This window comes from Schistocerca cancellata, chromosome 9 (assembly GCF_023864275.1).
Source record: "Schistocerca cancellata isolate TAMUIC-IGC-003103 chromosome 9, iqSchCanc2.1, whole genome shotgun sequence".
Classification (NCBI taxonomy): Eukaryota; Metazoa; Arthropoda; class Insecta; order Orthoptera; family Acrididae; genus Schistocerca; species Schistocerca cancellata.
The window spans coordinates 779,393-901,288 of NC_064634.1; the positions used below are offsets into that span (position 1 = coordinate 779,393).

A 121,896-nucleotide genomic window follows, 5' to 3' on the forward strand; every position below is an offset into this window, starting at 1 on the left:
TCGAATCCTGCCACGGGCATGGATGTGTGTGATGTCCTTAGGTTAGTTATGTTTGAGTAGTTCTAAGTTCTAGGGGACTGATCACCTCAGATGTTGAGTCCCATAGTGCTCAGAGCCATTTGAACCAATTATGCAAAAATACGAAGGTTGGAATTTTAATAGTGCGAACTATTTATTTACAGCTCGTACAAAATAGATACTGACCTTCAAAGTAGTCACCAGCATTGTGTATAACCCCTCGCCAACGCTGTGGAAGTCGTAGGATACTCTTAGCAGTGCCAGTTGTGTTGACAGTTCGACCAGCGCAATCTATTGCCCGACGAATTTGTAGCGGTTCTGAAGCGAATGCCGTGAAGTTTTTTCTGCTGTTCATTTTTGGAACACAACCTACGACCAGCTTACAGACAGAAGTGATGACAATTTCTGCAGAACTTGACCATCATTTTGCAGGACAAAGCTCAAGCACGTACATCGCAACCTGTTACTGATTTCCAGAATGGGATTTTCACCCTGCAGCGGAGTGTGCGCTGATATGAAACCTCCTGGCAGATTAAAACTGTGTGCCGGACCGAGACTCGAACTCGGGACCTTTGCCTTTCGCAGGCAAGTGCTCTACCATCTGAGCTACCCAAGCACGACTCACGCCCCGTCCCTACAGCTTTACTTCCGCCAGTACCTCGCCTCTTACCTTCCAAACTTTACAGAAGCTCTCCTGCGAACCTTGCAGGACTAGCACTCCTGAAGGTAGGAGACGAGGCACTGGAGGAAGTAAATCTGTGAGGACGGGGCGTGAATCGTGCTTGGGTAGCTCAGATGGTAGTTCGGCGCTAGCGGCCGTGCGAAGCGGAGGCCCGATACTTCCGCCTGTGCGGCGTGTGCGAGTGTTTGACGTAGTCTGTGCGCGGGCTAGTAACAACGATCATGGCGAACAAGTACAGGAAAACTACATTACGATTCAATTTCTGCAAAGACTACGAACGACCAAAGGCTTTAGCAGTGGAACGATTCATTCGAGAGGACGTCAAGATACCGCCAAACGATATTGTCGGAATTCACCCGTCCATCGTTAGTCCCACGGTGTATGTTAAGATGGTAAATGACGCGGCGTGTGAGAGAATTCGACGGGCGACAAAAGCAGGTCTGCGATTTTGCCATAGTGACGGGAATGTCGGCACTGTAACTGTAGAACATGCTGGTCTGGGTGTACGGACAATACGTGTTTTTGAGCTGCCATTTGAGCTCCCGGCTGACGAAGTTATCGAGGCTTTTAAGCCATACGGCACGGTACATGGTCACACAGCAGAACGCTGGACACAATTCGCCACGTACCCAGTTCTGAACGGAGTGCGACAGATCATTATTGATCTTCAGAAGCATGTACCGTCCTATCTGACAATTGGTGGTTGTCGGGCGGTGGTGATTTACAATGGTCAACCACCTACGTGTTCTGGCTGTGGCCGTGAGGGACACCTCAGGCCGAACTGTATGCAACGGCGGATTACGCAACTGCCTTCAGATGTGCGGGAGCCGTCGCCGGCGATGACAGTACTACCGATCACCTATGCCAAAGCCCTCACTGCGTCCGCTGATGACCGAAAGGACACAGCCCCGGTGGAAGATCAAGATGGCACTCTCCGAAACCTCGTAGCAGACGTCGGGATGACAGAAGGTGCTGCTCCATCGAGCATACAATCTACCGAACTCCCACCAAGCACACCGATAGTACACGAAGCAGCTCCAGCCACTACGGATGCTGTTCCGTCTGGAACGCACTCTGTGACGACAACATCAGCGTCGACCGAACTCCCGCCAAGTACAACGATGGGACTCGAAACACTCCCAGTTCCTACGGATGCTTTTCCGTCGGGCAGCCGTGATTCCCTACAATCTGAGGACACGGAAGGAAGATCACGCAAACAACGCTCCCCGAAAAGGAGGAAACGGCGTCGTCGCACGACATCTCCTAGGGATGACTCCCCTTGCCCCGACGACGATGTGCCTGTGGACCAAGACGACGCAACAGCCTCTACGAAACAGGATGAGGCAATGGAAACTGTTCGATCAGACCCGCAGCGGTCTGTCACATTGACGGTACCGGGACGTGGTGATGAAGAGGAATCACAACCAGTTGGTTCTCCAGACGCCGATGCTGTGGCTATGGACACGAATATATCACTGATTGCAAAGATGTGGTATGAGGATATTGAGGAGGCGCCGGACGTCATACAGAGGCAGCTGGCACTCACGAAGACGGCCTAATAATTGCTGAAGGTGAAGGGAGAGGGGCGAGAGAACGTCTTCTAACTCAGCCCCCAGCGCCGATGCAGGGAGATGATGTTGCGCCTCGACAGAGTGGGATTCAACGCCATGCGAACCGTATTGCGACATTAAATATAAATGACGTGCGTTCACCGGCCAAAATACACCTACTGAAGGAAACGATTTGGACATCTGATGTGGATATTGCTTCGCTGCAGGGAGTCCACATAGCTGCACTCCCATACATCGCAGGCTACCAATCCTATTCGTCACTTGGAGATCACAATGGGGGTGGGGTGGCAGTTTGCGTGCGAGATGGCTTCCCAGTGGAAATCGTGTGTTACCTTTCGTCGGTCAGGGGAATGACTTTCACGACCTTTGGGATTTTTTTTATTTTTATTATTAATGGACTTGTAGTCCGGGGTGATAGGTTACAATACAGCATCACCGGTCTATTGCGGTCTAACTGTGTTGGTGAGCCAGTAAATTTCCACTGTGCAGTGACTGCGTCACTGCAATTCACTTTGGGACACGCATCATCAATCTTTATGCACCGTCGGGAAACAATCGGCTGCGGGAAAGGGCGCGATTTTATGCAGAAGACATTGCCCCACTTTTCCATGGACGTTGTGAATGTGTAATAATTGGTGGAGATTTCAACTGTGTTCTCAGCCAGAAAGACCAATGTCCGCAAGCAAACATCAGCCAAGAGTTGCGAATCGTTGTCAACGACCTTGTACTTAGTGACACGTGGGAATTACGACATGGAGATGCACCGGGATACACCTATGTGACAAATCATTCGGCGAGCAGGTTAGATCGCATTTATATCTCACGGGCTCATGCAAATGATGTCCAGAACGCGGAACGCTGGCCATTGGCATTTTCAGATCACAGCGCTTACATCTGTACGGTTCTTCTTCCCCGTGGAGAGGTGTGGAACAGTAAGGCCCCGTGAAAATTAAACATTCAACATCTACCTGATCCTGAATGCCGTCAACGGATCCTTGAGACATGGACGATGTGCGAGCGAAGGTTGGAAGGTATGCGACGAAGCTTGATTGGTGGCTGACTTGTGCTAAACCGGCGCTTCGCCGTACATTGATCCCATATAGCAGGGAGATGGCAGAATGGCGCCGCCGTACGACCGACTTTTATTTTGCAGCGCTGCGCGACCTGGACGATGGTCCGCCGGGACAGGACGTCTGGATCGAACGCAAAAGGATAAAAGCTAAACTAGTGGCGTTAGCTCGGAAACATCTTCAGGGAACCATGGTGCGCGCCAGATGTCACGATACGATAATGCACGAGATTCCTTCCATCCACCACGTCGTGAATGAACGTAAGCACCGACGACGCGTTTTGGTACGGGAATTAACTACCCGCGAAGCGGACATTGTCTCTGCATTCGTCGACCATTACCAACACATCTATCGGGAAGAAGCAGCTCCTGTCGATGACCTCGAACGTATAGCCACGCACGTCTTCCGTACACTGACGGTGGAAGCCGCGGGAACCTTACTGGAAGCCATTAGCTGTGAGGACGTACATGATGTGATCGCAAAGGGTGCGTTGAATCGGTCCCCAGGCATTGATGGACTTCCTGCTGAATTTTATCGAGAATTTCGCAACGAAATGGCGCCGCGATGGACGGAAATGTACAACGAGATGTTAAATTCCGATGCGCCTATTCCACCGGCTTTTATGGAAGGCCTCTTGGTGCCAGTACATAAACCGAAGCCAGGAATTACGGTCACACATTATCGCCCCATCACCCTGTTTAATGCCGACTATAAGATCTTTGCACGGTTGCTAGCGTCCCGATGTCGTATGTTAATTCGTAGCGTTCTCTCTCCAGAACAGACGACACCGGGTGGATCGGTGAATGTGCAAACAGCTACTGGCGAATGCCGTGATGTGATAGCGCTGGCGGAGGAGTGCCGGCTTGAAGCGGCGATGGTGGCGGTTGATTTTGACAGTGCTTTTGATAAGGTGCGCCACAACTATCTGTACGCCGTACTGGAACAAATGGGATTTCCAGACCGTTTTACTGGTCTCATTAGAAGGATTTATGTGGGGGCACAATCCTTGGTACAGGTTAATGGGCGTATAGCAGGGCCCATTCAAATTCGACGATCCATTCGCCAGGGCTGCCCTCTTTCGATGCTGCTGTTCGCCATAGCGTTGGAACCATTGATTGGGAGGCTAACAAACTCTCTTTCTCGGATGGAACTGCGGGGCTACACCTTCAAATGTCGTGCCTATGCGGACGACCTCCTGCTGCCCGTTCGTTCTGAGGAAGAGGTGAAGACGGTCCTTGAACTGTTGTTGGACCACAGTGTGACGGCGGGTAGTGCAGTGAACATGAACAAATCGGCAGCAATGCCGGTTGGAAGGGGCCTTACGCTGGAAGAAATCAGTCCGTTTCCTTATGTGCAACGATTCTGCTATCTCGGCATAGACTTTACCTCATCTGTAAAACATACTGCGGCAGTTAACTACCGACGTATTTTACAGACAACACGTACCATGGTCCGACAACATCTCCTACTGGGTCCTGATCCTTTGCAGCGAGTCGAATATCTGAACACTTATGTGGTTTCTCGAATGGTGCATATTTCGCAGACCCTGCCCCTACCACTCACACTCGGACGTCGACTTCAATCAGCAGTAGGCTATTTTGTGATGACTGGATCGCCCCTCAAGGTGTGATACGCAAAGCTCACGCTGCCTACGGACAAGGGGGGACTCGGACTTACGAATGTTCACTGCCGAGCGGCGGCGCTCCTTCTAGCCACGATGTACACTCCTGGAAATGGAAAAAAGAACACATTGACACCGGTGTGTCAGACCCACCATACTTGCTCCGGACACTGCGAGAGGGCTGTACAAGCAATGATCACACGCACGGCACAGCGGACACACCAGGAACCGCGGTGTTGGCCGTCGAATGGCGCTAGCTGCGCAGCATTTGTGCACCGCCGCCGTCAGTGTCAGCCAGTTTGCCGTGGCATACGGAACTCCATCGCAGTCTTTAACACTGGTAGCATGCCGCGACAGCGTGGACGTGAACTGTATGTGCAGTTGACGGACTTTGAGCGAGGGCGTATAGTGGGCATGCGGGAGGCCGGGTGGACGTACCGCCGAATTGCTCAACACGTGGGGCGTGAGGTCTCCACAGTACATCGATGTTGTCGCCAGTGGTCGGCGGAAGGTGCACGTGCCCGTCGACCTGGGACCGGACCGCAGCGACGCACGGATGCACGCCAAGACCGTAGGATCCTACACAGTGCCGTAGGGGACCGCACCGCCACTTCCCAGCAAATTAGGGACACTGTTGCTCCTGGGGTATCGGCGAGGACCATTCGCAACCGTCTCCATGAAGCTGGGCTACGGTCCCGCACACCGTTAGGCCGTCTTCCGCTCACGCCCCAACATCGTGCAGCCCGCCTCCAGTGGTGTCGCGACAGGCGTGAATGGAGGGACGAATGGAGACGTGTCGCCTTCAGCGATGAGAGTCGCTTCTGCCTTGGTGTCAATGATGGTCGTATGCGTGTTTGGCGCCGTGCAGGTGAGCGCCACAATCAGGACTGCATACGACCGAGGCACACAGGGCCAACACCCGGCATCATGGTGTGGGGAGCGATCTCCTACACTGGCCGTACACCACTGGTGATCGTCGAGGGGACACTGAATAGTGCACGGTACATCCAAACCGTCATCGAACCCATCGTTCTACCATTCCTAGACCGGCAAGGGAACTTGCTGTTCCAACAGGACAATGCACGTCCGCATGTATCCCGTGCCACCCAACGTGCTCTAGAAGGTGTAAGTCAACTACCCTGGCCAGCAAGATCTCCGGGTCTGTCCCCCATTGAGCACGTTTGGGACTGGATGAAGCGTCGTCTCACGCGGTCTGCACGTCCAGCACGAACGCTGGTCCAACTGAGGCGCCAGGTGGAAATGGCATGGCAAGCCATTCCACAGGACTACATCCAGCATCTCTACGATCGTCTCCATGGGAGAATAGCAGCCTGCATTGCTGCGAAAGGTGGATGTACACAGTACTAGTGCCGACATTGTGCATGCTCTGTTGCCTGTGTCTATGTGCCTGTGGTTCTGTCAGTGTGATCATGTGATGTATCTGACCCCAGGAATGTGTCAATAAAGTTTCCCCTTCCTGGGACAATGAATTCACGGTGTTCTTATTTCAATTTCCAGGAGTGTACAAGCAATGGCATAGCGGGCGTGATTCCCATACATCCCGCCTACTGGATCTCCTGGTTCCAGCGTCCCTCACACCTCCGGTGGCGGTGGGCAACATTACGCCACATTTTGCGCATGTATCAACATTTATCGTGGAACTTAGTTATATCAGAGACGAGCTTCCGCGCACGAGACCGCCATGCGCGAAGGATTTTTATGTTTGGCTGCTACGGCGGATTGAACTCAAACACCCCAAGTTGCATTGGCCGAAGATTTTGAGACATGTGCACCAAAAATTCCTTCCTACCTTCGTTTGGGCACTGTGGTTCTCTGTCACGTGTGGCAAGTTCAACACCAACCAACGACTCCATGCAATTGGACTAGTAGACACTCCACTATGCCCGAAATGTCGCCGAGTGGATGACGACCATCACCACTTAACTTGTATCGCGGTGGAGGACGTCTGGCTCCTAGGAAGACAGATGGTGGCTTGCTACCTCCGTGTGACCCCGCAACATATTACACCTGCTTCCTTCTTACATCCGGAGAGTGAATACTTTCCGACGACTAAATCACAGTCGATCATCTGGGTCAAAGGTTGGACGATCGCGTACCACTATGGGGATGCTGCCAAGTCGCGACTCGACCTTTGGTATTTCTTGCAGCAAGCCCACAATGAGGTTCATAGATGGACACACTATCGGAAAACAGCCGGCCGGAGTGGCCAAGCGGTTCTAGGCGCTACAGTCTGGAACTGCGCGACCGCTACGGTCGCAGGTTCGAATCCTGCCTCGGGCATGGATGTGTGTGATGTCCTTAGGTTAGTTAGGTTTAAGTAGTTCTAAGTTCTAGGGGACTGATGACCTCAGCAGTTAAGTTCCTTAGTGCTCAGAGCCATTTGAACTATCGGAAAACCTTTGCCAACTATCTTCAGGCAGTCTTCCTCGACCCCCCACGCAGTTGGGATGTGCCGGGTGCAGTCGGTGTGCACATTTGACAGCTGATAATGAACCTCACACTTCTCTCACCGCTCCATATGTAATGCACATACTATACCATCAAATGATCTACACGTTCCTTTTAACAGAGTGATCTTTATTGAAAATAAATAAACAAATAAATATATAAAAACAACATCCCTGTTCCTTTCGGTCCGGCACACAGTTTTAATCTGCCAGGAAATTTCATATCAGCGCACACTCCGCTGCAGAGTGAAAATCTCATTCTGAAAACCTCCCCCAGGCCGTGGCTAAGCCATGTCTTCGCAATATCCTTTCTTTCAGGAGAGCTAGTTCTGCAAGGTTCGCAGGAGAGCTTCTGTGAAGTTTGGAAGGTAAGAGGCGAGATACTGGCGGAAGTAAAGCTGTGACGACGGGGCGTGAGTCGTGCTTGGGTATCTCAGATGTTAGAGCACTTGTCCGCGAAAGGCAAAGGTCCCGAGTTCGAATCTTGGTCCCGCATACAGTTTTGATCTTGTTACTGATTTGTTTGACTAATGGGACTGCAAAGTGCTATACGACCTACTGCCTTCCTCTGACTTAAGCCCTCGTGAGTTCGATTTCTAAACTGAAGGAAACAATTCATGGCACTCGCTCCAGAACTGCTACAAATTCGTCGGGCAATAGACCGCGCCGCTCGAACTGTGAACACAACTGGCACTGCTAAGAGTATCCTACGACTTCCACTTTGCTGGCAACGTGTTATACACAATGCTGGTGACTACTTTGAAGGTCAGTATCTATTTTGTACGAGCTGTAAATAAATAGTTCGCACTATTGAAGTTCGAACCCTCGTATGTTCCCGTTTTGAAAACGTAATTTGCACACTTTGCTTCATCGTATGGACTAAAATACCTAATTACGAAATATTCTGTATTCTAATAAATAGTAGAATTGTCGTTCAGTAATTACCATGCAAAATAACAGTAACAATATTCAGTTATACAGGCTAATATCTCGAACCAACCACATCCGTGTATTCTGATGGTCACGGGCTACATTGACTTGCTGATATATTCACAGTGATGCCCAATAGTTGGTAGCACTTGCGCCTGATGAGAAGGTTGAACATTGACAATTGTTTACCTCAGGTTTCCAAAAAGAAAAAATACTTCCGTTGCAGCTGACACACAGTAAAAGTTAATTTATTTTTATTTTTTATTTCATTAACAGTGCAGGGTAACCCAATGCCTTGAAATGTAAGGTGGGTCAGATGCTTCTGAATCTAACAGCAAAGACTTCTCATTGTTACAGTCTTATTGGTATACAGTTGATAATGCTTTTTTAAATAATATAAAGAACATAATATATTAGCAAATATGTTACTAAAAATTAATGTACACGATTGTATCCATAGGGTCTGAAACGGCCAATTAAAACGTAATTAACGACAGGACACTAAATATGTCCGATCGTTCGTGGCCGAACAATACGGCACCATCCCCACCTACGTTAAGCTGTAACGTGTGGAAATTACAACATAAGTGATTAAGACACGTGGTAGTGGCTTGAATCAGTGACGGAGGCGACACAACAGAGATATTTAAATAACCTATATCGGTCACATATATTGACGATTACGAAACTTACATCTCTTCAGCTTGTGCTCCAATCGATAAAAGGCGATAACACAGGAGGAAGATAAAAGACCAGCGGTCCTTCATTTATTCTTAGTAGCTTTGCATTCACCACTTTTACAACTTCTGGAAGTTCTGCTATATTAAATCGAGTTTTTGAACATACAACGAATACGTTTTTCATAATCATGTTTGTCTCGTATCAAATGACATATGGTATTGCTATTACACATCACTACATTTCCAGTTATGATAATGAAAATTATGGCGCAAAAAATTAATGTTAATATGAAACGATTTAGGCTGGCACTGTTTGAGGGAACTCTGACTCACAATGGTACGTCATGGACATGCCGCGTCCTCATGTGTCCTCATCTCACGCGAGAGTTTTCTACAGGAGAATACCAGTACACTCATGACATTTCTCCATATGAACTGTGAGCATATATATTATGTACTCGCGCGGCCGACAAGATGCCCAGATCTTCCCTCAGTAGAACGTGTGTGGGAGGCAACAGCTGAGGCGTGAACGCCGTCCAAGTGGCAACATCCAGGATACCGAGGACAAGTTGCGACAGTTGTGGGCCAGTTGTCTCGCCATAGGATAAACCGGCTTCATGACATCCTTCCCAATCCCATCAGAGCATCATCTCAAAATGGCTCTGAGCACTATGGGACTTAACTTCTGTGGTCATCAGTCCCCTAGAACTTAGAACTACTTAAACCTAACTAACCTAAGGACATCACACACATCCGTACCCGAGGCAGGATTCGAACCTGCGACCGTAGTAATCGCGCGGTTCCGGACTGAGCGCCTAGAACCGCTAGACCACCGCGGCCGGCAGTAACTTAGAAATCTCCCAACAATGCTCTAGGAGAATTTCAGATAGCCCACGTAGAAATAACTATGAAAAACGCTAGAGAAATAATGAACATAAGAAAGAGGAAAGGAGTTTTTGAGTCTGATAATTGTCTTCTCCAAATCAAAGAAAAATTTGTACCCAACAGACAAATCAAAAGAACCAGCAGACCTTTCAGAACAGATCCAGAGTACCTGCAACTAAACAAAAAAGAAATAATAGAAGAAATTACGAAGATCAACAGCAATGACAGGACAGAACTGTCGGAAAAAATGAGAGAACTGGTAAAACTGGGGCAAACACCGAGAAAAAGGAAATATCGATTGTGGAACATGACGTGCGACAGAGCCACAGAAGATAAAAGCCTGGAAAAAATGTAACAGCCATAGAACACAAGAAAAAAGGGAAGAATTCAACAGAATACAGAAAACATAATCATCAGGGAAAAAAAGAGGTTACGAGAACAGCCGGCTGACGGAGATAGGAGAGGACTTCACTGGAAACAATATACGAAATTTTTACAGAATATTCCGAGAAAATATGACAGGATATCAACCTTCAAGCTTATGCTTCAAAAGACAAGATGGAACTCTGGAGGCAAATCAAAAGAAAAACTATGAAATATTAGCTCGATACTTTGACATATTACTCAACTGCGCTGAACCAAAACAGAGATTACAGTTTACAAACCCAGAACCTAACAAGGACTCAGAACCCCCAACACACGAAGAAATAATGAAAATAATAAAATCATTGAATAATAACAGAGCACCAGAAGATGGACTGATTGCAGAAATTGAACCATGAGAACATTACACCAAAAATATACAGAATAATCAGAAACATCTGGGAATCAGAAAAGGTGTCAGGAGAATGGAAGTCAGCCCTAATACACTCCCTCCACAAGAAAGGAGACAAAACAGACCCTAATAACTATAGAGGAATTTCGTCACTGTCTGTAACACACAAAATTCTATCCAGGGCTCTGTTAAATCGCCTGGAACCTCAAACAGATCCACATATGGGAGAGTACCTAGCAGGGTTCAGGAAGGGAAGATCGTGCAGTGAACAGATCTGGCGCCTGAGAACAGTATTAACAACGAGAAAGTCCAGGAAGACCAAAATAACATTTGTTGATTTTAAAAAGGCCTACGATTCCATATACAGAGAAACACTCTTCAGTACAGTGTAAGAAATGAAGGTCGACAACAAGACCAGAAAACTAATCCAGGAAACATTAACAAATACAAAATCCAAAGTGAAGTTCATGGGAGAGATCTCAGAACCGTTCGAAATCAAGACAGGAGTGTGAGATGGCCTGTCACCCATTTTATTTAACAAAATTTTGAGAGAAAGAAATCAGGACATGGGACAAAGGAGTCAATGGGGTAAATATGGGGAGACACAAAAATAGAACCATATACATAAAATGTCTGGCCTTTGCTGATGATATAGACATCATAACAAAAAACAGAAAACAAGCCAAATAAGCCCTAGAGAGGCTACATGAAATCGCAGCCAGAACAGGATTACAAATTTCGTATGGAAAAACCCAGTACAGGGACACAAAATCCACAGACAGAAACCCATTGATAACAAAGTATGGAAAGATGCCACAAGTGGAAGGTTTCAAATACCTGGGAGAGATTGTACAGAAAACAGGACTTTATTCGACAGACAGTGAAGAAAGAGTTGCAAAGCTACAAAACCATTACAACAAAAGACGTATTTCCTTTAATGCCAAATTAAGACATTACAAAATAGTAATCTTACCCAAAGCCTTGTATGTCTCAGAAATGACAGTAATCAGGCGAAGAGCGAAAGTCAAGGAAATGGAAAAGCAAGAGAGGAAAATTCTGAGAAAGATCTATGGGCCAGTTCAGAGACAGGGAATCTGCATAAAAAGGCCGACAAAAGAACTGTACAAACAGACAGAGACAATTACAAACAACGTCATAAAAAGAAGGGCTAAATTCTATGGGCACATTTATAGGATGAACTAAAATAGGCTGATCAATAAGATTTTTAACATATTGATGAGTAATATGATGAAAACTAACTGGGCAAAGGAAACCATGGAAGACCTCAAGAAACTAAAAATCCCCACAGAAGAAATAATGAACAGAGAAAAAATCAGGAAATAGAAATTGGAATAAACACCAAAAGAGAAGAAACCAGCAAAGAAGTGGACAGAACAGAGGAAGAAGAAACACAGTGAATATATGAGAGGTTTTTGGGAAGAGAAAAGAAAGAGACAAAAAAGTGAAAATTGTGTTTTAATGCTCTCCTAAATGGGGAATAAACGATAATAACAATAATAATAAAACATTATCAAGCATTATCAACAAGATAAAGCATATTGAAAAGCCCAGACACGTCTGTGTGGCAACCACCGGTACTCTGGCCAGCGTCTGTTCACCATGTGAGGTGCGGCTGAACACCAAGCTCCAGGAACTAACAATCCCTGGTTCTAACTACCCAGCATTAGCTGGAACTTAATTACAAGCAGTATGATTCGTACAAGTAAAATTAATATTACCCCAGGTGGCCAATCCACTCGCCCTGTGGCGACAACCAAGCTATCGGATTCTGGGGAGCTTGGGCTCGTACGACAGAGAAAGTCGGAGTTCTCTAGTAAACGTCCACGAAAGTCCCATACATTTATTGGCACTTTTAACATTCAGACACTAATTCAGACAGGCAAACTTCATAATCTTACAACAGAACTCAACAAACAGAAAATTCAAATCCTTGCTCTCCAAGAGACCAGATTCACTGATTCAGAAACAATAGACTACAACAATTACCGTATCTTTAAAAGTAAAACAGACAAGAAAATTGGCAAAGGAGCTGCAATATTTGGCATGGCTTTTATTGTAAATAAGGACACCCTTGACTCTGTTATAGACATAAATCAAATCAGTAACAGACTAATGACCATGCGAATCAAGCACACCAACAAAATATATACATTTATTAATGTTCATGCACCTACCAACATTGCCAACAAAAAAGAACCGGAGAAGACAGAAAAATTTTGGGAAAAACTCGAAACTGAAATGTCCAAAATTCCAGAGGAGGATGTAAAAATTCTTCTAGGGGATTTCAACGCTCAAATTGGCAAAGAGAGGAAATATAAAAAAAACAGTCGGTAATTACCCTGCGCACAAATTCACAAACAAGAACGGCATGAGACTCATCGAGTTATGTCAGCAAAACAACCTAAAAATCGTGACAACATCACTTCGAAAAGACCCCAATAAACAAAAAACATGGAGATCACCAAACCTTCAGCTTGGTGAATTTCAAATAGACCATGTTGCGATCTCCTATGACTTCCAGAAAGAAATACACGACGTTCAAGTCCGCAGAGGGGCAAATATAGATTCTGACCACTACCTTACCAGAGTTAAAATTAAATTCACTCCAAAAAGGAAACGCCAAAGGAAATCACCACTAATTCCCAAATTTGACTTGAAAAATATCAAGGAATCAGAAATTACAGAAGCATGGGATAAACAACCAACAAACAACTGGAAAGATTTCCGAACGAAAATTATACAGAAAGCAAGAGATTTGATTCCGTTAAAGAAAATATCCAAGCATCCATGGTGGAATTCGAATTGTGATAACGCATTAGAAGAGCGACAACAAGCCTTTTTAAATTACAATTGTGACAAATCAGAAACCACACAACAAACATTTTTCAAAGTGAGAAAACAAACAGCTAAAATACTTAGACAAACTAAAAGAAAATACCTTAATGAACAACTAAACACAATTGAAGAAAACTTTAAGAACCACAACACTCAAGATTTTTATAAAATATTCGCAAATCAAATCAAAGGATACACTCCACAAAATCTCTGCTTCCGGAAACAGAATGGAAAATTGGCACTAACTAACAAAGAAAATTGCCAAGAACTAGCTAAATATTTCTCACAACTCCTAAATTGCCCACAACCAAGTACAAGATTCCCCAGATTACAACCAGAACACACGAATGAGACTTCACCACCACCATCTCAAGAAGAAATTTATAGTCACATTAGAAAACTCAAAAACAATAAATCATCGGGAGAAGATGGAATTGTAGCTGAACTACTGAAAAACCTTGGTCCAAATTCGTTAAAAGAGATCACTAGCATCATCCAAGAAATTTGGCAGACAGAAAATATCCCAGAGGAGTGGAAGTGTGCACTAATTCATCCATTGCACAAAAAGGGAGAGAGATCAGACGTAAACAACTACAGAGGCATTTCACTTTTACCAGTTACCTACAAAATTCTATCTGCATGTCTCCTAAAGAGGGCACAAGAACAACTAGAACATACAATTTCAGACTACCAAGCAGGCTTTCGTCCTAATAGATCATGCCCGGAACAGATATTCAACCTTAAAACTATTTTAAAGATTAAAGCAATCAGGTCAAAACCAATAATCTGCACATTCGTTGATTTCAAAAAGGCATACGATTCCATAGACAGACAGTCTCTATGTCACATTCTCGAAGAACGAGGCCTAGACACTAAAACCCGAAAACTAATTGAACAAACACTAACAGAAACCAAATCAAAAATTAAATTCAGAGGGGAAATTTCGGAACCATTCTCAATTAAAACAGGAGTAAGACAAGGAGATGGGATCTCACCACTATTATTCAATATAGTTTTGGACAAAGTTATGAAAGAGTGGGAAGTAACACTAAGGAAACAAAGCTTGTGGAAGCCAATTGAACTAGGAAGAGGTAAAGGAAAATTGAACATCCCTTATTTAGCGTTTGCAGATGACTTGGCAATTATAACTGACAGTGAAGAAACAGCAGTAAAACAAATTGAGACACTTAAAGAATGTGCTGAGAAGGTTGGCCTGCAAATCTCCTTTGAGAAGACAGAATTCATCTGCTCAAAATTAGATATTTCGAAACTAAAAACAAAGTATGGTGAAATAACTAGAGTCAAGCACTTTAAGTATCTCGGTGAAGTTATTGAACCAACAGGACTTGAGAAAATAGCACAAAAAAACCGATTACAGAAAATCAAGAAAGCATTCGGACTTATTCAAAATATATATAACAAGAAATGTCTATCAAAAGGCACTAAAATCAGACACTACAACACAGTCATCAAACCAACAGTCACATATGCAAGTGAAACACTCTCCCTGAATAGAAAATTAGATTTACACGAAATTAAGAAAGTAGAGAGAAAAATTATTAGAAAAATCCTAGGACCACGATACACACAAGATGGATACAGGCTGCAGACTACCGAGACAACCGAAAAAATATCAAACATCGAGGCAGATATCAGGAAGAGGCGGATGAAGTTTTATGGACATATAGACAGATTACCTGGAAACAGGTTAACTAAACGTCTATTGGACTATATGACATCACTTAAGGCAACAATACCCTGGGTAACTGAAGTTAAGAAGGATTTGAAAAAGGCAAAAATTGACATAACAAACACATCAGACCGGGATACATTCAGAAGAAAAATCGACAAGTGGAAGTTTACTCCAGAGACGGAATCTAAACCTTTCCGACCAAAGTGGACCGAAGAAAGGAAGAAGGCCTTTGGGGAGGCAATGAAGAAATACTGGGAAAATAAGAAGAACATTAAGAAATGTTAATCACCTGCTTATCGTTCTCCCATGGGGACATTCGCTAATAATAATAATAATAATAATAAAACATCAACCAGTCACTTTTTAAATAGTTATTTATTATTCCATGAGCCAGTTTTCGAATCTTTCCAGGTTCATCTTCAGATGGTTTTCCAGAAGTTACATATCTATTTCTAGCATAATGCTGGGTGCTGGCTCTGTGACAAGAAGATGGAACACACTTTAATCACAATGACTATTATTTATCTGTCGATATAGATGCAAAATTTAGTTTTTTACTTACTGTGACAGTATGGGCGGCTTGTTTCTGTTAGTGTCCATCTGTCTGCTTCCATTTTGATGGCCAGTTGGCACAGTACTTCACACACTTTACACTATCTGTATGCATTTACGCTGTGACAGCGAAACTTTGCCAGTATTGTTTCAAAGATCTTGACACGAAGGTATGACGTAGGTCTACTCTACTCAGAGATGTTATTTGTTTTTGTTTGCATGTATTAAAGTCGATATATGGGCAAATACTTTAATCAGACTGGCGTTAACATGAGAGCTCAAAATAAAATAAATAAATGAGTTACTACAAGTGATCTGTCTTACTTCTATTCGTATATTAACGTATAACACAGTAAATTTATGAGCAAATACTTTAATCAAGACTGGCATTGACATGAATGCCCAGGAATAAAATAATTCATAGTTATAGCATTTGCAATGAGATACAGCTGTCTGTATTTGCCCATATATCAACTGTAACACATGCAAACAAAAACAAATAACATCTCTGAGCAGAGTAGGCCTATGTCATATCTTTGTGTCAAGATCTTTGTAACAAGCAACAGTTGTACAGCACATGCTGGATGCTGGTAAAGTTTCGCTATCACTGTTTAAATGCGTACAAATTGTGTATAAGTGTGTGAAGTGATGTGCTAAGTGGCCATCAAACTGGAAGCAGACAGATGGACACTAACAGAAAAAGCTGCCCATACTGTCACAGTAAGTAAAAAACTAAATTTTGCATCTACACTCCTGGAAATGGAAAAAAGAACACATTGACACCGGTGTGTCAGACCCACCATACTTGCTCCGGACACTGTGAGAGGGCTGTACAAGCAATGATCACACGCACGGCACAGCGGACACACCAGGAACCGCGGTGTTGGCCGTCGAATGGCGCTAGCTGCGCAGCATTTGTGCACCGCCGCCGTCAGTGTCAGCCAGTTTGCCGTGGCATACGGAGCTCCATCGCAGTCTTTAACACTGGTAGCATGCCGCGACAGCGTGGACGTGAACTGTATGTGCAGTTGACGGACTTTGAGCGAGGGCGTATAGTGGGCATGTGGGAGGCCGGGTGGACGTACCGCCGAATTGCTCAACACGTGGGGCGTGAGGTCTCCACAGTACATCGATGTTATCGCCAGTGGTCGGCGGAAGGTGCACGTGCCCGTCGACCTGGGACCGGACCGCAGCGACGCACGGATGCACGCCAAGACCGTAGGATCCTACGCAGTGCCGTAGGGGACCGCACCACCACTTCCCAGCAAATTAGGGACACTGTTGCTCCTGGGGTATCGGCGAGGACCATTCGCAACCGTCTCCATGAAGCTGGGCTACGGTCCCGCACACCGTTAGGCCGTCTTCCGCTCACGCCCCAACATCGTGCAGCCCGCCTCCAGTGGTGTCGCGACAGGCGTGAATGGAGGGACGAATGGAGACGTGTCGCCTTCAGCGATGAGAGTCGCTTTTGCCTTGGTGCCAATGATGGTCGTATGCGTGTTTGGCGCCGTGCAGGTGAGCGCCACAATCAGGACTGCATACGACCGAGGCACACAGGGCCAACACCCGGCATCATGGTGTGGGGAGCGATCTCCTACACTGGCCGTACACCACTGGTGATCGTCGAGGGGACACTGAATAGTGCACGGTACATCCAAACCGTCATCGAACCCATCGTTCTACCATTCCTAGACCGGCAAGGGAACTTGCTGTTCCAACAGGACAATGCACGTCCGCATGTATCCCGTGCCACCCAATGTGCTCTAGAAGGTCTAAGTCAACTACCCTGGCCAGCAAGATCTCCGGATTTGTCCCCCATTGAGCATGTTTGGGACTGGATGAAGCGTCGTCTCACGCGGTCTGCACGTCCAGCACGAACGCTGGTCCAACTGAGGCGCCAGGTGGAAATGGCATGGCAAGCCGTTCCACAGGACTACATCCAGCATCTCTACGATCGTCTCCATGGGAGAATAGCAGCCTGCATTGCTGCGAAAGGTGGATGTACACTGTACTAGTGCCGACATTGTGCATGCTCTGTTGCCTGTGTCTATGTGCCTGTGGTTCTGTCAGTGTGATCATGTGATGTATCTGACCCCAGGAATGTGTCAATAAAGTTTCCCCTTCCTGGGACAATGAATTCACGGTGTTCTTATTTCAATTTCCAGGAGTGTATATCGATAGATAAATAATAGTCATTGTGATAGATTACAGTGTGTTCCATCTTCTTGTCACAGAGCCAGCACCGAGCATTATACTGAAGATGAACCTGAAAAGGTTCGACAACTGGTCCATGGAATAATGAATAACTATTCAAAAAATGTGTCTGGTTGCAGTTCTGTGTTTTTACATTCAATTAAGTCACAGGTTCTAAAATATCCATAATGCATAAGCTTAATTTAATGACATGTCATCTTTTTCTCGGCGTATAGTAGGCTTCAGTTGATGAAAATGGATAGCGTTTGGACAACGGGACGATCTTTTCACCGAGTGAGGAACCACTGCTCCCTCGAAAGCAGTGCAGGTTTGTGACAAAGAGTCTGCCAATGGCCGGTCTTATGTGGGTCTCCCATAACAGCCCCACTTACAGAGAACAGCGTTGAAGAAACCTGGCACTCCTGTTACATGGTATTTCGACACAGGGTGTTTCAAAAAGGCCATTACAACTTAAAAAATTCACATAAATTTATTGAAAGAAGATATAGAGCTGTATTTTAAGCTATTTAGTAGGGAAACTCATCAAGTTTTTTCACCTTAAACTAAAGATGTATGTGGCTTCCGTTGGTTATTCTGCACGCATCCCATTGGAAGTCAATTTCTTCCCAAACTCACTGCAGCATTGAAGGTGTAAGTTGCTCAGTGGCGACATAAATTCTTGCTCTAAGATCAGGTAGAGAGGAGGTACAAACATATCATTGATGAATCCCCATAAAAAAAAATCTAGTGGTGTCGGGTCTTGGGAATGGGGGTCATGCAATTGGCTCATCATGGCCAATCCATTGACTTGGAAAGCGGGCACTGAGAAAATCCCAGATATTAGCCAGGTAGTGGGGTGATGCACCGTCTTGCATGCAGTAAAAATTTCAGTTTTAGTCATTGTCATCGATCTGTGGTATCAAAACTTATTATAACATAAGGTATGCTGATGCTGACTGAGAAGCCAACACCAGTACCCAGCTGCAGCCGCCAGGTAGCACCACTCCACAGCGTCACTACTGTTCTTTCAAACTGACCCAACTATCGCAGAGGCCTTTTTTGCCTTGGCACCTTTCTTCCTCTGCCCTTCAAACTGCTACTCTTCGTTCAACTTTCGACCCCATCTACCTCCAGTTGAGCATGTATTAATGGTTACCCATAACCAAACATCGCATCCTGCTTCGTGGAAACTAACCAATATGAAGAGATGGCAGTAGACTTCTGCATTGGCCATCATGCCGGTATGGGAGGGGCTCCACCCTGTATAAAAAAATGCTTGCCCTTTTGTCGTGTGCTAATGGTGAACAACAGTGAAAGTGTCGCCGGTGTGTGCTGTGTGTCTTGTCTGCAAACAATCTTGTGCCATTCACTAATGGTACTTGCTTTTGTTAACAGTAAAGCATATTTTACTGCTGGTCCTCGAGCTTGCATTCAGTACTGCTTGGTCCAGTTTCCCGGGTTGCTTTTTCCGGCATTCTCAGTTTTACGTTAAGACTGATGCACAACTGTACAGATAGGTTTCCTGATGAAGAATTGGCCGATATGCATCTCGTCTATGGGTTCACCAAATACGGCTCTGCAGTCGGCAACACCTATGTAAGATAAAAGGCGTCTGGCACAGTTGTTAGACCGGTTACTGCTGCTACAGTGGCAAGTTATCAAGATTTAAGTGCGTTTGAACGTGGTGTCATATTCGCGTACCCTTCATGACTACACGACACAAAGCTTTACGCCTCGCCTGGACTCGTCAACACTGATGTTGGACTGTTGATTACTGGAAACATGTAGCCTCGTCGGGCGAGTCTTATTTCAAAATATATCGAGCGGATGGACATGTATTCATATGGAGACAACCTCATGAATCCATGGACTCTACATGTCAGCAGGAGACTGTTCAAACTGGTTAACGCTCTGTAATGGTGTGGGGCGTGTGTAGGTGGAGTGATATGGGACCCCTGATACGTCTAGATACGTCTCTGACAGGTGACATGTACGTAAGCACCCTGTCTGATCACTGCATCCATTCCTGTGCATTGTGCATTTCGACGGACTTACGCAATTCCAGCAGGACAATGCAACACCCCACACGTCCAGAATTGCTACAGGGTAGATGTAGGAACACTCTTCTGAGTTTAAACATTACCGCTGGCCACCAGACTCCCCAGATATGAAAATTATTCAGCATATCTGGGATGTTTTTGCAACGTGCTGTTCAGAAGAGACCTCCACTCCATTGCACTCTTACTGATTTATGGACAGCTCTGCAGGATTCACGGTGTCAGTTTCCTCCGGCACTACTTCAGACATTACTGGAGTCCATACCACATTTTCTTTGGCTCTTCAGTGTATTTCTTATTTTGGATAGAAGAGGACACCTTTCGATATATTTTAGAAAAATAAAGAACCAAATGGTTGTAGAGATTAGAGAGGGGAATGCACATAGCATGAAATAGGATGCTAGTAGATGCTGTTAACACACACTTTATTATCGACGATGGACGTTCAACAGAAACGCATGCACACAGTGCGGTTGATCACAGCGATCTGAGCAGGTTAGGACATCAAAGATACCCCCCCCCCCAGTAGTACTAAACTCACATTACCACCAAAGAACGCCATCTATGTAATAATCTATGTTGTAGTCGGTGAGATCCCCTCGGGGCACAGAGTCCCCTGCTCCTACCCGCTTCAGTATGGAGCAGTGGAGGAAGGATGTCTTCGATGATGATCACAGCTGCTGACGCGTTCTTGTACAGTTGTGCATGACCAACCATTTCGTAGTGGGTGCAAGGAACGACACGAGTGGACAGTATCTCAGTGAGGAAGCACATTAGCCGCAGCGAAGGTGCCCCCCCCCCTCCCCCTCCACCCTCCATCCCCCGTTTTCGTTCTACAGGTGACAATGGCTAACGTATGCGGGAGGTCGTCAGGGACTGCCATAGTGCTGTTGCTGGTCGGCTAGAAGATTTCGGGCTGTCGTGGCGGGACGATCGGTTGTGGCTCTGACAAAAGAGGTGGTGCTTCGCTTCATGTGCGTTTACAGGAGACAACTATTCCCTAGCAGCTGTGACAGTTAGGAAACAATCGGCTGATAGGTGTGATTTGGATCTGCGCCATTGGGTAGCTTGGAGCAGCGAGTGACATGTTTGGAAATAAAATTGTTCTCAACCTGCCCTTCAACAACGACAAAATCGTCCATTGGTTTTACACCTATTTCATTTGGCTGGAATTGTTGCACATCAAGGCTCACCTAGAAATCGTTATTAATTTTCTGACTGTCTTTTCCATTGTGACCCGTGGCAAAGTGAGTGTTGTCGTCTGCTCGAGCAGCTCGTTGTGTTGTCTCTGCTGGGTGTATTTCATGGAATCCAGGCGTGTTTGAAGCAGCAACGTAGCTGGTGACCATCTTCCTACGTAATGGTATCTTGAACATGTTGTCTTCACGTTTCGGTACCCAATGTAGTCCAGAATAGGGTGGCTTCAGTGCCGGTCTGATTGTATCATTCCATAACATCATATACTTGCATTCTGCTGGAGCCTTAAAAGCACAAAATGATTTGGGGAGCTGTTGGACTGGGACAGTGGTATTCTTATTCACATACTGTGTTGTTTCACTTTCCAGACTTGAGCTGGTAGCACTGTAGTTGCTGGTGGTTGTACTCGGGAGATGAAATCTGCTGGTGGGTTGGTCCACCATATAAAATCTCTGCCAAAGAGACCCAGAGATCTTCTTTGAATGTGGAACGAGCACCCTATATGACCCGACATAAAGACTCTGTCCACTGGCCCCTGTAACACGTAATTTTTGCCTCGAGTGTTTGATTTTTTTTTTCAACCAGTCCTTTTGTCTGTGAATGGTAGGCTGTGGTGTCGTTTTCAATCCCACAAACATTACACAGCTCATAGAACAGGACAGACTCAAAGTGGCGGTTTTAACAGACCTCTTCCTATGATTTCCACAGTCTATAAGTAGTCCTACTCCTTCGACCACATGGTGACTTCAGGCACTACAGGAGATTCAAATTTTGTAGTCCGAGGTCGTTAACAAGTACGAACAGTTTGGTACTTAACTCATATCGATGGCTGCGTTGTTGTCTTCGTGAAGTCTAGAGGTGATTCCACTGCGATGTTCCCGCTGTTTTCTTTGTGTTTGGATGAGACTAACTGGTTTGTAGGGCGATGTGGTATTTTGATTTTTAGAGAGCAAATGTTACATTAGTTTTGAACATCACTATTTAATTCATTTATTCACATTTAACACTTCTATAATAATATGAAATAAGACATTGTTTTACACCACATCTGTATTACCACCTCCTCCAACCCACGCTCCCGATCCAAAGACCCTCAACCACCTTCCCGCATGACCAAAGATAACCGTCTCTTAGTTGTTAAACTCACAGTCAAAGACTATATTTACATAAACCATTACACGTAAAGAAATTATTGACATACATGATTTTACGTTCTGTTATAATACCCCCCCCCCCCCCCCCACACACACACACACAAGTCCATTGTGTGTCACTATGGAATAAAATATATCTAATACACACATCATAATAAAATTTCCAGTTCCAAAAGTTAGTAATAAAATTGGTTTCCCCAGTGATCTTAGTTATATATATATACTTTCCATGATATACAATTTGAAGGTTACATTGGCTGTATTGAGTAATAAGTGTAATGAGCTTATAACTAACAATAAAATATGGCACCTTATATTTAATTGATCATGGTAACTGCAGAGCCGTGTTAAGATGGGTACATAATTATATAGTATATGTATAAACTCAAGTTTACTTCAATACTGACTTAATGCATCTTAGTTAAACTCACTCTTCTGATAGCAGGAAAAATTGTCATTGGTTTCTTTAGAATATATTAAGTGAATTGTGGAACGCAGGCATCCCTCACAATCCTTTAATATAAGTGCTTCAATAAAATACCTTATGGCATGTCATGTGCCCAAAACAACCATTAAATCTAAAGAAATCATTATTCTAAAATAAACAGGTTCTTTTAATCACATACATAAAATAGACATAGTTCAAAATATTGTAATACTTATATACAATGTTAAATGGTTGTCTCTTAGGGAAAATTCATGTATACATGATGAATGTAATCACATGGTGAATCCAGTGCAAATTCAATTATGTGTGATCAGCACTGTATTTTCAGAGTCAGATTGGTTTACATATTTATGATTGAATGTTTCCTTTATAATGAGGTAGCTGAGATGCTCCATATACGATTGTGACTATCATTGCAGCATCCTCACATTGTACATCTGTGTCAGCTTTATAGGTCAAATTATGACAAACTCTACACTTAAATTGTGTAAGATTGTTAGTATTTATACCTTAACTTCTACAACATTATTAAGCAGTGTTTCACTTTTGTTTACTCTCCTGTGCTCAAATAGCATATTACCATGAATAGAAATTATTCCAAATTGTGTAACAGGGTATGGGATGAAAACCTACCAGCTCTTCATTCACTTTAACATTAAATTATCTAAACTATTACAAAATATTCTCCCACAACATAAACTTCAAAATTAGTATCACATAACTTTCGATTCATCACAAGGGTTTCAAAAGTAACACACCAACATCTGTTTCCATAATGCTCTAAACCTCAATACATTCTTAATTTGCATAATTAAATTTCATGACTACTCACTATATTTTTAACACACTATAACATACCTGGTCTTTCAAAGCACACTCTCGTAATCTGACAAGAACCTCCAGTTTGCTTTATCCATTAAATAATGTTCCATCTGACATAGCTTACAAATGACAAGGTCTTGTCTTCTTACACACAATCACTATTCATATCTTATTACTTTAAAAGTGCCTACATCATTAACTTTGGTTTCTGTTAAGAGACATTACTATGACACTGCAGAATGGTTTGTAGTCCGACACACTGATCTCATACCAAATTTAAAGGATGGGTATATTAGAGAACAAAGAGAAATTAGTACAGACATAATTCACATTAACACAAAATCTACTTCATACTTTTAGCTGACATAGTCCCACACTTTGACATGAAGTTTTCCTTGAATGATAAAACAATAAAGTGGTATAGTTGGGCCAGTCAACTAGTTCTTTCCGAGCAGCATTTTACTTATTAATGACTATTTTATGGGTCATGTTTGTAGAGTTTTAACTCTGTAACATTGCGCAGTCCAAATAACTTCTTGGATTTTGGGTAGATTAGCCTATAGGCATTAGGGTGAGGGTTTTCCTTGATTTCAAAGGGGCCTATATAGATGTCAAAAAATTTCTTTATTTCAGAACTCATCAATTTAGATTTTTTCTGTGTTTTTACTAAAACCAGATCTCCTGTCCTGAACTGTACTCCTTTACTTCTTGCATCATGTCTCTGTTTCCTTACCTCTCCTTGTCTTTTCATAGTGTTCCTAACAGCTGTCTCTCTTTCCTGGGGTGTCATAGTTTGACAAGGTGGGAAATCAACATTCTCAGAAATCAAATTTGCAGGTCGTCTATTAAACATTACTTCATAAGGTGAAAAACCAGTGGATGAATGCTGTAGGCTGTTCATTATATCCTCGAAGTCAGTAACATCTTCAATCCAATTAACATGATTTTTACTACAGTATGTTCTGCAGAGCCTTCCAATTTCCCTCATGTACCTTTCTGCTGGGTTACTTGATGGGTGACAAACCGAAATCAAAATATGTTTTATTCCTGTATCGTCAATAAAATTTTTCCATAATTTAGATGTAAACTGTGAACCATTATCAGACATGATGGCCTGGGGTATACCAACATTTGTGAAATAATGCTTCGTCAGCTTGATGATAATTTGTTTACTGGTTACTCTCTTTAATGTATACAATTTTATAAATTTAGAGAAAATGTCAACTATAATGAAGATGTAACTATACCCTCCCCTTGATCTTGGTAGTGGTCCATATAGATCAATAGCTGTCAATTCAAGGTTTTTATTTGGTAAAATGTTTTGCATCAATCCTTTAGAAGTCTGGTTACTTACTTTTACCCTCTGACAACGATCACAGGTTCCAAGTTTTTTCTTCACTCTCCTGCTGATATTATAGAAGTATGCATTTTCCTGTATCTTCTGTATACATTTTGTTGCTCCGCAGTGTCCAAAGCTTTCATGTATGTAACTGATTAACGTGTCAATACATTGCTCAGGCCAGCATAGTTTCCAATTATCTAAGTCAGGTCTAGGTCTCCTAAACAAAATCCCTTTTTGTACTTTATGATACTGATCTACCTTTTCTCCTCCCTTTTTCCCTATATAACTTTTAACCAACTTCCAATTTTCATCATGATTTTGGTTTCTACGAATATCATTACAGATTTTCAGTATTTCAGCTTCATCTTTTACACCCTTTAAGTACATAAGTTTGAACTTTTTCTCCTCTTTTCCATAAGTATTTTCAACATCTCCACCTACTGGTGGTCTGGAAAGGGCATCTGCAATGACATTATGTTTACCCTGAATAAATTTGATCTCATAGTCAAACTGTTGAAGGAATAAAACCCACCTTGTTATACGGTCATGATAGAGTCTGCACTCCTGAATGTACGATGGAGCTTTATGGTCAGAGAAAACAATTACCTTGTGCCCTAACAGATAACTTTTAAACTTATTAAATGCCCAGTGGATGGCAAGTAGTTCCTTCTCTGTGACTGTATGTGATTTTTCATACTTTTGTAAAACCCGGCTAGCAAATGCAATAGAATGGTGTTCTGATTTTCCTTCTACTTCTATGTTTTGAAACAAGTGTGCCCCTAAACCTGTCTCACTACTATCTGTCATTATACAGAATGGTAACGACATAACAGGTCTATACAACATCTGACTTTGGGACAGTTGTTGTTTTATTTCCACGAATGCATCCTGACGTTCTTGTGTCCAATCCCAAACAGTATTCTTTTTTAGTAAGTAACATAAGCAGTTTGCATTTAAAGCTTGGGTACTAAGAAATTTTCTATAGAATCTAGTGAGACCAAAAAAGGACTTGAGTTGTTTTTTGTTCTTGGGAGTAGAGAAGTTTACAATGGCCTCAAGTTTATCCTTATCAGGTAAGATTCCCTTTTCTGAAATATTATGCTCCAAAAATTTCAGTTCATTAACTCCAAAACAAAATTTTTCCAATTTTACAGTCATTCCCCCTTCCCTCAATTTTGAACAGACTTGTCTCAGAAGGTTTAGATGATATTCCCAGGTTTTTCCAGTTACAAGAATGTCATCTACATATACTATTAATTTTGAAGACAATTCATCACCTAATACAAAATCCAGTGCTCTGATAAATTCAGCCACAGATACATTCAATCCAAAAGGGACAACACAATATTGGTAACTTTTGCCATCATACAAAAAGGCAGTATACTTCCTAGAATCAAGTTCAAGTGGTATTTGATGAAAACCAGATGTCAAATCTAGGCTACTCATATATTTTACATTATCAAATTTGTGCAGGAGTTCATCCATATTGTCAGGATGGTCATTTTCTCTAATCAAAAACTTATTAAGGTGCCTAGAGTCAAGTACAAGTCTAACCCCACCATTTCTCTTAGACACAACTACTTCTTTCTATAATCCCCCAAGTTTCCATTTTTTGGATTTCCCTTTCTACATCTTTTTTCCTGGAGAATGGAATGCCATATGGTTTTAGGAAGAAAGGATGATGATCTCCGAGTTGAAGTATGCACTGATAGTCTTTTACCTTCCCTGGTCTCTCACTGAATGTATCCTGATATTCCCATAACACTTCTCTTAACTGATTTTTCTGACTTTCACTTAGAGTTACAGCTTCCTTCAATTTGACTTCGACTACTTCTTCGAAATTTTGTTCATTTATAAGGTCAAAGGATGTGTTATCACTTATGGCTTGATTATCTACCTTGCTTACAACAGCTTTGATACGGTTGCAAGAATTACTACAGTTAAGGATGAACATTTCTGTTTTCAGAATACTATTTTTCTCAGGTTCAGTAATCATAACACACTTATCTTCCCAAGAGAAGCTTACACCCACTTTAAGACCCAATTCATGTCAAAAATGATATTTTCTTCTAACCTTGGGACCACAAGGCAACCCTGTTCAAATTCCACATTTTCAATTTCAAACGTTAACAATACTTGACTCTTAACTACCTTACTTTGCCTACCAGTGGCACCTCTGATTTTTACCCCTACAACCGGCATTTCTACAAAGTTCTTACCATCTCTAATTTTATCTCTAAATTTTTCTGATATTGCACATATGGGGCTTCCTGTATCAATAAGACAGTGCCCTTCCCACTGATTTACTCTCATTTTAATGTATGGACAGCCTAATTCCTTTTCATCTGCCTTCCCCTCGGGGACTTCATATAATAAATCTTTTTCAATTTCTTTATAATTCCATCTACTTCCTCCCTTTCAGTCTTCATCAGGTTTACCTGATTTTCAGATTCTAAGTTACTAGTGTCAAGTTTACACTTTGGCTGAACACAAAATATCTCCCTCCTGTTTATGTACCTTTCACTCAGACTCTTTCTTTTACTCTCCCACCAGCGTGGGCATAAAACTCGACTAATTATACTTAGAGGATACCAAAACACTTTGCTACTACCACTCTCATTATACTGGTTCCACAGGATTTCTAAAAATGGGCTTCCTTTACTTTCAATAATATCACGCAAATCTAATTCTTTCACAATATTTTCACTTTCATTATCACTACTTTGATTAACCATGAAATCATCAGGGCAGACATGTAGCAATTGATTTTCAGCTGTCACTTCATTATTCTTATCATATTCCTTTGCTTCGTCACCACAACTATCATCAAGTTCCAACACTTCATTATTTATTTCAATTAAAACATTGTACTCACTTTCTGGTTTGCTTACCATACTTTCCACATCAAAAATACTAACATCATCATTACTATGGTATACTTTACTGCCAGTTTCATCTATTTCTCTCTGTTTCTCACTTTCTATGGTTGATTATTTTTCCTGTTGCTTAGGTTTATCATCAGCTGATTCACTATTACCTTCTTGTGTGAACAACCCCCCCAATTCTGAACTAAAATATTTATTACTCTCTTCATTATTAGCTTGCTCTCCCCTTTCTGCCCAGCTGTAAAAATCATTTAACATCTCCTCATCCAGAATTGAGTCAAAACTTTGATCTCTCCCATGTTCATTTTGTGGAGGTCTACTGTGCCACATAGCATCCCAAAATTTTTTATCAAAATTTATATAATTCACTTGGTATTCCTGGTTTTTAACCTGTTTGTTAATGGTACAGTTATTTACACTATTGGGTGTTGTGTGAAAGTTAGTGGTCCTATTATGTATAAATCTGTTCGCCCCAAAGCTGTGGACCCTCATTGAGGCGGTCCGGAGTTTTCCGAATGTCTACCTCTATTGTCACTCCTCCAATTTGTATTCATTCTGTTGTTACCTTCCCATCTGTTGTTCCTAGTTACACCATTGTTTTCCCAGTTACTCCCTCTCCCATTAGCATTGTACTCTCTTGTTCTATCATATTGGTGTTCATTACGAAAATCTCTATCGTCCCTTCTAGGGTTCTCCCCACAGTAATCAGAATTCCACCTCCCACTGTAATGGTTTCAGTTACTAAACTGTTGCACATTTCTCTCCATTGCCCTGTCTAATTTGTCTATATATTTTAGAAACTGGTCTAAACAGTCGTCAGGTCCATGCACTAATTCCCACTGTATTCTTTCAGGTAACCTTCTTTTAAGGGCATCAATTTGCGTCATTTCGTCGAAGGGTTTATCTAGATGCACCAATTTCCTAAGCTGATCCCTGCAAAAGTCTTTCATTGAGTGGTTTCTGCCCCTGAAACTAGGCCCATTTAAAAGTTCACTTTTTATTCTACCCTGTTCAGTCTCAGACCAAAACTTATTTAAGAAACTCTTCTTAAAATCATCAAACGTTTTCCACTCATCAAAATGTTGGTTCACCCAAGACAAAGCTTCTCCCTCAAGAAACTTTTTGACAAATTTAATCTTTAGATTATCAGACATGCCAGGAACAAGGTTGTCAGAGCAGTGTTGTAAAAAGTCTACAGGGTGTAAATTATCACAAGGAAAACTTTTTACAGGTGAATTACTCCACACACTTCCACCATTCATACATAAATTCCTAGACACAAAATTATCTTGCATTTCAGTGAATCTCTTGTCTATTACACTTAAATTACACGTTACAGACTCTTGTATCTTATTTAATTCAGCATCTAAGGAGTTAATTTTTGATTCTGTATCTAGACTTAATTTGTCTACCCTCTCCTCCACAGTTCTTTGAGCTGCAGTTAACCTTTCAATCTCGTTCCCTTGACTTGAGGTAATTGTGGCCAACTTATTTTCTAAGGTCACAAACTTATTTTCTATAGCTTCAATTTTGGAGTTCACACCCTTCAAACTTTCTCCTAATTGAAGTTTTAAATTTGAGATCTCTTCTTTCAGTACATCACCGTTGCTTTTCATTTTTGCTTCCAGCGATTCACTAGTTAAGTTTAATTTCACTTCTAGCGACTCACTGGATGCATTTATTTTTGATTCTAGGAATTCACTATTTGAATTCATTGCCATTGTTAATTCGGACTGCATTTGTCCCATTCTGGCAAAGAGTAAACTTACCCAGTCCTGTTGATCCGGTTTTCTTTCGGTTTGTGAGTCATCTGGCTCGTCACTTACACCACACACGTTCGAGTCTAACATTTCTCCCGCTTCCTTTTTAATTTCTTCTGATAGCGTCATGATGACACCACGTGTTTGGACACAGTTGTGACGAAAAGTTTAAAACAAAGCAGAATTGTATTTATATTTTCACTCTACAATGTCGATCACAGGTCCACCTCTCCGATAACCCAGCACTTTGTTGGTTCTCACACTACTTTTTCTGGTCCAGGAAACTTGTACAATGTTATTCATGTTTTATGAATTATAAAGTTTGTAATGTTCTGCAAACAAAGCACAATTAGTCTCATCGCATTTTACTGTAATATCCCAGACGAGCCCCCAAGTTTAACAGACCTCTTCCTATGATTTCCACAGTCTATAAGTAGTCCTACTCCTTCGACCACATGGTGACTTCAGGCACTACAGGAGATTCAAATTTATAGTCCGAGGTCGTTAACAAGTACGAACAGTTTGGTACTTAACTCATATCGATGGCTGCGTTGTTGTCCTCGTGAAGTCTAGAGGTGATTCCACTGCGATGTTCCCGCGGTTTTCTTTGTGTTTGGATGAGACTAACTGGTTTGTAGGGCGATGTGGTATTTTGATTTTTAGAGAACAAATGTTACATTAGTTTTGAACATCACTATTTAATTCATTTATTCACATTTAACACTTCTACAATAATATGAAATAAGACATTGTTTTACACCACATCTGTGTCACCACCTCCTCCAACCCATGCTCCCGATCCAAAGACCCTCAACCACCTTCCCGCATGACCAAAGATAACCGTCTCTTAGTTGTTAAACTCACAGTCAAAGGCTATATTTATATAAAACATTACACGTAAAGGAATTACTGACATACATGATTTTACGTCCTGTTATACGGTCCTGGTAGATAGTGATGGATGCTGGGCATCAGAAGTGTGGTATCCACACTTATTCACCGTCATTTCCAGTGCCACATCTGATAAAAGTGTCACATTGACACCACAAGTGACACCATCAATTGCAAGTGGAGTGCCACTCTAGTTTTGTAGTATCTTGTACAATACTTTGGTTCCCGTTGTTGAGCTTTGGCGAGATCAACATAGTTGATATCAACTGACAGTGCATTTAGTCGAGACAGGTAATCTGCCACCACATTGCCTGCACTCTTGAAGTGCTCAACATCACTGGTAAACTGTGTGACATAATTGAGGAGGCAGAAATGATGTGGAGAACAGTCTTTTTCTGGATTACATGTAGAATCCGCTAGTGGCCACTAGTCCGTGTAAATTGTGACTGGTCTACTCTCGATGTTGTCCTTGAAGTGTTGCACTGCCTCGTTGACAGCTAGCTATTCCCGCCCACAAGTCAACCACTTATGCTGAGATTCAGTTAACTTCTGTGAGAAAACACATCATGGTTGTTGCTTGCCCACAATTTTTTGCAGAAGAACTGCACCAATTGCAGTTTCACTCATGTCAGGGGTAATTGACAAGGCAGCTGCAGTGATGAGTTGGGCTAACGTTGTAGCATGTAACAAGCTGAGCTAAATTTAGTTGAAGGCCTGTCGAATTTAGGGAGTCTAAGTGAGAGCCTGTTCACTGTTTGTGTTTTTCCAGCCCACACATCAATCAACAGTGCCCGTATGGCAGCCACTTGTGGCGTTCTGTAGAAATTAACCGTGCCAACAAAATCTCCACACTCCTAACAGTTCTTGGGCTGTGCGAGTTGACAGATAAGCTGTGTCTGTTGAACTCCAGATTGACTCATGGAGTGCCCTGAAAGAGCAAAGCTGCCTTAACAGTACTCAATTTGCCTGCAGCCAGAGGTGCCTGTTTGACATAGGTGTGAACCCCTATCTCACTCAGTAGGAACACAGACTTCAAAGTATCTTTGAGATTCCATAATCGTGATGATAATGAACGATGTTGCCAAGTGTTCCAGGTGGAAGGAGGGTACTCTAGGGTGGAAATTCAGACACATGTGTGCTCTCCAGAAGTTCTCTTATTGATGTGCTGGAATGTGTAGTCTGGGGGTTATGGCAGACGAGACCCCTTGGACTAAACATAGCAAGTCTTCTTGTGTTGCCCAGCTGGCTGGACGCTGCATGGAGTTACAAACAGATTCAGCTGCATCATTCCCAATGGACTCATAAAGTCACTCGTTGTTGTTTGTTGTGGTCTTCAGTCCAGAAAATTGGTTTGATGCAGCTCTCCATGCTACTGTATCCTGTGCAAGCTGCTTCATCTCCCAGTACCTACTGCAACCTACATCCTTCTGAATCTGCTTGGTGTATTCATCTCTTGGTCTCCCTCTACGATTTTTACCCTCCACACTGCCCTCCAATACTAAACTGGTGATCCCTTGATACCTCAGAACATGTCCTACCAACCGATCCCTTCTTCTAGTCAAGCTGAGATAAAAATTTCTCTTCTCCCCAATTCTGTTCAGTACCTCCTCATTAGTTATGTGATCTACCCATCTAATCTTCAGCATTCTTCCATAGCACCACAATTCAAAAGCTTCTATTCTCTTCTTGTCTAAACTCTTTATCACCCATGTTTCACTTCCATACATGGCTACACTCCATACACATACTTTCAGAAACGACTTCCTGGCACTTAAATCTATACTCAATGTTAACAAATTTCTCTTCTTCCAAAGTGTTTTCCTTGCCATTTCCAGTCTACATTTTATATCCTCTCTACTTTGACCATCATCAGTTATTTTGTGCACCAAATAGCAAAACTCATCCACTGCTTCAAGTGTCTCATTTCCTAATCTAATTCCCTCAGCATCACCCAATTCAATTTGACTACATTCCATTCTCCTCGTTTTTCTTTTGTTCATGTTCATCTGTCTATGACAGAATTACATTGTCATCAGTAAACCTCAGAGTTTACATTTCTTCTCCATGGACTTTAATTCCCACTCCAAATTTTTCTTTTGTATCCTTAACTGCTTGCTCAATATACAGACTGAATAACATTTGGAATAGGCTACAACCCTGTCTCACTCCATTCCCAAACACTGCTTCCCTTTCATACCCCTTGACTCTTATAACTGCAATTTGGTTTCTGTACAAATTGTAACTAGCCTTTCATTCACTGTATTTGAAAGATAGTATTCCAGTCAACATTTTCAAATGCTTTCTCCAAGTCTACAAATGCTAGAAACGTAGGTTTGCCTTTCCATAATCTATCTTCTAAGATAAGTCGTAGGGTCAGTATTGCCTCACGTGTTCCAGCATTTCGAAGGAATCCAAACTGATCTTCCACGAAGTCTGATTCTACCAATTTTTCCATTTGTCTTTAAAGAATTTGTGTTATTATTTTGCAGCCATGACTAATTATACTGATAGTTCGGTAATTTTCACATCTATCAACGCCTGCTTTCCTTGGGATTGGAACTGTTATATTTTTCTTGAAGTCTGAGGGTATTTCGCCTGTCTCATACATCTTGCTCACCAGATGGTAGAGTTTTGTCAGGGCTGGCTCTCCCAAGGCTATCAGTAGTTCTAATGGAATGTTGTCTACTCCCGGGGCCTTGTTTTGACTTAAGTCTTTCAGTGCTCTGTCAGACTCTTCACACAGTATCGTATCTCCCATTTCATCTTCCTCTCCATCCTCTTCCATTTCCATAATATTACCCTTACATACATCTCCCTTCCACCTTTTTGCTTTCCCTTCTTTGCTTTGTTCAGTCTGAGCTGTTGATATTCATACAAGTGGTCCTCTTTTCTCCAAAGGTCTCTTTAATTTTCCTGTAGTCAGTATCTATCTTACCCCTAGTGATATATGCCTCTACATCCTTACATTTGTCGACTATCCATTCATGCTTAGCCATTTTGCAGTTCCTGTCAATCTCATTTTTGAGGCATTTGTATTCCTTTTTGCCTTCTCCATTAACTACATTTTTATATTTTCTCCTTTCATCAATTAAATTCAATATTTCCTCTGTTACCCAAGGACTTCTATTAGCCCTCATCTTTTTATCTACTTGATCCTTTGCTGCCTTCACTATTTCATTGCTCAAAGCTACGCATTCTTCTTCTGCTGTATTTCTTTCCCCCTTTCTTGTCAATCATTCCCTAATGCTCTCTCTGAAACGCTCTACAATCTCTGGTTCTTTCAGTTTATCCAGGTCCCATCTCCTTAAATTCCCACCTTTTTGCAGTTTCTTCAGTTTTAATCTACAGTTCACAACCAATACATTGTGGTCATAGTCCTCATCTGCCCCTGGAAATGTCTTACAATTTAAAACCTGGTTTCTAAATCTCTGTCTTACCATTATATAATCTATCTGAAACCTTCCAGTGTCTCCAGGCCTCTTCCATCTATACAACCTTCTTTCATGATTCTTGAACCAAGTGTTAGGTATGATTAAGTTATGCTCTGTGCAAAATTCTACCAGGCGGCTTCCTCTTTCATTCCTTACCCCCATTCCATATTCACCTACTACTTTTCCTTCTCTTCCTTTTTGTACTATCGAATTCGAGTCACCCATGACTTAAATTATCATCTCCCTTCACTATCTGAATAATTTGTTTTATCTCATCATACATTTCATTAATATCTTCATCATCTGTGGAGATAGTTGGCATATAAAATTGTACTACTGTAGTAGGCATGGGCTTCATTTCTATCTAGGCTACAATAATGTGTTCACTATGCTGTTTGTAGTAGCTTGCCCCCACTCCTATTTTTTATTCATTACTAAACCTGTAACACCACAGCTCTTATGCTGTATGGATTTATTTTGTTTTTTTGCTTTATTTAATGTTACATTGTTGATCATCTGTAAATGTGTTTTAATCAATAACATAAAATTGTGTACTCTTTTTCTTTGTCAAACCTTTGATGTCGTGATTTGATTCTATGGAAAGTAGTGTATCTGTAGTTTAAAATTCTTTGTCCCATTTGGAGGGAACAAAACTTACTGTATATAATTGTAATTTTGTGTGAATAATTTTTTGTATTAGTGTCAATATGTAAAAATGTTCTGTTTTATTTAATGCATTTGTTTGCTGTTATGTAAACTGCTGACCTTCACTTAGGGTTCTTAGTTAATTTGTATGTAAAAGGTGTAGTGGTTCCCCTCGGGAACGGAACTGTGTAGCGCGCGCAAATTGTGGTTGGCCTAGGTAGAAAAGGTGGAACTGATAGTCAGTCGGGGACGAGCCACCAGTCGGAGACGAGCTACGAGTCGGGGACAAGCCACCAGTCGGGGACGAGCTACGAGTCCGTGCACTGCCATGTAAAAGATGCATATTGTGTTCATTCCGAGAGAGGCTTTTCCTGCTTCTTTCCAAGGCCTCGGATGGATGGATAAATAGCTGGAACTATTCTGGAGTTTGTATCTATCATCGCCACCAAGGAATGACAGAGTCCAGCAATTCTGCCTACAATTCCACCTACCAACATGCAGTTGCCACTACATTGTGCAATCATTGCAACGTAATACTATAAATATGTGCAGTGAAGGATCAGCTTAATGGACGTGCTAATGTGCTGAAATATAAGGTAATTTGTATATGAATTTATGTACCTACCTTGATTTTTCTCCTCATCATAACACCTCTCAGGTTCCTCTCCGTTTGAGCTTAAGTGATATCCGAGTGTCCTTACTAAAAGAAATTAAAGCCTAGAGTTTTGCTAATTAATGCCTCTTGAACTTAGTAAAAAGAAAGTTAAAGTTAATGTGGCAATAGAGTGAGTCAAAGTAAATGTTGTTTGCTGAAAATAGTCCTATTAAAACTGCTTATTAAAGTGCTGTTGCCAACTTCAATATTAAAAGTTCTTAAGACTGAGGCTTATAAGGCAAATGATCACATTATTGTCTGTAGTAAATTCTAAAAGGTGAGTCAGTTTCTTGCAATTTGGTCAGTATTGTGTTTCGCTGTAGTAAAAGTGAGAAAGCTGCAGTTGTGAAGCAATAGATATTTATGTTTGCTAAGTGTTTGTGTATCTTGTGTATTAGAAGTGCATGTTAATAGTAATGTTATAAAGACCATTCACTTTAAGTAAGCCTGAAAGTAATAGGGTGTTTCGGTATCTCTTATAATTTAGCAAATAGTTTGTGCTGCTCCAGTTGTTAGCTTCAATCTTAAAACATATGTGTGTCAGAGTTCATTGCACTCTCGCGTGTGGCTAAGTCTAGGTTGTGTTTGTCCACTATAGTTACTCATACCTACTTTAACAAACGAGAACGTTAATCTTTCTCTTGCCTAATTAGGCTGGCGACCGTTTCCCTTATTTTATAAACAGTATAGCTAGGCAAAATTTTGTTTGTTACTATTCAAATATTTACGTAATTCTGACTTTCATTTCCGATAAGCCACCTCCGTTAGGAACAACACGGTCAACTTAACAAAATTCCTCTCAGAGGGTAACACTGTTCTGTTGCTTTATACCATTATTAATCCAATAAAATAATTCTGTTTTACAAATTGCCTTCAGTTTTGTGGTTATGGTATAACAGTAGCAGAAAGGAAGAGTTATAAACCTACTCCTGCATTACCCCTATTTGATTTTGTATTTATAGCCCTATAATCACCTGACCAGAAGTGTTGTTCCTCCTGCCACCGAACTTCACTAATTCCCACTACATCTAACTTTAACCTATCCATTTCTCTTTTTAAATTTTCTAACCTACCTGCCCGATTAAGGGATCTGACATTCCACACTCCGATACATAGAACGCCAGTTTTCTTTCTCCTGATAACGATGTCCTCCTGTGTAGTCCCTGCCCGGAGATCTGAATGGGGGACTATTTTACCTCCAGAAGATTTTACCCAAGAAGATGCCATCATCATTAAACCATACAGTATGGCTGCATGCCCTCAGGAAAAATTACAGCTGTAGCTTCCCCTTGCTTTCAGCTGTATGCAGTCCCAGAACAGCAAGGCCGTTTTGGTTAATGTTACAAGGCCAGAACAGTCAATCATCCAGCCCGTTGCCCCTGCAACTACTGAAAAGGCTGCTGCCCCTCTTCAGGAACCACACGTTTGTGTGGCCTCTCAACAGATACCCCTTCATGTGGTTGCATCTACCGTACGGCTATCTGTATTGCTGAGGCATCCAAGCCTCCACACCAACAGCTAGGTCCGTGGTTCATTTAGTTTATGGAAAATCATTTTGCTGGCATGAGGGAAGACTGTGCCTCATCACAAAAACTGCCAAGGAGGTTGTGAGGAATAACACATTATTTGTGCACTTGTCCACCATTGTTGTTGTTGATGGTGAGACACACCAGAATGTCGCTTTGTGTTTCACACAAATTTTAGACTGATTTGGGTAGAAGGAAACATTATGTGAGCCACTTTAAAAGTCATCTTTATATCCAAATTGTTCAAAAAGACAGCAATAATGGAACAGCTCCATGTCAACGCTATCACAATCTGAAAAAAATAAACCTGTTACATTGAAACAGATCCTACTGTTCATTGCAGAGTCACCACTGTAGAAATTTGAGTGGGGAATGCTTGCAGAACGAAGCAGAAGCTAGTAAATACACTTAACGCACACTTTGGGAAAACGTTATATTAGAAAAACTGGCTTGTAACTAAGATCCAGGGAATTCATCTGCATGACACAAGAAGAAAACAGGATATTCATATCCTATACTCAAATACAACACTGAAGTGAAATTGACCTCATCAAGCAGGAAACAAGCTGTACTTAACTACCTTGTGACACCAAAATGATCAAATATATTTTACATTTAAAACAGCTTTTCAGGCCTACTTACTCCTGAAGTGTTATTATGGTATAGCTGAATATCTAGCAGGTTAAGTCCTAAAAGAGCGTGTTATTATTGTATTAATATAATGTTAGTAGAAAATTTGTTTAGATTTTGTTAAGTCTGAAATAGTGTAATGTATTGCAAGTTGTGTAAATAGAGCTGAGTGATTAGCTGTATGACTACTGTTGTCCACTACGATGAAACTAAAACTAGTTGTTCAAACTAATACAAGAGGTAGAGAACATCAAACCAAATATATTCAGTTACGGTACATATAGTTCCTGATGGCAGCTTCTGATGGTTGATACGATTTACAAAGGATGTAGTTTAGCGAGCTGATTATGGCAGTGGCATTCACGGAACTACTGTAATGTGCGACCACTGGCCTATATGCATGCAGTACATTGTCAGACTGTTAGAGTGTAATGTCCATTAGAAGATTCCTGGCATGTCCACAATGGTACCAGCAGGAGACAGAAATCCAGACATGTGAGGTCAGGCAACCTGGGTGGTCAGGCCACGGGGCCACCTTGGACGATCCACTGATTCCCGAAGATGGCTTTCAGATGATTCCTCACAGCCATGCTGAAATGGGATGGCGCCCCATTGTGCTGGAAGTATGTCCTTTGTCTAACATTCAGAGGTACATCCACCCAACCATCCACACACAGAGCAGCTTTGAATGCGTTCCCAGTCAGCAACATCAACACAACAGCTTATGTTAGCAGTACTCACAAAATGTATGTTAACATTACAAGTTGACTTTGCTATAAAAATGATTAAAAAGGACTAATAAAGAATACAGTCCAGTAAAGTACATAACATGAAGAACACAAAAGCCAAAAACACGTGCATGACACTGTTGAAAAAACTTACAAATTAAGACCTCCATGCATACAAAACAAGAAACAAAGGACCTGTATGCTGACTATGCAAGCACGACATGTAATGTAGGAATGTGGGATAGCTGCATTTGCAGCAATTCTACTCAATAGATAATTGCTTTTTTTCCCTCTCCATTATCCTTTTGATAACTATGGCACATTAATTTAAAATATTAAAATTCTTCTCTACGCTACATTTCATTAAAATTAATTTTTTACTACCTTATTTGAGATATACTGGTTCCAATGGTACACTTGGTTCTTCATAAACCTTTTTCTTTTAAGAAAAATCTATAATTTACAATGTTCAGAAAAAGTGTGCTTGAAAAAATTTAATTTCTAGAAGGACATAGATCGTTTCAAACACCTAATTTCCTCCTTCTCAGTAAATATTTTATTTTTTTCTGGAAAGTCATACACTAAAAACTTATTTGTAATTTAAGTTTCCGGTCTCCAGAAAACACTTTTATTATTCGGCCTACGGGAAATGGGAATATGGATAACTGTATATGCAACAAACTGTCAACTAGGAAAACAATTCGTGACAAAATGTCGGTCACGTGTAAATGACCGCTCGGCCGAGAGGATGAGTGGGCGAAGTGCAATGTTTGAGGTTGGCTCAAATGGCTCTGAGCACTATGGGACTAAACATCTGTGGTCATCAGTCCCCTAGAACTTAGAACTACTTAAACCTAACTAACCTAAGGACATCACACACATCCATGCCCGAGGCAGGATTCAAACCTGCGACCGTAGCAGTCGCGTGGTTCCCAACTGAGCACCTAGAACCGCTAGACCACCACGGCCGGCAATGTTTGAGGACGCCTGTGAAGTTCCCCGCAGGACTCAGCATCTTTTACATCCTGCGGTTGGCGTTTGGGTGTTGGCAAGGTAATCTGCACTTCTTGCCCTCACCCCAAAAATCTTGTGGTACCAACAGTATGGATGAGCCTGATGTGGCGGTGGCGGTGATTGTGACAGTGGAGGAGGTTTGTGCTCATTGATCTGCTCCGAAATGTAAACCGGGACGTACGGTGTGTGTGCGATTCTTGAGTGCTCGGAAAGAGGAGAGCCTGAACAAGTACTGCCTGGTGGTATAGATGGCATGGAGGTGGAATGAGCCCTGCCTCTGTCTCGCGGATGGCCAGTAAACTGGCGGCATAGTGCCAACCAGCAGTGAGAGGTGTGCTGGTTGTTTTTGTCACAATAGTGCATACAGCTGATCTGCGATGTGAAGGCGAGAGCCGATAGACTCGGAGTGCAGTAGCAGGTGTATCTGCAGGTCGGTGGGTAACTTGGCTGACTATACCACCCACAGGGTAATGTCCAGCATCGTGTGTTCACTCACAAGTAACCCAAGGTGGTGCCAGAGTTGTGGCGGAGTGCAGTCCCCCAGGTGTTCCTCGTACGGGATCTTGATTATTAATTCCTGTGGCGAGCAGGCGAGTTGGTCCAATATTGTCTTCTTGGCAAACTTGTATTTTGGTGGTGGTGGTGGCAAAAGGAGGAGGTCACAAATTAAATCTGTGTGGTCATGGAGGTGTCGTCAGTCACCTGATGTAACTTGAAAAGGTGATCCACAAGCACGAACCATGAAACGGGGTTGACCTCGTATATAGGAGGTAGCTTAGGCATGGCCAGGGTGGGGGGGGGGGGGGGGGTCAGTAGGATAGGCTGTCCTGTAGCCCAGCACTACTGGCGTGGGCGTGTTTCTAGTAAACACGTCCTGAACAATGGCCGGTTGCAATGTTCCTGATGAGTCATGGAAGCACGATGTGGCAGGCATGGTCGGTACCGTGGGAACAAATGGGTGAGCAGCGCATGAGGTAGGCCTGTAAACTGGACCGGAGGTTAAAGGCACAGTACTTAAATTGTCCATCTCGGCAATGACGCGGAAGGCTGGCGCGGCAGGCGAAGAGAGTACTGTGGAAGGAACAAGCGGCTGTATGGTCGGAATCAGGACCCCCTGTGAGTGAGGGGTGGGCTGGAGGGGGAGGGGTGTGTGTGGCACTTTGTGTGGCAACAGTGAGAGTTTTCTGTGCACATTAGAGATGCACCCTGTGTGGTGGTGGTGGTGGTGGTAGTTAGTGTTTAACGTCCTGTCGACAACGAGGTCATTAGAGACGGAGCGCAAGCTCGGGTTAGGGAAGGATTGGGTAGTAAATCGGCCGTGCCCTTTCAAAGGAAACATCCCGGCATCTGCCTGAAACGATTTAGGGAAATCACGGAAAACCTAAATCAGGATGGCTGGAGACGGGATTGAACCGTCGTCCTCCCGAATGCGAGTCCAGTGTGCTAACCACTGCGCCACCTCGCTCGGTTGCCCCCCCCCCCCCCCCCATGTGGTAGAACCATAAATCACTGGTGAAACCTGCTGGTGGTCACATTGTCGTGGTACAAAGTTCCTGGATGGCGAAGCACCATCGGGTATGCTCGAAACACGTGGTCAAGAAACTGGGCAACAGATCTGGTGGTTCAGCCTGGCGAACCTGAAGTATAAAAATGTCCGTTATTAAATTGTGAGGAAGGCAAAACTGGCATAGCTTGGTAGCAGTTGACTGCGTGTGCATTTTGCACAAATGGCGGCATTGCACACAGCACTACTGTAACCAACGTTGCGGCTCGTAGAGCATCAAAGCACGTTTGTGAATTTGGGTCCCTTTGAACACTATATGAGCGATCAATCGTTACACAATTCTGGAAATTGTCCACTTCACCTTTCACATGTTGGCGTGCACAGTCCGGCGACACAAAACCTGAGTCCATTGTTTGAGGTAACGACGTAACACTCGGCCATTGTAGAGCTACAAAGGTTGAGGTTAACTTCATTAGCGGTGAAATAACCATTGGAAGGGGATTGGAGTGGCCTGGTAGTAGTAGCTGAGCCTCCAAATCCTCTTATAAAATGAGGGGTGAGGCAGCCATGGCGCCAAATGTAAAACCTGTTGATTTCACACAGCTGGTGCGGATATTGCAGAAGACAGAAGACGTAGAAACTTCGGGGTCACCAGTATGGGAAACGGGAATACGGATAACTCTATATGCAACAAACTGTTACCATAAATGTCTATACATACACATATTTCAGCACAAAGAAATATACACGTGTACACTGCACAAGGTACTGGAACATAAACATGGCGGCTCGTCAGAGGAGTTAGAGTTCAAAGATCAAGCTTTACATGGACGATGTGACCTATCAATGCCACAGGCCCTTAAGCACATCTAATTGCAAGAATTAATAATATAATTTTTTTACCCTAATTCTTCTGACCTAGTAAATACACTTGGTTGTCAGAATAATGTGTTACTTGGGAAATTAAGCAAATTAAGAAAAAAAAACTAAGTAACGAGACATTTACAAGAAAAATCCCCACAGAGGTCTACATAGTATGAACAAATAACACATCTCACTTTGTTAATTTCGTAGTTCCCTAAGATATAGTTGAACCAAATTACTACTTGATTTTCTATGGTTCTATTGCCACCAATTTGGACCTTTATCGCATTGTAAAGCCATATGTACTTACAGATTTCACTAATTATTCACACACATATGTATAAAAACACTGGACAGTAGTTCTAGCAGACTGTGACTAGTAATCAGTCCAGTCGTTTCTCTCTGTCAGTCTGCGTTCACTCACCAACATATAAAATTTTGAGTGTTAAAATATGTGCCTAGTCACCAACCAGTTAACATCAAACAGTTACTATGTGTCAAAGTGTACAATTAATCTGCATTATAACCAGTTCTTTTACCCATTTTCATGACTTTACATACACACATGAACTGTGTCAACCAGTACATGTTGTTGTTGTGGTCTTCAGTCCTGAGACTGGTTTGATGCAGCTCTCCATGCTATAGCCTCTTCATCTCCCAGTACCTACTGCAGCCTACATCCTTCTGAATCTGCTTAGTGTATTCATGTCTTGGTCTCCCTCTACGATTTTTACCCTCCACGCTGCCCTCCAGTACCAAATTGATGATCCCTTGATGCCTCAGAACATGTCCTACCAACCGATCCCTTCTTCTAGTCAAGTTGTGCCACAAACTCCACTTCTTCCCAATTCTGTTCAATACCTCCTCCTTAGTTATGTGATCTACCCATCTAATCTTCAGCATTCTTCTGTAGCACCACATTTTGAAAGCTTCTATTCTCTTCTTGTCTAAACTATTTATCGTCCATGTTTCATTTCCATACATGGCTGCACTCCATACAAATACTTTCAGAAACGACTTCCTGACACTTAACAAATTTCACTTCTTCAAAAACTCTTTCCTTGCCATTGCCAGTCTACATATTATATCCTCTCTACATCGACCATCATCAGTTAATTTCCTCCCCAAATAGATAACTACTTTACTACTTTAAATGTCTCATTTCCTAATCGAAAAATTCGCTCAGCATCACCTGACTTAATTCGACACCATTCCATTATCTTCGTTTTGCTTTTGTTGATGTTCATCTTATACCCTCCTTTCAAGACACTGTCCATTCCATTCAACTGCTCTTCCAAGTGCTTTGCTGTCTCTGATAGAATTACAATGTCATCAGCAAACCTCAAAGTTTTTATTTCTTCTCCATGGATTTTAATACCTACTCCGAACATTTCTTTCGTTTCCTTTACTGCTTGCTCAATATACAGATTGAATAGCAACGGGGAGAGACTACAACCCTGTCTCACTCCCTTCCCAACCACTGCTTCCCTTTCATGTCCCTCGACTCTTACAACTGCCATCTGCTTTCTGTACAAATTGTAAATAGCCTTTCGCTCTCTGTATTTTACCCCTGCCACCTTTAGAATTTTAAAGAGAGTATTCCAGTCAACATTGTCAAAAGCTTTCTCTAAGTCTACAAATGCTAGAAACGTAGGTTTGCCTTTCCTTAATCTTTCTTCTAAGATAAGTCGTAGGGTCAGTATCGCCTCCCATGTACCAACATTTCTACGGAATCCAAACTGATCTTCCCCGAGGTCGGCTTCTACCAGTTTTTCCATTCGTCTGTAAAGAATTTGTGTTAGTATTTTGCAGCTGTGACTTATTAAACTGATAGTTTGGTAATTTTCACATCTGTCAACACATGCTTTCTTTGAAATTGGAATTATTATATTCTTCTTGACATCTGAGGGAATTTCGCCTGTTCCATACATCTTGCTCACCAGATGGTAGAGTTTTGTCAGGACTGGCTCTCCCAAGGCTGTCAGTAGTTCTAATGGAATGTTGTCTACTCCCGGGGCCTTGTTTCGACTTAGGTCTTTCAGTGCTCTGTCAAACTCTTCACACAGTATCATATCTCCCATTTCATCTTCATCTACCTCCTCTTCCATTTTCATAATATTGTCTTCAAGAACATAGCCCCTGTATAGACCCTCTATATACTCCTTCCAACTTTCTGCTTTCCCTTCTTTGCGTAGAACTGGGTTTCCATCTGAGCTCTTGATATTCATGCAAGTGGTTCTCTTTTCTCCAAGAGTCTCTTTAATTTTCCTGTAGGCAGTATCTATCTTACCCCTCATGAGATAAGCCTCTACATCCTTACATTTGTCCTCAAGCCATCCCTGCTTAGCCATTATGCACTTCCTGTCGATCTCATTTTTGAGACATTTGTATTCCTTTTTGCCTGCTTCACCTGCTGTATTTTTGTATTTTCTCCTTTCGTCAATTAAATTCAGTATCTCTTCTGTTACCCAAGGATTTCTACTAGCCCTTGTCTTTTTACCTAATTGATCCTCTGCTGCCTTCACTATTTCATTCCTCAAAGCTACCCATTCTTCTTCTACTGTATTTCTTTCCCCCAGTCCTGTCAATTGTTCCCTTATGCTCTCCCTGAAACTCTGTACAACCTCTGGTTTTTTCAGTTTATCCAGGCGCCATCTCCTTAAATTCCCACCTTTTTGCAGTTTCTTCAGTTTCAATCTACAGTTAATAACCATTAGATTGTTGTCTGAGTCCACATTTGCCGTTGGAATTGTCTTACAATTTAAAATCTGGATCCTAAATCTCTGTCTTACCATTGTATAATCTATCTGAAACCTTTTAGTATCTCCAGGGTTCTTCTATGTATACAACCTTCTTTTATGATTCTTTAACCAAGTGTTAGCTATGATTAAGTTATGCTCTGTGCAAAATTCTAGCAGGCAGCTTCCTCTTTCATTTCTTAGCCCCAATCCATATTCACCTACTACGTTTCCTTCTCTTCCTTTTCCTACTGTTGAATTCCAGTCACCCATTACTATTCAATTTTCATCTCCCTTGACTATCAGAATAATTTCTTTTATCTCATCATCATTTCATCAATTTCTTCATCATCTGCAGAGCTAGTTGGCATATAAACTTGTACTACTGTAGTAGGAGTGGGCTTCATGTCTATCTTGGCCACAATAATGCGTTCACTATGCTGTTTGTAGTAGGTTACCTGCACTCCTATTTTTTATTCATTATTAAACCTACTCCTGCATTACACCGATTTGATTTTGTATTTATAACCCTGTATTCACCTGACCAGAAGTGTTGTTCCTCCTGCCACCAAACTTCACTAATTCCCACTATATCTACGTTTAACCTATCCATTTCCCTTTTTAAATTTTCTAACCTACTTGCTCGATTAAGGGATCTGACATTCCACACTCCAATCTGTAGAACGCCAGTTTTCTTTCTCCTGATAACGATGTCCTGTTGAGTATTCCCCGCCCGGAGATCCAAATGGGGGACTATTTTACATCCAGAATATTGTACCCAAGAGGATGCCATCATCATTTAATCATACAGTAAAGCTGCATGCCCTCAGGAAAAATTACGGCTGTAGTTTCCCCTTGCTTTCAGCCGTTCGCAGTACCAAAACAGCAAGGCCATTTTGGGTAGTGTTACAGGGCCAGATCAGTCAATCATCCAGACTGTTGCCCTTGCAACTACTGAAAAGTCTGATGCCCCTCTTCAGGAACCACACGTTTGTGTGGCCTCTCAACAGATACCCCTCCGTTGTGGTTGCACCTACGGTACGGCTATGTGTATCATTGAGGCATGCAAGCCTCCCCACCAACGGCAAGGTCCATGGTTCATAGGGGGGAATCAGTACATAGGGGTTGGACAAAAATATGGAAACACAAAGAGATTTGCATTTTCGAACATAAACACAGATGCTAGTCAAGCTCACAGGTTGCAGTATTGTGTTTGACAATGAACGGCACCAGTGCAAGTGTCAGTCACAGTCAGAAAAGTGTTTTAGTCATGGTCACAACAGTGTTTTGTGTAGCTTTGAGTGCATTATGTCAGAGCTAAGTGAATTCAAATGCGAACAAATTCTTGGCATTTGGGCGGTGGGTGCTTCTGTAAGCAATGTAGACACAGTGTTTGGTCCACCAGTGGACATCAAAATGGCTGCTGAGATGCTGGCATGGTTATTGCAGCAGATTAATACACAACACTTCCCGAGAGAGCACATGTGAAGAATGTCAAGACAGGGATGAACAGAGCAGCTGTCTGAGATGTTTTCCTGCAGCTGGCAATGTGCCTGGCCTGGCAGCTCTAATGCTGATTCATCTCTCACTCTCTCACATCTACATCCATACTCCGCAAGCCACCTGACGGTGTGTGGCGGAGGGTACCTTCAGTACCACTATCGGTTCTCCCTTCTATTCCAGTCTCGTATTGTTCGTGGAAAGAAGGATTGTCGGTATGCCTCTGTGTGGGCTCTAATCTCTCTGATTTTATCCTCATGGTCTCTTCGCGAGATATACGTAGGAGGGAGCAATATACTGCTTGACTCTTCGGTGAAGGTATGTTCTCGAAACTTTGACAAAAGCCCGTACCGAGCTACTGAGCGTCTCTCCTGCAGAGTCTTCCACTGGAGTTTATCTATCATCTCCGTAACGCTTTTGCGATTACTAAATGATCAGTTCCCACAGATCAAGTCTTCATATCGCACAGTGCTCTGTTTACATGTTCTAACTTGTCAGTGGTTCACACTGATTGGATGTTGTTTTCCCAATGCTCAATGTCTACGTGGTGTTCAGACACTCTACTCTCCTGTAGATTGGCTTGCCTGTCGTGTTTCATTTCCTCTTCTGGAGTTCAGCTCCAGGCTTGTTGTTGAGTGACCATCAGCTCATGTAATTTACATTCGGTTTGACAGTGGTGGTTTGCATCATTGTCGTGCCATGTAAGGACACTAAAGTGGTGACATCAGACATTCTTATGTATGTGATTCTCTACTTTTTTTTCATACTGTTACATTGTGGGCATCATGGCGTTTTTGCACTTCTGGAGGAAATGCTAAAACAGAATGTGGAATTTCTCCATACTGACATCACACTGACAATGGACCAGAGCCCTGCCAAGAAGTTTTGTGGTGATTTTAAACAAATGGTCAATGCATAATGTGTTGTGGGTTGGTATCCTATTCCAGGGCCAGAGGAGTTGTTGGTGACATTGTCAGGGAGCCAGTATTTTCTTACATCCATGCACATCGTTGAGTGATGCACACCTGCAGTTGCCACTGGATGCCATTTCTTGGAGGACCTTACTGCTCAACACCCCTTTGGGGTTTATTTATTTAATCGCTTACCTGTTGGATTTTCATCAACAATATTTGGAGTAGTTAATTCAGGACATTCCTTTCGACATCCTTGATGCAATCTGGGCCACAGGTTCCAAGTGAGAGGATAATTTATGGAATTGAAGGTGGTTTTCATTGACTTCTGAAGAACGGTCTTCATTGCAAATTGGAAAACTGTGGTTTCTTTCCCCAAAGGTGCATTTTTTTAGGTCATGTGCTTTGCAGGGATGACCTTGTCCCTGTGGAAAAGTTCATTAAATCCATTGTCAACTTGCCAGTGCCCAAAATCCTGAAAGAACTGCAGTCCTTCTTGGGCAAGATTTCATTCGGTCTCCAGCCCTACACATCTGTTATCCTCTTAACTGGCTTTGACTAAAGGATGTCAAATTTTCTTTGTCTGTGGATTGTCAATGAGCTTTTCAGTGTTTGTGCTTCTCCCTGTTAGGTTTACTTTAGGTAAACCTTCAACCCTGACCTGTGATGAGTCCCAGTATGGTACTGGCATGGTTCTGTTGCATCAGGATCTGGATGGCACTGAACAGCTCGTAGTTTACTCATCAAAGACTTTTATGCTGTGCAACATAATTACTCAAAAGTGGAAAAGTAGGCATCAGCTATGATTTTTGGGATTAAATAGTTACATGTTTTCTTTATGGGGCAAATCCTACTAATTACGAACCACAAGTCACTGGTTACCTTATTCGTCCCTTGTTCCAAGCTGCTGTATAGGACTGTCCACCAATTGCAGAGATGAGTGATCTTCCTCAGTAATTGTTGTTATGACAGTCAATACTGGTCACCAAACAGCATGCAAATGCGGATGCTCTATTGCGATTGCTAGTGGTAGTAGATGTCGACTTCATCCAACAACCTGCTCTTGTTTCTACCGTGCTTGCTACAGTAGAGCAAAGCTGTTGAGTGGTCATCCTTCCAGCATTATGTTCTCACATACTCCAGTTGCTGCATGCATCACACTGTGGTATGACTTGTATAAAGGCTTTGGAATGTTGTCGTGTCTGCTGGCTAGCAACCCACTGTGGTACTGAACTTCTGGTAAGGGCTTGCACGGCCTGTGCACAATACCAGGGTGCACTAACACATCATGTTCCCCTTGGCCAATTCAGAGCAACCTTGGAACAGAGTGCACTTTGGCTTTGTGGACCCCTCTTCGTGGATGTCGGTGATCAGTGTGTTGTCAGATCTCCCATACGTTGCCAAGCTGTCCTCCATGACATCAATGGCAAATGTTTGTGCACTATCTGTCATTTCGTTGTTGGGGGCACCCCCCCCCCCCTCTGCCCTCTTATCTGATAATGATCAGCAACGCAATGGTGTCCAGTAACTGACTACTTCCCCATTTCACTCAGAATCAAATTGGAAGGATGGAATGCTTTGTGCATATGTACAAGGCCCAGATGTAAAAGTCTGTGTCTGCCTCATTCTGAGAAGATGCACTGACCAACTTTCTTGGATGCACAGTGGGAAATGCTTGTTAGTGGGTGTAGTCCTTCAGAATGTTTGCATTGGGCACCATCTACAGGATCTTTGGGATTTATTTCACCTCGAGTTCCATGCCCTGGACTGTCCTGACCTGTCATATTTCCCTCATGGGATTGATGTTTGTGCCCAGTCATTCAGCTGGTAGCAGGGGTAGCTGCCAGGTACACTGACAGTGGTGGGCCAAAAAGGTCGGCAGTTGCTTGTGGTGGATCTCAGTCAGCAGCTTCGGATCAGTCATTCCAGTCACTTATGGCCACGACCTCTCAGACCTCCAATGCTGCTGACTCCGAGCCTGATGGGTGAAAGAGTCAGTCGAGGCATTGTTCTGGTTGGGGCTCCCAATTGCAGCAGTGTGCTCGTGCACTGCTATTCCCACCGCCCCCTCTGCTATCTTGCCTTCAGCCACAAAAATGGGTGACAGTGGACCTGGCCCCTGTGTTTGCTGCTGTGGAGCCCAGGGAATTTGAACCAGTGCACTCTTACCGCTGCTCACCAGTGGCAGAGTCTTCCCATGCTCCCCATCCCCAACTGTGCTGATGGCCCAACTGTTACCCCAGCCTCCGGCCTCTGAAATCTTCTGGTCCTCCAGCAGAGCAAGTGGCACAAGCATTGTCTCCTTCGGTGGTTGACCAGCTTTTAGGGAATATCACATCCTTTCCTGTTTTGTGACGCAGGTCGAGGCACAACCCAGGTTATTTTCAGCCCTACGTGGCCTTTCCAGTGGGGAGGGATTTAATATCCCTGCCAGCAGAATTCAGATGGATTCAGAGGAGCTGGCACACTTATAGCAGTGGAATAGTACAGGACGCTGACACAGAGGGTGGCGGGGGCAGAGCCCTGGCCCGAGTGTTTACCTGCCAGCAGCCACAGTGGCAGCTCTAATGCTGATTTCAACGCCCGCAGACTGAGCCTTTGCCTCACACAATGCTTTGTTTTTATGTGCTTCGTTGTCAGTCGTTTGCACTGGTTGTGTAGGGTTTTCTGCCATGCTCAATCTCTATGTGGTGTTTGGATTCTCTGCTGCCCCTTAGATTGATTCACACATCAGGTTTCCTTCCCTCTTCAGGGGTTTAGTTCTCAGATTGTTGCCAAACTGCCATTGACTCATACAGTTTATATTTGTGCTGACAGTGGAGGTTCACAGTGTTGTTGTGCCTTGTATGCATACAGGGAAAATGAAAAAACATCATATGTTAAGTCACAATGTGGACAAAAGTGTGTTGAGTGATCATCAGAGACAGTCATGGAAGAAGATTGTGATGAAAACTAAGAGCACGGCAGCTGCAAAAGTTGCTGCAGAATTAAATATTGAACTTGAGAACCCTGTCAACACAAAAATAATATGAAAGCAGCTCCATAAACAGGGAATTCCTTGGGTCCCACTATTACCCTTGAAGGCCGCATTACTGCCAAGGATTATGCGATCATTCTTGTCAGTCAGGCGCATCTCGTGGTGCAATATTTGTTTCCCAATGGTGTTGCTGTGTTCCAAGAAGACAGCGCTCCTGTTCACACAGTTTGCAAAACCCAGAATTGGTTTGGTGTGCATGAGGATGAAAGATTAAACAGACTGCAAAATTCAAAGTATCTGTGCATACATACCTCCTCCGTAATTGTGTCTTATAATATAAATGAAAATTTGTAAGCATATAGAAGTAGATTATCATAAACATATTCCCATCATGATGTCATAAAAATTCTAAATACCTTTTAATTTTCAAATTTGTGTTTTTTATGAAAAAGCTGAAGTTGTAACTATGGTTATGAAAATGCTGTAAAAACTGTAAACATCATTTCACTTTTTTTAACTAGTTCTACAAATCCGTACATCAAATCAGTAATATGATGAAGCAGGAACTTCACTTGAAAGTTATTTTATTTCATATTTTACAGTTTCCACATAGCATAATATGTGCTCTTCACTAAATATCACCATAAACAAGAACTGCTAACTTCCAACTGTTACATCTCCCAACAGGAAATGGTTCTACAACTACATCACAACTGCCTCCTGCCAAAATATATCAAACACTGCATTTGTTCAAGGACGGAGATCTATCCATTACATCGTCAATAGAATTGATATTCTTGACCAAAGAATTAGGATTTGGTTTATATTCTATTAAAACAAAAAGAAGTACAGTCTTCTATTTATTACAGAAAACAATAAGTATGATCATAATACTAAATCTAAATATTATGGACTTCACAAATGAACAACACTGCAAAGTACGTTGGAAATAACAAAAATAATTATGATTCTCATAAAATAATAAATTTTATGTCACCATTATGCCTCTCCAATGAACATTTATATAAAAATTATAGAAACTATACAATATGCAGTTTCAATCTCTTTGGATCATGTTGTGGATTATTATGTGTCGGGTTCTTCAACAGTGGAGAAAAAAAGAGGTATACTGAACAGTTCCATTACACTGTTCTCCACCTGCTTCCTTCCCTGCTCCTGCTCCAGCCCTACACACACTATCATAGCGCTTTAACCTTCTATACTTCTCTCCTCCCCCACCCCCCTCCCCCATCACCGTTGCTCACCCTCTGGAACCCAGTATAGACTTCTGATGCTGCATCCAGCAGTCCACTACCTTGTGCCTACCACATTCCAGCACATTCTCAGAGGCAGCACTACAGCATCTTCCCCCACCCCAACCCTGCTATCCTCCCCCTTCACATCCCACACCTCTTCTGTAAACCCCCTCCCCCTCTCCCCTCAGCACAGACCGCTGCTGATCATAGACACATTGACTGTCGGGCCTTAGTGCCTGGAGATGACTGCAGCCATGCATGTGTGTTATGGGTGTGTGAATGTATGCATGTTTTGTTTGGTCTACATCTCAATCTAATAGTTAATAACATCCAGCAGTCTTTCTTTCTTTGGCAGCTGTCAACACCTCCTCAGTGTCATAAGCTAAAATCTATTCTTCTCATATTGCTGTTAATTATGTATGCATACCTTACATGTGGGCAATCAGTGTGGCATGACTGGACATATAGTAAATAAGATACACAGGAAAGTGTAATAAATGTATTAAAGCCTTTGTAAATAATCAGACAATCATAACTAGGTAATTACATATGCCTTCTGCAGTTCATGTTATGAAATTCAAAATTTTATACCAAGTGATAGAATGCTATCATAGTAATATGTAAAGCACAATGTTCAGTAGTTAGCACATGTGTACACATTTTTCATTCAAATAATCACAGCTTTGTAAAATTTGTTAGATATGTGATCTTGTTGATCATTGAAAATGCCAGTCAAACATAAATTATTTTATATTTACTGTCTTACTGCCAAAAAATCATCAATATTTTTCTTTAAATGTCAAAAACCTAGTCATTTTTTTCACTTTTCTTCTTCTCAGAAGCTGAATGTTTGGTACCAAAGATGTACTTAACAACATATTTTATTGTTATTGTCATTACCAGTAATGCACTTAAAATGCAAACCAGTAGGAAGAAGATGACATCTAGTAGGAAGTATTGGTACCAGGTCAGATCCAGTGCCCCAGACCTCATGTGGTAGGCTCCCTTGTGACGTAAAACATATTCTGTCCAGTAGACAGCTGTATCCAGGGGTTTTTGTGGACGGTCATGAAACAGTTTGGAATACTTTCTCGCATTCTCTACATATCTGAAACAATTGAAACACACCACACTTACATTATGACATACACTATGGAGGTGAACAATATCAGACATATTGAAATTAAGTTTGTCTACTGTTATGAAAATGAGTTTCAAGTCAGTTGTATTGCAAAGTTAAAATTAAAATTAATATTAGTTTATGTTGTTCCAGTGTAAGTCAAGTGCCGGCACGATGGTCGAGAACGTTAAAAGTGGAGAGGGCTGTGAAGAAGACGTCAGACAATAGTACACTGACCGACCCCTCTCTAGGATGACACCGACACAGCAGTGGCCTCTAGGCAAAGAGAACATTGCCTGGCTGTGACCCAGTTGAAGATCATTGTAAATCCACAAAGTTAAGTATCGTCATTTATCTTACTGTAATAAAAATTAATTAATGCAATTTGCCTCAATTGTTGTCTAGCGATCCGAGATAGCAGGTTTCCTAGGCACCCCATATTTGCCGAGTGGGCAGGACACTAAATAAGTATAGTAAAATACTGCAGAAGCATGATTTATCATTGTTGAAGCAATGGTAAATTGATGTAGACTATGACACAATGCTGGCCAATGGCCTTGCTGCAGTGGTAACATCAGTTCCTGTCAAATCACCAAAGTCAAGCACTCTCGGGCTTGACTAACACTTTGATGGGTCACTGTCTGGGTCTGCCAAGTGCTGTTGGCAAGTGGGGTGCAGTCAGCCCTTGTGAGACCAGTTGAGGAGGTAATTGACTGAGAAGTAGCGGCAGCCGTCACGAAAACTGATAACGGCCGGGAGAGCGGTGTGCTGACCACACACCGCTCTGTACCTGGATCCAGTGATGCCTAACAACCGAGGATGACATGGCATCTGGTCAGTACCATTTGGCCTTCAAGACCTGTTCAGACGATGCAAGGAAAAGAAAATAATAATCACAATAATAATAAAATAATGTTTTAACTAGGTGTTACGAATTGTGCTCTTAAGTAGTAGAGTCTTCTCTTTCTGGTAGTAAAAAACTCCATGCTAGCCATAATTTAGTCCTGATTCTATGCAGTTGTAGTCCATTTTGTTTAGTGAAAATCAGGACTTTTAACTCTTTTACTACCAGAAAGAGAAGACTCTACTACTTAAGGGCTAAAGAAATATGTTTGAAAAATAGTAAAATTTTTCATAAAAGCTATCTACTTTGCAAAAGATTTCCCAGCAGTCTTCCTGGAAGTTTTTCTCTTAACACTATAACTCAGTCATCGTTTATTAGGTGTCAGAGACAGCAGTTGTTCAAAAAAAAAGTTCTAAATGAACTTTTATTAATTTCCAGCCATTTCCACATAGCATAATATGTGCTCTTCACTAAATATCACCATAAAATCAAATCCTAGTTAGCGAATGTCCTCTTTTACACCATACATACAGCAAGCAATCTGTCTGAACTATAGGATAGTGTAAACTTTGCGCATGACAGTAAAAATAAAACACAAATGAAAAGAGACACTTGAAGCAACTGTACTTCCTCGTCTCTTGGTAGTGATAGTGCAGTCAATTTTAGTGAACGAAAAATCTTGAGAATCAATGTTTTGCAATAAGGGAAGTCCAATTCTTTCAGAGTTAAAAATAAACAAACCAATAATGTAAAATGGTTAGATATATAATAGAGGTTTCTTGGGTGCTGGTATGTTTCTAACAACTCTAGAGTGTCACATTGGAATAAAAAATGACCCTGGAGTCCTAAGTGGCTCGTGTCTTCCCTTGTTACATCTGCACATTTTGTATCAAATAAAGCTTTTGGACCATAAGGCTGTTGAATCTTGCAATCCCACTGGATGTGTATATGTATCAGGTGATACAATTGTGCATATCTCCAGCAAGGTCACTAGGTGTGGTGAAGGGCAATACATATGCTGGCACCAGGTCATGACGCTAAACATTGGTGACAAATTTAAGGACAGCCACAGATGTCTGATCTGACACACTGTCCACTTTCTGCTGTCTGGCAGGATTATTTATGACCACTCTGCAATACTTGGCTATTTCTAGACATTAATTTGGACTCCATTACTTCCTGCCACCAATGTTTGGCTTGCACAGATGCATGTCTATTTTAATAATGTGGGCAGTCTCAATTTGACTACATGTTGTGAATAACATGACTGCACTAATGGTGTGTGCTAGTGCTTAGAAAATGTTTCACATCAGGCAGCTTCCCAGCCCAATGAAGTGACAATGGTCTCCAGCACTAATGTTTGAGTTATTTAGTAAATCTACAGGGTACTTTAAATGGCGAGAGAAATGGTCCACACGCAAATCACTTAACTGCCTGCATTCCTGTGTCACAAGATCGAAGACCAACCTGCAAGGAGGGGCTTCCAGATGGACTCTCTCGAGGGTGACTGTGGAGCTGCCGTGCAGACACCATCACACCTGCTGCAATGCACATTACCTCCAACTGTGTGCGCTGTGGGAGATCTTGTAAATGCTACACAAAGTGTACTGGGCATTGCTAATTTTTGGGCATCCATTGTATAGTTAAATTAATCAATGTTTCTTAATATAATCGATGTGTATAAATATCTACAGTATTTCATTATTTGACGGGCTTAATTTATAAACCATAATGTATGTAGTAAAGTAATGCAGAAATGTATGCAATAATGTTTTAGTTTGCTTCTGACACAAAATAAATAAAAACCCTTAAAAGTCTTTGTTTGGTTGAAGAGAATCAGGATTTATTTATTTTCTGTGATTTAGTTTTACTTAACTGGTGTTAATTAACACTCATGTTGTTGAAAAAGCAGGCTTATAAAATTACCTTCCTCATTTTCTCCCTGAAAATTACAATATTTCCTCAAGGGCATAAATTTCTCTCAGCGGAATAATCCTCACCCAAGTTTTAGTGCTTTACCTTATAGAAATTTTAATTATGTTGCATTTTGTACTGCTTTGCAATTCACATGTGGTTCTTACCTTGGATTCAGAAGTAGCTCATTTACTGCCCATTGAAATGATTTTTCAGTAATGTTATTAAGCAGAAGCATAATTCCATATCCAAGACTTTGCACTTTCAACAAATTTGGTTCTTGATCACCATAAATAGGAACTCCAAGAAGTGGGACAGCAAAGTGAAGGGCTTCTTGAATACTCATCATTCCTCCATGAGTGATAAAGAACTTCAGATTTTTGTGAGCTACAAGGGAAAAAAATGATTATTGCAACCTGGAAAGGCATGTATCCATATGAAGCCAGTGATTCCACAAATACAGCTTTAAGTTTATGCCTGCTCATCATTCCACCATCCTATTCTCTGTCTCTGTCTGTCTCTCTCTCTTTCTCTCTCTCTCTCTCTCTCTCTGACAGTACAATATATAAAGAGCAACTAGAAATGACATGCGTAAATGGATATCAGTTGCAGGGAAATAAAGTATTACACTAATGATATGACAGATTCACTGCTAGGCAGAACAATTTCATGATTGCAAATGAAAAGCATAAAACTGTAACTGCTCCATAGTATTAATTTAATTAGATAACTTATTTATTGCTTACATGGCCTTGCAACCCAAAAACAGGTTAACTAAATAATTAATACTATAGAATACCCACAATTTTGAGCTGTTCATTAATAATTTACATCTCTTACATCCATATTCTGCAAATCACTGTGAAGTGAATGGCTGAGGGTAATAATCTGTTTCTTATCAAAATACACCAAGCAAATGATTATCTAAGAAATACATTCAGGATCTTCAAAACTAATTGTAAACAGCTGAAAAATAAAGTTATAAAAAAGAAAATTAAAGTTTTGTTGAACATTACATTGGTTCACCAGACACATTACAAATTGGTTTTAAGGCCTGCTCACCAAACATTAGGACCATACACTGAGGTGACAAAAGTCATTTGATAGAGAGATGGAGATATACAGATGATGGTAGTCACATACACAAGGTATAAAAGGACAATTCATTGGGAGAGGTGTCATTTGCACTCAGCCGATTCTTGTGAAAAGGTTTTCAGTGTGATTATGGGTTCACAATGTGAATTAATGGACTTTGAATGCAGAATGGTAGTTAGAGCTAGACACATGGGATATTCCATTTTGGTAATTATTAGGGACTTGAGATATCCATGGTGTCAAGTATGAGACAGGAATACCACATTTCAGGCACTGCCTCTCACCACGGACAATGCAGCAGCAGATAGTCTTCATTTAACGACTGAGAGCAGCAGCACTTGCATAGGGTTGTCAGTGCTAAGAGACAAGCAACACTGTGTGAAATAACTGCACGAATCGACGTGGGCCATACGACGAATGTATTCATTAGGACAGTGCAGTGAAATTTGGCATTAATGGGCTACGCCAGTCGATGACTGACACGAGTGCCTCTGCTAACAGCACGACATTGCCTGCAGCGCCCCTCCTGATCGTACCAGTTGGACCGTAGACTACTGGAAAACTGTGGCCTGGCAGGGTCTGGCTGTGGTGCAGACCCCACGAAGCCACGGTCCCAAGTTGTTAACAAGGCACTGTGCAAGCTGGTGGTGACTCCGTAATGTTACGGGCTGTGTTTACTTGGAATGGACTGGATCCTATGGTCCAAATGAACCGGCCATTGACTGAAAATGATTATATTTGACTACTTGTAGACAATTTGCAGTCACTGATGGACTTAATGTTCCCAAACATGTCACCAGGCCACAAATGTTCACAAATGGTTTGAAGAACATTCTGGATAATTCAAGCGAATGATTTGGCCATTCAGATCGCCTGGCACGAATACCGTCAAACATTTATGGAACTAATCAAGAGATCAGTTCATGCACATAATCCTCTGCTGACAACACTTTTGCAATCGTGAATGGTTATAGAGGCAGCATGGCTCGATATTTCTGCAGGGGACTTCCGACAACTTTTTGAGTGAGTGCCATGTCGAGCTGCTGCACTCTGGTGAGGAAAAGGAGGTCTGACACGATATTAGGAGGTGTCCCCTTATTTTTGTCACCTCAGTATACTTCATGTGACTACGTCTTAAGAACAAGGCAGTTTAAAATATGTTTTAAGGCTCAGAGTAAATAACATTTTCTTTCACCTTTTACTTCAAATATTATCTCACTTCTACAAACACAAGAGAATCACATATTCTAGAATTTGGATATCATACTTTGTATGTTTTGACAGTTATTTCAATGGGCTGCAAAACAATCAGTTTTAAATATGTACTTTTGTGTAGGGGAAGGTGTTGTATCTTGGTAACTTTTCAAACTTCATTTCTAGCCAGCTCTTTAATGGAAGTTTAATATATTCCCTTGCTCCACTTTTCAATGATGCCATTCACTTTTTATGTGGTATATTCTTTTCCTGAACTTACAACAGTTACTTCAGAAAATTGTGTTATTTTTTTAAAAGCAAAAACATGTTCCAAAATGCAACATGATCATGTGCCTACAAACAAACATTAACTTGAAATTTGAAAGCTCTGCAAAAAAAAAAATCTTGTCGATACTGTGTTTAACAGTCTATCTGTTATGTTATTACTCTACTACACACCAACAGTCACTAAGTGAAATCAAATTAAGCAGAAGTATTATAAAAAATTAATTACATGTTATACACAATTTCAAATAGAAGATATTGCAAATTAACACAAATTTCCATATTCAAGACAAGTAAAATTGTTAAGAGAGTAAAGAAACTCAGATCATTTGTCAGTAACACATATTCCACTGTAAAAGATTTTCTTCTGCTTCAAAGTACAAGATGATTCATGACCAAAGTACAGCTTAACTTTCCACATGTTACATAAATAGTTTTAAAAATATATAACATTTTACTCACCATGAAATTCTACACCTGAAGAAATTAGCAATATATTTCAAACAGTTTTAGTTCATTGTACAGCACTTAAATGCCTAGAATGCAAAATATTTACAAATGCTGTGCAAAACATAACCTCATACCTAACAACAACAAAAACTGTAGAAAATGACTGAAACTGCTTAGGGTAGTCTCCAGTGTGCATTCCTTCTGATTCTAAAACCAGTCACTAGAATGAAGTACTGACAAAAAACATTGTTTGTTCCTAGGTGCAAATTTCTCCCCTGCTCTCAATTAATGTCATATGTTGTACATTAACCAGACAATATTTCTGCAATTATCTTTGATCTATGAAAACAGAAATGTGTAAATCACAGTGGCAAATAGCATCTTATGTATGAATGTTTCTCTTGTTCTTCTTATTTCTTTTATTAAGCAAATATTTCCATGTAGCTCCAAAGTACAAACTCTTACTATCAGTCTTTCAGTTTGGTAGGAGGGAGAAATGTGTAGAAATGAAATTGTGAAAACTGAGGAAATGAAAATGATAATAATAATGATAAAAAAAAGAATTGACATGTTCCACATCCACAAGGAACTTGGCAGCACGGATCTATGGAATGAAAAGCTAATCTAATCCAATCTAATCTAAAGAATGAGTGTCATATCCATGGAATCTAAAAAGCTGAGTAATTAGTGATATATGTGTCTGCAACAACAAAACAAAATTTTTTGAGAACTGTTGTATTCTAATGAGAGAAAATTCACTTAGTCTTCTTAATGTCATGCATCAAAGAAAATTAAATGCAGAATATTTTTTGAACACAGTAGTTTCTAAATCAAAGCTTTATTTATGCACAATGAGTTCTTAAAACAAGTTTTTGAAAAGTACCAGTGCAATCAAGAAAATATTAAGCTACCACTAGTGGATAAACAGCATTGATAGTTAGAGACTAGAGTGTACACACAGTATAGTAATAGGCTTTTGGTACTACTTTAGTACATTATGGCATTGGACTAGAATTTCTGCATGAGGTTCATATCCCAGAGCTGAATATGACACCCTGTCACCTTCTCAGCATGCCCAAATTCACAGACGTCTTGTAATTCATCCATTGCATTTTTATTGCCAATTATTTATTGAATTCTGCTGTCATACCTTGCACCATTCTTTACCAAAAGGTAGTGAGCTACTGTGGCCTTGCTTAAAGTGCTTGGTAGTATTTTATATAATTTTAATTTGAAACTAAGTCTTCCTCGACTCAGTCCCATAAGTTTGAGGTCTATATTAAGACTCCAAACTTGGAGACCAATATCACATTTCTTACAGCCCAGAAACAATATAATATTGGCAAGCAGGTAAAATATGTGTCATGCATGATGCTTCTGAATTATGGAGCTAATTACGCTGAAAATAATTTCATTTTATGGCTTCTTTGCCATATCCTAATTTTATTCCCATTATCCACTATTACAAATTGTAGGAAGTGCCAGTCTGCTGCTTGGTGTGGAAAGCACCAAATAATTTAAATTACATCCATTGTGCTAAAATATTTTGTCTGAGTTATGTAAAAGACACATTTGGACACTGATCACTGATGTTCTTTTATACAGCAAGAAACCCAAAAGCTTAGTTTAGTAAAGAAGGATAATAAGCAAAGGTGAAAATGTTATGTCAGAAGAGTTGCTTCTATGCAGTAGAAGAATTTATGAATGCCAATCTAAAGTGGCCAAGTTAAATATTTTCTTCTGTACCAATAGTTTACAGCTGATTAACTCACTGTACATATGTTACTGTTACTTTGCTTATTGTCAGCATAAAATAACCAAGTCAAATGTTTTCTTCAATACCACAAGCTTTTAGCCGATTTATTTCATTCTACAGAATATTAATTATAATATATAGGCTACACAAAACCTAACTGTGACTTTTACTATATCTGTGTGTAAAAATGCACAACAGGATTTTCGGAATCAGTAAAAATCAAATTTCATTTGGAAACATTTACTACAGAAAGGTCTGAATGTAAAAAATAGATATCACTTGGAGTGGACAGAGTGCCCTATTCACAACGAATCCCTCAGAAAACTGGGCATGTAATTAGCCTTGTAGTTGACTCATTGAAGGACATGCAAAAAATGTAAGCCAACTGAAGGGCAACATACTGATCACATAAATGTGTGAAGTACCAGAAGCATCCCACATTTACTTACCATCCTTAAATGGATAACTGAAGTTGCAGACTGAATTACTTATAGTATCAAAAGAGTCATAACGTGATATTTTTTGTGCTCTCATGAGGAATACCAGCATATGATATAAAGTTCTAGGGCAGTTTTTCTGACACTGATGCATAGGACAGACATACTTTTTTATACAGCTTTTGTAAAGTTTTAAAGACATGATGTGTTCTAGTCGTTTCATTCATGAAGTATATTGATTAAATATATTTTTTAAATTATTCTATCAGAACCCTCCTATGTACTGATATGCAAGATATGAGTGGTGGATTTAAGTCAGTTAAATGCTACATTTTAACCACATATATGTATAGATGGAAAAGCAAATTGCATCAAAAGGAAAATTCACTCGAGAAAACTAAAAAATTGACAGACATGATTGCTGAGTGGTACTTATGCTCAGGAGGTGAAATGCAGTACCTGACAAAAAAATTCAGCAATCAGGAGACACAGTCAGGTGTCAAAGTAATTTTGTACGCGTACTCACCATTGGTGAGCACGTAAATGATTAATAGTTGCTTACCTGGCTTGTATGGGGCAGGAGCAGTATGAGATGTTGAGTGATCACTGTGGAGGACAGGGAGTATAATATCCCTTGGCCCATACTAGCTGCCGGAAGAGAGTGATTGGTTCAACGACCTTTCTATTGTTATTGGTTTAAAGTGAAGATATATCACAAGGTAGCGCGTTTCACCTGCATGAACGAAATGTTTATTCCTTGACTCTATGTTGCTCCATACCGAGCGAGGTGGCGCAGTGGTTAGCACACTGGACTCGCATTCGGGAGGACGACGGTTCAATCCCGTCTCCTGCCATCCTGATTTAGGTTTTCCGTGATTTCCCTAAATCGCTTCAGGCAAATTCCGGGATGGTTCCTTTGAAAGGGCACGGCCGATTTCCTTCCCCATCCTTCCCTCACCCGAGCTTGCGCTCCATCTCTAATGACCTCATTGTCGACGTGACGTTAAACACTAATCTCCCCCTCCTCCTCCTCTATGTTGCTCCATGGCGAGCGAAGAAAAGTAAGAAAATCGGAATGTGACTGGACTTATTTATGAGACAGGATAATGAGAGGACATGCAGAGAGTGTGGGCAATGAAACACAATGAAACAGTCATTGTTAGCCGCCATATTGTTTTTCTTTTTCTTTTTCTTTTTTTTTTTTTTGCTCACAAGTGATATGTGATGTTAATGTGGAGTTTAGTAACATTCCTAATACAGTTTGTATAATTTCCAAGGTAAATGCGGGTATTTAGTTTTGATCAAATGATTCTGTGATGAACTATTATGTACTACAAGCCTGTATAGGACTTCGAACATTTGGTGGTTGATGTTTGCTGTAGAATCTGCTTCAATAACACGGTAAAAAGAATAGAGAAAATTTTCTCTGCTAAAAAGAACTTATTTCACTCACAGACAATCATCGAATGACTAAATGTGAATGGCAGTGTTGGAGTTCGAGAAGATCCTATAGAAGTTTTCTTTCTATTACATTTCAAGAATTCTACAGGCAACCGTCAGAGTCGGCAGCTGCTTCTCCACCACGAGATTAACTTGTATACGTGTACGAAATTATGTATGCTGTGGGAGTAGTCGACGCCGATCGAGACAGTTCTCTTCACAGACATACAGAGTGAGAGACTACACAAACTAGTTCAGTAACAATGAGTTTAATATTACCAGCAGCTTAAAAGATTAATTTCTTCTTTTGAGCAGTAAAAATATAGTAAAGGAGGTGCCACAGTCTTGCATGAGGCAGTGTCCTGAGCATGTGACCGAGCTTGAAAGTGGCTTCATTGTGAGTCTCCATTTGGCCGGCTGGTTGGATCGTGTAGTATCCAGATTTGTGGGGCATTCAGATGTGACAGTGCCCCAATGTTCAGCTGCACGGGAATGTGAGGGCAGGCATTCTCACTGTCAAGGTTCCAGTTCACCACCCCTGATCATCACAAGTGGCGATCAGCATATTGTACACTGAGCACATTGTAACCCCTTCACAACTGTGTATGCCACCTGAGAACAAGTAATAAACTCTCTGTAACATTCTGTGTCATCACGCACCTTGATCAGAGACTAGCAGAGCCGGACTAGGGAATTATCATTCCACGCATACAGTGCTGTTAAAAGCACAAAACAAATGGGTGCATTTGGAGTGGTGCCATGACTGGGAAGCACGGACAGCTGATGAATGAAGTCACAATGCGTTCAGTGACGAATGGCAGTTCTGCACAATCCCAGATGACCTTTGTTGGAGAATATGATGGTGACCTGGTGAGAAGCCTCATTTAAGAATTTTTAACATGTTGCAACCTTGTCAGCAAGTGTGATAAATTAATATGTCAATAATCTGCCTCAGTTGCTAAATGTTACTGGTCTTTACCCAGGTTTCTGCTAGAGCAACTTACAATGTAGCGTCTGTGGCTAACTGACCGCTTTCCACGAAGTGGGGCCGGGGCTGTTCCCCAGTTAAGTAACACAGCTTGACACGGTACTTTAGCTTTTTATGTTTGACCGTGCCTTATTCTGGCATGTATTAGTTTATTTAAGATGGCGGCTAGTGACAAGAGTAAATCGTGTCTTAAGTGCAATAAATTAATAAAAACCACAGAAATATTTGTGATTTGTGGATTATGGTTAGAAAACAGTCTCACAGTGATTGTGCTGGTCTAAGCAACAATGAAATACGTCTCGTGAGAAATTCGAAAGAGCGAATTAAGTTTTGTTGTGAAGCATGCAAGTATGCCTTACATGTTCAGCTGTCGAAAGAGGTAGCAACTACAACAGATTGGGAAGCTGTACAATATTTAAGGGAAAGTGCGTCAAGTGCAGAAGTGAGTAATATTAACGAGACAAAAAGCTACAGCCACGTTGTAAAAAATAGTGTTTGTAATAATGGTAAAGGCGAAATCAAAAAGTTAAATGAACGATTAAAAAGTCTTCAGCTAGTTGCTGATATACTGAGATGAGATATCACTAAACTTGAGAACGAAAACCATGAGTTAAAAACACTGGTTGCGAGCAGTAAATGCCAAAAGAGCATACACAACTTAAACATGCATTCCTGTGAATGTAATGTTCAAAATTGCGCAAATAGGCCAAACTCAAATGCCAGTGAAAGTAACGGTCAAAACTGCGTAAATAGGCCTAACTCAAATGCCCTTCAGAGTGAAAACAGTGGCGTAAAGTGTGTAAACAATTCAAAAACTATTTCTCATGTAATGCCAAACAAAGTGACTAAAAAGTGCCTTGCTCACAATGAAATACATGGAATAAACCTAATCTAGTGTGCACAAATAAGTTCAGTGTGTTATCAGAAAGCAGCAGCAACCCCATAAACATTGAAAGTGAACAAGCCACCCAACGCGAAGATAACAACATTGTAAGAAGCTGCAAAAACATTGCCAACAGCCATAAACAGTGAACAAAGAAACATAATATGCTTTTTCTAGCAGACAGCCATGGAAGAAAGCTAGCAAATATTCTACAGGATGTGAATACGGATCTTCGTGCAACTGGCATCGTAAAACCTGGTGCGAGGACAGAAAATATTGTTGAAGACATCTCAGAACACAAGAATACAAGGGACAGTGACTTTGTTGTTTGTGTGACTGGTGCAAATGATGCAGCACATAATGAAGCCAAAACATGTATAACACGTTTGAAATTTTTTTTACATGTAAGAAAGATGGAAAACACTATTGTTGTGACGATACCTCATAGACATGACTTGATCTATAATTTATTTGTTAACAAAGAGATTCGCTAAACAAATATTAAAATCAAATAACCATGTTCAATTTATGCTAAATGCAATGTAGTGGATATTAGCAGACTTGAAAGAAATTTGCACACTGAACATGGTGAGCATCTAAATTACCATGGGAAAACGTTTTTGTGTCAGGAGATAAACAATGTTCTAAATGAAATACGAGCACACAGCAGCCTTGTCTCGAAAGACAGTCCCACAGAGCATGACTGTACACCTCCTCTTTTAGAGAAAATGACATTACAGACAAAGGAAAGTTATAAACCACATTAAGTGGAAACTGCAGGAGTCTAATTCATTTAGATAACTGTGCAACCATAGATCATGTAGTGAAAATAAATGAACACAGAAGATTCTGTGAAAGTAGAATACCATTATGTAGCAGTGACAGTTTCCTCCTCCTCCATATAAATGTACAATCTCTTAGGTGTAAAATCAATGAATTACAACACTGGCTCGATAAAATCAATTGCAGTGTACTATGCATCAATGAACACTGGATGAAAGACACTGAAATAGACTTGTGTGTTCCTCTTGGATATTCGTTAGTTACAAGCTACTGCAGAAAAAGTATTACACATGGTGGGGTCTCAATATATGTCAAAAGTAACCTTGAATTGCATTACTCAGTTATAGACCTTAGTAGAATATGCCTTGAAGCTACAATAGAAGTAGCTGGTGTGGTAATGCACGAACAGAAAACTGTAATTGTCTCAATCTATCGAATCCCAGGCTCTGATGAGATTGTATTTATAGAAAAAATTAATACTTTAATATTGCTGTTGTCAAAATATAAACAGCATAGAATTGTAATTGCAGGTGATATTAACATAGATATAAGGGCAAAGAGAAAAAATGTAATTCATATGATTAACACTCTGAAGTCATTAAACTATTACTGTCTCAATGAAAAACCCACTAGACTGAACACATGGCTTGATAACATAATTAGCAATGTACAAAGAGACTCCATACAATGTGATGTAATAGAATTAGGAATATCAGATCATGCAGGGCTATGGCTTCAAATAGAAAAGTCAGCCTTTAGTTCAACAGAGAGAGAGAAGTGACATATAGAATTCTAGGCGAATACAATGTAAACAAATTTATAAACCACTTAAAAGAAATGGATTGGACTCATGTAATGGATAACAAGAAAATGATTAATAAATGTTTTTCCATTTTCCTGACAGAGATCAAGCATATAGTAGAAATGACATGCCCTTGGTAACCAAAAGGTACAAGAGTAATATTACTCATAAGCAACAAAATACTAACAAGCGGTACACCCCACAACTTAACAAACTCAGAATACTACTGACGGTTATGAAAGATAAATCTCATAACAGTGATAGGGACAAGGAAAACTACACTAAGATGAGAAACCTTTACAGATTAGAAATAAAAAATGCTAAGTGCTGTGCAAATGATGAATATATTTTAAATTCTAAAAATAAATGTAAAGCTGCCTGGACTGTCATTAAAAGGGAAATTAATAATACCAATAAAGAAAGGACTATCCCTATTGACTGCAATATACTCAATGAATATTTTGTAAATAGCATCACCACCCCACCCATCAATTCTGCCTCTGATGCAGAAGCATTGCTCACTTGTGCAAAACAGACAAGAAGTGAGAAGTTCACTTGGACCTGAACCACATTAAATGATATTCATAAGTCAATAAACAAATTAAGTAATTCCAAAACAGAAGATTATTATGGACTCAGTAATCTCATCATTAAATGTATAGCAAAAGAAATTGAAATACCACTTCTCTCACTATCAAACAGAGTACTTGATGAAGGAATATTCCTCGACTGTCTTAAGCTCACAGTTACATTGCCTGTGTATAAAAAAGGTGAAAGAAACCTCTCAAATAACTACAGACCCATTTCAATAGTACCAATCATATCCAAGTTAGTAGAAAATTGTGTGCATAAGCAGATATACAGGTATTTTGAAACCAACAAAATTTTAAATGAACAAGTTTGGCTTCAGGTCACACCTATCAACTGTAAAAGGAGTAGAAGCTTTGGTGAGCAATGTTTATGAAGGGTATGAAAAAAGGGTATCAATGTTTGGAACACTTATTGACCTAAGTAAAGCATTTGACTCGGTGTCACATGACATACTCATCAAAAAGTTAAAATACTATGGCATTGAAGATGACACACTCTGTCTACTCAAATCTTATCCAAGAAATAGGTTACAACTTGTATATGCAAATAAGCAGAGGTCAGAAATACTCCCTATAGAAGGAGGAATACCCCAAGGCTCTGTTCTTGGACCTTTTTTGTTCATTGTCTATGTTAATGACTTCTCGAATTACATAACGTGTAAGAACATACTATATGCTGACGATATGACATTAATAAGTACAGGAGAGGACTTACAGAGTGTACTGGACAAAAATAGAGAAATGATGCAAATGGCTAATTACTGGTGTCAGGTTAACTAGCTGTGCATAAATCAAACAAAAACAGAAGAAATAATATTTAATCTCAAAGTAACTAAAAATGAAAACAAAACAGTGAAATTACTTGGAATAATCATAGACAAAAAGCTCTCATGGGAAGGACACACCAATTATCTATGTAGTAAGCTAGCACGAGTACTTTTCTTATTGTATAAATTAAGAATCAGTGTGAGCAAGCAATTGCTACTCCACTCATACTATGCTTTTTTTCATTCCCAACTACAATATGGAATATTGCTTTGGGGTAACTCCCCATGGGCTGAATGTATTTTCAGATGGCAGAAGAAAGCAATCAAGTGCATGGAAGGGTTAGCACCCAGAGAGTCCTGCAGAAATTATTTTAAATCTCTTGGCGTAATGACAGTGCCAAGCATGTACATATATAACTGTTTAATATATGCCACAGAAAATCTGAAAAAATTGAACATGAGATGTGATGTGCATGCAGACTGTACAAGAAACAGTCACCTGCTGGACTTGTCTTCCACAAGACTTTCTGTAGTCCATAATAACTATAAGTACTTAAGCATAATATTTTTCAATAAGTTACCATGCTCAGCTCGTACAGTACCACTAAATAAAAATAAGAATACATTGCAAACCTGGCTAAAAAACAACGAATTCTATACGACTGAAGAATTCTTAGAAACTAATAATCAAAGTATATGTTTTACCTAAGTTATGAAAAAAATGTTTTGATATTATATAAGCTAGTTATTTACTGTGATTCTTTTCTTATTTGTGTATGTAATTACTGTATAAAACATTGTTTTAGATAAAGCTGAAGAGAAGGTCTTTAGTTCCTTTTCTCCCCTTTCTGTAACTATTTGAATATCGTACTGAAACTAAAACCCTCTGTAAACTTTGACGAAGCCGATTGTATGAAAAATACTGAAAGGCTAATAAAAATATTCTATTCTATTCTATGCTTTTGAAGAAGGCTAGATTACTGTAGTTGAAACCTGGGTAAAAATCAGTAGCTGAGGTGGATTTGAAGCCTCATTTTTCGAATATTTTTGAGAGGCATGGCAGAGTTAAGTCTGGTATCTCGGTTGGAGGGACCATATGGTATGATTAAGATCATGGCTGGTAGTGACTGAGGGAACTCTGGCAGCACAGTGGTATGTCACGGATATCTTATGTCCTCGTGTTTTAGGCTACCTTTCATGTGACATGTCTCTGTGAACTGTTTGTGTGACATTGAGTTACTTCTGTGACCAGCAGGATTCCCAGGCCTATCCCTAGCTGAACATGTGTGGTGCCGGCTTGGATGTAAACTCTGTCCCAGTATCAGCATCCAGGGTATCATGGGCTTAGTTACAACGGTTGTTGGCCAGCTTCCATCAGGATAGGATACAGTGTCCTTATGACACCGTCCCCAATCAAATAAGAGCATGCATCCAGGCAACATCATACTGATAAGTGAGCTCATACTGCAACTTTCTCTGTCAATTTGACTCTTATATTGTAAACACTGAAAAAGCATCACACCCTCCCAGCCTACCCCTTCTGGGTGATCCACTTTTCTTTGTCAGGCTGCTTCTTTAGTATTGTGACACACACACACACACACACACACACACACACACACACACACACACACACACACACATACAAACACACACACACAGACATGTTGGTAACAGGCGGGTCCCTGTTATCCTGCTGTATAAGTATCCAGCTCTTCCTTCTGCATCCCCTAACTGACCCTCCTCTCTCATGGAGGAAGGAACTAATAGTTCTGAAAGGTAGGATAGTGTCATCACTTTAACTTGGCAGCACTAAATATTTCACCTCTTGATGTTAAGTACTGGCTAGCAGACCTCTCTCATAATTTTATAAACAAAAATTTAACCCTTCTATTTTTATGTCTATAAATTTATTAAAAGCCACACAAAATAAATCAGTGAAAAAGTTTCCTTTAAGTAATTGTAACCAAGACCAGTTAATGATTGTATGCAATGGGAATGAATCTCACACTCTGCAGTGGAGTAGCTACTGTTATGAATTGTGTGATGGACTAAAACTGAGCTTCAGACCAGGACTCTAATTTAAAGCCCCACAATTTACAGGCATTCCTCACCAGCCATGTCACAGCTTCATCCTCTCTGTGCCACTTCCCTACTTTCCATATGCTACATAAGGTCTCCTAAATGTCTTGCAGGATTAGAATTCTTGGATGAAAGGTTATGGCAGAGGAATTGCTTAGTCACCATCTATGTGTGGTCACTGCATCACTTTCTGTGGAAGGCAAGGGCCTCGATTTGAGTCCCCGCGTGGCACACGATCTCTGCCCACCAGCACGCTACTGGCAGGGCACACTTTGTAGCGGGCTGGAAGATTCACACTGGAAACAATCCACAGGCAGTCACTTTTATGCCAAAACATTTCTATTAAGGATGCTACTGCAGCAAAGTTTGCACAGGACCTTATGTGGGATTCCCAAAGTTGGAGGGGGGCTTCTTACAGACTGAACCTGTGTCAGATGGGTCAGGAGGCATGTCTGAGTAGCTGAGCAGGTATGAGTGTCATCTGCAGGAGGCAGAGGACTGGGTGCCTGGTACCCAGTTCTAACATATCAAGAAGCCTTTAAAGGAACCAGGCAGCAAAAACCAGTCAAAATAATGAACTGTTTTTTATTGTGTTACATTACACTACTTCTTCATGAACCAGAATATGAGTATGGTTTTTGTATGTTTGGTGCATAGTAATAAGAAAGAAAGAGCATTTTCTAAGCAGTGACATCTCCCCTTCTGTCTGCTCGAGCTGCATTTATTCTGGCTGCAGCAGACTCCCTTTCTCTTTACTCTAAAATTCTTTGACCAGTGCTTCACTTGTTGGTCAACCTCATGCTAGGACAGTGTAACAGCTGAACATCAAGAAACACGCTGTTTTTGTTTTACTCATCATAGTGATTTCAAGTAGTACTCGATTTTAGGAACTAATCATGTAATATTTATAGTTACATTTTATCTGTGCAGATCATGAATATGGACAGAATAAGGAAATTTAACAGTAGGAATAAGTTTGAAGGTAAGAGAGGACCCCTATCATTCTCTCTGTCCAGTGAGCCCTGAGTCTGGTGTAAGTGTCAGACAGCAAGTGTAACTGGTGATGAATATAGACATAACCAATCCCTACCAGTGTCAATAGCAGATGTTGTAAGACCTATCTATAGAGACTTAACTAGCAAAAACTTGCTTGCTAAATGCATTCATGGGAAAACTCAAAATCCTAAAGAAAGTTTCAATAACTGTGTGTGTGGGAATGATTGCCTAAAAGAGTATTTGTGGTCCTCAAACCTTCTAAAAACTGGTGTCTGGATGCAGTGTCCTGTTCAATGATGGATCACCCAGCAGGCTGAAACTTTTCATAGATATGGCCACAGAAGCTGAGGTGCACATGAAGAAAGCCCTATTGTCCAGTTGACATGCTGAGAATGTGTGAGGCTATGAAAAGTGCCCTACAAATAATGAAAGAGACCAGAATTCAAAAGAGGACTTCCAAACATAATCTGGAGGATATAGAAACCTACAGCAATGACATCTACAGACCCTGTGATATTTAACGTTGAATATAGTTTGAAAAGAGTGTATCAAAAATTTGAAATGGCTTTTCCCAAAAGTATGACCTTTTTAGCTTTAGAGATAATTTTCTCTGAAACTAATACAGGTATGTCAATGAAACTTGGTACAGAAATTAATTACATCACTTTCATTTAAATGTACAAGAATTATGGCAATCAAATAAAATGTTTGACAAATATTTAGATGTTATTTTTTAAATGCCAATTTTTTAGGTCACTGCCTTTAGTAGCATTTGCACTCTGATAACAAAACTATTGTCATATAAGTTATACACTTCAAAGAAAATATGACAATTTACGAATGTAACAAATTTGGTTTGATTAGAACCAATAATTTTTCAGGGAAGTGTACCAACATTAGCATGGTCAACCATAGGATATTTGCTCACAACTGGATCCTCTTAAATGCAAAAGAATTAAAACTGATAAGCATGAAAAAACACCCAACATTGGTGTAATATTCTATGATATTTATTTTTCCCCAAACCAGTTCTCAGCTGTTACACTATTGCCATGAACAAAGACAAATGTATCTGGCTGAGAACTCTTTGTACCTCACAATGATGCAACAGCTGAAAACCAGTTTGTAAAATGATAAATACTGAAGAATATCACCCCAGTGCTGCACATCTTTTCATCCCTAATGTATAAAATATTCTACATAGAACCAATGGGACAGTCAGTTAATGCAATTAAAACTGAGTTTGTGAGCAGGTATTAAACCTACATATCAGTCATTTGTGGGCCATGCACTACCAGTGCTATTACTAGAGTACATGCCATGGACCAACTCGAACTCTAAATGGTTTGCAGGCCTCACACCATTTCATACAAACATATAACCAAAGGGGAATAAAATCCACCAGAGAACATAAGAATTCATTGTCAGTAGCTGAAGACTTTGGGTCAGTGAATTAATGCAGGCAGGCAGGAAGCCAGACAAAAGTGAATAGGCTTTGTTTGCGGGCTACTTACCGAGAATGTCACTCTGTGGCAACCACTTGCTAATCTTCACATTAGCGGGTTGATTTGGCAGAGATTCTGTCTCAAGTTTCCACAGAACTTTTTGTTTCAACTTGGAGAATACCTTGAGGAACATATTCCTCATGTCTTCCGGGAAGTCTGTGCTTTTGATATTGCTCCCCATGCTGAAGTATATGACACCATCTGTCGCAGTGTCCATAAATATTTGTAGATCCTAAAATACAACACTTACTGTAAAAAATAGGTTTGCAGATATTGGTAATGAAAGAATTAATTACTTGCTATTGGGTGAACAAAATAAAGTTGCAGGAAGACTAATTATCTCTTCCAGCTCAATTATCAAGCAGCCAAAGTAATTGTGAAAAATTACTGTGTGAGGGGAAAAGATGTGACAAACTCGTTTCAGTAAAAGTAACATCTATTTATTTATTTAGTCTTTGCCTGTGGTCTCAAGAAGATGATTTTCAGCTGGGAGTAACGGGTGTGTTTCACAATTTTTCTATGCAGACAGAGTAAGAGACATGTAAAATCTGTCTTCTGGCTGCAGTTACCATGTTTGTTACACTACATTACAGCATATACGGTGTGTTTAACAATCCATGTTACATACTTCTAGAGGCTGTAGAGAGGACTTGGTAGACCAAGTTTTACTTAGGAACCCTTGTCAGGTAACATCATTCAACAAGCGTCGGTGCCTGTCAATGCATTTATATATACAGTGTGTCCCTTGTTGATGGTACAAACTTTCAAGGATGATGGAGATGGATAAACATATCAATTTGAGGTAAGGGTCCCTGTACCAGTAACAACTAAGTTGAAAATTATAAATGAAAACCGATCTGATACCTCTGACAGTGGAATTCATGTGCTAGCACTGTTGTTGCTAGGACTGTGTGGTAGGCAACTTTTAGAGGTGGAAGTATGGATCAAAACAAGGCAAAATGTCCTGTAAATATGGGCTCTAAAATGCATATCTGAGGAGCTATGAGCACTTGTTCAATACAGAAGACATGTTTCAAAGCAGTGAAGATGAACAACCATTCATAGCTCCTATGGCATGCACTTTAGAGCCCAAGTTTACCGCATATTTTTGCCTTGTTTTGTTCCATACTATCTCTTTGAATGTTACCTATCCTTCAAATCTTAGCAACAACAGTACCAGTACATGTACATATTTCACTGTCACAGGTATCACAATGGTTTTCTCTTATAACTTTGTGGCTGGTCCCGGCGGAGGTTCGAGTCCTCCCTCGGGCATGGGTGTGTGTTTGTCCTTAGGATAATTTAGGTTAAGTAGTGTGTAAGCTTAGGGACTGATGACCTTAGCAGTTAAGTCCTATAAGATTTCACACACATTTGAACATTTCTTATAATTTCTGACATGTTTGTTTCCAGCATAATGAACCTTATCCTTCTCCATCATGTTAGAACATTTGTAACATCATCTCAGAATCACCCTGCATTTACATGTACAATTATAGGCACTGGCACCTATAACTCTGATACTTGTTGTTGGGTGATGTTTCTGGACATGGGTTCCTATGTAAAACTGGATCTACTGAGTTCCCTCTGCAACCACTAGGAAGTGCATTGTGAAGCACTCTGTATACAATAAAAGTAAGCAAAATTACACTTTACAGGCACATAAAATCTTATTATATATTTCCTGTTGCAATGTAACACCTAAAATGTAGTTTCATTTTAAGTACTCGTATGTAAATACATTTCTTTATGAGATGCGCGTTTAAACAATTTTTAAAAATTTGATTTTGTTAATTGACAATATTATGAGAAGGAAAGTTGCTTCTCACCATATAGCAGAGATGTTGAGTCACAGATAGGCACAACAAAAAGATTTTCACACTTATAGCTTTCGGCCAATGGCAGGCAGGGGTGAGGTGGGGAGGGGGGACTGGAGTAGTAGGGGAGGGGGAAAAAAAGAAAGACTGGGTGTGGTGTTGAAATGACGGCTGTGTAGTGCTGGAATGGGAGCAGGGAAGGGGCTGGATGGGTGAGGAAAGCAACTGACAAAGGAAGAAGCCAGGAGGGTTACAGAATGTAGAATGTATTGCAGCGATAGTTCCCACTTGCACAATTCAGAAATGCTGGTGTTGGGGGGAAGGATTCATATCGCACAGGCTGTGAATCAGTCATTGAAATGATGGATATCATGTTTGGCAGCGTGTTAAGCAACAAGGTGGTCCACTTGTTTCTTGGCCACAGTTTGTTGGTGGCCATTCATGTGGACAGACAGTTTGTTAGTTGTCATGCCTACATAGAATGCAGCACAGTGGTTGCAGCTTAGCTTGTAGACCACATGATATATATATATATATATAAACAAAGATGATGAGACTTACCAAACAAAACGATAGACACACAAACAAACACAAACATACACACAAAACTCGAGCTTTCGCCACCCCTGGTTGCTTCGTCAGGAAAGAGGGAAGGAGAGGGAAAGATGAAAGGAGGGAAAGATGAAAGGATGTGGGTTTTAAGGGAGAGGGTAAGGAGTCACTCCAATCCCAGGAGCGGAAAGACTTACCTTAGGGGGAAAAAAGGACAGGTATACTATCGCGCGCACACACACACACACACACACACACACACACACACACACAGACACAAGCAGACATATACAGAGACAAAGAGTTTGGGCAGAGATGTCAGTCGAGGCGGAAGTGCAGAGGCAAAGATGTTGTTGAAAGACAGGTGAGGTATGAGCGGCGGCAAATTGAAATTAGAAATTAGCAGAGATTGAGGCCTGGCAGATAGCAAGAAGAGAGGAAATGCGGAAGGGCAAGTTCCCATCTCCGGAGTTCTGACAGGTTGGTGTTAGTGGGAAGTATCCAGATAACCCGGACGGTGTAACACTGGTAATCCCATTCCTGATGTCCAGGCGGAGCTTCAAGGAATCCTCAGAACCTTAGGCCCCCTACAAAACCTTTCACCTGACTCCATCAACCTCCTGACCCCACCAACACCCCGCACCCGTACCTTCTACCTTCTTCCTAAAATTCACAAACCCAATCATCCCGGCCGTCCCATTGTAGCTGGTTACCAAGCCCCCACAGAACGCATCTCTGCCTACGTAGATCAACACCTTCAACCCATTATGTGCAGTCTCCCATCCTTCATCAAAGACACCAACCACTTTCTCGAACGCCTGGAATCCCTACCCAGTCTGTTACCCCCGGAAACCATCCTTGTAACCATTGATGCCACTTCCCTATACACAAATATTCCGCATGTCCAGGGCCTCGCTGTGATGGAGCACTTCCTTTCATGCCGATCACCTGCCACCCTACCTAAAACCTCTTTCCTCATTACCTTAGCCAGCTTCATCCTGACCCAAAACTTCTTCACTTTCGAAGGCCAGACATACCAACAATTAAAGGGAACAGCCATGGGTACGAGGATGGCCCCCTCGTACACCAACCTATTCATGGGTCGCTTAGAGGAAGCCTTCTTGGTTACCCAGGCCCGCCAACCCAAAGTTTGGTACAGATTTATTGATGACATTTTCATGATCTGGACTCACAATGAAGAAGAACTCCAGAATTTCCTCTCCAACCTCAACTCCTTTGGTTCCATCAGATTCACCTGGTCCTACTCTAAATCCCATGCCACTTTCCTTGACGTTGACCTCCACCTGTCCAATGGCCAGCTTCACACGTCCGTCCACATCAAACCCACCAACAAGCAACAGTACCTCCATTATGACAGCTGCCACCCATTCCACATCAAACGGTCCCTTCCCTACAGCCTAGGTCTTCGTGGCAAACGAATCTGCTCCAGTCCGGAATCCTTGCACCATTACACCAACAACCTGAAAACAGCTTTTGCATCCCGTAACTACCTTCCCGACCTGGTACAGAAGCAAATAACCAGAGCCACTTCCTCATCTCCTCAAACCCGGAACCTTCCACAGAAGAACCCCAAAAGTGCCCCACTTGTGACAGGATACTTTCCAGGACTGGATCAGATTCTGAATGTGGCTCTCCAGCAGGGATACGACTTCCTCAAATCCTGCCCTGAAATGAGGAGTAGACAAGAGGAGAAATTGTTTAATACAGGCACTTAAACAATACAAAATGTGCTTGTACCAAAAAGAAAAATGATAAGAAAATCTCAAATAGAACAAGGCCACAATTAAAATTAAGGATGGAGTTTCAAGAAAATCATATTAGAAACATGGCAGAGTATTATGCTAAATTAAACTGAAATATTCATCATAAATCTTGTGGCAGCTGTTGGCTCAGCATGCATCAACCACCACCTCTGTGAGAAAAAACTTCTTTGACTTGTTCATCCTTGCGTGCTTTTTGTAGTTATATTTTGTACGCCAATGTTATTATTTGCCACAAGATTTCTGTGAAGACACTGTTAATAAAGTGTATATTATTGAAAAATGTGTCTCTAGTCCTTTCTACTACAATGTAGTACTGGAATACCCAGTGATGACTCCATTATTGTGCATTTTTATGTTGCGTTGACTTCCCTCAGTGATTATTGCTGTTTGTTGTCAACAATGTTTTCCATGATCAGGGTGTCATCACCATATTTCACATTGGGTGCTGTGTGCCAACCCTTTTGATCGAGTGCTGTACAGAATGTCATCTCAAGTATGTCGAATGTTGCTTTCCATGCTGCCTTCACATCTACACATCTACTGATTTGGTTTCCCTAACCCCCACCCACTGACAGCAGCCATCTTTGGCATTTCAAGTTATAGCACAATGAATGCCCAGCTTGAATAAATGATGATCGAACAGGACCCGGGACCCACATCAGACTGTGCGACAGGTGAGTATCAACCCTTCCAAATTATGTCTCTTTTTCAGCCTTTGGGCACTGCTGCCCTGTCCACTGAGATGAAGCATTCTGGACTCTTGCACAATACAATGGCCATAGCTGTTCATATCACAATGGTCACGCTGTCCGTGTCACCAGTATTTGTGCCAGTGTCATCCACGCCTACCACATCTGCCACGATATGTGACACTGTAAATTGCTCCCCCCACTATGACTGTTACGTTGAGTACCATCCCACTGCCGCCTTCCGCCATTGCTGTGATGAGAGTACTGCCCTCGTCTGGCACCAGGTTTTGTGCTGCTCAGGCCACCCTTCCCTCCTGGCCACCTCTCTAAGCTGCCTCCCCTCGACAGGGACCGCCCTCTCACATTGTTCATCCTGGTGGACTCAGTGCGTTAGCAGCACCACCTCTGACGATGCTTGCTTTGTGTGTCTCATCAGACATTTACATGCTGACTTGGAACTCATCTGTTATATCATCCTGACCCTGCCTCCTCCCCCCAGATACCTCAACACAAGACAGATCATTGTCGAGCATTTTTTTCGGTCACCGATAGATGCTTCGTCACGTAATTCATGTGCAGCAAACTGGTGACAAGATGCCCTCACACCTTGGGGGTCACCTGCATGCCATGTTGGTCCTAACATCTTGCCAGAGAGTGCCTTGTGGGCCATTTGTACTGCCAAGCTTCCTGTGAGGCTACAGTTACAGCTACAGCTCTTATGTTTGTCTACAGAACAACTGGAACACAGACTCTGACATGCAGATCATGTGTTTCAAGTCATGTGACACCATGAGCTTGTCACTTCTACGAAAACTGATTCTGCTTCCTGCATTGGCAGTCCTGATACAGATAGGGCTATCCCTCCTCCTCGCCCACCCAGAGTAAGTTATGCAAGATCTTACACATCAAGCAATGAAGCAGTGCAGCCACTTAGCGGCAGACCCGCCACACTACCTGCACTCCCTCCCCTACCCCCCCTCCCCACTCCTCACCTTCTACACTTGACAGTTCCCTGTGCAGCACAAAGAGAGGTGTTCATGTCCTACTACCCATCCTGCCTACTTGCTACACTATGTGGTCAAAAGTATCTGGACAGCCCCAAAAAAATACGATTTTCATATTAGGTGCACTGTGCTGCCACCTACTGCCAAGTACTCCATATCAGCGACCTCAGTAGTCATTAAAAATCGTGAGAGAGCAGAATGCGGCACTCTGCAGAACTCACAGACTTCGAACATGGTCAGGTGATTGGGTGTCATTCGTGTCATACGTCTGTACATGAGATTTCCACACTCCTAAACATCCCTAGGTCCACTTCTTCTGATGCAATAGTGAAGTGGAAGCATGAAGGGACATGTACAGCACAAAAGCGTGCAGGTTGACCTCATCTGTTGACTGACAGAGACTGCCGAAATTTGAAGAGGTTTGTAATGTGTAATAGGCAGACATCTATCCAGACCATCACACAGGAATTCCAAACTGCATCAGGATCCACTGCAAGTACTATGATAGTTAGGTGGAAGGTGAGAAAACTTGGATTTCATGGTCTAGCTGCTGCTCATAAGCCACACATCGCGCTGATAAATGCCAAATGACACCTCGCTTGGTGAAAGGAGCATAAACATTGGACAATTGAACCGTGGAAAAACGTTGTGTGGAGTGACAAATCACGGTACATAATGTGGCGATCCGATGGCAGGCTGTGGCTATGGCAAATGCCCAGTGAATGTCATCTGCCAGCGTGTGTAGTGCCAAGAGTAAAATTTGGAGGTGGTGGTATTATGGTGTGGTGGTGTTTTTCATGGAGGGGGCTTGCACTCCTTGTTGTTTTGCTGTGTCGCTATCACAGCACAGGCCTACATTGATGTTTTAAGCACCTTCTTGCTTCCCACTGTTGAAGAGCAATTCAGGGATGATGGTTGAATCTTTCAACACAATCGAGCACCTGTCCATAATACACGGCCTGTGGCAGAGTGGTTACATGCCAATAACATCCTTGTAATGGATTGGCCTGCACCGAGTCCTGATCTGCATCATATAGAACACCTTTGGGATGTTTTGGAACGCTGACTTCATGCCAGCCTGACTGACCAACATCAATACCACTCCTCAGTGCAGCCCTCTGTGAATAATAGCATACCTCGTGATGACTGGGTGTTGTGTGCTGTCCTTAGGTTAGTTAGGTTTAAGTAGTTCTAAGTTCTAGGGGACTGATGACCATAGATGTTAAGTCCCATAGTGCTCAGAGCCATTTGAACCAATCTAAAAGCTAGCTGCACTGGCACCTGAGTAAATGTATGCCTGTGAGAGTGGAAGCTGTCATCAAGGCTAAGGGTGGGCCAACATCATATTGAATTTGAGCATTACCGATGGAGGGTGCTATAAACCTGTAAGTCATTTTCAGCCAGGTGTCCAGATACTTTTGAGCTCGTGGTGTATGTTGGTTCGACACAAACTCTGGGGATGCTGCTTGTAACAGCCACCATCTGTGTGTGATGGAAAACTCACCACATGGGCTGCAGTAGGCTCCACATCCTGCCCTTCTTCCCCAGAGTGCCACCCTTCAAAGTCAGTAACCATCCAACAATCACCTCATGTCTAGACGCTTCTATTTGCTTAACACTTCAACCAACACAGGCTTCCTGATTGACACCGGTGTGGAAGCAAGTGTTATTTAGCATGCTCTCACTCCATCAAGCATCCTGCCATCACCTAGTACAGTCCGTGAGGCCAATAATTCAGACAAGGCCCATGGCGCAGCCATGCTAAAGCTGCAGCTCACTCCAAATCTGCAGTTCCCATGGGCCATCCACATGGCAGATGTCGAGAGTCCTGTCCTCGGAATTGACTTCCTTAAGCACTTTGGCCTCTCGCTGGACAACCAGTCCTTTGTGCTATTGCATCACACTTCTGGCACACTTATACTGAGTTCCCTCACTCTGCTGGCTACAACCCTATGTCTCACTGTGATACACTTGTCCATCCATCATCTGAGTGTATACTTCTGACAGCTCAACTTGCCAACTCCCTCGTTCGAGCTCTTACTCCAATGTTGTGACATAGATGCCCTTCATGGCAGCAACAACATGCTCCATCAGGTAGTTGCGGACGCTTCCAACAACCTGACACATGCAAGTCACATGGTCAATGCTCTTCCTGTCATGATACCACTTGCTACACATCCAACCAACAACACACACACACACTGCAATACTGCAATTCGGCAGACTTGATAGGTTTGTGACTCTTCTTGTATCAATGTTGTGTGTGATGTTCAGCACTCCCCCCCCCCCCCCCCCCCCCCCACTTTCACACCTCATGGCTATTTCACACAGCACCTGTCATAGGTTAATGACCAATGAAGTCCCTCCCATTCATTACAAGACAAGGCACCTGATGGATAACAAACTGCACCACTCAAGCCACTGTGCAGGAACTGTTAGACACAGGTATAGCCCACCCCTCGTCTAGTACCTGGCCTTCACCTATCCACCTGGTCCCTAAAACAGGCAGTACCTACAGGTTATGTGGAGACTACCGCAAACTGATCACGCACACAACTGACAATTGTCCTATTTCACACATCCAAGACTTTGCACAACAGCCACATGGCATGCATGTGTTTGGGATCACAGACTGTCGCAAGGCTCAGCATCAAATACCAATGCATGCTGATGATGTCCCCTAAGCAGTCATCATTACACCAATTGGTCTACTGGAACATGGTTTCATGCCTTAAGGACTGAAAAATGCCACCCACACCCGATAGTGCTTTATTGATTCTCTACTTTTACTGCTGTCATTCTGCTATGGATATGTAGATGACATCTGTTGTGGACTGACAAGACAGCCAGTCCACAGTGGCGGGTAACCGAAAGGCACGCGTTTACACACGCCGGCTGGCGTTAGGTCTGAAACAGGATACGTAATGAATGCTATAAAGAAAAGTACGTAGATGCTGGAATACTTAACTTTAATCCATCATTTGTATACAGCATTCTTGATGATACAAGTGAGACTCTCTCTAGAAATGGTTAATGACGCCTTGCTAGGTCGTAGCCATGGACTTAGCTGAAGGCTATTCTAACTGTCTCTCGGCAAATGAGAGAAAGGCTTCGTCTGTGTAGCCGCTAGCAAAGTCGTCCGTACTACTGGGGCGAGTGCTAGTACGTCTCTCTAGACCTGCCATGTGGTGGCGCTCGGTCTGCTATCACTGACAGTGGCGACACGCGGGTCCGACATGTGCTAATGGACCGCGGCCAATTTAAAACTACCACCTAGCAAGTGTGGTGTCTGGCGGTGACACCACAACATCCTTATCTTTTCCTCTTCCAGTGATGAACATGGGTTACAAGTCCTTGCAGACAATGGTGTCAGAATTAACAATAATAAAACTCACTACACTAGCATCACCTTCCTCGGTCATGAAGTTACCACTGAGGTCATTCGCCCAACTTCTGACCATGTCACTTCATCTACCTGACCAACTGCTACCTGAAACCTACTGTGATCTTTGCAGGTTTCTAGGTATGATAAACTTTTTCAAGTGCCATATATCTGATGCTGCCTCACTTTAAGGCCCTTTCATCAATGCTTTAGCAGGCTAGAACACTTCCAGATTACATAGAATGAACTGATTGGGTGCTATGTTACAAGCTTTTAAAAATCTCAATGCTGTGCTCTCCATTGTTGTCATACTTGCACACCCTGTAACCAATGCATACATCTCTTTTAACACAGATGCTACTGACTACTCTGTGTTCAACATATGGACCTCATTTCTCAGTAGACTATGAATGTCCGTTACATCAAACGTGCTGACAATATAATCACAGACTAAATGTTGAGAATTAACACCATTACTTTACAACTTGACCTGGACAAAATGGCTCACATGCAGCAGCAAAATCCCAAAGTACAGAACTTGTTACAAGACTCATATATGTCCTCTATAGTGGAATCCTGACAGCTACGTGCATCAGATACTCCAGTATTGTGTGACGCATCTGCCAGGACAGTGCATCCCATAGTTCTTTCCACACTGCGACTCACAGTTTTCAAAGGCATTCATGACCTGGCTGACCCATATATCAAAGCCACTATGCGTCTACTTACTGAGCATTTTATTTTTCTCAACATCAAAAGTGACTGCCACACCTGTGTCTGCATGTGACTTCCCTGAAAATGTAGCAATGTCAGTCAACATGTGCTACCTCCTCTTGGTGGGTGGGTGCTGTCCCTCTCACCAACATATCAGCCAGCTCAGTAGCCTGTGGTTTCATTCACACCTGGGTGGCCCACTTCGGCTGCCCACTATCTATCACAACAGATCAGGGTCGGCAATTCAGATCACTCACGTGCACTCAGCTCTGTAATCTATGTTGTGCTGCCAAGTTCAGTGCCACTGCCTACCATTCACAAAGTAACAGACTTGTGGAATTCTAGCAACATTCTGAAAGTGGTGCTCGTGTGTCACGGCAGGGGCTGGGTGGAAGTATTATCGTGGGTCCTCTCGGGCATATGCACCGCCTTCAAAGAGGATCTTCAATCATCTTTAGTCAAGGTACTGTACAGTGACTCGTTGGTCATTTCCACAGAGTATGTTGAGGACTCTCATCCTCTTGCCTCCTCCACCCTATGCACAATAGATGATTGTGTTTACCCACACATCTCAAACATTCATGTGCCCTCTCCCCATCTGCATTTCATTCACAGTGGCCTCCCCACCTGCAACCGTATTATGCTCTGTGGCAACTCAATTTGCATGGCTTTGCAGCTCCTTTATTTGGTCTCTCATAAGGTAGTATCATGCTCTAATAACAGCTTCATTATTCTCCTCAACGGTAAGCCATGAACTGTATCCCTGCGCAGGATAAAATCAGCCTGGAATATTGAAGCAACACGGTGCACGATCCACCACCCTGTGAACCATCTCAAGATAAGTATGGCGACTCATTGTTCAATCAATGCACACCGATTCTCGCTTCCCCTTCCAACCCCCTCCCTCCCAGTGCTATGATGATTCCCCTAGTGTTGTGCTTGGAACAGATGATTCTCCTGTGTTCATTCTGATGACCCATCTCTCACCAGCACCACTGAGTGTCCCAAAAATCTCTGTCAATGTCTCGTTGTTCACCTCCGAAGATCTTTCGACCCAGATCTGTGATGATACTGTCTTCCTTCTCCGTACCCCTCCCCACTCCTTCATTGACCCCAACACTCCCCACATTAACCGTATGAAACGTTACATAACCCTTTACCTCCTTTTTAAATGAGGCCAACATTACTGCCTCCATTGTTTCCGCAGGCCGGCATACTATTACGATCCTTCTGTGCGTATCCTCAACGTACTCCCCCTCTCCCGCCCCTCACATTACCTTAACCTATGCATGTTGTCCCCTCCACTCCCCTTTTTGGCACCAAGATTACATGCTTTCCTCATCTCCTCCTCTTGTGTAGAGCAACTCCAGCTTCGCCTTACCTTCGTGACAACTACAACGTGGCTGGTTACACTATCTCTCAGCACATCAGGCGCTCCTTTGTCCAATGACCTCCTCTGTGCTCTGCACTATGGGGGCAGGGGGCTCTGTAGTGGCAGTCAACTCAGCACAAGTTGACCTCCACCTCTGTGAGGATGAACTTTTTTAACTTATTGTTGCTTGTGATTATTTTAACCACGTTTTGTATGTCGTTATTATTTGCACGAGCTTTGTGTAAAGATGCTTTTAATAAAGTGTATATAATTGAAAAGTGTGTCTGTAGTATGTTCTACCATGATGTGCAGGAGTACCCATAGGCAAAAGCAGAAATTGTTTAATGCAGATACTTTTGTCAGACAGTACAAAATGTGCTTGTATGAAAAAGAAAAATGAGAAGTAAATCTCAAATAGAACAAGGCATCCATTAAAATTAAGGTTAGAGTTTCAAGTAAATTATATTAGAAATATAGCAGAAAATTATGCTGAATTAAACTGAAGCATTCATCATAAATATTAGTGAACTGATGTGCGTTGGCATGATGAAAATTTTGAGAGAAACAAATGAATATATAAGAGGACGAAGAGGAAGTAGAGCTCTTCATAAAAATAAGATTTCCTTGCTGACAAGAAATGCTAATGACAGCCAATTGTTTTAGCTATCAAGTTACAAGAGGAAAAAGTAGTACTCATTTGATTATCTAATAGAAATACGAATACTTCTTTAAAGCACATTTTGGGAAGGTGTTAATAACTTGCTAATGTGTCTTTCCATCTCTTTGGTATACATTAAATTTCTAGTTCAAAATTTGTATATACATGCTTGTTGGCAGATCCCAAATTTGGTGTTCTTACTATTGTCGTCTTCCCAATTATATTTTGCTGATAAGTTATGTGCTATATTTGTAAATGCTTGATAGTGGACTAATGCCAAAACTGCAATAGCAGAATAAACATTTGTACTGCCATAAGCAGATAATGATGTGCCTTACATATACTGGCTGTTTAATTTTTTTCTTGTGGTTCTCTTAAGTCATTCCCATTTACTGTCACATAATGAATCTTATTTTTCCATATACAGGATTCAATGATAAACCTAAATTTTAAATGTTTGAATCTTGCATAATGTGTATCAATCTAAAATTCTTTGCATTTTTTGCAATTTCTGGAAACTACACTCTAAGGAAAAAGAAGGTACCAGTACATAGCTTCTTTAAGCAATAAACTAAGTACAGTAATAGGAGCTAGATGTATCTTGTCTTTAAAATTTTTATACTAATGATGTATAGAAAATATAACTTACCTCTGGAAGTTTTTTTGGTGTCTTAATGTGCATGCCTGCTATTTCTATAATATTTGGTACTAAAGGCCTGGAGTAGTCAAAGCTGAAATGAGTGTTAAGTAGCATGAGAGAAGTATTGCTCTCCAGTTTTGCCAAAGGAGGTATATTGGGATCCTTGAAGTACTTCTGGACCATTTGGTCCAGAGCTGGAAGGTAAAAGTAATGGCGATAAGCATTGAAAGTGAGAGCAGAAAAAATGTTATATGTCCGCTGGAACAGGTTCATATTGGTCGTGTAGGCAACCCCTATCTCAGGGAGGTAGGACAGAGGGTAGGGGTTCCCCACCATGGCATGTGTCCATGTAGCACCGGCTCCAGTAGCACATGCCCCAACGATGGGAGTTTTGAACTTGTGTGCAAAAGCAAGTAGGCAGTCATGGAAAAAAGCTTCAATTATCAGGAGCTCAAACTTCTCATCTTGTGTATTAATAAGGCTTTGCACACCCTCATCTTCCATTAACTCTTGACAAAATTGCTCTCCTATCTTGAACATGAGAAGGAACTGTTGTTGGTGTGAGAGCTTGCCAAAATCCAAGAAATTTACTCCTGTAACAGAAAGAATCAAAATTCCATCTTTGATAATTATAGTCCTGTATATGACATACATTGCATTTAGATGAACATATGTGTAAAATAAACCAAAAATTAAACAACACTGCCCATACTACCCACATAGATGTTCATCCAGGTTATTCCTGGTTAATATAGTAAGTGGCGTGGGTCTTCAGTTTGGCAAACAACATTGAAGTATTTATGTATTCCAGATTTTAACATCTGCCTACTTTAAAATACATGTTTGTGTAACTGGTGCAGATAATGTAGCACATAATGAAGCCAAAAAGTGTATAACAGGTTTTAAATTTTTTAAAGATGTAAGTAAGGTGGAAAACACTATTGTTGTGACAATACCTCATAGACATGACTTGATCTATAATTCAGGTGTTAACAAAGAGATTCACAAAACAAATATTAAAATCAAACAACTATGTTCCATTTATGCTAAATGCATATTAGCAGACTTGAAAGAAATTTGCACACTGAACATGGTGAGCATCTAAATTACCATGGGAAAACATTTTTGTGTCAGGAGATAAACAAAGTTGTAAATGAAATATGAGCAAGCAGCAGCCTTGTCTTAAAAGACAGTCCCACAGAGCATGACTGTACACCTCCTTTTTTAGAGAAAACGACATTGCAGATGAAGGAAAGTTCAAAACCACGTTAAGTGGAAACTGCAGCAGTCTAATTCATTCAGATAATTGTGCAACCCTAGATCATGTAGCGAGAATTAATGAATACAGAAAGTTCTGTGAAAGTAGAATACCATTATGTAGCAGTGACAGTTTCCTCCTCCTGCATATAAATGTACAATCTCTTAGGTGTAAAATCAATGAATTACAACACTGACTCGATAAAATCAACTGCAGTGTTCTATGCATCAATGAACACTGGATGAAAGACACTGAATGGACTTGTGTGTTCCTCTTGGCTATTCGTTAGTTACAAGCTACTGCAGAAAAAGTATTACACATGGTGGGGTCTCAATATATGTCAAAAGTAACCTTGAATTGCATTACTCAGTTATAGACCTTAGTAGAATATGCCTTGAAGCTACAATAGAAGTAGCCGTTGTGGTAATGCATGAACAGAAAACTGTAATTGTCTCAATCTATCGAATCCCAGGCTCTGATGAGATTGTATTTATAGAAAAAATTAATACTTTAATATTGTTGTTGTCAAAATATAAACAGCATAGAATTGTAATTGCAGGTGATATTAACATAGATATAAGGGCAAAGAGAAAAAAATGTAATTCATATGATTACCACTCTGAAGTCATTAACTATTACTGTCTCAATGAAAAACCCACTAGACTGAACGCATGTCTTGATAACATAATCAGCAATGTACAAAGAGACTCCATACAATGTGATGTAATAGAATTAGGTATATGAGATCATGCAGCACTATGGCTTCAAATAGAAAAATCAGCCTTCAGTTCTACAGAGAGAGAAGTGACATACAGAATTCTAGGTGAATCCAATGTAAACAAAATGATAAACCAGTTAAAAGAAATGGATTGGACTCATGTAATGGATAACAAGAAAATGATTAATAAATGTTTTTCCATTTTCCTGACAGAGATCAAGCATATAGTAGAAATGACATGCCCCTTGGTAACCAAAAGGTACCAGAGTAATATTACTCATAAGCAACAAAATACTAACAAATGGTACACCCCACAACTTACCAAACTCAGCATACTACTGATATGAAAGACAAATGTCATAACAGTGATAGGGACAAGGAAAATTACACTAAAATGAGAAACCTTTACAGATTAGAAATAAAAAATGCTAAGTGCTGTGCAAATGATGAATATATTTTAAATTCTAAAAATAAATGTAAAGCTGCCTGGACTGTCATTAAAAGGGAAATTAATAATATCAATAAAGAAAGGACTATCCCTATTGACAGCAATATTCTCAATGAATATTTTGTAAATAGCGTCACGACCACACCCATCAATTCTGCCTCTGATGCAGAAGCATTGCTCACTTGTGCAAAACAGACAAGAAGTGAGAAGTTCACTTGGACCCGAACCACATTAAATGATATTCATAATTCAATAAACAAATTAAGTAAATCCAAAACAGAAGATTATTATGGACTCAGAAATCTCATCATTAAATGTATAGCAAAAGAAATTGAAATACCACTTCTCTCACTATCAAACAGAGTACTTGATGAAGGAATATTCCCCGACTGTCTTAAGCTCACAGTTACATTGTCAGTGTATCAAAAAGGTGAAAGAAACCTCACAAATAACTACAGAACCATTTAAATAGTACCAATCATATCCAAGTTAGTAGAAAATTGTGTGCATAAGCAGATATACAAGTATTTTGAAACCAACAAAATTTTAAATGAACAACAGTTTGGCTTCAGGTCACACCTGTCAACTGTAAAAGCAGTAGAAGCTTTGGTGAGCAATGTTTATGAAGAGTATGAAAAAAGGGTATCAATGTCTGGAACACTTATTGACCTAAGTAAAGCTTTTGACTCGATGTCACATGACATACTCATCAAAAAGTTAAAATACTATGGCATTGAAGATGACACACACTGACTATTCAGATCTTATCTAAGAAATAGGTTAAAACTTGCATATGCAAATAAGCAGAGGTCAGAAATACTCCCTATAGAAAGAGGAATACCCCAAGGCTCTGTTCTTGGACCTTTTCTGTTCATTGTCTATGTTAATGACTTCTCGAATTACATACCATGTAAGAACATACTATATGCTGACGATATGACATTAATAATTACAAGAGAGAACTTACATAGTGTACTGGACAAAAATAGAGAAATGATGCAAATGGCTAATTACTGGTGTCAGGCTAACCAACTGTGCATAAATCAAACAAAAACAGAAGAAATAATATTCAATCTCAAAGTAACTAAAAATGAAAACAAACCAGTGAAATTACTTGGACTAATCATAGACCAAAAGCTCTCATGGGAAGGACACACCAATTATCTATGTAGTAAACTAGCACGAGTACTTTTCTTATTGTATAAATTAAGAAACAGTGTGAGCAAGCAATTGCTACTCCACTCATACTATGCTTTTTTTCATTCCCAACTACAATATGGAATATTGCTTTGGGGTAACTCCCCAGGGGCTGACTGTATTTTCAGATGGCAGAAGAAAGCAATCAAGTGCATGGAAGGGTTAGCACCCAGAGAGTCCTGCAGAAATTATTTTAAATCTCTTGGCACAATGACAGTGCCAAGCATGTACATATATAACTGTCTAATATATGCCACAGAAAATCTGAAAAAATTGAACATGAGATGTGATGTGCATGCAGACAGTACAAGAAACAGTCACTTGCTGGACTTGCCTTCTACAAGACTTGCTGTAGTCCATAATAACTATAAGTACTTAAGCATAAAATTTTTCAATAAGTTATGCTCAGCTTGTACAGTACCACTAAATAAATATAAGACTACATTGCAAACCTGGCTAAAAAATAACAAATTGTATACAACTGAAGAATTCTTAGAAACTCATCATCAAAATATATGTTTTACCTAAGTTATGAAGAAAATGTTTTGATATTATATAAGCTAGTTATATACTGTGATTCATTTCTTATGTGTGTATTTAGTTACTGTTTAAAACATTGTTTTACATAATGCTGAAGAAAAGGTCTTTAGTTCCTTTTCTCCCCTTTATGTAACTATTTGAATATCATACTGAAACTAAAACCCTCTGTAAACTTTGACGAAGCCAATTGTATGAAAAATACTGAAAGGCTAATAAAAATATTCTATTCTATTCATTTATACTTAATCAGAATGGTGGACTCACCATATTGTGTGTGAACAGGGCAAGAATATGTTAACCACATTTCGAGTTACTGAAACATTCAACATGCTGTACGCCCTACAGTTCATCAGTTCCTGAATGCAAGATCCTTTAAAATCTTTCTTTCACTCACTGAAAGCATAAGTAGGTATTGTACTGAAGTGTGCTGACTGTGTAATAGAGTAAGCTGGAACTCTTCCACCTGTTATTATTGCCCTCCTATTAGTAATTAACTTTTTTCATCATTTTTTATTTGAAACTAGTTATCTGTATTGTTTGTTTGCAGTGTATCCCCAGATCTATCAAAATGTCATTACAACTACATTTCATGTAAACTTCTGATTCAGAGGATGATTTTCAAGATTGTGAGTACAGTAAAGTGTTTAGTTTTTTCTGGAACCCATTTTAATTAGAAGTAACAAATAATTATAATGATATATTTTGACTGATCCAATCAGTAGTTTCAGAAATACTCACACATACCATCAGAAAGCTATGACTCCAGACTTGACTGCAACGTGTTTTAATTTTTTGGAGCCTGATTAACTTAACAGACAATGCTGAAATATGGACAGCTGTTTAGACTTTTGTGCCACTATACCTGCTTAATTCCCAAGTCACACACTAAACTTCTCTTGCCCCAAATTTTCTGGACCAAATAATAATGTTCATTGGTCAGTTAAGATGCTACTTAAGATTTTGCATATTTCATCATAATTTCAAGTGTGACAACTGTAGTCATAAATATGTAATTCCCAGCACAGCCACACAAAGTAGTTCTCAAGCCTTTTGTAATTTACTAAGTAACTAGTTATTAAGCAAACCAAATTGTTGCCTGAATATACAGCTCACCTACTCTGGTAAACCTCAACTGTAAAGTTTAATAAACTGTTATGTATCTTGAGGCATCGCATGTTCTGGCAGATAACAGCACCATTCTTGAATGATGCTTCAACAATGTGACTGATTATCTTGTTCAGGTGCTGCCTGAGACTGCTTGTTGATTGGAACATGTCCTGTACTTATACCTAAGCTCTTACCCCTCCATGGTAGGTTCCAGGTGTTCTGTCTGCAGTTTGCTCCTGCTAACAGCACCCTTAGGTGTTCCTTCTTTGATCCAGTGCACCAGGCTGAGCACTGGTGTTTTGTCTTCAATCCCACACACCCATCTGCACTCTGGTGTTATGTTTTCAGTCTGGTGCTGTACTAAGTGACCACTAGAAGCTCCCTGCAATGTCCTGCCTTCAGTCTGGTACACCTGGTGCTCTGTCTAGGATTTGTTCTCCTTATGCACATTCTCAGTTCTTGTATATGTGGAGTTCTGCTGTTGCCCCAATTGCGTTTTCAGCAACTCCAGTGCAGGATCACAGGCTCTACTGTGTTGGTACCCAGTGTCATGGTTCACAAGGTTTTCTGATACCTTTCTCTCTCTAGTCTCCCTTATAAAATGGTCCCAGTATCTGGGCTTTTGTACAAGACCCTTGTTTCACCATAGTTCATGGAATTATTGAGTTCCACACAGTGCTCTGCAACGGCTGATTTAGTTCCCTGTTCTAGTCAGGTGTGCCTATGATGTTCTTGGCATCTGATGTCCACTTCCCTAGTTGTTTGGCCAATGTATGAAATGCAACAGTCGCAAAGAACATTATAAATTCATAGTTTTCATAGTCCTTGGTCATCTTTCACGTTTCCCTTTAGCCTTCTTATTTTGGTAAGTGGACAGAACAGTCATTTGATATTGTTCTTATTCAGAATCCTGCTGATTTTGGCTGAAACAGATACCACACAGGGCACGTATGCCACAGCCTTTGCCTTATCTTGCTCTCCTTCTACATCATGTGGCAGAGTGGCTTGCTGAAGGGCCGTCTCAGTCTGTTTGACTGTGTATCCATTCTTGCAAAACACTGATTGTAGATGCTGTATTTCTATTGCTAAGCTATCTGGTTCTGGTAAGGAATGTGCTTAGACTGATTTCCTCAAGTGAATGGGACGTATCCTTAGTGTCTGTAAAGAAGCCATCCGATGATTTTCAGCTCTGTGGCGAGTTCAAGGTCACAATTAATGCACAGGCAGTCACAGATGCTTACCCCCTGCCTCACCCTATGGAACTACCCACAAAGTTGGCTGGGAGACAATTCTTTTTGAAAATCAACTTGGCCAAAGCCTGCCTTAAGATTCTCTCAGATGAGACATCAAAACAGTTGCTTATGGTTAATATGCCTTTTGGCCTCTATCAGCATCAATGGCTAATGACTGGGGTCACTAGTACACTTGCCATCTTTCAATGTTTCTTAGGCCAGGTTACAATTTTTGTCCATCTTCGCAGCTATCTTGAGGATATCATCGTGGCAAGTGCCACCACGGAGGATCACCTATGAAACCTCCATTCTTTGTTCTACAGACCACATGCCTCAAATTTAATCTTGCTAACTTCCAGCCTTCCATTGTTTATTTGTATCACGAAATTTCCTAGAAGGGCACGCACCCAACGGAACGACATGTCATCGCCATTACAGCTTTGCCGCATCCATCTACTCTGTGAGAGCATCAGGAATTCCTCAGGAAGGTGGCGTACTATCGCAAGTTTATACCCACAGTGGCCACTATTGCTCGCACCTTGCATCTGTTGCTTCACAAAAGTGCTCCTTTTGGTTGACCTGCAGCCTGTCAGTGTGCTCTTGTGCAGCTTGAGGACAGTCTCGGCTCTGCACTGTGTCTTGCAGCACTTCGACCGGGCAAGCATTTGGTCCTGGCTACATATGTGTCCCTGGACGGGGTGGTTGCAATTGTGGCTCATAACCATTCAGTTGGTTCCAAACAGCCTTATTGCCTTTGCATCAAAAAATTGTTTACTCAGTTCAGCAACATTATTTTCAGGAGGAAAAAGAAGCTTTTGCTATTGTATATGCCTTAAAAACTCAATTTGTTCTTGTATGGAGCAAAATTTCTTTTCATTACTGACCATAATCTCTTGGTTTCCCTTTCTTAGCCAGTCAGTGGCCTTATCAGACAAACCTGTTCATAATAATCGGCTCTTTTTCTTGTCCTGTACAATTGTGAGATCCATTTTCATTCCACCTCACAATATCCCGGCTTCCCACAGATACTGACCCTCATTCAACCAGGAGGAGTTGCTTTGTTTTCAGATGATTACAGAGACGAGGCATATAGTGGATGGCTTCCCCATCAAAAGTTCATGTAAAACTTCTGCTGTTTCAGCAGGTCCTGTGCTCTGACAGGTCATACACGTGGTGCTACAAGGGTGGCCTGACCGTCTGTCAGCCTGGGCATCAAACCCGATTCAGAATTTTTCTTGCTTTGCACCACTGCCTCTCCCTCATCGATGGCACTATTCTCCTATCAAAGGAAGGGCTTCCTCTCCACGTCACGGTTCCAGCAGAATTGCAGTGGGAAGTCATTTGCTTATTACATCAGGGTCACTGGGGGATCTCTCACTTAAAACTATTGGCACACCACCAACATGTCATGGCCTGCCACAAGTGTTCAGGTCAGGACAGCTCCTTGTATTGTATTTTTGCCATGGCTGGCCCCTAAATGATTCTGGGAAAGAGCCCACATTGATTTTGCTGGTTTCTGGTTACTGACAGTTTACGGTTTTTGTCGTTTTCTTCATGCCATTTGTCGTCCATTCTACGACAGCAGTAATGGCGGTCAGTGCCGTATTGAAGATATTCTCCGTAGCACACTTGCCTTGCACCCTGCTTTCAGACAATGTTCTTCAGTTTGCAGCACAACCTTTTAATGACATTTTACACACAATGGCATTCACCACATCACGCCACCTCCCTTCCATCCGCAGTCAAATGATGAGCCAGAACACCTTGCTGAATGTTTGTGATGTAGATGCACAAGTCTGTAGAAGACTTCCCAACTGTGAAGACTTCCATATTCTTTGAAGATCTTACTGAACATTGCCAATGGGGGCCAAGAGGCCCACCGAGCTCCTGCAAGGCCACGAACAGTGTAGGCAGCCTGACCTCTTGCCACCAGGCAGGTGCCTACTAGAAGCACCAATTCTGTCAATGTTGACATCTGCCACACCAGTCTGGGTCACATTCGGACAGTGACCCCACCGTATTCCGACCGCTAACACGAGTTGACGGTTTGCACTGAAGATCGACTTGTGGCATACCACCAGAACCAGTTGCATCCCAGAGTGGACACAGGGCCCTCCTCGCGCCACAGACAGGAGTCCTAATTCTTTACAGGCCCCAGTTGCTGCGGGGTCGAGCAGGCCAGGTCTTGCCCGCATACCCTGGTGGTCGGGGCTTCGTCAGCACCGACGGTGGGCTCGCTTCCTGTGGCCTCTTCCAGCACGTCCCACTGCACTGAGTAGGCACCACTGTCAGTGGGGACAGAAGCTCGGTCTCCATCTCCGGAGCCTTTCCTCTCCAGTCTGCCGTCGTCACTGCCCGTGTCGGTGACCCTCGTCGTGGACTCTGCCCCTGCCGCCAGTCCTGTGCACCAGTTGCCTCACAGTCTGCAGAAGATGCCACAGACATCTCTTCAGTCACAGCATTTTGGATGGCAAAGCCTGCTCCTTCCCCCTGCGAGGAGGAGGAGTTCGGTAACCTACTGTTTACTACACCCACTGCTCACAGCGGACACAACTCGGGCCACTACTGAAAGCGTAATGCTCACCAACATTCAGATGGTGTACCCAGAGTGAGCAGAGGTGGCTGCCAGTAGTAGCCTCATCAACGGCCACAATCAGCAGGTCCGCCACGTGTGCTTAGCACTACATCAGTGACACCTGACGTGGAGCGTGTCTTTATAAGAACGTGCACAGGCCGCCGGTCCCTTAGTGTCAAATGTGTTTGAGCCTTGTAAACTACTTTCATTGTGGACCTGTGGACTATTCCATCAACAACAATCACATTATTGTCACAGTATTTTTGTTGATGTTACTCTGTGACCCAATAAACTGTAACTTCTTTATAGCAGTGTGTTACTGTGTGTTCCTAGTTAGAACAATCTGTGTGAACTTTGTTTTGGTTGTTACTAATATAAACTGCGTTTATCGATCCGCAGTTAGTGGATGTGTTTTGAGAAAGAGGGCACACAAAATGCTTATGTTGACTTTAATAAATAACTGTGTTCATGTGTCTGCTTCTATAAACTGTGATTTATGAGATGTAGAGATTCGTGACAAGTGTTGCCACTGAAACTGTCACTGACTGGATGGCCTGGCCTTGTTACCCTAATGTATGAACAGAAGTGTTAGTACACTCCTCATCATCCAGCAGATGACCAGCTGAAACTAAAACACAGTGGTGTTGCACCCTTTACTGTGTAACACAGATCAATATCCAAAAAGAGTTCAATTTTGAGACAATGAACTCATGCGCTGAGAGTCAAACCGAGTTAGTACCTTTCCAGTTTGAATGTAACACGTCATTAATTATGTACCCTTTCTAAGAAAGTATTTGGTTTGTCTGACTGTTATCGTTGATGCTGTCTTCAGTCTGAAGACTGGTTCGATGCAGCTCTCCGTGCTAGTTTATGCTGAGCAGACCTCTCCATCTCTGTATAACTTCTGTAACCTATGTCTATTTGAATCTGCTCATTGTGTTGAATTCATCTCTTGGTGTCCCATTACAACTTTTACCCTCCCCCCCCCCCACCTCATCCCACTGTCAAAATGATGATTGCTTGATGACACAGGATGTGTTCTGTCAACCAATCCCTTATTTCAGTCAGGCTGCCCTACGAATTTTTTCCTCAATTTGATTCAAATACCTCCTCATTTGTTAATAGAGCTACTTATATAACCTTCAGTGTTGTTCTATAAAGAAGCTTGGATAAATACCTTCAGAAAAGACTTCCTAACACTTAAATTACATGGTAACAAATTCCTCTTTTCCAGCAATGTTTATCTCGCTCTAGCCACTCTGTATTTTATATAGTCCCTACTTTGTCCGTCATATGTAAGCAAAAGTCACCTACTACTTTTAGTCACTTATTTCCTAATTTAATTCCCTCAACATTGCCTGGTTTACACTGAGGTAATAAAAGTCATTGGACACCTCTTAATATCGTGTCAGACCTCCTTTTGCCCAATGTACTGCAGCAGCTGCACGTGGCATGAACTCCACAAGTCGCCGGATGTCCTCTGCGGAAATACTGAGCCGTACTGCCTCTACAGCTATCCACAGTTGCAGAAGTGTTACTGGGACAGGATTTTGTGCACTAACTGACCAGTCAATTACGTACCATAAATGTTCGATGGGATTCGTGGCGAGCGACCTGGGTGGCCAAATCATTCGCTCGAACTACCCAGAATGTTCTTCAGACCAATCATGAATAATTGAGGCCCAGTGACAGGTTGCACTGTCATCCATAAAATTTCCATTTAGTTTGGGAATGTGAAGTCCATGAATGCCTGCAAATGGTCTCCTAGTAGCTGAACATAACCATTTTGGTCAATTGTTAGTTTAGAGGGCCAAGTCCATTCCATATAAACAAAACCCACACCATTATGGAACCGCCACCAGTGTCTTTTTGACAACTGGGATCTGTGACTTTGTGGGGTCTGCACCACACTCAAACCTTACCATCAGCCCTTACCAACTGAAATCGGGACTCATCTTAGCAGGCCACAGTTTTCCAATCATTTAGGGTCAAAATGATATGGTCACGAACCCAGGAGAGATGCTGCTGGCGATATGATACGGTTTGCTAGGGCACTCGTGTCAGTTATCTGCTACCATAGCCCATTAATGCCAAATTTCACCACACTGCCCAGGAAACGCCTCAAATCTAGAAGACCAGCACATGAAATGGGAGTCCAAATGCTATCCACAGGATTCGACCAGGATGCAGAGTGGAATCATGAGTGGCAAGCTACAACAACCCGAAACCATGAACTTGAAGACAATCCAACAGTCCCAGTTCCAGTCTTCCACCAACCAACGGAGGTGTGGGCGCAGTTAAACAGATATCGGGCTGAAGAGGGTAGGTGGAAATACAACGTGCACAAGTGGGGCTTTTCAAGTGACAGTGTGTTACTGTGGTGACACCCAAACAATGAGCCACACTGTGGATGAATGTCCAATCAGATGCTTCCCTGGTGGCACTGAGAAGCTCCATCAAGCATCCCACGAGGCACTCCGCTAAATCGAGTCCATCAACATCCGAGTATAGCCTGAGCCGTTTCAAAACTTGTGTACTGTATATAATTTCACACGTTCATTTTTACATATATATTTCTTTGTTTTGCTAAATGTGTATTACTGTAATTGATGCATATGATAATAATAATAAACCACACTGTCCTAACGGATACAATATTTGTACTTTCCACATTGATTTCTGCAGTTATTTCATGCGGTGTTGCTTGTCTGTTAGCACTGACAACTCTGTGCAAATCCGCTGCTTTTGGTCGCTAAGTGAAGGCTGTTGTCCATGGTGAGAGATAATGCCTGAAGTATGGTGTACTTGGCAGACTCTTAACGCTTTGGGTTGTGGAATACTGAATTCCATAACAATTTCTAAAATCGAATACCCTATGTGCCTAGTTCCTACTACCATTCTGCATTCAAAGTCTGTGATTCCCATCTTGCAGCCATAACCACGTTGGAAATCTTTCCACATGAATCACCTGAGCACAAATGACTGCATGACCGTTTTGTAGCTTGTGTACACGACACTGTCACCCTCTGCACATGTGCATGTCACTACCCCATGACTTTTGTCACCTCATTGTGCTCTGACTGCATTCCATTACCCTTCTTATAGTCTCTTTCGAGACACTATAAATTCTGTTCAACTGCTTTTTCCAGATCGTAACTGTCTCTGACAGAATTACAAAAGCCATCAGCAAACAGCAAAGTTTTTATTTCATCTTCCTGAACTTTAATCTATTTCCAGAGTTCTCCTTCATCACTTGCTGAGTGTACATTGAATAAATTCAGTAATACACAACAACCCTGTCTCACTCTCTTCTCTGGTTCCTTTTCACGTCCTCTTACCCTTACAACTGCAGCCTGGTTTCTGTGTAAGTTTCAAAATTTCAAAGAGTGTAGTCCAGTCCACATTGTCAAAAGCTTCCTCTAAATCCATAAATGCTATAAATATGGATTTGGTGTATGCCATGAAGGTGATCACAGAAATCCTTATAGGGTTTCTTCGCCATGCAGACGCATACAGTCCCTAGAGAGGCCGGAGGAAAAAAAAAGACATGAAACCTCCATTAGGAGATTATCTTGCACGTTTTGTTTTCTGCATTTGGAGGGAAACAACACTGCAACATTTCAGGCTGAGATGCTCGAAGTGTGCGCCAACATTCACCATCATATGACACAGTGGTCAGCTGGTACTGATGCTTCCAGTGTGGTCAAACAAACCTGATTGATGAAGAATGAAGTGGCACACAATCCATCTGCGAGTAACTGAGAATCACGGGCTGTGATCCTCGAAGACTGCTTGGTCATAATCTAGGCGACTGTGGAAAACGTGAAAATCAGCCACGAGTCAGCTTTCATGTTGCGCGACCTCTGAAGATGACATAGATCACTGTCCACTGAGTTCTGCGAATTCTCACACCCATTTAAAAAGCCCACTGAATTGCGGCAGCAGTGGAAATGATTTCTTTAGCTGCCTAATCACAATTGATGAGTGTCGATTGTATCAATATAACCTCAAGGCAAAGGGGCAAAGCAAGCAGCGGAAACGTGTGGGTGCGCCACCACCTGATAAGGTTAAGACCCAGCCATCATTGGGAAGGGTGTCACTGGATGTCTTTTGGGACTGGCGTGGTGCGTTGTTGACAGATTACTCTGATACAGGGCACACGGTCACAAGAGCATACTATTCAAATCTCCTGATGAGGTTACAAGAGACTTTCAAGGCAAGGCGTTGTGTAAAAATGTCCAAGAGGCGCATTTTTCCTCCACAATAAAGCCCCAGGACAGAGCCACACGTGCTGTTTCTTTGGGCTGTCAAGTTTCATTTCACACCTGTATTCTCCTGTCATGACATCTAATGACCTACTCCTCTTCCCTCAGATGTAGAAACCATTGCAAGGCAGCCGTTTCCAGAATGATGGAGAGGTGAGTTTCGAGCTGGAGCGTTTCGTGAACAACCAAAATGCAGACTCTTACAACACACATCTATGTCAAGTCATCCATCGCTGGGAAACATCACATTGAGAAGTGAATGTGTAGGGCAGCACCTCACGGTGTCAGCGTCACAGATTTTTTTTTTTTTTTTTTTTTTTTGGTGCTGGTTATGACCTTAAGAAAATATCGTTCGTGTGAAAAGCAATTAGCTCTTTATTCTCACGAAGTAATGCGTGCTATCGCCAGCTGACGTCAAATTTAGTCCACATTTTTAGATTTCCAGATAGCTTTTGACACCATACCTCACAAACACCTTCTAATCCAATGGTCTATCGTCTCAGTTGCGTGACTGGATTCTTGATTTCTTGTCAAAAGGGTCACAGATCATAGTAACTGATGGAAAGTCATCGAGTAAAATGGAAGTAATACCTGACATTCCCAAAGAAAGAGTTAGGAGCCCTCTGTTGTTCCTGATCTACATAATCCATTTACGAGACAGTCTGAGTAGCCCTCTTAGACTGTTTGCAGATGACGCTGTCATCATCAGTCATGTAAATTCATTAGGTGATCAAAACGTACAGTAAAATGAATTATATAAGATATCTGCATAGTGCAAAAAGTGGCAACTGACTCTAAATCATGAAAAGTGTGGAGTCATCCACAGAGCACTAAAAAGGATCAGCTAAACTTCGGTTACATGATATATCACACACATCTAAAGGCTGTAAACTCAACTAAACACTTGGGGATTACGAATAACTTAAATTAGAAGGATCACATAGATAATACTGTGGGGAATGCGAACCAAAGACGATTTATGGCAGAAGACCGAGACTGCTTATACTACGCTTGTCCACCCTCTTCTGCAGTATTGCTGTGCAGTGTGGGATCTGCATCAGATATAAATGGCGATGGACATCAAAAAGAAGGACAGCTCGTTTTTTATTATTGTGAAATAGGGGAGAGAGTGCCACCGATGTAGTTTTTGTGGTCTCCGGTCCAGAGACTGTTTTGATTCAGCTCTCCATGCTACTCTATCCCGTGCAAGCTTCTTCATCTCCAAGTAACTACTGCAACCTAACTCCTTCTGCATCTGCTTAATGTATTCATCTCTTGACCTCCCTCTACGATTTCTACCCTACACGCTCCCCTTCAATACTAAATTGGTGATCCCTTGATGCGTCAGAACATGTCCTACAAACCGATCCCTTCTTCTAGCCAAGCTGTGCCACAAATTCCTCTGCTCCCCAGTTGTATTCAGTACCTCCTCATCAGTTACATGATCTACGCCATCTAATCTTCAGCATTCTTCTCCAGCACCACGATTCAAAAGCTTCCATTCTCTTCTTGTCTATCGTCCAAGTTTCACCTCAAAAATGGCTACGCTACATACAAATACTTTTAGAAAAGATTTTCTGACACATACTCGATGTTAACAAATTTCTCTTCTTCAGAAACGCTTTCTCTGCTATTGTCAGTCTACATTTTATATCCTCTCTACTTCGACCATCATCAGTTATTTTGCTCCCCAAATAGCAAAGCTAATCTACTACTTTAAGTGTCTCATTTCCTAGTCTAATTCCCTCAGCATCACCTGATTTAATTCAATTACATTCCGTTATTCTCGTTTTTCTTTTGTTGATATTCATCTTATATCTTCCTTTCAAGACACTGTCCATTCCGTTCAACTGCTCTTCTAAGTCCTTTGCTGCCTCTGACAGAATTAAAATGTCATCGACAAACCTCAAACTTTTTATTTCTTCTCCATGGATTTTAATTCCTATTCAAAATTTTTCTTGTGTTTCCCTTACTGCTTGCTCATTGTAATGGTTCTTTATTTACGCGACCATTACGGCACTCCAACCCCAGTTCTCGATACCAATAATATCGTTCTACTTTTCTGCGAAGTAACAGACATATTTTTGTGACAATATTCACATTTGGTTTTATTAATGTATAGGTACTCCGATGTATCGATATATTACAGTGATATGGTTCTTGTGTGTATTCATTTCTGTGAAACTGTCATAATCTTTGATTTACTTGTAACCGTTTTGGCACGAATGCGCACAGAGCAGTCTTTGTTTCACTTTGCAGAAGTTAAGCTGTTTTTTCGCTTTGTAAAAGAACAGTCAAGTCTTGTGTTTGGTTAAAGTGGAAATTAAATACACTCCTGGAAATTGAAATAAGAACACCGTGAATTCATTGTCCCAGGAAGGGGAAACTTTATTGACACATTCCTGGGGTCAGATACATCACATGATCACACTGACAGAACCACAGGCACATAGACACAGGCAACAGAGCATGCACAATGTCGGCACTAGTACAGTGTATATCCACCTTTCGCAGCAATGCAGGCTGCTATTTTCCCATGGAGACGATCGTAGAGATGCTGGATGTAGTCCTGTGGAACGGCTTGCCATGCCATTTCCACCTGGCGCCTCAGTTGGACCAGCGTTCGTGCTGGACGTGCAGACCGCGTGAGACGACGCTTCATCCAGTCCCAAACATGCTCAATGGGGGACAGATCCGGAGATCTTGCTGGCCAGGGTAGTTGACTTACACCTTCTAGAGCACGTTGGGTGGCACGGGATACATGCGGACGTGCATTGTCCTGTTGGAACAGCAAGTTCCCTTGCCGGTCTAGGAATGGTAGAACGATGGGTTCGATGACGGTTTGGATGTACCGTGCACTATTCAGTGTCCCCTCGACGATCACCAGTGGTGTACGGCCAGTGTAGGAGATCGCTCCCCACACCATGATGCCGGGTGTTGGCCCAGTGTGCCTCGGTCGTATGCAGTCCTGATTGTGGCGCTCACCTGCACGGCGCCAAACACGCATACGACCATCATTGGCACCAAGGCAGAAGCGACTCTCATCGCTGAAGACGACACGTCTCCATTCGTCCCTCCATTCACGCCTGTCGCGACACCACTGGAGGCGGGCTGCACGATGTTGGGGCGTGAGCGGAAGACGGCCTAACGGTGTGCGGGACCGTAGCCCAGCTTCATGGAGACGGTTGCGAATGGTCCTCGCCGATACCCCAGGAGCAACAGTGTCCTTAATTTGCTGGGAAGTGGTGGTGCGGTCCCCTACGGCACTGCGTAGGATCCTACGGTCTTGGCGTGCATCCGTGCGTCGCTGCGGTCCGGTCCCAGGTCGACGGGCACGTGCATCTTCCGCCGACCACTGGCGACAACATCGATGTACTGTGGAGACCTCACGCCCCACGTGTTGAGCAATTCGGCGGTACGTCCACCCGGCCTCCCGCATGCCCACTATACGCCCTCGCTCAAAGTCCGTCAACTGCACGTACGGTTCACGTCCACGCTGTCGCGGCATGCTACCAGTGTTAAAGACTGCGATGGAGCTCCGTATGCCACGGCAAACTGGCTGACACTGACGGCGGCGGTGCACAAATGCTGCGCAGCTAGCGCCATTCGACGGCCAACACCGCGGTTCCTGGTGTGTCCGCTGTGCCGTGCGTGTGATCATTGCTTGTACAGCCCTCTCGCAGTGTCCGGAGCAAGTATGGTGGGTCTGACACACCGGTGTCAATGTGTTCTTTTTTCCATTTCCAGGAGTGTATATGAAGATTGATGCAAAACTGTTTTCTTGTGATGTGACAATTAAGAAGAAGTAAATGTGAATTTACAAGAAGTTTAATAAAAATGTGGATCGTGAACACCAAGTCAAAAATTATTTCTACCATACCATTGTTCTGATCTGGGATTGTTTGATCATTAAGAATTTCCTGAAAAACGCATTTGTTAAGTTTTCAGATATTGCTAAAATACAGATCTGGACCTTCTAGCAGTGAAAGTGGAATCACCGTAGAATCAACAAGATGAGCCATAACAACTTCGACGAAATTTATGTGGGAATCCATTCAAGATAAGTCCAAAATTAATGACTTTTTTACAGTGACTTCATTATTTCTATTCTGACGATACCATCCACAGTCAATAACTTTGTTGTTGCCCGATAAAGCGAGCATATGCTGCGTGAGCAACATTATTAATCTGATTTCTAACCTAGTTTGCAAGTGGTGGTATTGTTAGATGATATAGAGATTGAGTAACATCAGGGATAGGCTACAACACTATGTCACTCTCTTCCCGTCATTACTTCCCTTTCATGTCCCTCGACTCTTATAACTGCCATTTGGTTTATGTACAAATTGTAAATAGGCTTTCGCTCCCTATATTCGACCCCACCGTTTTTCAGAATTTGAGAGAGTATTCCAGTCAATATTGTCAAAACCCTTCACTGAGTCTACAAATGCTATAAACGTATGTTTGCCTTTCCTTAGTCTATTTTCTAAGATAAGTTGTACGGTCAGTCGTGCATCATGTGTTCCAACATTTCTACAGAATCCAAACTGATCTTCCCCGAGGTCAGCTTCTACCAGTTTTTCCATTCGTCTGTGCTACCGATATGATACACGAATTGGGATGGCAACCATTAAAACAAAGTCGTTTTTCGCTGCGACAGGACCTTTTCATGAAATTTCCCTCACGAACTTTCTCCTCCGACTGTGAAAATATTCTGCTGGCGCCCACTTTCGTAGGGAGAGATGATCGTCATAATGAAATAAGAGAAATCGGAGCTCCTACGGGAAGACTTAAATGTTCTTTTTTCCTGTGCGCTGTTCGAGAGTGGAACGGTGGAGAAGTAGCTTAAAGGTGGTTCGATAAACGCTCTGTTATGCGCTCGATTGCGAATTGTAGAGTAAACACGTGGACGCAGATGTAAGACCGCCCCCCGCAGTTTGCGCAGGTGGCCGCCACTACATTACCTCCACCGTCGCCGCCTCCTCCTAGGTTGGGCTTGGTCTGGACGTGGTTCCAGGGGTCGCCCTCCTGCTGGAAGGGCGTCACCACAGTGAGCCGGTGCCCCCTCCTGGAGAGCTCCACCAGCAGTCCGCGGAACACCTGCCAGTGGCTCATGCCGCCCAGCGGGAAGATGGCCAGGATGCTGGCGCAGCCGGAGGGCTGCACCCGCAGGCACAGCACAGCCGCCAGCATCACCAACGCCGTCTGCAGGGGGACGGGGTAAATTATTCACTAGCTGCTACTCGTACCCACGTGCATCGTCAACATACAGCCTGAAATCTTTATGTAAGAGTCACACAGGAAGAAGATTTGACACCTGCTGATTCCCTAGACCGCAGGTAATTGGTCAAAGTTGGGTCAAAATAATGATAAATTAAGCGAGAGGCTCAGTTCACCAAGCTTTGGTCTTAGAGGTATCATTAGTCAAGGATGTTCGCTTATTTAGCGTATCTACACTTCCCGCTGTCTCACTGAATTTCCTTCTGGACCAGCACAGCTAAACTAAATAATTACCCAGCAAATTTTTAATTCGTGTTAGAAGATTCAGTACAAAGCAACAAAAAGAACATAGAATACATGAAACAAGTATCTTGTTACACACATGTCTGGGTATAATGCACGGAGGATTACACGATTAGGAATATAAAGAATGAGTGCATAGTTCACCCACTCGTTCCCTGGGCAACAATACCAGTTACGGACACATCCTTTCACTCCAGCGGCAGCATCGCCACTAAAAAGTACTTATAGCTACCGTCCCCAGTGCCAAACCTCACTGTAACATCTGTAACACGGAGGGATAGCCTGCAAATAACGAACAGCTACTAAGTGAGATGTACTATATACATATAACACAAAAAGTTTGCATCATCTCGATTCCCAGAGCTCCTGAAGATAGACATTGACTATGAATATCCTGAACTCCTGAAAATAGACGATGACTGTGGATATTGTATCACACACACAGTCCCTTTGACTGTTGAGAGTTGTCACTAAACCCGTCCAAAGATGTAAACAACCATGGATGAGCAGCGCCTATTAGACGCAGGGGGTCCGACAGCCGATCAGTTCCAGTCATTCCACCAGGAAGGAGGTACACGGTTCGTCTTGTCTGTAGGTCAACCATGCCTACACGGTCAATACTGTGGTTCGATCGCGTCCGCATTCTTACTTTGTGCCAGGAAGGGCTCTCAACAAGCAAAGTCTCCAGGCGCCTCGGAGTGAACCAAAGCGATGTTGTTCGGACACAGAGGAGAGAGAGAGAGACAGGAACTGTCCATGACATGCATCGCTCAGGCCGCTCAAGGGCTACTGCTGCAGTGGATGACCGCTACCTACGGATTACGGCTCGGAGGAACCCTCACAGCAACGCACCATGTTCAATAATGTTTTTCGTGCCGCCACGGGATGTCGTGTTACGACTCAAACTGTGCGCAATAGGCTGTATGATGCGTAACTTCACTCCCGACGTCCATGGCGAGGTTCATCTTACGCAACCACGACACCATGCAGCTCGGTACAGATGGGCCCAACAACATACCGAGTGGACCGCTCAGGATAGGAATCACATTCTCTTCACCGATGAGTGTCGCATATGCCTTCAACCAGACAATCGTTGGAGACGTGTTTGGAGGCAAGGCTGAACGCCTTAGACACACTGTCCAACGAGTACAGAAATGTGGAGGTTCCCTGCTGTTTTGGTGTGGCATTAAGTGCGGCTGGTGGTCATGGAATGCGCCGTAACGGCTGTACGATACATGAATGCCATCCTTCGACCGCTAGTGCAACCATATCGGCGTCATAATGGCGAGGCATTCCTCTTCATGGACGACAATTCTCGCCCCCATCGTGCACATGTTGTGAATGACTTCCCTCAGGATAACGACATCGCTCGACTAGAACTGCCAGCACGTAACATGCCTGGGATAAATTGAAATTGATGAACTTGTGGATAGTATGCCACGACGTATACAGGCATACATCAATGCAGGAGGACGTGCTACTGGGTATTAGAGGTACTGGCGTATAGCAATCTGGACCACCACCTCTGAATGTCTCGTTGTGTGGTGGTACAACATGCAATGTGTGGTTTTCTTGAGCAGTAAAAAGGGTAGAAATGATGTTCATGTTGATCTCTATTCCAATTTCCTGTACAGGCTCTGGAACTCTGAGAACCGAGGTGATGCAAAACTATTTTGATGTGTGTATAACTATATACAACTATATATATTAATGATCTTGCAGACAATATTCACAGTAAGATCAGGCTTCTTGCAGATGATGCAGTTGTCCACACTGAAAAGCCTGCGGGCGCCCCGAAGTGCCGCAACACGATGTGGCACGGACTCATCTAATGTCTGAAGTAATGCTGGAGGGAACTGACGCCATGGAACCTGTGGGGCTGTCCATAAATCCGAAGGAGTACGAGGGGCTGGAGATCTCTTCTGAACAGCACGTTGCACGGCAACCCAGATATACTCAATAATGTTCATGTATGGGGAGATTCGTGGCCAGCGGAAGTGTTTAAATCCAGAACAGTGTTCCTGGACCCGCTCTGTAGCAATTCTGGACGTGTGGGGTGTCGCATTGTCCTGGTGGAATTGCCCAAGTTCGTCGGAATGCACAATGGACGCAAATGGATGCATGTCACCAGACAGGATGCTTACGTAAGTGTCATCTGTCAGTGTTGTATCTAGACTTATCAGGCATCCCATATCACTCTAACTGCACACGCCTTTCACCATTATAAAGCCTCCACCAGCTCGAACAGTCCACTGCTAATATGCAAGGTCCATGGATTCCGGAGGCTCTCTCCATACTTGTACACGTCCATCCGCTCAATATAACTTCAAAAGAGACTCATCCGACCAGGCAACAGTCGCCAACACTCCAATCTCTGATTTGGTGGGCCCACGCGAGGCGTAAAGCTTTGTGTCGTGCACTCGTCAAGGGTTGACGAGTGGGCTTTCGGCTCCAGAAGCCCATATCAGTGATGTTTCGTTGGATGGTTCCCCCACTGACAGTTGCTGATTGGCCCAGCAATTTGCGGAAGGGTTACACTTCTGTCACGTTGAACAGTTCTGTTAAGTCGTCGTTGGTCCCCTTCTTGCAGGATCTTTTTCCGGCCGCACCGATGTCGTAGATTTGATGTTTTACCGGATTCCTGACATTCACGGTGTACTTCATCCTACCTCGTATATGCTGTGTCCCATCGCTCGTGCGCTGGCTATAGCACCACGTTCAAACTCACTTAAATCTTGATAACCTGCCACTGTAGCAGCAGTAACCGACCCAACGACTGCGCCACACACTTTTCTCAGCCTATATAGGTGTTGCCGACTGCAGCGCCGTATTCTGCCTGTTTGCATATTTCTGAATTTTAATTACACATTCCTATACTAGGCTCTCTAACCTGTACCAGTTTCTTTGGCACATCAGTCTATATACATATATATACGTAATACATAAAGGGAAAGCGTAGTTACCACAGTTCTTGAAAACTTGTTGAACGATTTACCTTCAATTTTTACATGATACTCTAATGAACAGTGAAACGGACATAGCCTATATATTTTTGTAATATATGTAATATACTGTATAAATGGGAACTGTCGAACGGGCATTGGCTATATATTTTTGTAATATACTACATATAAAAATGTATATGTAATATACAAATGGGAACCGATTTATTTATTTTTACTCGATGCTCTACGGAACATTCAGACGGAAACGGGCGTAGAGAGGTGGGTGGAGGAAATGGACAGAGAGAAGGAGGAGAACGTTATGTGCAGAGAAATGGGGGGAAGAGGGGATGTACAGAGAGAGGGGGGGATGCGAAGATGGTCAGAGAAAGGGGGGAGGGAGGAATTTGGGATGTACGTTCAATTCCTATTTGGAAAACGCGAAGGATTGTCAGGTTCGCTAGTTGGCAATAAATTACACTCTATAACCCAAACTGACTATAGCGTGCTTCACATAAGACGGCGCTTCAGCGCATAGAGGCGTTGCGATACGAAGGCGTGGAGGGGATGAGGTTTGCGTTTGCGTGGCGGCAGAGTGCGGCCAAACGAAGTCCGTGTTGCCGAACTGTGTTGCTGCGGACAACAACGATGTTCATTTGCCTTCGGAGTACCGTATTACATGTTCAAATCTAAGAGGGAATAATACTTTTTAAAACCGATTTCGATCATTCGTCTACATGAGTTTTGAGGTTGTGTCCACTTCTCCACAGCAATTGTCTGTGTGATATCGGAAGGCGATAACAACTGATAGAACTTTGTGAAGACTTCAAGAGCAATCTTTCTCAAAACGACGATTGTCTAACGACATGATCATCGAAGATAGTTGCAATAATTGCCATTTATTGCGATTTGGACTGTCCTACAAGTAAAAATGTAATGCGTAACAAAATAAACTTCAAACTCAAACCGAAATTATTATATTCGTTTGACAACTGCTTCTACTCTGCATAAATTTTTAAAAGTGTATAATGCGCCTATGTGGGTGTGAGTCACTGCTGTTCAGTGTAAACCACTAGCTAACGCTAGCGCAAAAACTATCGGCAAAATTGGTTGTATGTTATCATATTTTACGGTGTCAACAGGCATTATGGGTAACTCGTTCCACATTACAGTGGGAGAGTTATGAATTTTCCACATTACAGTGGGAGAGTTATGAATTTTCCAATTCGTGCCATGAAAATGACAGGGGTTTACGAATTTATCCAGCCGCATTCTCGCAAGTAATACAACAGGCTGGAAAAGCTTAACTTCACCTTGGGCAACGTGTTGAACATTAAAGTCTGAATACTTCACAGGCTACATATTGCTAACCAATGAGAACTAGGAAGTTCTCATGTACAGAGTATGATTCAAATGGCTCTGAGCGCTATGGGACTTAACATCTGAGATGATCAGTCCCCCAGGACTTAGAACTACTTAAACCTAACTAACCTAAGGACATCACACACATCCATGCCCGAGGCAGGATTCGAACCTGCGATAGTAGCGGTCGCGCGGTTCCGGACTGAAGCGCCTAGAACCGCTCGGCCACTCCGGCCGGCACATTTCAAGTTATTCGTAATTGTAATCCGTAAGTGTTTAGTTGAATTTACAGCCTTTAGAATCGTGTGTTTTATCCTGTAAACCGAATTTAGCGGACTCCTTTTAGTAATCATGCAGATGACTTCAGACTTTTCGTTATTTAGAGTCAATTGTCACTTTTCTCACCATACAAATATCTTGTCTAAGTCGTTTTCTAATTTGTTTTAATCTCTGACGACTTTATAAGACGGTAAATCACACCATCATCATCTGCATACAGTCTAAGAGGGCTGTTCAGATTGTCTCCTAAATCGTTTGTTAGACAAGGAACAGAGGAGCGCATATAACACTTCCTTGCAAACGCGAGATATCACTTCTGCTTCAGTCGATGATTTTCCATCCATTACTACATACAGTGATCTTTCTGACAGGAAATCATGAAACCTGTCGCACGACTAAGACGATACTCCATAGGCACGCAATTTACACTACTGGCCATTAAAATTGCTACACCACGAAGATGACGTGCTACAGACGCGAAATTTAACCAACAGGAAGAAGATGCTGTGATATGCGAATAATTAGCTTTTCAGAGCATTCACACAAGGTTGGCGCCGGTGGCGACACCTACGACGTGCTGACATGAGGAAAGTTTCCAACCAATTTCTCATACACAAACAGCAGTTGACCGGCGTTGACTGGTGAAACGTTAGGAGGAGAAATGCGTACCATCACAAATTCAAAATGGTTCAAATGGCTCTGAGCACTATGGGACTTGACATCTGAGGTCATCAGTCCCCTAGAATTTAGAACTACTTAAACCGAACTAACCTAAGGACATCACACACATCCATGCCCGAGGCAGGATTCGAACCTGCGACCGTAGCGGTCGCGCGGTTCCAGACTGGAGCGCCTAGAACCGCTCGGCCACACTGGCCGGCGCGTACCATCACGTTTCCGACTTTGATAAAGGTCGGATTGTAGCCTATCGCGATTGCGAATTATCGTATCGCGACATTGCTGGTCGCTTTGGTCGAGATCCAATGACTGTTAGAAGAATATGGAATCGGTGGGTTCAGGAGGGTAATACGGAACGCCGTGCTGGATCCCAACGGCCTCGTATCACTAGCAGTCGAGATGACAGCCATCTTATCCGCATGGCTGTAACGGATCGTGCAGCCATGTCACGATCGCTGAGTCAACAGATGGGGACGTTTGCAAGACGACAACCATCTACACGAACAGTTCGACGACGTTTGCAGCAACATGGACTATCAGTTCAGAGACCGTGGCTGCGGTTACCCTTGACGCTGCATCACAGACAGGAGCGCCTGCGATGGTGTACTCAACGACGAACCTGGGTGCACGAATGGCAAAACGTCATTTTATCGGATGAATTCAGGTTCTGTTTATAGCATCATGATGGTCGCATCCGTGTTTGGCGACATCGCGGTGAACGCACATTAGAAACCTGTATTCGTCATCGCCATACTGGCGTACCACCCGGCGTGATGGTATGGGGTGCCATTGCTTACACGTCTCGGTCACATCTTGTTCGCATTGACGGAACTTTGAACAGTGGACGTTACATTTCAGATGTGTTACGACCCCTGGCTCTACCCTTCATTCGATCCATGCGAAACCCTACATTTCACCAGGATAATGCACGGCCGCATTTTGCAGGTCCTGTACGGGCGTTTCTGGATACAGAAAATGTTCGACTGCTGCCCTGGCCAGCACATTCTCCAGATGTCTCACGAATTGAAAACGTCTGGTCAATGGTGGCCGAGCAACTGGCTCGTCACAATACGCCAGTCACTACTCTTGATGAACTGTGGTATCGTGTTGAAGCTGCATGGGCAGCTGTACCTGTACACACCATCCAAGCTCTTTTTGATTCAATGCTCATGCGTATCAAGGCCGTTAGATCCTGATTTCTCAGGATCTATGCACCCAAGTTGCGTGAAAATGTAATCAAATGTCAGTTCTAGTATAATATATTTGTCCAATGAATACCCGTTTATCATCTGCATTTCTTCTTGTTGTAGCAATTTTAATGGCCAGTAGTGTAATTAAAGTTGATTGTGAGGAACTTAACGTTTATTGCCGTCACATGACATTTTCATTTGGAAATCACACCAAAACGTTTAGAGATACACATTCACAGCTATACCGCTACAAGAGAGTAACATCGACATCTGATTGAATAATTCGGTCGCTCTGTGAATGAAACTGCACGGTCGCGAAATACGGCAACAGCGCAGCACGTGGGAGAGAGATTCTCACATGTCTGTAGTGCTGGGAAAGAGAGCCCGAGTTATTTGTCACACCAGGAACGTATGTGTGCGGCCCTGGGAACACGGGTGTTGTCATCTTGTAAGACTGAGTGCCCACAGCATAATCACCGTGAACGTGTACGAGAATAATGTTAAAGTAAAAATGTTCAAGGTAACCCGGATGACTGAGTCTAAGCCACGGTACAAAATGCAGCTCCCACAACATAGAGAAACGCTTCCCGCACGAATTACATTCTCTACACATCGCAGTTTGAATGCCCTCCTGCCCCCCCCCCCTCCCCCCTTTGCGAGGCCGACCGCATTCGTATTGTTGAAGAGGCGAAGGAAGTTATGGAACAGTTAGACGGGGAGACAAGTGTTCCTCGTCTTACAGGCAGACAAAGACACAGGGAAATCTGTGATCATAATGATGATGTTCTGACATATTGGAAAAGAACTGATTTTATTCCAACACTGGACCATGTTACGACTACATGAGAGAACGGTTTGCTAAAGAAAATATTTTTTCATTTAAAATTTAACATACTTTTATCGTCGCAACTACTGAAACATGACGGTAATGATGTGGCACATAAATTGAATCAGTGCTTAACTGAACTACCGTTGTTTGGAGAAAAATCACTCTTTGTGATTAAAAAGAGACTAATGGGAGAGATTTTTCAATACAAGCAAACGAGTATAAACGCCCTTAATGATCGTGATTATGTTATGCAAGCGTTGTTTGTTTGTCCTAGATCTGACTATCCTTACTTTGCACACGCTGTACAAAATATTTGCTTGTCTACCTGCACCTATTCCCACAGTAGAAAGGAGTTTTTCAACATTGCGCCATACAAAGACATGGCTGCGGTCGACAATGAAAGAGGATCGACTTAATGGCTCAGCTCTGCTCAACACTCACCCTGACACTGATTGTCCTATTGGCGATGTAATTAACCAATTTGCGAAGAAGAATAGGCGCATATAATGCATCATGTAAGGAAGAGAACAACAATTGTAACTCTTTTATATCATTAGACGGAATTGTCTTGTATATGTTTATAATCAGTTTAAACAAGATTTCCTTACACTTTGCATGTGATTTAGTAAAAGGTAGCTCAAGATATCTTTAGCGCCCCCTCCTTGAGGTTTTTCTGTATCCGCCACAGGGCCGGTTTAACCCGACTGTTACAATCGCTCAAAATAATCGGTTTCTAAAATAACCGGTTTTCGGTTTTTTATTCCTTTTACTTCCTGTAACATACGCAGAAATCGAACATGGCTGGAAAAATTTTGACTCCATCAGTTTCAAGATACTTGGAATCAAAATATTACATTAAATAACGAAATAGAAGAAAACATGGTCCGTCCACCGTTCGCTGCTTTGCGATAACTGGTTGAGTACCATTTTTTGAAACTCCCCTCAAAACTCATGACGGTCATACCACTATTTGGGCATTACGAACAGTCGGTGCTGAAGGGTGAAAACTGAGGGTGAAGAAGCCTATTTTTGATGTTAATGTGTCCGTTTTCAAAAGATGCAAGCGGGTGAAGGTATGTTATGTATGTGGTGTATTATATGTACTACGTATATCGGCCACTTTCAATTTTTATTGTAAGTTACGAATGAATCGTTAAGTTATAAGTTTTTTTCCGTATTTGATGTCGCAAGTTTCTTGTGGGTCCTCCGGTTTTTAATGTTTTAAAGCCAATGCACCACTGTAATTCATTAATACTGACTTCGTAAAATAATTCCATGTTAGGGTTGGCACCGTTGTGTAATACAAAATGATGCCCGCCGACAACGGTGAGAAACTACTGAACAGACCAGATGGATTGCATGTCCACGTGTGCCCTGTGATAGGCTACAAAAATGATAACAGGTATTTTACTGACTCAGCAACGCTCTATCAGTTCTTATGCCACGTGTTTGTTGCTCGTTTCTGTCGGCATTGTTGTTACAACAGCACTGATCGATTTTCCCATTTACTGTTACGACGCAATATTTCAGAGCACTGGAAATTTTTCGAATAAAAATGACTGTTTTTTTTTAAAAAAAGAAAAGGTTTAGTTAAAAACCAAAAATTTTAGCACTGCTGGTATGGTTAACTGAACTTCGTTTTTTCTACCTGGTGATAAAATTAAAAACTCCTGTTCCATCCGAGAGCAAATAAATACCGAAAGATACCGGTTATTCAGAACTAAAATACCGGTATCGGTTTCAGCCGGTCAGTTTTCGCATCCATGATGCCTCTGACATCAATAGCCGTTAAAGAGGCTCACATCTCCAGCTATCCACTGCATGCGGTTACCTTCGCGATGTTCGTTCGGACACTGGTTTGAGATGGATCTCCCACAGACCGCACCAGTTCGCACCGTTTTTGGTCAGTGACAGGGAGTGACACACGTACCCGGTCGCTGTCGGTTGCGACCTTCCTGCCCTCGGTGTTCTGACGGAGTGCTATGTGGCTGTGGTTCGTACACGATGTCCTGTCGACACATCGGACAGCCCACGTTGACAAGCCAACAATCTGGGCTACTCCTTTCGCGGTGTGGCTATGGGCAAGTCCAAACACGCTAGCTACGATCTGCCATTCTGTGACGCCTCCACGCGTACTCACCTCAGAGCGGTGATTCGCCGCGCGCACACACCACTGCACTGGTATGGCTTGCGCCACCGGTGGAGGATCACGTGACCAGTTCTAGAGCGTCGACAGCGCTCCAGAGCGATCGGTGTGCTTTTTTAAAGGGGCGACGGTCTTTCTGTACTGTGAGCTTGTTACAGAGTTTTGCATGCGACCCACAGTAAAGTATTCATTACGAAAATGTCAGAAATTTGGCACTGTCATCATACACTTTGGCGCATCAACACGAACCGATGACGCGCTCTTAAGTTTGCAGCTTCGCACGAGGGCCGCCTCCCATCGTAACCGGGACTAACGATACTCTCTAAAAAGAAGTGCAATTAGGACCTTTAAGCCGGCCGCTGTGGCCGAGCGGTTCTAGGCACTTCAGTCCCGAAACGCGCTGCTGCTACGGTCGCAGGTTCGAATCCTGTCCCGGGCATGGATGTGTGTGATGTCCTTAGGTTAGTTAGGTTTAAGTAGTTCTAAGTCTAGGAGACTGATGACCTCAGATGTTAAGTCCCATAGTGCTTAGAGCCATTTGAACCATTTGAGGACATTTAGCTGAGACCTCAACGTAGGGAGTGATGCACAAAAGTTCCAAATATCACTTGTAGTTCGCCTTGTCACGTTAACACGGACACGTTTGTAGTGAGTTGTGTTCATTATTAGGAGTAGTGCACACAGATTTATAATATCGACACTTAAGTTATATTCTTTATGTTGTGGAATGAAAAGTGCTCGAAAGTGTCTATTTTTAAAGTCATGGGACCCTTCCAAATGTCGTGTTGCACTTCCTTTAGCCCGACGTAGTGCAGCAACCCGACGTGGAATGGACTCAACAAGTGATTAGAAGTGTCCTGCAGAAATATGGAGCCACGCTGCATCTATAGCCGTCCATGAGTGAGAAAGTGTTGCCGGTGCAAGAATCGTGCACGAATGGACTCTTCACTATCTCCAGTAAATATTCCATGGGATACATGTCGGACGATCTGGGTGACCAAATCATTCCCTCGAACTGTCCAGAATGTTGTTGATAGGTGTCGTGAACAGCTGTGACCCAGTGACATGACATCTTTGTTTGGTAATATGATGTCCACGAATGGCTGCAGATGGTCTCCAAGTAGCCCAGCAAAACCTTTTCCAGTCAGTGATCCGTTACGTTGGACCAGAGGACGCAGTCTGTTGTGTCTAGACAAGACATTCTAGACACAGGGCGAGGAAGCCGAAAGGGCACGCGCTTAATTCACGCAGGCTTGCTTAGGTCTGAAACAGGATACGTAATGAATGCTATAAAGAAAAGTACGTAGATGCTGGAATACTTAACTTTAATCCATCATTTGTATACAGCATTCTTGATGATACAAGTGAGACTCTCTCCAGAAATGGTTAATGGCGCCTTGCTAGGTCGTAGCCATGGACTTAGCTGAAGGCTATTCTAACTGTCTCTCGGCTAATGAGAGAAAGGCTTCGTCAGTGTAGTCGCTAGTAAAGTCGTCGTACAACTGGGGACGAGTGCTAGTACGTCTCTCTAGACCTGCCGTGTGGTGGCGCTCGGTCTGCAATTACTGACAGTGGCGACACGCGGGTCCGACATGTACTAATGGACCGCGGCCGATTTAAAGCTACCACCTAGCAAGTGTGGTGTCTGGCGGTGACACCACACAGTCCATTCCATGTAAACACAGCCCACACCATTATGGAGGCACCAATGCCTCGGTCGGTGCCTTGTCGACAACTTGGCTCCACGGCTTCGTGGGCTCTGCACCACACTCGAACCCTACCATCAGCTCTTGACAACTGAAATCGTGACTTATCTGAACGTGCCACAGTTTTCGAGTCATCTACGGTCCAAATGATACGGTCATGACCCCCAGGAGAGGCCGCCAAATCTCAACGCACTGTCCCTGTAGATACGTTCGCCGTACGTCCCACATTCATTTCTGTAGCTATTTTACGCAGTGTTGCTTGTCTGTTAGCACTGACAACTCCACACAAACGTCGCTGCTCTCAGTCAGTAAGTGAAGGCCGTCGGCCACTGCGTAGCTGTGATGACAGGTAATGCCTGAAATTTGGTATTCCCGACACACTCTTGACACTGGGCAAATCTGAGCACTGAATTCCCTAACGATTTTCGAAATGGAATACCCCATGCGTCTAGCTCCAACTACCATAGCGCGTACAAAGCCTGTCAATTCCCGTCGTGTGGCCGTAACCACATGGGAAAACTTTTCACATTAATCAACTGAGCACAAATGACAGTTCCGCCAATGCGCTGCCCTTTCGTACTTTGTGTACGCGTCACTACCGCCATCTGTATTTGTGCGTATCGCTATCCCCTGACTTTCGTCACCTCACTGTTAAGCTAACCTTGTCGCAACAGCGTATGACCGGTAACACACTGAATGAGTAACTATCTATTGCCAGGTGCCGGTGTTGTGTTGTATTGATGAGAAACTTGTTTTACGAACGACTGACGTGTCGATGTCCTGCAGATAACTCCTATGTTGCTTTGGCCGGTATTACACTATCAAATTTCTTTGTCCAATATCTTTGTCCAATATCTTTGTCAAAGATATTTGATAGTGTAATAGGGACTTTGTCAAATGTCGTCCAATATTTGATCAAATCTAGGGCCTCGCTGTATATTTGATCAAAGAAACCGCTTGTCTTGTGTTCACTGCAATGTGACATGTTACCACATGGAGCGCTAGCATCGCTGCAGCGTTGTGTCATCTGTAGTGTTTTTATAAACATTGGCCGTAAATACAATTAATGTGCGCCGACAACTACGAAATTAATAGAGATGTATGAAGCTGGTGGGGAGCTTTACAACGTGAGGCACCCTGAATACAAAAATAGATTAAGGAGATTGGAGACCTGACCTGACCTAACCTGACATAACCCTCTCCTGCAGCAAGGAATCGGAGTTTTACAGTGAGACTGTCTTCTGAAGATGTAGCAGTTTTTAAGTGAATATTGTGCTTTGTGATATGAGGATACACTTCATTAAGCACATACAGAAATGTATGCTCATCCATTCTTAAGTAATTGGTGTATGACTTGACGTCTTCCACTGTAAGCTCATGTAACAAGTTTTGTTGAATGCTTTTATCGTAAAACCCACGGCTTCACCCAGATTAGATTACTTTTTCGTTCCATAGATCCGTGCTGAGGAGAGCCTCGTGGATGTGGAACATGTCGATTTTTTTTTAAGCTGAAATAACAATACTAATAGTATGAATAAATACATCATTTGTTTCTATTAAAAATTTCGCCAATGGAGTAGAAGGAGTTAGCCAGTACTAAGTCTTTCAGGCTCCTTTTAAACTGATCTTTATTTCTAACTAAATTTTTTATGTTTCCTGGCAAATTATTGAAGATGAGTGTTGCTGAGTAGTGGACCCCTTTTTGAACTAAAGTAAGTGCTTTTAAGTCCTTGTGCAGATCATTTGTGTTCCTGGTATTGTATGTATGAACTGAGTTGTTTGTTGGAAAAAGAGATGTATTATTTACGACAAATTTCATTAAGAAGTAAATATACTGAGAGGCAGTAGTTAGTATACCCAGTTCTTTGAAGAGGTTTCTGCAGGAGGTCCGTGAATTTACTCTACAAATAATACGTATTACACGCTTTTCGACCTTGAAAACTTGTTTGACTTCAAGATTTACCCCAAAATATTATCCCTTATGACATTATGGAATGAAAGTATGCAAGCTTTTTCATTTTTATGTTGCCTATGTCTGCTAACACTCGAATTGCAAATACAGATTTGTTAAGGCCTTTCTGCAGTTCTGTGGTGTGCTCCTCCCAACTGAATTTATTATCAAGTTGTAATCCCAGAACTTTTAAGACTGTCAACCTCGTATGTATGATTCCATTTTTTCCCCCACTTCTTTTCCGCATGTGCACACAATGCAATTGGAGTACGTAGAACTGCTGCGGTTAATAACAAGTTGTTGTCAGCCATCTTGAACTTTGACGAAAACTTTGATGACAGTGTAATACCCCCTCTAGCGCTACGTCAAAGATCTTTGTCAAATATGTTGGACGGAATACTGGATCACATCTTTGATCAAATCTTTGACAAAGAAATTTGATAGTGTAATACCGGCCTTTACAACTTTACAGGGTTTGGTGCTATTGTGCAGCAGTACCCCTGCCTGCAGCTGCCAGACGTATCGCCGGGGCCGCTTGCGAGTCGCGAGTCACTGCTAACTTTTTTGCCAGCACCAACGCCGAGTCATCAAGTTTGTCTTGCGGCGCCACCACACCAAACTCGCCGCGCAGCGCACAGACCGGGCGGCTTTTAACGGCGCCCGCTGCGCGAGTGCGTGCGGAGACGGGCAGCACTGTTCCAGTAGAATAGAACACGGAACTCTGAGGATCGCAAGTGATACTTGCACAATTGTTTGCCATCAAACGAAGGGGACAAGAATCTAAAATACGTCTTTATTGGGTGACACCAGTGCTGAAAAGTCAAAAGATATGTGGTGAAAATAACGTCGTAATTGATCGGTAGTGATCGGAAAGATATCAGTTATAAAGATTCGCTGATGACTTTGCTATCCTCAGTGAAAGAGGGGAAGACACGTTGGACATGCTGAGTGGAATGAAAAGTTCAGTGAGTACAGAATACTGATTGAGAGTAAATCGGGACTATTTTTGCTGGAAAGAGCAGATAAGCAGTTTTTAACATCCCACTTGGAAAATGAGTTGATATCTGCAGCTACATCTACACGAGTGCCCTGCAATTCGTAATTAAGTGCCTCGCAGAGGGTATGTTCCAGTATGATGGACGTGGAGGAATTATTGGAAAAGTTTAAACAGATTGTAAACCGCTCCCTGGAGAAGTATGTGCCGAGTGAATGGATTCATGACGAAAAATACCCACCGTGGTTAATAACAAAATTCAGAAAACACCGACGAAGCACCCTCGGTTCAAAAAAAATAACGCGGGAATGTAGACAAGGAAAAGATACTAGAAATTCGTACGTCTATAAAATGATCGATGCACGAGACGTACAACTTCCACCGTCATACTGAACATATGAATTTCGCGTTTAAGGAATCGTTCACGCTGGAGGATACCGCCAGTATACCGCCATTTGACCAATAGTACAGACTCCCTCGTGGAGGACATAGTAACAGGCATCTCTGCCGTAGAGAAACAAGTGAAAGAGTTGAAAAGAAACAAGTCCACAGGTCCGGATGCAAAGTCACTTAGTTTCACAGAGAGTAGTCTTCGGTATTGGCCCCTTACTTAGCTTGCACTTATCGAGAATCTCTTGCCCAGCGGAAAGTCGCAAGCGATTGGAAAAAATCGCAGGTCATTCCTGTGTATAGGATGGGTGAAAGACCTTTTCGTCCTCACTGCAGGGAAAATGACAGATATATCGGCGATTTGTATGCGTTCCGATGAACTTGATTGCTTCTGAACGATTAAGGACTTTTCAGAAGAGTAAGGAGTTAAAAATAAGAGAGGCTTTTTTTGAAGCTTTGAATCACCATTTCCCAGGTGAACAGCACATTAAACATAAAATGAACTGTGCATTGAAGCCGCGCGGGGTATGGGTGTGCGTGTTGTCCTTAGCCTAAGTTAGATTAAGTAGTGTGTAGGCTTACGGTCCGATGACCTTATCGGTTTGGTCCCATAAGACCTTACCACAAATGTCGTTGTCGTGCCAGGCCCTTGAAGGGCCGCGAGGTCGGCTCTAGTCCGCCGCCGGCAGTGGACGGTGAAGCTCAGACAGTGCCAGCCACTCGTGCTGGCGAAACGTCAGAGAAACGGTCAAAGAGACATCGGCCGAAGAACACGAGACAAGAGCCAACAGGCGGTTTGTCAGCAAGTGGCCACTGAAGCCTTGAAATTGTGTATTTGAATGTATGCCTGAGCGGAATTGCGGCACAGTTCAAAGGACTGTAAAATACCACGTCGCTACTACATGCACGGTGACAGTTATTCAATATACGAAATAAAATAGTCATCATTTCTGAACGGTCTGAGTTAGGACGTTCAAATTGGACGGTTGGCCGCAGGGCATGATGGGAATTAGTATGCGCTGTATGGTTTGGTTTAGCGACGAGCATTTGCACGGATTCGTCAATAAGCAAAATCGCCGCATTTGGAGGAGTGAGAATCCGCATTTCGCGATCGAGAAGTGTCTTCACCCCTCAATGTGTGGCTGTGTCCAGTCACGGAACGCTCGGTGCGATATTCCTTGGCGACTACCGACCGGTCCGTGAAGGTTCTGAAAGATGATTTCATCCTTGAAAGACGATTTGATCCCCACTATCCAAAGTGACCCCTATTTCGACAAGATGTGGTTCGTGCAAGACGGAGCTCGACCCCATCGAAGCAGGAGAGTGTTTGATGTCCTGGAGGAGGACTTTGGGGACCGCACTGTGGCTCTGGGGTATCCAGAGGCCACTGGAATGGGCCTCGATTGGCCGCCATATTCTCCGGATCTGAACACATGCGACTTCTTTTCGTGGGGCTCTCTTAAAGACAAGGCGTACAGCGATAACCCCAAAACCATCGCTCAGCTGAAAACAGCCGTTCAGGATGACATCGACAGCATCGATGTTCCGACACTTACGTGGGTCATGCACAGTTTCGCTATTCGTCTGCTCCACATCATCGCCAATGATGACAGGCATATCGGACATGTCATACCCTAAATCCGAACATCTCTAGTGACCAGAAGTTTGGAAGGTAGGAGACGTGATACTGGCAGAAGTAAAGCTGTGAGGACCGGGCGTGAGTCGTGCTTCGGTAGCTCAGATGGTAGAGCACTTCCCCGCGAAAGGCAAAGGTCCCGAGTTCGAGTCTCGGTAGGGCACACAGTTTTAATCTGCCAGGAAGTTTCATATCAGCGCACACTCCTCGGCAGAGTGAAAATCTCATTCTGGAAACATCTCCCAGGCTGTGGCCAAGCCATGTCTCCGCAATATCCTTTCTTTCAGGAGTGCTAGTTCTGCAAGTTTCGCAGGAGAGCTTCTGTAAAGTTTGGAAGGTAGGAGACGAGATACTGGCAGAAGTAAAGCTGTGAGGACCGGGCGTGAGTCGTGCTTCGGTAGCTCAGATGGTAGAACACTTGCCCGCAAAAGGCAAAGGTCCTGAGTTCGAGTCTCGGTCGGGCACACAGTTTTAATCTGCCAGAAAGTTTCATCTCTAGTGACATTTACACGTTGAATAAAGTGCGTGCACGCCGTAGTCCGTAACTAATTTCCCTTTTTCTCGTATAATTAAGTAATTGTCTCCCTGTATATGTGCCAAACAGGATTCTGAACTTACGTCTGAACAAACAATAAATATTCCAACAGACTTTATAGCGAACCTGCCATGGAAAGCCAACTTTCACCCATACAGCCTAATACGTGTCTTAACTGTCTCGTATCTGCGAAAATGTGAACCAGTACTACTCACCTCACTGAAACTGAAATTTAACTTTAAAAGTCTTTGATCTTTTTATTTTAAACTTAACTTACTTTCAAAACTATTGCCTTAATTTTCCAAACTGCGTTTTTAAGTAAATGAGCATTATTTGAAATCACTGTCATTCTTATCCAAATAATTCTTTCCGTGAATGCTGCAGCAAAAACATACAACATAAACAAACCAGGAGTCCATGACGAAAATACTCATTAAAAAGAGTCACACGTATCGGAAAGAATAACAAACGCATGTCTAGGGAAAAGGTGAAATGATCGTACTCTAGGGAAAAGGTGAAATGATTGTATGAAGTCCTAGAAGGAAGAGAAATGAAATGGCAGCAGGTAATAAGTGAAGACAATAATTGTCATTTATGTGACACCCACTGTTCGACAAGAACCCGCTTGACACTTTCCCATGTATTACGGCCTCCAGCTATTCACATACTGCATGTTTCGTAATGTCAGCAAAATACTGTTCATAAGGTGGTCGTCATCAGTAACATGGCGACTTTCCCGTATCTCGTGGAATGCACGAGAGAACTACTTCAGTCCGTCCGTCATAAACCCGCCTGGCTACATGAGCTATCCCACCTAAAACCGTTTCATTTTTATTGCAGGCTTCCACTGTAGTCTGTACACTGATGCAGTTTATTTATTCTTCTCTTTACTGCCTGTGATTACCAACACGAATCTCTCCGTTTTCATGCGGTTGTCGTATAAAAACTCAATGACTCATGGTCAAAAGACAAAACTGATATTACAGACCCACTGTACCCTCTGCCTTTGCCACATGTTACGCGTTTGATTTTGGGAACACTGTTTTGTTTAGGAAAAGCAGTGCACACCATATTTAGTCTTCCGTTTACTTCATTTCCTGAGCGTCTGGTTGTTGTCTTCAACCACCCTAAACACATAAAGTAGTCAACTGCTTCTATGATTTCACTGCTAATTTGCAGCATTTTCTTTTCAATGTCTTAACAGAATATTGTTATAGCCAATTTACTATTTGTTTTTCAGACGCATTTTGAAACTTCCGCTGTTACTCGTGCGTTGCTTCATTCGCTGGAGGAGGAACAGAAGTTTGTTTTCTCGGGTGAACGTCAAGCATACAATTTTCCAATACGAGAATTTACCTAAACATGTAGGGAGAAATAAATGGTTCAAATGGCTCTGAGCACTATGGGACTTTAAATCTGAGGTCATCAGTCCCCTAGAACTTAGAACTACTTAAATCTAACTAACCTAAGGACATCACACACATCCATGCCCGAGGCAGGATTCGAACCTGCGACCGTAGCGGTCGAGCGGTTCCAGACTGAAGCGCCTAGAACCGCTCGGCCACAGCGGCCGGCCATGTAGGGAGAGATTCAGAGGGATCCCCCATCACATTACCTCACCTGTAACGCATCAGATCATGAAGAGTCACCTCCAACTGCCTGTTATACTACGAAATTATCTTCTGGCAGAAAGCGGGAATGGATAATATGCAAGACTGAGCTTACTTCTGTCGTAGAAGACAGAAATACAATTAAAGTTTTCCATCCTTCTCTTAGTCTTGGACTACAATTCTGTTTTCCGATGTAAACATATTGAACGAACTGTTTGCAACTTCAAGTAGAAAACACACTTAACTCGAATAAACACATTATGAATCTAAAAATGTCACTAAGTCATACTACATCGAAAATGAAATTGCTAGCTTCAATACACACCAGTCGTGTATTTGTTTCTGGATACAAGCATTCCCTCAATGTGCTCAATGTAAACACAGAACACGTAAGAGTTGTTCTGCTGTCACAATGGAATATTATCTTTGAAAAGGACATGCTGTATTTGAATTCAGACGATGAAGTTCTATGTTGTGGAAGAGAACGATAACCCAATATTGGAAGGCTGTGGAAAAATAATGAAACGCATGTGGGAAGCAGTTCCTCCACGGGATAAAAACGTTATAGTGCGTATATTCCGTTCGCAAGAAGCTGCAGGTAGAGCACAGGAAATGAGACGCTTTCTTACCTTCATTTTCCAGGTCTCGCCGACTGAATCCAAGCGAAGCTAACACGCCGTCAGCAACTGAACGCGTGTAATTTGGTATTGGACAGCACGGCCTTCAGTCGGCCAGTGTATCAGTTAAAGATATCTGTGTGTCTGTGTGTGCCGGTATGCCTCAGGGTCGCACGCGCATGCGCAGCAAGTGTTGGGACGGAAAGTACCTGACCAATCGTGTCGCTAGCGCGTGAGATCGGTCAATTAGCGCTCACTTCACACCTACAGCCAGTGTCTCTTCTGCCCAGCTCATTCTGCCGACTGACGTTCAGGCCGCTGTCACTGGACACGTGCAAGGAGTACAACTTTCAGGTGACGCACGCACCGTTTCTAAGAATAGCTGCCACCTCCCGTCTTCAGCGATTTCGTGGAACGTCCGCGCTCCGCTGTTCCGTGAACACTTATTACGTCTGCGCTCACTTTGTGTGGTGGGAAGCTGCGGACTAAGCACGTGTATGCTCAGCCAATAACAGCCTGTCTGCCGGCGACCTTCCGCGAGCAGGCTCCTCCTCGTCTGTGTAAAGTTTACTCTCTCTCTCTCTCTCTCTCTCTCTCTCTCTCTCTCTCTGTGTGTGTGTGTGTGTGTGTGTGTGTGTGTGTGTGTGTGTCACGCCTAATCGTACTACAGGCGCCCGCGGCTATCATACTAAGTGC

At 42.2% G+C, this 121,896-nt stretch overlaps 1 protein-coding gene and 1 non-coding gene across 2 annotated transcripts; one reads left to right on the forward strand and one right to left on the reverse strand.

The window, feature by feature from the left end:
* Positions 1–51,414: 51,414 nt before the first annotated feature.
* On the reverse strand, positions 51,415–121,621 carry LOC126100345 (UDP-glucosyltransferase 2-like). The gene is made up of 6 exons (XM_049910957.1): positions 121,213–121,621; positions 101,777–102,017; positions 83,482–84,065; positions 70,870–71,092; positions 54,975–55,194; positions 51,415–52,037 (listed from the first exon to the last, which is right to left on the reverse strand). The coding sequence occupies exons 1-6, from the start codon at positions 121,216–121,218 to the stop codon at positions 51,737–51,739; spliced, it is 1,575 nt and encodes a 524-aa protein (XP_049766914.1). The 5' UTR covers positions 121,219–121,621; the 3' UTR covers positions 51,415–51,736.
* On the forward strand, positions 60,806–60,878 carry Trnaa-cgc (transfer RNA alanine (anticodon CGC)). The gene has a single exon. It is a non-coding gene; the product is annotated as a tRNA-Ala (tRNA).
* Positions 121,622–121,896: the final 275 nt, after the last annotated feature.

Excerpts from the sequence above, each read along its gene's own strand:
- LOC126100345 (XM_049910957.1), bottom strand. Across the intron at positions 84,066-101,776 it reads AGGAGGCGGCGACGGTGGAG|GAGTAAATTTCTTGGATTTT; the intron begins GTAATGTAGTGG and ends TTTCTGTTACAG. Across the intron at positions 52,038-54,974 it reads GAGCTACTTCTGAATCCAAG|ATATGTAGAGAATGCGAGAA; the intron begins GTAAGAACCACA and ends CAATTGTTTCAG.